The sequence below is a fragment of the Meles meles genome, chromosome 3 (genome assembly GCF_922984935.1).
Source record: "Meles meles chromosome 3, mMelMel3.1 paternal haplotype, whole genome shotgun sequence".
In the NCBI taxonomy this organism is placed as follows: Eukaryota; Metazoa; Chordata; class Mammalia; order Carnivora; family Mustelidae; genus Meles; species Meles meles.
In genome coordinates, this window is record NC_060068.1 from 33,661,462 (window position 1) to 33,805,640 (window position 144,179).

Here is a 144,179-nt window from a genome sequence, read left to right on the forward strand (position 1 = left end):
GAGTCAAGCACAAGAGGCCGGACCCCCTCCTCAGGAGGGAAGCGCCCAGACTGGCCTCGGGCAAACCCGCTCTCTTGCTGCTTGATGGGGAAAGTGACACAGCTCTGTCCCCGCCTCCTAGATCCAAATGCTGCCTCCAGCCCTGAGTATAGGAACCCAGGGGCCTGTCTCACTGGGCCCAGCAGGTGCCCTCGACCAACCACCCCCATCCACGCCCCAGGGGAGGGGGGGGAACGGACCCAGAGAGGTGCAGGGAGCACCCGGGTCACCTCACTGGTTAAGTGTATGTCTAGACTCGGAGATCAGGGAGGTCTGAGCTGGGACCCCAGCCTCAATCACAGCCCCCTCCCCCCGGGGAGACCAGCCAGGCAAGGGCAGCAGGGCCTCCCCACAAAGTCTGCCATGTTCATGTGATTTCCCTGCACACGGGAGTGCCTGACATAGAGGCAGCTGAAGATGGGGACAGGACACTGGCCCTGTGGATGTGACCTGGCCACAGCGCAGGGAGAGCAAAGGAGACCACTAGACCTGCATTTGGTCTGCACCCAGGGGACACCGCACCCAGGGGAGCAGATAGGATGGTGCCTAGCAAGGGTCAGGAGCCAGAGGCCATCCTTGTCCAGGTCTTTCCCAGGCTGGGGACCTTCTGGGTGCCCAACCCCTCCTTGGGCTGTGAGGCCCACTGTCCTGGCCTCCTTTTCAACTCCAGTGGGAAGAGCCCCTCCCCACAAAAGCAGCTGGTAATGATGGGTTTGTTGTTGCTTTTATTTCTATAATAAATCTGTGAACACAGAAAAGACACATACCGCCTCTAGGTTTGGACATTTTAACACGACAATCTCTTTGGTTGGAGGTAGCCTCTCTCCCTGGATACCTCGAGCCTGGGGTCAGCCATCGGCCGGCCGCTGGCACAATGCACGGCCATACATCGGTCCGGGTAAGGCGGCGCTCACGCGGCGGGCTCCTTGGGTCCTACCTAGGCTGGACACCCAGGGCCACACTCATTGTCCTAAGGTCTCAGGACCTAGTCCTCAGAGCACCAAGGTCTCCAGGTATGAATGGGAACTCAGCCGGCAAGGGGGCCATTGGGGGCTCCCAGCAATGCTTTCCCACCGTGGGGTCCCTCGCCCCATCTCCCGCTCTGCCCCAGGCCCACACTCCTATCAGCCGTGACTCGCCTTCTCTAGGGGGCATCAGGCCGAGGGCACGCTGGAGTGTCTCTTGGTGCCCCAGATTCCACCCTGACGTCACCCCTGCAGGCTGAGGGGCCCACACCAGGGAACCACCCATTATCCGAGGCCATGGGACAGGGCAGAGCCCCAATCCCCACAGAATTCACAGCCCAGAGTCCCTGCCATGAGGAGTGACATGTAGGCGGGAGGAAGATTTGTAGCCAAGGATCGGTTCAAAAGGAAGCAGGGCCCAAGGGGGTCGGGGGAGGTGAGGAGGAAAGGCCAGCATGCCCTCACCCCACACCATTCCATTTAGGGAACTAGGGCAGGCAGCACCTTGGGTCCCAGGAGGCTAGGGCCCCACTCGAGCCCAGGCTGAAATAGGAAAACGAGACCTACGTGTATACAGGACATGGCTCAGCCCAGCTGCGGGGTCAGCACAGCGCTCAGAGCGGAGGGACCCAGGGAACCTCGTGGAACAGGCCCCCGGCAAACCTGGGTCACGGTGGGCAGCTTGGTGCTGCGGCCACAGGCTTGGGGTGGACAGCCGTCCGGGGACCCGGAACTTCCGTGCAGGCCAGATTTTCCTCCACTTTCACTAAAGCCTCCAACCCACACAACCAAAGCCATATGGCCGGTGGCTGACCCTGCCCAGCCTCCCCTGCAGCAGGGCTCTGCAGGGACGGGGCCTTGGTCAGGGAAGAGGCAGAAAGAAGGAAGTACTCAAAGAAGCCAGATCAATATTGACCCAAGCAAAGTCCCCACAGAGACAGAGACAATTCCCAGAGCCACAGGACCCCAGGACCAAGTTATGAGGAAGAGGAAGAAACCTCGGGATGAGGCGGGGTTCCTGCTGCTGCCCCTGGGCACGACACCCCAGCTCTGGTCCTGGCAGCTGAGGCCAGCAGCCCGCTCCCAGCCGACTTGCCTTCAAGCCACTCCAAGGCCCCACTGGGATGGTTGCATCTCAGCTCCCAGAGGAGCCCCGGCCAGGCCCACCTGCTCTCATGGTGACGACGCAGGACAGGAGAGTGGGGGATCTTCTACCGCTGGCGTGGCTGTCCTGGCCCAGGAGGACCTCCCTGGGAAGAGACACGGCAGCCATGGCCTCTGGGGGAGTGGGAAGGGCTCCAGACACGCACAGGTGTGGAGGCACGGCTGGGCCCACCTGCCCAGAGTGACCACGCTCTTCCCTGAGAGACAAAAGTGCTGTCATCTGCCACAATCCGCCAGGTCACAGGCCGGGCTCAGAAACAGAGAGGCTGACCCAGCACAAAGGGAGGAAGAGACTAAGGGAGCTCCCGGGACCTCGGGGTTGGAGGGTGCAGTGCGTGCTGGCCCCAAGCGGAGGTGAGGGACTGCTGCCTGGGTCACAGTATGGGGATGGCTGTCGGAAGTCCCCTGTAGGTGTCTGCTAAAGTCACAGTCAGGGTGGGGTCTGGCTCTGGGGTCTGGCGGGCTTCCTGGTCCTTGTGCAGCCTGCAACTGACTCACCCGTCCAGGGCCACCACAGTTCTTGTCCACCTTCAGCACCTCATCCCCAAAGGAGCAAGCCAGTTTGGGCCCACAGGAAGTTCCGCCAACATCGTCCAGGACGGGCTGACCATGTCATCAGCAGGAGGCAGGGCTACGGCAGCCAGCGCCAGGACCTCAGGCTGGTACTGTTGCCCTCCGCCCATCCTGCACCCTGGCCTCATGCCAGCTGTGCCCTGATGTCCCTCCGGATGCTGTCAACTAGCATAACTCGAGGAGGAGGCTACAGAGAGCTCAGAGGCTGTGATGTGTAGAGAAGCACCCAAGACTACCCAGGTCCTAGTTCCTGAGCCTTTGGATGTTATCTCATACGGAAAGAGTGTTGGCAGATGTGACAAAGTTAATCATCTTTTCTTCTTTTTGAAGATTTTATTTATTTATTTGAGATGAAGAGAATTACACACACACACACACACACACACACACACACACACACACACACTGAGCAGGAAGCCCGACATGGGGCTCCATCCCAGGACCCTGGGATCATGACCTGAGCCAAAGGCAGATGCCCAACCGACTGAGCCACCCAGGTGCCCCAAGTTCATTGTCTTGAAAGGAAGATGAAGAGACTGGTGCCCAGAATGCAAGCCGTGGTGTGTAACGTTGAAGAGGGAGGCATAGAGATTTCACACATGTGCACATACGCACTCACGCACACGCACACTGAAGGGGAAGGAATGTGGGCAGCCACCAGAAGCTGGGAGAGGCTCCCCGAGCCTCTGGAAGGAGCTTGGCCCCAACGCACCCTCACACTGGCCCAGAGATACTGGACTCGCAACCTCTAGACTATGAGCAAACAAAAGTGCGCTGTTTTCAGCCAGTTAGTATGTGGTACGTAGTTGCAGGGGCATCAGCATCCCCTGCTCGGCCAGCTTCCCTGGGATTCAGGACCCTCACCACCACCTGCTGCTAAAGGTTCACAGGGAATTGGGTCTGGGGGGGGGCGGTGCAGGAGGGGCTCTGAGAGCTCGCATGAGTTCTGGCCTTGACCATTACGATTTAGGGAACTGAGGCCAGTCCCTCGGCCTCAGTGGTGAAACAGTGATACTGGGACACACACTTTGCTGGGTAGCCATGGGGACACATTTCGGGGTTGGAAATCTTGGGGTGCACTTGAAGCCGGCCTCGCACCACTGTGCGGGCTCATGGGAGGCCAGGAACAGGTTTACTCTGTCCACAAGGGGCCAGAAAGGGGGCACGCAGGAAGGGGTGGGTACTTTAAAGGTAAAGATCTCCAGGAAGAGGGTGCAGGAAGATCCCCCCGGGACGCCGCCTGGAAGCCAGGGCTGCTGGGAACCCACGGGTTGCCTGCCTCCTCCACCTTCTCTGGCCTCACTCTCGTCTCTCCCCGCGGTCAGCTTTCTCTGGTCCCGTCTGCGTGGTGGAAGGTGTTGGCAGGGGCGGGGAAGGGGAACCCCCTGCCGCCCTACACCCCACCCTGGCCGTGAGCATGGGTGGGACTTGATAACACCCCAGAACCTGGAGTGAGTGTCAGCGGCAGAGCCGGGGCCCGGAGCAGGGCCCCTGTGCCTGCCCCCACAGCACAGGGACGGCAGACCAGGCTACATGGGCTCAAGCAATGACGGGGTGCACGGGCAGCCTCACTGATAGGGTTGGGGTGCAGAGCCGCAGGTGATGTCCCACACAGCCCACCCCAGTCCAGATGGGCAACGTTTCCTGCATCATTTGGGGCAGTGACATTACAAAGAGGGCTCACGGTTTCCGTGACACTGCACTATGCTGTCTCCAGTCACTTCCATTAAAGACTGATGGCTTCTGTGCCAGGTGCAGGAGGCCCAGAGTCGAGGGCCCAGGTGGCACTTAAGGTCTCGAAAAGGCTTTCATTTTAGTGTCTTTGCTAATAAAAAAAAAAAAAAAAAGTAATATAATGGTAATGAATAATGATGGATCCAGCCTGGATTCAACAACGTGGCCATGAAATATATATATATATATATATATATATATTAAATTATATTAATTTTTTTAATTTAAATTAAAAATAACTTAATTCAATTAATTAAACTAAATTTTTGAATTAAATTAATTAATTTAATTAAAATTAATTAAATTAAATATATATATTTTTTAATTTATGGAAGAAGACACCCACCCCTTGCTAGAACGGAGCAGGAGGACAGAGGACTTGTCAAGGTGTCTCTGTAAATGTCCACATCCTGTTGAGGACTAGTGAGGACTTCTATTGGAGGATTTGGGAAGAATTAGCAAAAGCAATAGACAAAACTTAGCACATAAAAGTATGAAGCAGTCGTGTTTGACATCAGAAAAAAACATTACTGAAAAAAAATGTTCAGTGTGACCTCATGAATTACTTTTATTGTCCCTCTTATGTCAGATGTAATGAATATCTGTGGGGGCACTTGTCCCGGGCACCAGAAGCAAAGGTGAGAGCCCAGCTGGGGACACAGTGACTGTGGCTTGGCTCTGGCGAGGAAGGTCAAGAAGTTTCAGATCCCATGGACTCTGGCTCGGTGATTCTGGGTCAGCTCTCTCAACCGTCTTCTCTGGCTGGGCCCTGGTCTTCACTGAGTGCATCTGAGAAAGTCAAGCTCGAGGAGAAGCCATCTGTCCCTGTCCCACAGTGTCCCTGTCCCACCGTGCTAGGATTACAGTGCCATTAGATGGGTCTTGGCCAAGAACCCAAGGGAGCAATGGCAGAGAAGAACAAGACAACAGAGGGCTTGAACCACAGAGGCCTGACGCCTGGGCCAGATGCTTCTCTGGCTTGTATCTGTGAGAGAGGAGAACCAAGAGGCAGAGGACCAGCACCGGCCAACCTACGGCCACTCGGACAAAGGAGGAAAATCAATGGGCCCACCAATGAGCGGGACCTCTCAACCATGCACAGCGTGGACCAGATGACAGGAGTCCTGTCGCTGGGTACAGCGGTGGGCTGGGGGCCAGCAGAGGCCTAGAGCTTCCACCCCCACAGGAAATGTGGTCCATCCCTTTCTTTCTTCTGTAAACGCACTGTAACAGCTAAAGGTGTGGGTGACTGGGCGTGGAGGGCGTCCGGACCTCCTCTCAGTGACAGGTGTGTGACTTCCCTGCTTCTGAGGGCTGCTGCCAAGACACAGCCCTGGGAAGGGTGAAATGGGTCTGTCATGAAGTCGGCTCTGAAGACCACTCCCCCAGCATCCTGCCCTGCCCCCATCCTGGTCCAGAACTAGGCTCCGTTGTGTTGTTCAGGCTCTGCGGACAGGGCTGGGCTCCGGCCACCAGCAGCCACGGACAGGGTCTGCGTGAAGTCAATGGTGCCATCACGTGCAGAATTCAGCCAACAAGAGAGCAGTCCCCTCAGCCTTGCCCACAACCCAATGTTACTTGAAAGTCATGACTCGAGTCCCCAGGGAGACCGCCCTCCTCCATCTCTCCTCGTGGCTCTCCCAGTTGTGATTCCCCACAGTCACTCCCGAGGCTCGAGTGTGTCGGGGGTCCTTTGGCTGTGGCTGTACCTGAGCTGTTGGGAGACCCTGGGACCCTGCAAGCTTCCTCCCAACCCCAAGCCGGAAGAAGCCGGGCCTGCTCTTTCGAGATCCACAGTGTCCAGGTCTCAAAGGAGCAAGAGGCCTCTGAGAACATTGCAGCAGCACGGCCCACCCCGCACCCGACACACACACACAAGCGTCAGTGGCCTCAACTTCTCCTCCAAGAATGTGTCCTCACCCAAGTGCAAGACATCAGAGAAACCAACCGTCCCGACCTTCCCCCACCCAGCCCCAGCATCGCCTGTCTGTGGGCGGAGGACGGGTCACCCAGACGTGTCACTCTGGGAGGACCCGGAGAGGACAAGGCTTGGGGCACCATGGGCATGGCCCCAGGGCGAGAGGCCTTTCCCACCCTGCTGTCCCTACAACCTCGCCCAGCGCTCTTGTGAGGTCCCGCCCCAGCATCCTTTCAGAAAGAAATCGCTCAAAGGTAAAAGTTTTACACATTGAAAATGCACTTCCCCGTTGAAATTGTTTCCACAGTCATCAACAAAACATACATTTATAATGCAAAATCCCCCACCCACCCCACCCCCTGTCCCCAAACAGTCAAGGGAGAATTGTGAGAAGGTCACACGAATGTTCACATGCTGAGCATGGCTACCACTGAGCCCCACGCTGTCTGCAGGCAGTGGTGGTGGACAACCCCTGCTGAGGTGAGTCAGGGCCTGGAGGGACGCAGGGGTGGGCTGCCAAGGTCAAGACCCCCGCATAGGGGCGCCTGGGTGGCTCAGTGGGTTAAAGCCTCTGCTTTCAGCTCAGGTCATAATCCCAGGGTCCTGGGATGAGTCCCGCATCAGGCTTTCTGCTCAGCAGGGAGCCTGCTTCCTCCTCTCTCTCTGCCTACTTGTGATCTCTTCCTCTCTGTCAAATAAGTAAATAAAATCTTTAAAAAAAAAAAAAAAGACCCCCGCATAACCAAAGTGGGGGTCTCCCCGCCGATGAGCCCAAATGTTGTAGGACTAAATATGTTTTCTTATCCTCCACTGTTGTATTCTGTAGTGACCAATGTGTGAGGACTTTTATTTTTTTTTAAAGATTTTTTATTTATTTGACAGAGAGGAAGAGATCACAAGTAGGCAGAGAGAGAGGAGGAAGCAGGCTCCCTGCTGAGCAGAAAGCCCGATGCGGGACTCGATCCCAGGACCCTGAGATCATGACTTGAGCCAAAGGCAGCGGCTTAACCACTAAGCCACTCAGGCGCCCCCCCTTTGTGAGGACTTTTAAAGAAATGTTTGGTGTGGAGACTGATTGCAAAGATGGGAACATGTCCCGGGTCCTTGTTCTCACTGGTAGCTAACTGTGGCCCCACCAGGGAGGGGACCAGGAATAAGGCCTAACCTGGGGGCAAGGGGAGTTTCGCTACCTGGAGTTTCTTCTCTGTGTCTCCAGGACCAGGGGAGCCAGGATGGCCCCCACTGCATGACATTTCTGGGGTCTGGCAGTGGGGGGCAGGACTGGGGTCATACATCTGTCCCCCTGCCCCTTCCTCACCGGGGCCCACAGCATGGCTGGAGGGCCAGATGGACTCAGAACAGAAAGCTCTCTGCAAAGGCAGAGGCCTGAATGGGCCTCGTGCCCACAAAGCATAGCCTGCGTTCCTGCTCTGGCTGGGGAGAACAGCCCTCAGCCCAGGGGCCCCTGCCAACAGGAAGTCCCTGAGACCCAGGCAGGGCAGGGGGGCACTGGCTTCCCAGGGCCCACCAGCCTGAGCAGGAAGTTGGCCAGGGCTCTGTTGGCTGAGCAAACAGCACATTTCTCAGGAGCATTGCTGGGGGGGGAGGCCCCAGCCCAGGGGAGGGGAGAGCACGGGGTATATGAGGCCCACAGTGGGGCCCATCTCTGTTCCTGAGAGCAGGTCCACCATGAAGCTCACTGCTGCCTTCCTGGTGCTCTGTGTGGCTCTGCTCAGCCAGCCCGGTGAGTGCTGGCAGGCCTCAGGCCCCAGCTCCTTGCCACAGGGTCCCGGCAGGGTCTCTGCTGGTCCCCTGGTCCTGATGGTAGCTGATCCTGATCCCGTAGCCCTTGCCTTGGGTCTCAGGCCACTCCTCTGCCTCCCAGCACTCCCTGTCCCTCTGGGCACGAAGTCCTGCTCCTTCCTGGGGTCTTCAAGACCCTCTGGGGCCTGCCCTGCCCCAGGGCCCTCAGGCTTCCTCTCGTGTCCCCACTGGCTGGCCCTGGTTTCTCCTTTCCACCCAGCACCAGGGTGAGCTCAGGCCAGCACTGGCCCCGGTCTGGAACTGTCTGCTTCATCCTTCAAAGCCCAGCCCAGGCGTCCTCTCCTTTGAGGGGCCCCCACTCAGAGCTTTCCTCTCCTCCCTCCCCCTGGGGCCACCCTATAGGCACCTCTGTCCAGCCCCCTTCTTGCTGGGCCACGATTCTGTTTACGCGGGTGCCTCTCTCAGCCAGCTGGAACTCCCTGCCTCGGGGGGGAGTGGGGATGAGAGAGGCACCCCAGGGGAGCCAGGCCCTTGGTGGGTCTCCATGGAGCACCAGTCCAGATGGGGCGGGGGGTGCTTCTCTGCTTGTGTTTGCAGCTGCCACTTTCTTCCGGAACTCGATGGCCAAGCCTGTGGCCTCTGCTTTGAGTGCTGCAGAGGCCGGGACAGAGGCTGTGGCTGGGGCAGGAGCCAAGGTCCAACCCTTTCTCGGAAGCTTCAACCCCCTGAAGTTTATGCTGACCATGCTGGGGGTCCCGGTGGAGCATCTTGTGGAGGGTTCCAGGAAATGTGTGGCCGCGCTGGGCCCTGAGGCCGTGGAGGCCATGGGGGCCATGAAGACACTGCTGGTAACGTGGGACACCCTGGGCGCTCCCTGCGAGGCGGCCCTCCCCAGCCTCCCATAGAACGGAAACACCCACTCCCTAAAAGTCTACCAAGGCATCTGGGCCCTGTGTCAGGGGAACCTCATGGCCCACCCTCAGGAAAAGCAGGATGGCCTTGGGTGGGAACCAGGTTGACCCTATGTGAAAGACAGGGGGGCTGCAGAAGGCCCCTGGAGGTAAGGTGCGACCCCTCCAGGAACTCTGCCCTGAGTCCCCTTGGGTGCTCCATGGTGGTGGGTTGGAGGAGGGCAGAAACCTGGCTTCTCTTTGCAGGGGGCCCTGACGTACTTTGGTTGAGCCGAGGCTGGTGTATCCCAGCGTGGGGCTGAGATGCTGCTTCCTTCGACAGGCTGGGGACCTGCTGCCCAGCCCTGACCATCCAAGCCCTTCCCCTACGCTCTCAATAAACACGATAACAGCAGCTTTGGGGCTGATATGTTCTTGCTGTGATACCAATCCCCAATCCCCGTTCCTCGTTCCTCCCCTGCTGGAAGCAATGGTGCTGAAGAAAGAAAGGGCCAGCGGGGGGATGGGTCCCACCCCCAGGAGGAGCACTGTGCCCAGGTTATGTGTGGGTGTGTGCATGTGTGTGAGGGACCCTACTGACATTCAGCAGGTGACCCAGAGCCAGCAATTAAAGCTGTTGGGCATCAGGCAAGCATAAGTTAGTTAAAACTGGGATTTTTTTTTTTTTTTCCACCTGTTAGGCTCTGCCTAACCGTCTCTGTGGCTAAAATTTGGAAGTTTTGTTTTCTTCCCTCTACTTTGATTTCTTCCTTGGAATGAGGCACGACTGAAGGCTGCAGGAAAAGCCTGGCTTGCATCTGGTTTTCCCCGTGATTTCTGGTAGTTTCATTGAAATAATTAGTGACTTCGATTGCTTCTGTTCTACCAGCAGCATTTCTGGACTGATCCTCAGGGTTGATGGGAAGGTGCCCTGAACTGGATACTGATGTCTGTCTCTGGAGAAAATTCCCGGTAGACTCCTTTTTTAGTGATAAATGACAAGTCACGTTTCCTGGGAAGGGTTCTCCCCAGCTTGACTATCAACCAAACCACCACGGACAATCCGACTCCTTTTCTAGCTGTTGCTCTATGAAGACATGGGTCTGTCTCTTTTCTGTTCCTACTTGGACAAGGACATTCCGGGATCTAAATGGGGGAGGGTGCATTTTGACAAGTTCTAACTCAACCTAGAACAGGTGGCTCCCCAGGATGCAGATTAAATCTCTCATCAACACCACTGCCCCCGAGTTCCCAAGAGTTCTGAATCTTTGCATCAGGCTCAGGTCTGGGCAAAAATGAACTCTAACGAGAGAGATCACTCCGCATCTCTAGTGGAGAAGGCAGTGGGGTCATGACGTGACCTGAAACAACCACAGGCTCTTTTCTCCCGACATGACATAGGTTCCTCAGTTAATGCCCTGGACTCGAATGTTCAAGGGGATCTCTGGAAGAATGCCAAGACTACAGGAGCTTGCTCAAACAGACAGTGGGCTTGGGGACTCAGTCAACGGCCCTGTCCTGAGATGACCCTGCAGCCTTCTACCTCTAGAGCCTTCCCAGGCAAACACCGAAGGGGAAATCACAGCACTTAGTAGAAGGAGGAGACTGAGGGTAACATCTGAAGCCCCGAGGCTAACTGCGATGGCTTCCTCCCTCCGGTAGTTTCCTGCAGGAATGGAAGAGACCAACCATAATCCCCAGGAAAGAGGGAATATGGTTTAAAGCTAGATTTCCTTAAATATCTTATTTTGCCCATTTGACTTGATAACTACGTAGATATAACATGATCCCAAAAGACTGAATAGTTAAAAAAAAGTCTAAAAATTGAGTTAATAAAAAGAAAACAGGAGCACCTGGGTGGCTCAGTCGTTAAGTGTCTGCCTTCGGCTCAGGTTACGATCCCAGAGTCCTGGGATCGAGCTCCGCATCGGGCTCCCTGCTCAGCAAGGAGTCTGCTTCCCCCTCGCCCTTGGCTTGTTTTCCTCCTCTTGCTGTCTCTCTCTCTCTCTCTCTCTGCATCAAATAAATAAATAAAATCTTTTAAAAAAATGAGAAACGAACCTGACATTGTTTCCTGTGGTGGTAGAATCCCCAAAGGACTAACTCTTTCAAGGGCACCTGGCTGGCTCCATTGGAAAAGCATACATGTCTTGATCTCAGGGTCATGAGTTCAAATCCCACGGTGTATGTGGAGATTAGTTTAAAAAAAAGGCATTCCAAATAACATGAAAATACAATCATTTACAAAATTCCAACAGAAAGCACAATTATAATCGCCTGGTGTATTTTATCTGCAAGGGGGGGAAAAATCTCTCTTATCTCTGTCCCCTGAAAGTTTCCAGAAACTGATCAATCCCAGAGCGGTGGCCTCCAGATACCATTTCTCACTGAAGGAACCAGGATTCTTTGGAGAAATGGCTGGTTCCGGATATGGAGCAGGAAATATAAAAGATGAACCTAGAACATCTATTTATAACAGAATAGAAGCTTTAGTTCTAAAGACTACCAGGATTGTGCTAAAAAGACACTGGGACCAGCATGAATAAGTCACTGGCCAAGGATGATTTGAACATCAGTAATGGTAGTAAGTGGGATGGACAACAGGCATCAGATATGCTTATATCCATAAGTTTTGATATAGGAGGAAAAAATAGACTGGTAACCTTTGGAGGACACAAGAATGTCAATTCATTATTCTGAAAACTGGGGTGCCTGAGTGGCTCAGATGGATAAGCGTTTGCCTTTGGCTCAGGTCTTGATCTCGGGGTCCTGGGATGAAGTCCTGCATTGGGCTTCTGGCTCAGAGGGGAGCCTGCTTCTCCCTCTCCCTCTGTCTGCCACTCCCCCTGCTTGTGCTCTCTCTTTCTCTGCCAAATAATCTTTAAAAAATTATTTTGAAAACTAAAAACTATTTCGAAGTACAAAGTTTAAAACATGTAAAAATTAAAAGACGACTGAGGAAAGATACAGGTTAAAGGGTTAAGTACCCTGAGTGCATTAAAAATCACAAATTAGCCAGAAAAGGACAAAATCCTCGACAGACATAAAATCGTAAGAGAAACTCCAAATAGCAAAAAAAAAAAAAAAAAAATACGCCTGTTACTAATAAGAGAACTATAAACAGAAATCACAATGGGTTACCATTATACTCATCAGATTGCCAAAAACTAAGTCAGACAAAAACAAGCACTGGCAAAGCTGGGGAAGAATGGCAAAATCTTATCAACTTCTGGTGGGAGAGTAAGCAGAATCCTCCCCTTTTTTAAAAAAGATTTTTATTATTTATTTGACAGAGACAGAGACAGTGAGAGAGCACAACAAGCAGGGGGAGTGGCAGACAGTGGGAGAGGGCGAAGCAGGCGCCCCCCTGAGAGGGGAGCCTGATGTGGGGCTTGACCTGAGCCAAAGGCAGACATTTACAACTGAGCCACCCAGGCACCCCATTGCAGAAACACTTTGGACAGGAGTAAGCGTATGTAGTACAGTCAAACACACGCCTGCCCCAACACCTAGCAATTCCAACCCTTAAGATTATACTCCAGAGAACCTCAGCTTACAGTGGCACCTACCAGAATGTTCAGAGCAGACTGGTTTGTAAGTGTCCGGGTAAAGAGAGAGAAAACTAGAAACAACTCAAAGATACTTGCAGGGAAGGGTAAATTCTGGAATATTCATACAAAATGCAATATTACAATGCAGCTTACAACTACATGCACTAATGTGAGTGAATCTCAAATAATTCAAGTCCCAAAAGAAATCATACAAAATTATTTCATTTGTTTTTTAAGATCATTTATATACTGTAAAATTTACCCTTTTAAAGTACCCTTTTAAATTCATATAATTTGTTTTTTAATAATAGTTTTTTTAAATAGCTTTAAAAAAATATCTACCATAGTGTGCAACCATGACTACTATCCAATTTTATGACATTTTTATCACTCCAAAGAGAAACTCAGGTCTTCTTTGGAGAATGTCTATTCAAATTCTTTACCCATTTTTAAATTGGGCTGCTTTTTCATTATTGAGTTGTAACTGTTCTTTATATATTCTGGAGCTAGACTTAACAGATACATGGTTTTCAAATATTTTCTTCCATTCTGTGGACAGCTGTTCCACTTTCTTTTCCTTTGAAGCATGAAAGTTCTTAATTCTGATGAAAGCTATTTTCCTCCGTTTGGTTGCTTACACTTTAAGACATCTTATCTAAGAAACTATTACTCAACCCAAGGTCATGAAGATTTATACTGATGTTTTTTCCTAAGGGATTTTAGTTTTAGCTCTTACACTTAGATTTTTTTTTTATTCCTTTTACTTATTTTACATGGTGTGAGACTGAAGTCCAGCTTCATTCTTTTGCTCATGGAGAATCAGTTGTCCAGCCCCATTTGTCCAAGACACTATTCCTTCCCCTAATAAGGTGTCTTTGTTACCTTTGTCTCAAATCAATAGACCATAAGTGTAAGGGTTTATTTCTGGTCTTTCAAATTCTATTGATCAATATATGTTATTCTTAGGCCAATACCGCATTTCTTGATTACTGAAGCTTTGTAACACATTTTGAACTCAGGAAATTTGAGTCTTCCAACTCTGTTCTTTTTCAATATTGTTTGGCTCTTTGGAGTTCCTTGGATTTCCATGAATTTTAAGATCATCTTGTCAATTTCTGCAACAAACAAAAAGCCAGCTGGAACATGATAGGACTACAGTTGACTCTATAGATCGGTTTGGGGAGTATCACCATCTTAATGGTAACTAGTTGTTTCAGTCCATGAACATGAAAAGTCTTAAGGCTTATTTAGGTCTTCTTTCAAAGTTTTTTAATTTTGTGTACAAGTCTTCCATTTCTTTCATTAAATTTCTTAAGAATACTCTTTATTATTATAGTAATGCAATTGCTTTGGTGTTTGATTTGTTCTTTGCTAGTGAATAAAAATATGTTTTTGTATGTTGGTCTTGTTCTGATAACCTTACTGAATTCATTTATCAGTTCTAATAGGTTTTTGGTGTGTGGAATACTTGGGGTTTTCTAGGTACAAGATCATGCAATCTGTAAATATATTTTTACGTCTTCCTCTTTGATCATATTATTTTTTTATTTTCAAGCCTTATTTCCCTGGCTAGAACTTCTGGTACAGTGCTGAAGAGAAGTGATGGGTGAACATCTTGTTTTTTTTCTGTTCTTAGAGGCAGAGACTTCACACTCTTTCACCATTAAAAAGGATGTCAGTTGTGGGTTCCTCACCCTTTATCAGGCTGAGGAAGTTCTCTTCCATTCCTTTTTAAATGAGAGGTTATGGAATTTTGTCAATACGTTTTCTGTGCCTAATGATGTGATCCTGTGGTATTGCCCTTCATACTATCGATGGAGTGTATTACGTTAAGTGGGGATATTAAGGAACCTCGTTTTTAGATAAATCCCACTTGGTCATGGTGTATGATTATTTACATGTTGCTGGATTCAGTTTTCTGGTATTTTACTGAAGATTTTCCTAGCTGTATTCATAAGTAGCATTAGTGTGTAGTTTTCTTTCCATGTGACATCTTTGGCTTTGATATGAGAGTAACATTGGCCTCACAGAATAAGCTAAGTGTTCCTTCTAATTTTTGGAAGGGATTGTGAAGAATTATTCTTAAGTACCTAGGGGAAGTCGCCAGTGAAACCATCTGGACCCAGGCTTTTCTTTCTATATAGCTTTTGTTTTTAATTCAATTTCTGGTTATATATTTATTCAGATTTTCTATTTTTTCTTGTCAGTTTTGGTAATTTGTCTGTTTCAGCCACATAATTTCAATGATTAGATAGCAATTGTCCATAGTACTCCATAATAAGCCTTTTTATTCTATAAGGTTAGTAGTAATGTCCTCCCGTTTATTCTTGATTTTATTTTTTTTTCCTGCTCAGTATAAGGCTCATCAATTTTGCTTATCTTTCCAAAGAATCAACTTTTGAATCTGTTGATTTCCCTACTAGTTTCCTATTCTCTATTTCATTATTTTCCGCTCCAGTCCCTTATTATGTCCCTTCTGCTTGCTTTGGGTTTACCTAGCTCTGTTTTCCAGCATTTTGAAGTGGAAGATTAGGTTATTGAGATCTTTTAAAATGTAGGTATTTACAGCTGCAAATTTCCCTTTAAGTACTGCTTTCACTGCATCAAAGAAGTTTTGGTGTGTTATGTCTTTCCATTTATTTCCATGTATTTTCTAATTTCTTTAATTTTTTTTTTTTTTTTTTTGCTTTGGCCCACTGGTATTTATAAGTGTAGTTTAACTACAATATATTTCCAAATTTCCCAACTTTCTTCCTAGCGTCCCTTCATGATGATCAGGGAATATACTTGGTACAATTTCAATTCTTTAAACTTCTTGTTTCATGGCATAGCCTATTATCTACTGGAGAAAGTTCCCTGTGCACTTGAGAATATGTATTCTGGTATGGGTAGGTAGAATGTTCTATACATGTCTGTTTAGTCTACTTGGTTTATAGTGTTTAAGTATTGTATTTCCTTGATCTTCTGCCTAGTTTTTCTATACATTGGGAATATGGTATTGGACAACTATTAATGTTGATCGTCTATCCCTTTCATTCTGTTAGTTTTGCTTCATGTAGACTGTGGTTTATCATTTAGCATTGCTCATGATTACAAAAAGTTTCTCTAACTCTAGTAATTTTGTTTGTTTTCAAGTCTACTTTGTCTTTCTTGGATAGCCACACCAACTTTCTCGTTTGCATACTTTCTTCCATCCTTCTATTTCAACCTGTTTGTGTCTTTGAATCTAAAGTACATCTCCTGCAGTTAGCACATGGTTCCATTATTTTCATCCAGTCTGACCTTGCTTGATCCATTCACATTTAATATTATTGGATCTATGCCTGCCATCTTACTTTTCAGTCTCATGCTTCTGTCTATTCCTCCTTTACTACTTTTTGCATTAATATTTTCTAGTGTAATATTTTAATTATTTTAACAATTACATAAAACTGAGAAAGTAGATTCATATATCCAAATTATCCTAAATAACACTCATTTTCCCACAAGTGATTCATCAAAAGTCATTAAAAACTTTTTTGAAACCACATCAACAAAACCGGTTTATTCTTTTATAATCTATTTAACTTTGTAGCAAAAGATTATCAACTTCTCTCCAAGTTAAGAACATTTTCATTCCAGTTCTCATTAATTCTTATGTCCGCTCTGAGTAACATCAGGTTCAAATTTGCATAATTTGAAAAACAACTCTAAATTTAAACCAAGGTATCAACAAAGTGTTCAAGTTTTTCTTCTGGTTTTAGCAGCCAATTTACAAAATGTGACGACAGTTAAAATTTGTTAGAATATATACAAAAATCGGCATTCTTGGTTTGTATCATGAGGTTCAAGGTAAATTCTTGTACCTGCCTGTGAAAGTCACAAATCGTCTTTCCTCTCCTTGGAGCTTCAATTTTGGTTCACGCATATGCACACTGATACTTGTAAGAAAATGTGTATCATACAGACATGGTTTGCTTTTGATTACTATTTATAGCAAGCATTTCTTTTGTTGTAAGATAATCTTAAACTGGTATTAAGTGAACAGTAAACCATTGTTAAAGTCCCTTTCATAATTCAAACAATGAGCATTAGAAGACAAGATCACTGAATTTTAGCCTTCTATCCCTCTGAATAGTCTTTACAAACTTGATTTGAAATTTTATTTACTTACTTTTAACAACTATGACACTTTTCAGTCTGTTTCAGGAAAGTAAGTGCAACTATCTTCGATAAGCATAAGGTGTAACAAAATAATAAAGGAAAACACTAAAATGCCAACAAATCCAGATTTCTGACCTAACACAGCTACAGCACTATCTGTAACAGAAATCATCTTTCTTCATACCTGGAAGAAATTCTTTGGCGGATGTAAAAGACACAAAAATATCTATGTTGTAAGTCTGAGTTTAGGCCAAGAGTTCACATTTCTTTGTAAATCTGGAAGTCCTTTAAGAAAATGCATACACTAAGTATTTTTTTTTAAAGATTTTATTTATTTATTTGACAGAGAGAGATCACAACTAGATAGAGAGGCAGGCAGAGAGAGAGAGAGAGAGGGAAGCAGGCTCCCTGCTGAGCAGAGAGCCCAATGCGGGACTCGATCCCAGGACCCTGAGATCATGACCTGAGCCGAAGGCAGCGGCCCAACCCACTGAGCCACCCAGGCGCCCCGCATACACTAAGTATTAACTGTTGGTGTCTTTTGTATCACACAACTCATGTAAAGCTAGTAAGTACTTCAATGTTTAAACTTTAAACGATCTTTAAGAGTATTAGGAAGGTCTTATATTCTCTAGATAAACTGAAAATACTTCATTCTTGTAAAATACTTTGTGTCTTCATTTTCTAACAAAATTTCCATAATATATTTTTCATACCATATCACCACTAAAATGTTTTTTTCCTGTGGAAGAATACAAGCCCTTTTTATAGCTGGTCAAATCTACAAGCTCATATCCTGTTATAAAAGTGTTTTTTTAAAAACCTGCTGGACTTCTAATTCGTATTTCAAGTGATTAATTTCATCTATTATTCTTTTTTGGCTGTTAGAAGGAAACATTAAATTCAATTAAGCATTTCAAGAAAATGTACCCTACTGTTGCTCACTTTACTACCTTTAATTTTTTTACACTGGTTTTCCTTTTCCTCTGGTGCAACAAATTGCCATTGTCATTCGCCATGAAATTCATGATATCCCTTCTAATCTTCATTGTTCCAGTTGTGGAACTAGCTCAGTTCTGCATCAGCATTGGTTTTAAGTTTAATAATTTGTCCACACTTATTTTTTAAACCAGAGAAATAATTTATATTAAAACGAAAAAAGGCATCTCAATCACTAGTGATTCCCATAGGCACAGTAACTCATGTTGCTGGCGGGAAGTACTCATATTCTTTTTTTTTTTCTTAAGATTTTATTTATTTATTTGACAGAGAGAGATCACAAGTAGGCAGAGAGGCAGGCAGAGAGAGAGAGAGAGGTAAGCAGGCTCCCCGCTGAGCAGAGAGTCCGATGCGGGACTGGATCCCACGACCCTGAGATCATGACCTGAGCCGAAGGCAGCGGCTTAACCCACTGAGTCACCCAGGTGCCCCTACTCAAACATATTCTAAAGGTACTTCAGTTAGTAAAATATTGTTAGGATGGCATCAGTTCTTTGACATCAACTGGTGATGGGTCTATGTGTAACACAAGCAATACACTAGTTTCACATCCTACACAATGTGTCAGATAAAGGGAAATTTGGTCCTATCACAACAATAAAGTTTCAGCGAGACTGAAAAATATCTTATAGTTCCAGTCCCACTAGCCGTATTTCAAGGGCTCAAAAGGCACACGTGGCAGAGTCTGCCAGACTGAACGCAGGTCTAATCCTCTGCACGACAGGAAAATCAATTTAGAATTCTTGGATTCCTTTCATTTGCTCTACTGAAGTGTCTTCTAATACCCATTAATTACTGAACTCTTCAGTTAGGGGCACACTGGATCTCTCTTGCAGACTAAACTCTGAATGAAAAATAATGCAAAATGAAGTGTAGTTTGAGAAACAAAATTCTTTGCCTAAATGTTTCTGTGAGGTCAGTAAAGGAGAAAGGAGGGTCTGCCAGCAAACACCTGAAGGAGCGGGGAGTCAGGGTTTGCCTAACGAAAAGTAATGAGGGACTGAACAAAACTCACTTACCGGTCTTTTCACCCACAAGTGATGAGGGACAAATTGAGGTTCTTACTGATTCTGTTCCCTAAACATTTCAAGTTCTCCTTCCTTTTTTCACTGATTTCCCTGCAAGCCATCCTCAGCTTATCCTGTCAACTGAACCATGCCAGAAGCCAGTAAACTAGTTTTCCTTTTTTAATCCACTCTTCAGAGCACTGCGATAGCAACCTTTCTAAAACATAAACCTGGTCATACCGCTCCTATTTAAAACTCGTATCTGGGGGCGCCTGAGTGGTTCAGTGGATTAAGGTGCTGCCTTCGGCTCAGGTCATGATCTCAGGGTCCTGGCATGGAGCCCCGCATCGGGCTCTCTGCTCCGCAGGGAGCCTGCTTCCTCCTCTCTCTCTGCCTGCCTCTCTACTTGTGATCTCTCTGTCAAATAAATAAAATCTTAAAAAAATAAAAAAAAATAAAACTCGTATCTGGCTCTTCACCACCACCTGCAGGATTAAGTTCGAACTTCAGCACGTGGCTCAAGGTTCCAAAGGCATCCACTGTGTTCCAGCCACTCATGTGCTTCCCACTGAAAGACCCAACTCGTGCTCAAAATTCAGAACTACGCACGATTTCACAAAGGGTTACTATACTCATCTGGGATGAGTAACTTACTATGATTCATCTGGGAAACAAGTTCTTAGTCCTAAGTTCTAAGGTCACCTCTGGAAAATTTTACAGGCTCATCCAGATTTGCTCCCTTCAGACCTAGAATACCTTTAGCACACGTTACATCAGATTATAATGAGCGAGGAGCAACTTGAAGTCAGAGACCAGAGCTGAGGTCTGAATTTCCAATCTTGGCGCAGTGTCTGACAAGAAGAAATTGCAAATGAGTATGGATCAGTATGGTGACCAAGAAAAGTACACTAAGAACAACTCTGATCAACAAAATGGACCAACTACACAAAACGCCCCCACCATCGTGGCTGTTCAAAATTAACACTAGCAAGCATCGTGCTAAGGACAAGAGGAAAAAGGTTCTGGTAACTCACAAAGCTCCCAGTGTCGAGCACATGCCTCTCACACCTACGTCACTGATGAGAACCAGCCACCTGCCCCAGCGTGACTATTACACGGGAACCAAGCCCTGCACCCTGCAGACGTCTTCCACCCAGCTTTGGTCACACGGTCATTCCTCTTCAGCATCCTTGACAGACGGGGTTTGTAAGAACTACATGAAGTTGGGGAACAGTACGAGTGTGTGTGCCAGGGAGGGGCGATACTCCACTCACCGGGCTGTAGGGCTGGTGGATGCGGTATTAACGAAGACAGCATTGTGCTGTCGGGCTCCTTGGGGCCTGCAGCTTACTCACTGTGCTAGAACGGTGGCGACGCCCGCAGGAAGAACTCCCACGCCCACCGCCTCTGGGCAGGTTGGTGTAGTGAGCAGAATTTCTTATGACAGGGCCAAAATGATTTAACAGCTTTTTAATGCATTGGAGTGATTCAAAGTTTGCCGACTTTAAAAAATGCCATCTCCTTACTTAGCTTAAAAATGTTCATGTAGCTAAAGAAACTACAAGCCACCTTGTTTTCCCAATTCCTATAGACTGGTTGGTTAGAATCACCTCGGGAGCAACCTACTTAGAACATTTTATGTTTCACTATTTGGAGGAAATTAAACTTAGATATTTCTCAAACTCGTAAGATTCTAATAAAAACTATCTTCTTCTGTAAGATTCTTCTAACACATGATCTGTTTATTAAAATTGTCTTCACAGTACTTATGAAATTTAAAATCAATTTAAATTTGAATACCTAAATAATACTCCAAAATGGGAATTCTCAGTATATATAACATTACACAGAACAGGAAAACTTTATTCTAAATATATTTTCCTTTTGTATTCCCTTAGGTACTTGCTTCCTCTCAAGAACATACACTAGAATTTATAAAGTAACATGGACATAATGCTTCATTTACTTTTCATACACCTACTTTTCGACAATTATAAGGAGGAACAAGACTTCTGTTACAGAGGTAAAGTTATATATTAAGCATCAGGTAGAAAATGCCTACTTTAAAAAGTGTATATCTTGGCAAACATTCATTGTCATCTGATTTTAAATGATTTTTTTAAGCATCTACATTAAAAATTCACATTTGTTATAGAAAGTAGTTTCTAAAAAACAAATGGACTTTTTCTGAAGAGTTGGGAAGTCACATTTTTAAAGTTTATATATACAGTAAAATACACAGGTAAAAAGTAAAACATAGAATCGATTAGTATAACCCCACCAACACAATGTTTGTCACCGTATTTAAAAGCATTTATTTAAAATATGTCAAACTCCTTCCAAAAGACGTAAGACACGTGAGCCCATTTCTTATTTTAAATGAGGTATATGGTAACAACGATAAATTCCTAAATGCAAATGGACCATCAGTTGCCTAGATATAAAAATGAACTTTGGCAAAGACGTAAGTGTCATACAGACACAGCCAATGCACCATCTCCCCATATCATGGCCCTTGTTCCCCATTCACCCCTCCCCTTTCCAAAGGGTGAGTTACAACCCTGTCCCAGATGACTCAGAATTTTAACTATATGGTCTGCTAACATTTCTTTTCTCAAACCTCAGTACCACGGCTATACAAATTACACTTTTAAAATATTTGAAACAGATATTGAATTTATTGGTTGGCTATGAGTAGGAAAATACATCAGTAAAGAAAAGAGACCCTGTATATAAATATAATACTAGCTAGTTACAATTTGACCAAGAAGGTTCCACTGAAAAGAACAGTAAAAGCCCTTGTTACCACCAGTCCATAGGTACATATTCGGTTTCCCATCACCCTTATCAAAGAGCTGCCTAGGCAAATGCGACATTCTTTGAGCTTAGTGCAGATAATGTGCTGAGTTTTGTTACATGAATGGTAAACAAAAATTAGTCCAGTGCATTACACAATATAATGTACTGTGAACAAAGACTAGATACTCTATTTTAGACACTACTTCAACATACCGGTTATTAAATCTTATGTAACCAAAAAGAAGAGCAAAGTGAACATCCTAAAATACTGTTTACGAGTAGGGGAGAAACACTTGCTAAAGGTGTTCTTTGAATTATCTGCAGCATTTGTACTGAAAATTCTGATTGGTTCATTAAAAGAACAAACTGCTGTAACTATTTTGCCTAGGTTGGCTTTTGCCTTATATATGGCATGGCATGACCCCAAAACCTTATGTCACTATGGAAACTAATTCCATGAATTTAAATAGTAAGAAAAATGGAATACTATAACTGGAATTTATTACTGAAAACCTGAATCTTAGAAGAGCTTTGAAATGTTAACTTCAACATTTAGAAGTGCATCCCACCCAATTTAATAATGTCCTTAGGTTTCAAAGTGCTAACTCAAAATAAGTTTTCTTGGCCGTCAACAAATCAAGAATAAAACCACATTTCTTGGAGATGTTCCTTGCCTGTCTTCTAGGACTATTAAAGTTGTAATCAACAATTTATTTCTACAACTTAGTTTAAATTATGCCATAAATTAATTTTGATGAACATTATTTAAATTCTCAACGCATAAATAATTACCAATAATACGGTAAAATGTACTTCAAGAGATTTACAACAAGGAATTGTGTGCCTCCAAATTTCTGATCAGTAAAAACAGAAAACACACCCCAGATTTTCTGTAAAACATTAATAAAATGGATTTATCCAGCAAAAACACTGAAATTACATTATGGCAACACCACATTAAATATATCGGTTACAGAATTTTGAAAAAGAAATCTATACTGAGAAAACATACTAGTTTTTATTGCATTTTAAAGAGTACGGATTATGGGAAATTATCCAGGACACAGAAAATATTTAGAACACAAAACCTTGCTTAACAAAAGTATCAGTCTATTTTGGTGTGACTGTTTATTCCCTACAGACCCCAAATATTTCTTCCTCTTTTGAAGGTTACAGTTGTCAGTCTACACTCTTGGTTCAATTTGTCACTATCTAAATAAGATGGAAAAGCTGTTCAAACTGACCCACAGAATGCAGTATGCCCAGAAGAGGCAAGAACAAATAATTTCAAGACATAACAGGCCCTTATATCTTACTATGCTGCCCCCAAATTCAAATATATTGCAGACGATAACAAATACAGATGAAAACATTTTGTGTAAAGCTCAAACCTTTAGCATCTAACAAGTGCACTCTAGTTCCAGCATCTATGAAAAGAATACATCCTCCATTAACAAATACAAACGAGTAAGTGCTTCTCCCCTCCCTCTCCATAAAGCTCTCTGGACCTGTTATCACATAATGCAGATCATAGGAAAAGCGGTCTCCTTTCCTCATCAGTCCAACCAGCTCCAGCTCACCTTCGCTGGAAATTGTCATGATGCACATTACCAACACAGTGTTTAGGAAAAATGAGTAAACACACCTTTTATTCACACTTTACAAAAAAAATAATAATAATAATAATAATAAAATAAAATAAAAACAAAAACCCCATAAAAAGTTATGCATTGGTTCTATGTCAATAATACCAGCTTTCCAATGTACTGATTATAAACTGGACATGTTTGGTGTCAGCACAACTTAAAACAAAAAGCAAAAAATAAAAAGCCATCACAACAAAATCTTTAAAAAACCTCAAAGGAAAAACCAGGTCCCGGACAAAGATTCAAGATCAAAACCTTTGGGAAAATTCTTTAAAAAAGAAAAAAAAAATCATTTATTTAAACAGTATGTAATTTTATTTTCTCTTAAAAACAGAATAAGCACATTTAAGTGCTGAATATTTTTCATAAAATTTTAAGTCATTATTCACAATGACTCATCTTCTGTATAAAAATTGTTAATAACATTTCAACATTTTTTCCTTACTGCTCACATGTTGTCCTTTTGCTCCCCTGCCTGCAGTTGAAACAAAAGCAGTTAGACCAAGTTCCCTCTGAATTCATTTGATTTTTGAGAGAATGAATGAGAACAGAATACACACAAGTTACCTTTGCCTGGCTTTAATCTCTAATCTACTACCGACACTATGGGAAAATACAGGGTACAACAGAACTTTTATCTCGGTTGACCTATTAAAATGACTTAGTGACTCTCTAAATGATCTGAAGAATTGTCTTAGGGACCTGTTTTGAAAATATATCTCATTTACACTGCTTCATAAATGGAAAATTGTTTAAGAAAAAAAAAGGGAATGATTTTTACAAAAACACAGAGAGAAAGGAATACACGGAAACCAGAAAGAATTCACATGATAGTAGTATTCCGGGTGACAGACGGCACTGTGCAATGACACCAAGAAGCAGTGCTTGGGTCTGGTGAGCAAAGACCCCGGGACCCACCCTATGAACATGTTCCAAAATGTGATATTCAATGCTTCACAATGGAAAAAAAAGCCACAGCTTATACAAAAGCGTTTTCATAAAATTCTCACAAATGTTAAACAGTATTTAAAAAATAGAAAAGAGGATGCACAGATTTTCTCTGCATGCACAGGCAGTGCTTGGTGAGAACAAATTTAGGCAGGCACAGTGGAGATAGGACAGGAAGTGTCTCAAAAAGGAGTTAAGAAGCTGCATTCAAGCAGCTGTAAGTTTGTAACTTAAAAAAGTTAAAGATTTAAAAATATCAGAATGTACATATATCAACCATTACATTCAGTCCATAAATGCCTACAGATCATTCACTGCTCAGCTTATCTGTCCTGGAAGATAGCTTTTGTAAAAACCCAGGAATTCATGGATAAGTTGCCTCTGGTCTGAGAAAATGTCCAAAGCTTTAAGCAGATTTAGATTTAAAGAGCAATGTTCTCAGTTTAAAAATAAAGTAGTACAAAAGGGCCAACATAACCCTAACAGTGCAAATCATCAGCAGAGAAAGTCTGTTGCAACTTCTTTAACAAGCTGGCCTTTTATAACACATGAAACAGTAAAAAAACTTAGCCTTAGTTTACAATACAATCATTTCCAAATCTGATTTTTTTTAGTACAAAATTTCATAAATCAGGTCTTCTGTGGATCATATACAATCATAAAGGCTAAATTCAAAGTCTCTATTTTACAAACAAGTCTGAAAAGGGAGGGAGTAAAGGATGGAAGAATGATCTCTGGATGTTATTACTGGCCTCAAAAAAGTAGTGCTACAGATGTCTGTGCAAAGAGAATATGCTGTTCAAACATTTTCCTATTTCAAGGCATGAAAATATCATATCAGACAGAAGAAACAGGAAAATCACTTGTAACAAATTAAAGAGAGGTGTAAACACACCAATCCCTGTCTAACAGTATATAAAGCATATTGGGCTCAGAATTTGTCTGTTGCTAGCACCTGGCTTTCATACTATATCCTTATCAAATAATCAAGATTGAAAAATCAAATCATCAAGGAAAAGGAAAAAAAAAAAAAAAAAAAAAAAACTAAACAAAAACCAAACCCTGGTGGCCATACCTCACTCCCCTATATTCAGATTTTATGAGTTTACAAGTGAAACTGAGGTCGTCCTCTGAAGGTTCTGGACTACCTCCTGCCAGGAAGGTGAATGCCGTTCACTTGGGGCAGGAAAGGCAGTAAGAGCTCCAGTTGTGCAAAAAGTGAGAAGTGGTCAGAGGGGATGAGTGGGTGTGGGCAGCCGCTGATATTATTCTCAACGAGCCAATGGTGGTCCAGAGGTCCCAGGATGCCTAAAGTGTTCAGCTGAGGTTTCGAATAGAAGATGTAGTCAATTATACCCTGAAAAACAGAAGGAAAAAGAGATGAGGCCTCACGGAAGTGGAGAGCCTTTAAGATATACCCTTACCGTTGCGTTTGGTGGACAAAGAAAGGGACAAGCATGGGGGAAGAGACAGTACTACATAAACCAAATGATGCCGGATGTCAAATATAGCAGAATGATGACAGTTTAGGACGATAATCATTCATTCTTCCTCCTTTCTGGACCTTTTCACAATCTTTAATGAGACCTACAAGAACCTTCCTAGTATGGCCTCAGCTTCTCTTTCCTAACTTGATTTGTATTATTTTTCCATGCTGTTACTCTACTACACCATACTAGCCCTTCTTGGTGGTGGTGGTGAGGGGGTGTGTTGGGAGGGGAGAAGGACATTCCTTGTAGGTGTCAAGCTCCTTCCTGACCCAGGGACTCCACACATGCTGTACCCTCCACCTGGAAAGCTTTCTTCTATGTGTCATTTGGCTCATTTCTTCTTAATCTTCACGTTGAGTTCAATCATCTCTGCAAAGATCTTCCCAAATCTTGCCCTCACCCACCTGCTACCTGCTACCACCTCCAAGTCTCTTCTCTTGCTCATGCACACTCCAGGTGTAACTACTACACACTCACTCGGGTGCTGGAGACCGGACTCTCCCACCAGACTGGGAGCTCCACCAGGGCCGGGACACCTCTGCCCTGCACACCCGCAGCAGCACCAGGGCCCAGCACTGGGCACCCAGGTAAGCACTTTGGTTTGCCCCTCTCCTCCCTGTAACTCAGCTTCTCCTCCACATGCTTTCAGCCAAGGATATTTAAACACATTCAAGTGTCTTCCCCTTGTCTCTGTATCAGCAACAGGAACAGAAAGAAAAAAAAAATCCCTAATCTCTCCCACCTTTTTGTTATCACCCTCACCTCCTCTTCAATCAATCTGCTTCAAGTAAGAATCTCAATGTTGCTTTTTACTATCTCCTTGCCTCTCCACATTCTTGTCTCTGTGCCTAGCTCTCCAGTGAAGCATCTCCAGAACCACAGCTTCTGGAAGCTGAAGGCATGCTTCTCTTCCCCAGAAAGGCCTTCCTGCCTTGGCAGTTGGGCTCCTACACTGTCCCGGTTTACCTCCTCTCTCTGGCCCCTCTTCTGTCACTTACATGTTCCTTTTGCCCAGAGTCTGCTCCAGCCTCTCTCCATCTCCACACACTCATCTGTTCCCAGGGTTACATCATTATCTATGGCACTGTGGCTCCTCCCAAGTCGAATTTTAAAAACTTCAATCTTTTCAAGTTTCTCAAAGAAGTCTAACAGCCCTCCCCTCTGAAATTAAGACCCAGTTAGCACTAGTATTTAACATTCTAACATACAACCTAACCTCAATGATTCTTTTTCCAGGAGGTTAGAAACTAAGATTCAAGAGCAGAAATGCAAAAGATGGTTAAAAGAACAGATGAATGCAGTCCAAAACAACCATTGGTATTAAAAATGAGGAGAAGCACTATGGCAAGGCTCCATATTGTAAGCCGTTAACTGTGTCTGAGGGCATATAAATAGAAGATACATTTTTAAATGGCTAATATAAACCACATTTTGGCACTCAAGGAGTACAGTTTCAGTTAAATTAAAATATGAAAGATGAAAAGACGTCACTCCAATGGACACTGAATTAGAGATGATGGTACTTAGGTAGCGATGAGCATATAAGAAACGTTAACTGCCCCAAAACCATGACAGTTAAACTCAGGATTTACATACATTATTTCATCCCATTTCTTACCCTGGAAATGACTCTAAGGGGTAACTATCAAGTAGGAATGGGACACCAATCACAGAAGAGTAATAATACTGCTGCCATCGAATTCAAGATGGCTTACTTTCAGTCTCACCCACACATCCACACTTCAAAGACATAATAAAGTTAAAAGACTCTCCCCAAAAACGGAGGTTTAAAAAGTTTCTCAATCTCAAAAGTCACCTTAAAATCGAACGTGTAATTTGTATAAGGCATCAGGCCACTCTCATAGGCACTCTTCAACTTGAAACCATGCGTGATCCTTCCATTGGTTGTCCCATTTTTCCCATTACAGCTGAAGTTTGTAAGACTTTCATTATATCTCAGTTCCTTAAAGTCTTTATGATTTGTTTCTACTCCACCGGTGCTTAAATATTCTACAACACCTATAACGAAATACAGGTACTTTGTTCATTGTCAAGTACAATATGCAGTGTATAAAACTGAAAATATGTAATAGTAAATACTTTAAACCACACACTGCCTCTTTCTAAAATGTTTGTTATTGTTTTGTTTTAGGTTTTCTTTACATTTCCCAGAACTTATCTTAAGTCCATTTTTACATGGTTTTGATCCTAGTGTACTAAATATTTTTTATCTTGCTGTGCTGGTCTTTCATATTTGTTGAACTAGTTCTTTATTTTCTTTTGAAATTCAGCTTGTTTTTACTTTTTTAAGAGAGTTCATTTTTTAATTTATTAGAGAGAGAGCAAGCAGGGGAGGGAGGAGGGCAGAGAGAGAAGCAGGCTCTCCACTGAGCAGGGAGCCTGACAAGGGGCTCAATCCCAGGACACTGGGATCATGACCTGAGCCCAAGTTAGACGCTTAACCAACTGAGCCACAGCAGGTACCCCTTGTTTTTACTTTTTAAAAAGAATTAATTCCATAATTAACATCTTGGTATCTAGGTTTCTGCCTATGTTGAGTTATTTACTCGGTGTAAAATGCCAAGATTGGATTAAATGTGCCATTATACATACTGCCAACTATGGAAGAGAACGCTACCAGCTAGGTGGGTTCTGCAAATAGTTATTTTACTTTTCATTTAATTAGTTAGCAAAGTCGGACATTTTCCCATGTGTTAAATACTATTTCTTTTTAACAATGAAATGAGGCTTAGTATGTATTACTTGACTAGAGTCTGTCTTTGCCCCTCAGATACTCTGTAGTTAAACAGAAGGCAGAACACATGTAGAGAAACTGCCAGAGAACATCCCCCCTGCTTCAGCAGCAGTGAACCCCAGAGAGCTGGCTGAGATGGCCTTAAGAATGATGGATCTCAGATACCTTTACCTGCTCTGAAAACAAATTTTAACAGTGTTTGCTTCTCCCTGGCTCTCATCCATCATGATGACAATGAACTGCTAGTGAACTGAACCACTCCAAATGTGACTGTACTTCCACGCTCGGGCACATGTGCAAGGGCTTGGAAAAGTACTTTGTGTGAATGACAGAATATAAATGAGTTGAAACACAAAAAGGAATACTTAATCTGATATTACAAGAACTATGGTTTTGTTCACTGTACTATCCAATGGAGAAGTATTCAAGAATAAGCCTTTCTGTATTCTTCTACATTGTAATAAAAATCAAGATCCCAGTTCTTTTTTTGTTCACAGTGCTAGTGTGATCTGTGTAAACAAAGGATCTCAATTACCACCTAAGGTGTAGTGGCATCAGGCCCACCAATATAAAGATCCTGTACAGAGCCATTTGCACGGCATCCTGTTACTACATGCTGGAATCCCAGAGAAGCTATCTTAATAACCTTCTCAGAGTCTGGATTATACGTGACTTGGGGATAATGAAATATAATCATATGTTCTTTAACAAGTTATTTCAAGTTATCAACTACATGTTTATCGAAGATGATTAATTCCCCCCCTTAGGTTTTCATAACATCATCTCGTTTCCAAAATAGTCTCCCTGCTACACACACAAAAAATGTTAAACCTGATTCATAGCTGCTGCTATAAGCGGAATTTTCGTTTTGACTAAATTTGGAATTACCAAAAACAATATATTACAACATTTTAAGTCAAAAAAAAAAAAAAAAAAAAAAAAGCATTCTGTATAAAATATCTTTTCTTACCAGAATCTGGCAAAGAATTAAGATCTGCACATAACACCAGTGGAATAGTTCCAAATTCTCCCAATACACTGGACTGGAGGTTTCGTGAGGCTTTATCAATAATATTCTTCACTTCTGAGAGGAACATCATAGTTTGAACCAACTTCACATCAGAGTATTCAGGGTCCCAATGCATATGAGCATTAGCCACAAGAATAAGTTGTTTTTCTGCTCCAAGATGTGGCTTTCCAGCTATAGTAGGTAAAAAGAAAACAAAGAGACAGACAAAACCCGCCCATCAGCCCACATATTTTCACAGGATCTGAAAGCAAGTAGTGTATCTCAGAGTCTCAGAAACAAAAAAGGACCCTAAACTCTCCCTAACCACCACGCCCTGATGACTAAATCTATCGTACACAAACCTGAGCAACAGTCCTTAGAGCTCTGCTTGAACAGTCTGACGGAGGGCATGCACTACGTGAACACACATGGTCCATTCTATTTGGGACAGATTTACTTTTAAACAGCTGTCTCCCTGAAATTGCTGGCTTCATTGATGTCCTAAACTGAGTCTCATAAAGTTAAATCTACATCCTTTTTCTGACCCTTAATACGGGTGCTAAGTTTCATCTCTATTTTCTCTCCTTCAGGTTAAACATCTCCAGTCCCAACTGTTCCTCGAGTGACACAAGTTTCAGTTCTCAGCATGATGGTCACCCTAAATGTACTTTTAAATTTGAAATAAATGGTCCATTTATGCAAAACGCCAAACATTTAAAATAATGATAACAAGTAGGGCAGGAATACAAGTTAGCTTACAGAGTATCCTTGCTGCCAAGAAATTATAGGAGGGTATGGAGTTCTCTCTGAGCAGTTATTTTAACTAATATTTACTTCAACATTTCTTTTATGTAAAAAATTATTGGGAGGAAAAAAAACGTGTTTTTCTTTTGGCTTTATGCCTTTCAAAGTTTGAAATACTTTTCTGGGCTCTGCTTTCTCATCTTAAGCTTTGTGGTGGAGAAAAAAGGATATGGCATTTTAGAAATGACTTAAATTCTCACTGAGTTTCTTCAGGTGTTAGACAAGACTATTAATACATAACAAATGTTCTGCTTTCTGTTAAATTTTGGAGGTCAATTTTACAGGAAGTGAAAAGGTCACTCACATGACATTTCCATCAATTCCTTTCGAAGTTCTAGCAGTACTGCAACTCCAATGTTATCTTTTGTCATGACTCTGTTCAGCATAGCTTCAGACCCTTCCGAATTTGCCATTGCTAGCTGATTAAATTCAACAGTGTGTTTCTGAACCAAAGTAAATCTAAAACACAAACAAAAACACACACACACACACACACATAGAATTGGGAACACCAAGGTATTAACTTTGTGGGAAATGCAGTTTTCCCAAACTTTCTTAACAAATATGATGGCATGTAAATTACATTATGGAAAATCCTCCACACTTCACACCAAGCTTCCCACATCCGTTTCAAGTTGTTCTCAGTCTGTTACTGATACAGATAACATCCTGAAATACTTTTACAACTTAAGATAATGTAGTCATCTTCTGCTTAAGTTTCATATTGGAATATTCCATCTTGTAATTTTAAAATAATTCTTTTCCAAACTATAAGTTAAGAATCCCTCTACCATCCTAGAGGGAATGTTAATTACGAGGTGTTTCAATTAACAATTGGAGTTAAACCCTAGTGAACACCTGAAGAAACAGCAGCACTTTCAACAAGTCTCCAAAACAAGATCACTTCTGATGCTTCAAAACAAAACCAAACCCTTTAAATCAACAGTGTTGTTTTACTGAGTAATAGAGTGCTTCACTCTCCGATCTGCCAACTAATTTCCACACCCCCGACACACTGCAACTACTGAGAAAAATTTTTTTGAACATAGATGACTTACTTTTCTGTCTTGAAGAATATTGCACAGCCATCGACATGTTTTCTTTCTTGTTCTGACATTGTCCTAGCTCTAGATTTAGGACTAAAGAATCCATTATAGCCACGTTCTTTCAGTTCTACCAGAAAAAAACTGTAATACTGTTCTGTTTCAACCTCCTGAAAAATTGCAAATGGCAAAGTTATTTCATAAGACAAAAATGAGTCCTATGCATTAACTTTACATGTACAGTTTGAGGGCTGAAATAATTTCAAGGGACTAATCTGCAGAATAAGGAATGCAACGTCTCTTCAATATACATACACGTTGGTGTGTGTGTATTTTCTTGTATTTTAGAATTGATGGGGAATAACAGTCAAGAGGAGGAACTTCACAGATTCTAACCGCGGAACAGTGACCTGCCCAAGGTTGTGTAAATTATTATGAGCAGGACTGAGACCTCAAAGTGACTGTGCATCAGGTTCAATGCGCTTGCCACTATCCCCTAAGTATTCTACTACTGCTGACGGCAAAGCAAAACTACCTTGACAATGCCACAATTTCAGTAACTCTGCCACCCAATTAAAAACAGTGTGAGGGCATTTGGGAGGGAAAGATGAAAACCCAAATTAACCCATTTACTTCATTTGGCAGTACAGTGCTGCAAAACAAAGTGGGTAGTGAACACTCCCAGGATTCGCTAAAAACAGAGCCAATTATTTTAAGAATTGCTGAGCCTGAACTTCAAATGTGTCAGGGTAATGTGTTCCCAATTTGTCCCTTGCTTATCAACATTGGGGCATCTGGGCAATTTACACAAATTCTTGTGTAAATGACTTACCTGAAGACTTATGATATCAGCATTGCAGCTCAAAATTTCTTGAATAATGGCCTTTTTCCTGTAGTCCCAATTTAGTGCCCAAGATGGACAGTAGCCGTATAACTGCCGGGTCGCATATTTATCACAAAGAACATTATAGCACATGACAGAAAACAAGGCTGTAGGAAAGATAACTTTACTTATTCACACACATGGCACACATAATTAATTTCAATCGTTTTCACTTAAATACTAAGTTTGACTTTATTCACTCAATATATATTCATTGAAAAGCTACTATATGCCAGACATAACAGATATAAGTAAAGTTGAATAAGGAAGGAGAGATAGCTGAACAAATTATAATACGATGTGTTATCTGCCTTAGAGATACCCACAGAAGGTTTGAGACTAAAAGACTAAGGTCTTGAGCCTCTCTGTCTCTACGATCAGGGTTCATTACATCTGTACTCCCTCCATCACTCTGCTAACTGCTAATGCAGAATGTGGAAAATTGACAGTTTTCCTAACAGGCAGGGGTAAGTTTCTTCTACAGAGCAACAATTAATTCATATGAAAGGAAAGAGGAATCATAGACCAAATCGTGTTATACACATCATGTAATTCTCAAACTATTTTCACACAAGTTAAGTTAAAAGGAAATCGGATGCCATTAATTCAATTTCTCTCTCAAGTAAGTGTTTGGGCTATCTTACAATTCTGTAGTATCGAAGACATTTGGAATATACTAGGGTCTGGAAACTTCCAGTATAAAGATTTTGCTGTATTTATTATAATAAATGAGTTTGCTCAGTACTTCAGAGCGGAGCTTCTCAACACTGGCACCGCTGATGTTACAGGTGGGTAAATTCTTTGCTGTGGGGGGTGGGGGTGGGGCAGTGCTGTGTGAGGTAGCATGCTTAGCAGCATCTCTGATCTCTAACCATGAGATGTCAGTAGCACTTTCCCCAGTTGTGAAAATCAAAAAATGTCTCCAGACATTGCTACGTGTCCCTTGGGGGATGAAAATCCCTGAGAAGCACTGCTCCACAGCATCCCTATGGCATAGGAGGGAGGCCAGCTAAGTAACAATTAAGTCTTTATTATAATCTCTCAAACCAAAACAATCCTAAGCATTCAACTGTAACACGGCCGGTAATCTAACCTATGCCAACAACATTGTTAGATTTATAATACCAAGTAAAAATAAGTTAAAAAAATATAAGGCTACCAACCAGTTGGCCTTGTTCTGTCTGGTTCTTGCAACATAATCCAAGATCTTGGAGGTGGCTGTTCTGTTGAAACTAGTTGAATATAAAACACAAAATTAAGCAATATTCTTACACATCTTCCTAAAAAAATTGTTTGAACAAATGACCACTTACTTCTTTTTGCAGTACCTGCCAAATTATCAAGCAAATAGTTCAGTAGCCTTCTTGTTCCATCTGGTTCCAGATAGAGGTTTAATATATCCTGGGTAAGTGGATTTCCTGGAAGTATTTTTTAAATAGGTAAAATGAAACCAAGAAAGGTAACAAAGTATTTCAAAAGTAAAAAACATACCAAAATTATCAGATCAACCATAACAATGTATATAGTTACTAGTAATATATAAAACCAGAGGAAATATTTTACCAGTTTCTGATGAGAAGAATAAAAATGACTCATATCATGTTGTAAAGAAGTAGCCAGAAAATGATTATTGTGAATTGATGTCAATGTAGAAGAGATCTAACAGTGCTCTGTATCTGGCCCTGCCTCAACAACACTCTTATGACAATCAAACCCCAGTGAAACCAGAAAGGGAAGAGTGGGAAGGAGAGACAGACAAGGGTAAAAAAGAGGAGAGCCACTATAATGAATAAGCGAATCAAAACTTAAGAATGCAACAAAGTTAACAAGGAGATATCCTAATGACAAATGTAGTTGGCACTTAGAGTCTTTAAAAAATTCTACTAAAGAAATAAGATGGGACAGTTCTGGTTTAAGACTAAGTCACTAAGGAAAGGGGAAAACCCCAGGGCTGTGTGCCATCTGTAAATTCAGTAACGGTTTCCTAAGTACCAGAAATGAAAGCAAGAGCAATGATTTACATGAATCTACAAGAGTCTCAAATCCTCTCAGAAGGATTTCTTACCTGCCTTTGAAAATTAACAGTACAATGAAATGCTTTGGACAGTGAAGTTCCTACCCATGCCACACAAGGTGCGGGGGGGGGGGGGGAGGATATATTGTTCTGGATGCCACAGCTCCACTAATAAACTTTACAGACTTAAGAAGACAAATGATTTATAAGTCAATGTAAAGTAATTGTAAGATCCTAACTGTGCCAAACGAAAAAAGATTTTCAAAGATGTTGCCCCCTCACTTTGCCTGCCAGAGCAGTTTTAGAGAAAGCCAGCAAAAAAAGAAGGTTGAGTAAGATCAGGGTTTCATAATGTAATCTGAATATGCCCAGTTTCAAGTAAAAATCACTCATCATACCAAGAACCAAGATTTCAAACTAAAGGAAGAATCCAACACCAAGATGACAAAAACATTAGAATGATCTGATCTAAATACAGCAGTCATCACAAAAAATGCTTAAATGAGAAACAGCAAAAACATATTTGAAATAAATGGAAAAACAGGAAGACTCAGCAAAGAAAAAGAAAGTTTTGGCAAATAAAACATATTTTTGAAAATGAAAATATTAAAACTGCAAAACAGAATAAATGAAATAAAAGTTCAGTGGATGGGTTCAACAGCAAAACAGAGGGTCAGTGGAAAGATCAGCGAAATGAAGACAGAACAGTAAGAATTACCCAATCTGAACAACAGAAAGGAAACTGCAAAAAAAATGAACAGAGCCTCCGGGACCTGTGGGATCACAACAGAATTCTAAGGGTGGAAGCACAGAACAAGAAGCACTGAGCTGAAACAGTACTCAAAGAAATAATGCGTGGAAAATTCCCCAAATTTGGAAAGAAAAATAAACCTGCGGATCCAAGAGTTTGATAAAACCCAAACAGGACAGACACACTTAGAAGAAGGCACAGCAAGCCACACCATAATTAAACTTCTGAAAACTAAAGAAAAAGAAAACCTCTTGAAGGCAGCCAGAGAAAAACACCCTACCTCTAGGGAGAACACACTCTGAATCACAGCAGACTTCGCATCACAAGCCACAATGGTCAAAGGAAGTGGCACAAGATTTTTAAGTGCTGAAAGAACTGGCAACCCAGAACCAATACCCAGTTAAAACAGCCTTTAGGAAGGAAGGAAAAATAAATACATTCTCAGAGCACACAAAACTAAGAGAACCTATCGCCAGCAGATCTATCCTGAAAGAATCAGAAGTTCTCTAAATACAAAGGAAATGATGAAAGAAGGAACCCTGGAACATTAGAAAAGAAAAAAGACTGTGGTCTTCAGAAGGGGGCAAATATAATAGGCTTTCCTTCCCTTAAGCTTTCTAACTTATGTTCAGCCGTTAAAATATTTTTGTTAACAATGGTGTGGTTTTAAATATATGTACAGAAAAATTTCAAGACAATGATACTATAAACAGGGAGTAAATGGGAAGTCTTAAAGAGTTAGGGATTCTGAATAAATAAATAAAATCTTTTTTTTTAAAGGGGGGGGGGTATGCCTGGGTGGCTCAGTTGGTTAAGCCACTGCCTTCCACTCAGGTCATGATCCCAGGGTTCTGGGATCGCGTCCTGCATCGGGCTCCTTACTCAGCAGGGAGCCTGCTTCTCTCTCAGCCTCTGCCTGCCATTCTGCCTGCTTGTGTGCTCTCTCTCTTTCTCTCTCTCTCTGACAAATAAATAAATAAATAAAATCTTTAAAAAAAAAAGAGTTAGGGATTCTGTATTTCACTCAAAATGACAGCACTAATAGATTTGGTAAGTTATGCATGTTTTAAACAAGAAACTCACTTCAAATGTAACACTATAAACAGGTTGAAAGGAAAAGGATGGAAAAAGATGTCATGAAAATCTTAATCAAAGGAAAGCATTAGTGACTAATTAGTATCAGATAAAGTTGATCTCAGAGAAAATAAATTTACTAGAGACAGAGTGGCATCACATATTGTAAAGGAGAACACAAAGCAATTCTAAACATGTGCTCACAAAATGACAGAACTAAAAAATATTTTAAGCAAAAACCGAAAGAACTGAAAGAACAAGAGAGAAAATCTACAATTACGCTGGGAGACTTTAACACCCATCTCTCAATGAGAGAACCAGAGAAAAAAAAACTCCAAACACCATCAATCCAACGGATACTAACTAGGTTAATATATAGGATCCAGTTGAGATTTACAGATCATTCCACCCAATAACAGCACAATACATATTCTTGTGCCTGGCCCCAGGGACATCAACTAGTATAAACCACACCCTGGGCCATAAACCACCAAACTTCAACAAATTTAAAAGAACTCAAATCATACAGAATTCTTCAACCACAAGGGAATCACACAAAAAATCAGTACTGAAAGACAAAAGGGAAATCTGGAAATACTCAGAAAATTCTAAATAATCTATGGATCAAAGAGGAAAATGCACTGAATTAGTGAAAATGAAAACACACCATATCAGTATTTGTGGCTGGACACAGCTAACACAGAGCCAAGAGGGAAATTTATAGCACCCAATGCACACATTAGGAAAGGAAAAAAAATCTCAATTCAATAATCTAAACTCCAATCCTAAGAACCTAGAAAGAATAAAGTAACCGAAAGCAAAAAAGATGAAAAGCACTAAAGAATAGGAATCAAAGAAATTTTTTAAAAAGATCAATAAAATTAGTAAGTCTCTACCAAAACTGACAAAGTAAATGAAGACAGAAATTACCAATATAAAAAGTGAAAGGGGTATCACCACAAACCCTACAGAAATCAAAAGGAGAAGGGAATACTATGAGCAACTCTACACACCTAAATTTAACAACATATAAGAATGGGCTATTTCCCTGAAAAACACAAACTGTCTGAACTCACTTAGTAAGTAATTTAAATAGCCCAAATACCTATTAAAGGAGATGAATTCATGATTTAAAAACTACCATGAAAGAGGGGCACCTGGGTGGCTCAGTGCGCTAAGTAAGAGTCAGACCCTTAGATTTCAGCTCAGGTCCTGATCTCAGGGTTGTGGGATCCAGCCACATGTCAGACTCCGTACTGGGTGTGGAGTCCACTTGAGATTCTCTCTCCCTCTTCCTATGCACCTCCCCCTGCTCCTGCATGCGCTCACTCTATATAAATAAGTAAGTAAATAAAATCTCAAAAACTGTCAGAAAAGAAATCTCTAGACCCATATTATTTTGTTGGGAAATTCTACTAAACAGTTAAAGAATTAACTCTAATTCTATAGACTCTCAGAAAACAGAAGATGAGGGAACACTTTCAAATTCATTTCATAAAGCTGATATTACCTAGATACCAAAACCAGACAGTGAGCATACAAATAAAACTGAAGAGAAATATCCCCTGAATATCGAATCAAGAATCCTTAAGAAAGGAGTATCCCTGGAATCTACTAAATAGTAAAGCATTTGGATAAATTAAGAAAAATCCCAATTAAAAAGCCTGATCATTTTAACCTTCACAAATCCAGAGTTCTGCCATAAAAGAGGGTCAGCTCTTGCTATCTGTAAATCCAAGACCACCACAGGACACCTGCATGATCAGAGGCAGGAAGGCAGAGGTGGCGGAAGCTCAAACATCACACCTTTACCACCCAGCAACAGAACATAAGTGCTTCTTGCCAGGGTTTAAACTTGAACAGTTTCCACCCAGAAGGAAATCAAGATTTGTTTTCTTCTGCCTGTTCCACACCCCACCCATCTGGAGAAAAAAAAATCAGAAAAAAACAAAACACTGGAAAACATTTACCTTTACATAAATAAATTGCCACGTATGTTTTTTCTTGCTAAAATAGATAAATAAATAAAAATCCTTAAGAAAATATTAGCATACAAAAGTGAGCAATAAATAAAAAGAATCAGAACCATGACTAAATGGGATTTATTCTAGGAATACAAGGCTGGTTCAAGATGCAGAAATCAATTATAAGGGTAAAGAAGCAAAATTACATAATCATATCAACTGATGCAAAATAGGCATCTGGAAAAATTAAAAACCCATTCATGATTTAAAACTCCAGAAAAAGAGGAATAGAGGGAAATGTCCTCAAATTGATAAAGATAATCTACAAAATATCTACTGCTAACATTATACTTAACAGTGAAGACAGAATACTTTGAAAGATTAGGAAAAAGAGGGATGACTGTTCTCACAACTCTTATTCAACATAGTGCTGGAAGTTCTAGTCAGTACATTAAGGCAAGAAAAGAGATGCCTGGATGGTTCAGCTGGTTAAGTGTCTGCCTTTGGCTCAGGTCAAGATCCCAGGGTCCTGGGATCAAGTTCCACATCCGGCTCCCTGCTCAGTGGGGAACCTGCTTCTCCCTCTGCCTGCTTGTGCTTTCTTATCTCTCTCTGTGACAGAAATAAAACCATCCCTGTCTGCAGATGACATAATTTTCTACCATATAGAAAATTCCCAAAAATTTTAACAAAAAGTGTAAAAAAAAACACCACACAAAATAAAACAACTCCTAGAACAAGAAATGAATTCAACAGGGTGGAGGATATAAGACAAAAATACAAAACTCCAATTCAAAAAGATACATGCACTTCTATGTCTGCAGTATTACTTACAATAACCAAGAAATGGAAGCAACCCAAGTATCCATCCACAGATGAATGGATAAAAATGTGGTACATACACACAATGGAATATTACTCTGCATTAATAAAAAAAGAAAAGATCTTGCCTTTTGCTACAACATGAATTGACCTGCAGGATATTATACTAAGTGAAATAAGTCATACAGAGAAAGAAATATTACATGATTTCACTTATAAGCAGAATCTAAAAAACAAATAAACAAGCAAACAAAAATCAAACAAACTTTTTTTTTTTTTTTAAAGATATTATTTATTTATTTGACCAAGATTACAAGTGGTCAGAGAGGCAGGGAGAGAGGAGGAAGCAGGTTCACCGTCCAGGACCCTGAGATCATGACCTGAGGTGAAGACAGAGGCCTTCAACCACTGAGCCACCCAGGAGCCCCAAAAACCAAACAAACTCTTAAACACAGATAACAAATGGGTGGTTGCCAAAGGGAATGGAAGGGTAGATCAAAGAGATAAAGAAAAAAAACCATTGTATTTCTATATGCCCAGGAATGTAAAAATGGACAGCAAAATTTAATACATTATCAGTTACAATTGCTCAAAAACAAAACAAAACAAAAACCACCCAGAAATAAATCTAACAAAACATTTACATGACTTATATACCAAAAACTACAAAATACTAATGACAAAAATCAAAGCTCTAAATACAGGGAGAGACATGGCATGTTCATGGGGAAGATTCGTTCTCCCCAATTTGATCCCAGGTTTCACACAATTCCAATCAAAATCTCAGCAATAGTACACAAGATTATTCTAGATGTATATGGAAAAACAAAGACTCTAAAACAGATTAAAACATTTTGAAAAAGACAACTATAATAGAGGAATCTGTCTATTCTATTTCAAGACTGAACTATCCTATTTCAACTTTCAAGTAACTACTGGCAAAGGGACAGACACATACATCAATGGAAAAGAGAAAGTCCGGAAATAGATACACAGATATGTCCAACTAATCTCGGGAAAAGGTGTAAATGCAATTCAACCAAGGATAGACTTATCAACTAATGGTGCTAGACCAACTGGAAGTCATAGACTAAAGCATGAACTTTCAACTAATCCTCATTTCTTTAAGCTCAATTTTAACTCCAAATAGATCACAGATTTAAATGTAAAACATAAAACCATGAAACTTTTTTCTAAAAAGATTTATTTATTTTGGGGGAAGGCAGGCAGAGGGAGAGGTAGAGAGAATCTCAAGCACACTCCCCACTGAGCTGAAATCAAGAGTTGGACGTTCAATCGACTGCACCACCCAGGCATCCCAAACCATGAAACCTTTAGTACAAAACACAGGAGAAAATCTCTTGGCTCTAGGGCTAATCAAAGCATTCTCAGACTTGACACCAAAAAGCAGGATACATAAAAAGAAAAAATGATAAACAACTTCATCAAAACTAAAAACTTCTGCTACATACAAGACTCTGTGTAATATTGTGATTTATAGTAAGAAATACATATCTGGTCTTTATTTCCTAAAGCTCCTAAAACCATTAACATTTCCTAAGAGAAGGAGTCGTACAGTGTCTCTGGTCACGTTAAGAAAGTAACTTTCAGACTTCACCTAAGGGCTGGAGACTGGGTTGACAGAGGAACCAACCATATGACTGAGAGCTGGAACATTCACTCCAGAGGAGAAGGGGGCTGCAAGTTGGCTCAGTCATCAAGGCCAATGATTTAATCATGCCTATGTTATGAAGGATCTGTAAAAACTCGAAAGCTTAGGGTTCAAAGAGGCTCCAGGTTGGTGCACACATGGAGATTCAGGGAAAAAGGCATACCTGGAGAGAACGGAAGCTCTGCGCCCTCTCCCCATACCTTGCCTTATGCATCTCTTCCATCTGGCTGTTCCTGAGTTCTATCCTTTTATAATAAACTGGGAATCCTGTGAGTAAACAGGTTTCCTGATTACTGTGAGCCACTCCAACAAATTAATCGAATGCAGGAGGGGGTTTGTGGGAACCTTGGTCAGACGCACAGGCAAGGAGCCATCATGTAAGACTGAACCCTTCTACCCGTGGAATCTGATGCTATCCTTGGGTAGGTAGTGTCAGAATTTAGCTGAATTATAGGACCTCTAGCTGGTGTCCTAGAATGGCTTGCTGGTGTGGGGGAAAGCCCCCCAGCACTGGAACTGGGTGTATTAAGTGGGTAAGATGACTCCATATTGGGAAAACAACATCTGCAAATCACATATATGACAAAGGCCTAGTATCCAGAATATATTACAGACTCCCAAAACCAACAGTCCAATTGGATAGAACATGACAAAGACAGAACACTATACCACAGATGATGACATACAGATGACCCATAAGCACATGCAAAGATGTGCGATACCTTTTGCTAACAGGGAAATGCAAAAAAACCTGCAATGATATCAATACACATCTATCAGAAAGGCTAAAGAAACAACAGTGACAACACCAAGCTGGTGAGAATTCTGAGTAACTGGATCACTCACTTATCACTGGTGAAAATGTTAAGACAGTACAGCCACCCTGGAAAACAGTTTGGCCAATTCCTAAAAAACTAAACATGATACTAACATATGACTGAGCCAGTTGCATTCCTAGGCACTTCTTCTCAAGAAATGAACACTTATGTTCACATAATAACCTGTACACAGCTCATAGCTGCTTCATCCATAATAGCCAAATACTGGAAACCAGCCAGATGTTCTTCAACAGGTAACCAATTAAACAAACCATGACATGTCCATACCACGGAACACTGCTCATTAATATAAAGGAGCAAACACGCAAAAACCTGTGTGAATCACCAAAGAATTAACCTGAGTGGGAAAAAAAACCAATCTCAGAAGGTTACATATAGCATGATTCTACTTACACAATATTCTTGAAATAACGAAACTACAGAAATGAAAACATATCAGTGGTTGTCTGAAGTTAACAACTGAGCTGAGGCAAGCTCAAAAAAATAGAGGATTTGTCCCAAAAAAGGTACAATCAGTGAAACTATCCTTCTGAGAAAGAAGCATGAAACCTAGATGTCAAACATGAGAGGATTTTTCTGAAATGGAAGATCAAGGGAGCCTCAAAAACTAAGGTGCCTCAAAGACTGTTCTACCCCTCCCCAATACTTCAAAGGCTTTCATACACATCAACTCAATGTGAAAATCTATGACTGATGACCCTCACTTCAAATAAAGTTTGTGAATCCTTAGAGAAATGAAGAGAGTCAAAGGTTTGTAAAATAAATAATGCAAGATTATAAAACCTGAAAGTACTAAAAGGACATAAAAATAGTAGCTGCCTCTGGGATGAGAAAGGGACCTGAAGAAGAGGAGGGTTTTCACACTCTATAACGTCCTGTTTCTTTTGCATTAGAAAACGGACACAAGTGACACACTATTGTTAATTCTTATTGTCAGGATACAGATACACGTTGCTACATTTTACATTTTTGTTTTTCAAAGTTAAAACAAGAAAATGTCAAAAGTACACTCACCACAGGGAGACAGAACAGATCTACAGACGTCTATTTTAAGAAGCCTCAGCCAAGTCCAGCCCACACAGAAAAACACTTTCCAAAGAGCCATTTATAAAGCTGATACTTGTTGAATATGGTTTTATATACATCTGTAAAGGTATTATTTATGTTTTTCCATTTCATTTGTTTTTGTGAAATTACTGTTACCTGGATTTATAGGAATAAAAACCTAATTTTACTACTTACATATTCTTTTTTTTTAAGAGTTTATTTATTTATTTGACAGACAGAGATCACAAGTAGTTAGAATGGCAGGCAGAGAGTGAGAGGGAAGCAGGCTCCCCGATGTGCAGGGAGCCCAATGCAGGGCTCAATCCCAGGACCCTGAGATCATGACCTGAGCCGAAGGCAAAGGCTTAACCCACTGAGCCACCCAGGTGCCCCACTACCTACATATACTTAAGAAATAAAGAGTACAATTCTTGAAGACTTCATTATGTGACTGTTTTTTAGGAACTGATTATAGGGTAAGATAGATACAAGATTGGCAAAGAATCACTTAATGTGATTAAAAAAATAGGTAATGACATTTTATTAAGTGAGACTTTTAATCTTGCTGATTTAAAAAATGTATTTCCCAATAGTTCTCAATGGATCAATTATGCCCTCAAATTCTAATGGAGTAATGAAGTCCTCATAAAACTACAGTCTTACATGAAAAAATGTTCATCATCACTAGCCATCAGGGAGATTCAAATTAAAACCACATTGAGATACCACTTGACACCAGTTAGAATGGCCAAAATTAGCAAGACAGGAAACAACGTGTGTTGGAGAGGATGTGGAGAAAGGGGAACCCTCTTCCACTGTTGGTGGGAATGCAAGTTAGTGCAGCCACTTTGGAGAACAGTGTGGAGATTCCTGAAGAAATTAAGAATAGAGCTTCCCTATGACCCTGCAATTGCACTGCTGGGTATTTACCCCAAAGATACAGATGTAGTGAAAAGAAGGGCCATCTGTACCCCGATGTTTATTGCAGCAATGGCTACGGTCGCCAAACTGTGGAAAGAACCAAGATGCCCTTCAACGGATGAATGGATAAGGAAGATGTGGTCCATATACACAATGGAGTATTATGCCTCCATCAGAAAGGACGAATACCCAACTTTTGTAGCAACATGGACGGGACTGGAAGAAATTATGCTGAGCGAAATAAGTCAAGCAGAGAGAGTCAAGTATCATATGGTCTCACTTATTTGTGGAGCATAACAAATAACATGGAGGACATGGGGAGATGGAGAGGAGAGGGAGTTGAGGGAAACTGGAAGGGGAGATACCATGAGAGACTATGGACTCTGAAAAACAACCAGAGGGTTTTGAAGGGGCGGGGGGGGGGGGGGTGGTGGGAGGTTGAGGAACCAGGTGGTGGGTAATAGGGAGGGCACGTACTGCATGGAGCACTGGGTGTGATGCCAAAACAATGAACACTGTTATGCTGTAAATAAACAAAAAAAAACAAAAAAACTACAATCTTAAAAAAATGATCAAAAACTTGGGGCACCTGGGTGGCTTAGTAGGTTAAGTCTCTGCCTTCAGCTCAGGTCATGATCCCAGGGTCCTGGGCTCGAGCCCCGCATCCGGCTCTCTGCTCAGCGGGGAGCCTGCTTACCCCTCTCTCTCTCTGCCTGCCTCTTTGCCTACTTGTGATCTCTCTCTGCCAAATAAATAAATAAAATCTTAAAAAAAAAAAAAAAAAGATCAAAAACTGATTGTTACTAGCAGGTCCAAATGGCTCAAAAATTTTTACTCATTGATTTCTGCACTTTGTGAGTCTCCATTTTTTGAGGTTTGAATACGACGGGGAAAAAAGCTGTTTATAGTATGATGAAATAAAGTATGACTTCAGGAATGCATCATCAGAACACAAATCTGATCGAAACAAAGGATAGAAAGCAAAGCTGGGCTAGGAGTGAAAAAGAATACAAAGATTAACAGACAGTCTGCAGGTGGACAAGAAAGAAAACAACAGGGATATATCTAAGGAACTGATGAAGTTTGGGTAGGAGTGAACCTGCAAACCCCTGGCAAAAGAATTCCCTATTATGGCTTCTCTAGACTCAAAGCCATATGTACAAACCCCAAGAAACACAAATACAGGAAGTCATACCTTTCAGGCCTAAAGTCTGCAACTGAAACAGTTTTCCCAGCTCAAAAGGTAGAACTCGTAACAGGTTGTTATTTAAATGGAGTTCCCTGTGGACATAAAAATTCCATGTCAGAAGATATATTACCTTTTAACTCATAGCTAAAATCAGCAATACGGTTTCCAAGAATATAATCTTGTAAGAATAAAAAATCTGTATTGCATATTCCAATGTCTAGTACAGTGCTTCACAAACAACAGATGGTAAAAAAAAAAATAATAATAATCCCAAACTGCCACAGACCAATACATTTTTAAAACACAATGAAAAAACAAATTATTAGAAAAATGAGATGAGAAAAAAAATCAGACCAACAAGACACAAGTCCTAATTTTTAAAGAGCATTAAATTCAACAGATATAAAACTATTCTGACATGTTGCTTATGTCACTGTAGGCCAAAAACAGCATCTGCAACTGCACAGTCCACACACCACCCCGGGAGCAGCACTGACCCAGCACACATGGCATCTACCACACAGTTTTAAGAAAGTGGAAATGATAAACAAACTAACACATGAACTGTTAAAGGAGAATTAAAATAATCACGTAGCACCAAATGAAAATAGCTTATGACAGCTACAAAACTAAGTCTATTGTTAATACTTCTCCAAACTAAATAAAATTTCAATTTAGATATAATGGCAGCTATATTAACAGCCAATTATTATTTTAATGACTTTTTTTGGTACAGATAACTATAACTATCAAAGGAATCTTCAGTAGGAAAAAAAAAGACCCAACAGTGAGACACAATTTTCTCCAATAACTTTTATTTGTCAATTTTTAAATGTGAATAAGTACTATTTCTATAACCCCTAGTTCTTGGAATTTAAATGAACCTTGGTTATTACTTAGTCAACCAGAGGTCGATGAATGGTGAGGCCATAAACCAAACCGGAACAACTAGTTCTAAATAATTTGTTCCTATTTATTTCCACATGTATCACATGAGAAAGGAGGTCTTTTAAGGAGATTTTAAATGGTCATAGTATATAGTCAGTAATTAAGCCCAAAACAATGTAAAATGCTGGACTAGGAGCAATAAAGAAACTCGCACAAGGTCTTATTCCTTTTTACTACATAGCAAATGGTAGAAGACACCAAAAAAGCCAGTGGAATCAGAGAAAAGGCAAGTAATATGAAATGGGGCAAGATCTTCCATTAGGATTAACATAATAACTGGAAATTAGCTTTACATTCAATTGGGTAGGTTCCATCTACCCTAGAAAACAGAGATAATAAAATAAATAGCAATTACCATTTATTAAATAAAACATGTGTCAAGCAGGAAGCTAATAGTTTCTTACTCATTATTTCAGATATATCTAATCTCAGCCCTGGCTAGGTAACTATTATACAGCAACTGTATACAGGACAAAACTGCTCAGCAAGGTTAAGGAGCTTGCCCAAAATCACACAACCTGTAAATGGCAAAGTCGGGATTCCAAATTGAACTGTGTGACTCCACAGCCTATCTACCACCTATACTCCACACTATAGTTCCCCAAATCCAATGACTAATTCTAGCTTCTTTCAAGTCCAGGCTTTATTACTATCACACAAACAAGCCCAGGAATGGGCAAAAGGTTTCGCTCATTTGCAGTGGTTTCCAGGACGCCATGTTAGCCATGGTATGATGCTCCAGAATGTTAAGAGGAAAAAGCACCACAACCATCTGTCACAGGTGAGTGCGTATGTGGGATAATATAACTGCCTTCTATTTGCTGACCCCTACTTTGTCCAAATATCTTAAGAATAAAATATATTACACAAAATATAGCACTAAAACAAATTTTAGGCGAGGAATCTACTGGATTTATTTGTTGGCTGACATTCAATTTTCCCAGAAAACTTTACATAGAGGTATAGTTATGTTTGCTTTTTGTTCAAATACCATTTAATTGGTAGTGCTGTTTCCTGGCAAAATAAATGCTCTATTTTGTTCTTAGAGGGTATAAAGTCATATAGCAAGTCGAATCTGCACACCTGAGTGATACCATGTTTCCGAGTTCTGCCGGTAAACTCCGGATTTTATTAGAGGACAGGTCCAGATACACCAGATTGTGAAGCTTGGCAATGTCTGAAGGAATGCGGGACAGAGAATTGTCACTCAGATGCAAAGCTGTCAAGTGAGTTAGTGACCACAACGATGAGCTTAAGCTTCTTACTTTTCCTAGAAGAGAAGAAACAAATAGGAAAGGATTATATAGCATTCTCTGCATCATGGTCCCTGGAGTAAGTAACATTTAATGTTCCAGTGAGTAATAATTTATTATACAAAAAATTGTGAAGAAGAGTTTAACAGGAGAAAGCTTACCTATTCTAGGACAATGCACTACTACGATTAGGTTATAAACTCTCCTTACCGAACTTAAAAAAACCTCAACGTTTAGATTGCATCACCATTTTTAAGAGCACAACAGTTAAGACTTTATCCTTTAAAGCTGCCTTACCTATGACATGAAAGAAACAGTACGAATAATTTATATTGATGATAAATCCATATTTTACCATGATTAATTTAAAATTATGCCAAAAAAAAGTCAAACCCAGTATCTCAGAAGCTGTTCCTATCTATACTCTAGAAAACAAGAATTCTGCCTGAAAACAAAAGGTAAACAATATATTCTCAGCTTAGCAAAGTTCTAAGACCAGTGTACCCAAATGGTAATTGCATCAAGAATCATGTAACTAAAAAAAAAAAACTACTGAAAATTACAAGTAAAAATACTTGCTCAGACACATTACAGATATGAAGTCATATATATCAAACAGTAGCAGACACACGATTCAGTAACTAAGAAAAGAATAATTAATTTCAATGCAACATGAAATTAGTACTTTGGTACATACTGGTAAGATGACAACCATTTCTACAATCCATCTAAGAACTAAGAACTTTCCCCCATCTCTTTAATGCCCAGGACCTAGTCTGAGACAGAAACAGTCATAACGAAAATACATTAGTCTTTACGAACTGATTTTCTATTGGCTGAAAAAGCAATCTTGAGAGTTCTAATCAAGATGGAATAACACAGGAACCAAATTTACTATCCTACCTGGACAACTATCATACCAGACAATATAAGTGAATCAATAAATTTCTGACATCAGACCTCAACCAGTGCAGAAGAGTGACCCCTGAAGGACCACAAAGAAGGCAAGCCGTACAACTGTCTTAGCTTGTGGATAGCAGTACAGGGAGGGAATCCCAGGGGCAGCACAGTGATCTCGCCTAAGTTCTGGAGACAGGGAAGCCAAGATGACTAGAATTTAGAGAGGCGAGAGAGAGAGATGAACAGACAAAGAAGTCTGGAGATGGGAAAAAGGTCCCCCCACAAGTTTTCAGCTGAGTACTGATCAGTATAAAAATGTGAGAAATTGCCTGGGCCAGAGGAACACCCAAAAGGAGCAGAAACAACAATCCCCAGGTATAAAAAGAACTAAGGCTAGCGGTGTTCCCAAATACCAAAGAGAAGATCTCGTAATTCAAAAGGTGCCAGACTTAGAAAATCAGCCCCGGACTAAAGACCATTCTGGTCTCACCTAAGAAAGTTAAAGAGCAAGCCTCAAAAGAATTAAACTGTTTCTAACCATATCCCAAAACAAAGCTCAATACATGTTATAGGAATACAAAAATATGCCATCACCCAACAAGGCAAAATTTACAGTATCTGGCACCCAATAAAAAATTACCAGGCATGCAAAGGAGGAAAATAACAGCCATAATGAAGAAAGGAAAAAAAATTAACCAAAACCAGTCCAGAAGAGATAATGATGATAAAATTAGCAGACATTTATATTAGAAGCTACTGTAACTGTATTCTACATGGTCAGAAACTAGAAGACTAAACTTAAGCAGAGATGTAAGATTGGACAGACACCCAAACTAAACTTCTAAAGTTGAACACCATGCCTAAAATGAAGACATAGTAATAAAATTAACCAAAATGAAACAAAAAAAGAAAAATACTGAGAAAATTCATATCCATGAACTCTTGGACAATAATTTTAAACAGCCTAATATATTTGTAATTGGAGTCCCCAAAAAAGGTATGAGTTGGGGACAGAAAAAAAAAAATCCTTAGAAATAAATCCAAAAGACAACTATATATCCACATGCAAAAGAATGAAATTAAACCCTTACCTCACACCATATACAAAAATTAACTCAAAAACTCCTGGAAGAAAACAGAGCCATTAATTTTCATGACCTGAGATTACACAATGGTTTGTTAGATATGGCAATAAACAGCACAAGCAACAAAAAAATATGTTAAATTGTACTTCACCAAAATTAAAACCTTTTGTGCCTCAAAGAACACCATCAACAAAGTAAAAATACAACCCACAGGAGAAAATATATGAAAATCATAAATTTATTAAGACATTTGTATTCAGGGACACCTGGGTGGCTCAGTGGGTTAAAGCCTCTGCTTTCGGCTCAGATCATGATCCCAGGGTCCTGGGATCGAGCCCCACATCGGGCTCTCTGCTCAGCAGGGAGCCTGCTTCCTCCTCTCTCTATGCCTGCCTCTCTGCCTACTTGTGATTTCTCTCTGTCAAATAAATAAAATATTAAAAAATAAAGTTAAACTTTAACTTCCTTATGATCAGTTCATTCTTCAGTATTTCTCAGAGAAGTAAGAGTTTCACACTCTATAAAGAATTATACATAAATGTAGCTTTATTTGTAATAGATAAATACTAGAAATCATCCAAATATGTTCAACAACAAATAAATGGATAAACAAACGCTGACATATCCAAATAATAGAATAGTAACAAAAAGAATGAACTATTAAAAACCCAACTGCATGAATGAATATCAAAATAAGTAGAGAAGTTAGACCAAAAAGGGGTGGGGGAGACATACTGTATCACTTCCTTTGTATAAAAATTCTACAAAATATAAACCAATCCTATGGTTTAAAAAAGCAGAACAATCCCCAATCCCAGCAGGAAGAGGATGGAGAAATGAAGGAGGTAGGGAAAGGGAATTACAAATCTGGGGAATGATGGGTATGTTCCTTGAATGTTGTGATGGTTTTCAGAGATGTACACACAGATCCAAATATAGCGTCATATCATTCACTTTGCATACATACTAATCACTACCTGTCAACTAACTCAATACAGCTGTGTAATAAAATCTTATCTTGATCTGAGAAGTGTCTTTCCTCACTGTGCAATAATTAGAAAATACAGCACAGCCTATCTGTAAAACAAATTTACTTTTCAGTTCATAAAACTAAAGCACACAGCTAATATTCAGTATAAATACTTAAAACATCACAAACTACTGAGTGTGTGTTTTGCATGTGTTTCATCCTCAAGACACCACTTTGAGAAATTCATTTTTATACGTTTTTATACTTGAACTTAATAGGAAGGATACAAAATTCTCAATCAAGAAGGTAACCAGAAAGGAAACCAAGGAGTCTGTAAAGAAGGAAAGGGGGGGGGGGGGGGGGGGAGGAATCAAGTATAAGAGTCATGTATAAAGACATCAATCACACAGGGCTGAAGGGAGACAGAAGACTTAGATCTCGACCATATACAGAAAAGTAAAACTGAAATAAATTTCTAAATGCCGAAAAAAAAACAGAAAAGTAACGGAAGGCAATATTTCTAAACATAACTCAAACCCTAGAATCCAAAAATGAAAACTGTCAGGTTTGAATTCATTTAAATTCAAAACCTCTACACTGTGGAGATGCCAACATGTATGACAGTCAAAGAGAGAACACTCATTTATTCAGTCAACTTTCAGGGACTGGTGTGGGGACAGAATGGTAAATACAAAGTCCCTATGCTCAGGAATTTTTATGTGAGTTCCACAATGAAAAAATAAAAAGTAAAACAAAAATAGGAAAATGAACAACAGATAAGAACAAGTAAATTATTCAAGAATAAACAAAGGGTCAAAGGGTCAGTTATTTTTTAAAAATGATTTCAATAATAAAACATATGCAAATTTAAATAAAATTTTCATTTCTATTAGGCAAACAATAAAATTAGTATCCAGTATCCATACGGCTAAGAGGGTTAATAGATAAACTCATTCATTATGGGAAAACCTACCACTATATTTTGAAACCAATCCTGTAACAGCTACTAAAAGTTTAAATGTGAATATCCCTTGCCCCATCATAATTCCTCAATTAGACCAATCTCTACTGATGGAACTAGGTAATACAAGAAATTAAGGTCTCTAATTTTTGAGAGAGGTCAATGAACAAAAGACAGACACCTTCTGAAATTCTGAGGTTATCTATTTACTTCTCCAAAGAACTGTACATTTTCATATGCACCCAAAAATTTGTATTCAATTTTAAGCAGCTTTGTGAGTCGAGAAATGCTGGGATTATCCTGACTTTAAATTAAGGTGTGTTTTCAGAAGTAGTTCCATCCTAAAGTATCCAGAATCCTTTACTGTTAAATACCAGGAGATAGGAAGAATCTAAATAAGTGTTCCCTGAAATCAGAAGGGCAGTTAGCAAACACTAAATGGACCAAGTGTAATTAACACACTTATGAAGAAACCAAAATTATTACCTCCACATGTGCAGATTAAGAAAAAAAAACAAGAAAAAAATCTTGAAATTCTAAAACTGACATTTTAGAAGAAACAGCAATTACAGCTGACTTCCATTATTCCCAGACTCTGTATTTGTGAATTCTACTCCCTCCAAGTTTACTTGTAAACCCAAAAGCTCTGTCACTCATTCACAAACATGCAGAGTAGCAAAAACAACAGTCACCCAGAACAGTTCCCAGATGGGGTCCAACAAGGCAACATTCTGGCCTGTCACTCCACCTTTCACGACGTAAACACGTGCCTTTTTTGCTGTCTATTTAGTGCCACAGTTTTTGCATACTTGTGTTTTCTGTGGCTGATTTGGGCGTCTTAAATGGCCCCCAAGCATGATGCTGAAATGTTAAGTGCAAGGCAGTGATGTACCCAGTGTTCTGGGTAAGCTTCATTCAGGCATCAGTCACAGTGTCCACGTGTTCAAGGTTAAGGAGTTGATGGCAGACATTAAATAAGCTATCTTTAAACCTAACACAAGGGACGCCTGGGTGGCTCAGTCAAACGCCTGCCTTTGGCTCAGGTCATGATCCCAGGGTCCTAGGATCGAGTCCTACATGGGGCTCCTTGCTCAGCAGGGAGCCTGCTTCCACCTCCACCTGTTGTTCCCCCTGCTTGTGCTAGCTGTCGTTCTGACAAATAAAATCTTAAAGGAAAAAAAAAAAACCACTTAACACAAGCTTATGTATTAATAAGCTGATGAAAATGTTGTGGCTAGAGGTTCATAGTAATTTAACCATGTATCGGCTCACAACTTCTGATGCAGTTAAAGACCAGGATTTCAGGCTCATTGTAGCTAGGTAAACTGCAACTTCAGAAAAGGAAGAAGACTGTGCTGTGAGAAGGGCAAACTGGATTACAAGGGAGAAAAGGGCCCTGATTAAGTTACATGAATTACAGGAAAGGCACAAAGGAGAACAGTTGGAAGATCCTCAATAATGCTTCATTTAAACTTTAGAGTTGATGGGGAAGGAGATGTAATCACACCAAAGCACGTGAGTTAACAAATGGAAGTTTTGTTGTTGTTGTTTTAAAGATTTTATTTATTTATTTGACAGAAAAATCACAAGTAGGCAGAGGCAGGCAGAGCAAGAGGAAGAAGCAGGCTCCCTGCTGAGCAGAGCGCCTGATGTGAGGCCCAATCCCAGGATCCCGATATCGTGACCCGAGTGGAAGGAAGCAGCTTAACCCATTGAGCCACCCAGGCGCCCCAACAAATGGAAGTTTTGATCCACGAAGGAAAACACAACTGCAAAGGGACACTCATTAAACTTTGGTGGGAATTCCGGTCTTAAATGCAATGAAAGAATGCTTGCTCAAATTAGACAGACCTAGCTTAAGTAAAGTAAGGTTAGCCAGAAGGTGAAAAGCCTTGAACCTGAGAATGGAAAGACTGAGGCATATATTAGGAAACAGAAAGCAAGAGAAAGGTGAGTCTATCATGTTCGATATATAATGACTGTTGCAGTGTGATGCCTATGACCACAGGAATTAACGCTAACTCCTTTCAAGGGATCTCCCTCGGCAGTCTGTGCTCTACTGCCAAGTAGCTCTACCCGTTTAGTAACTGTGTGACATGAGGAAAAGGAAATGTTTGTTGCAAAGCTCAGTGACTAACTAACCAGTTATGCCTCTTACACTTTCCTAAAATACTAGATTTTTGTAAAGATTTTATTTTTAAGTAATCTCCAAACCCAACATGGCGCTTGAACTCATAAACCCAAGATCTACAGTCACGTTTCCACCAACTGAGCCAGCCAGGTGCCCAGTTAATAAAATTATCTTTATTTTTTTTAACTTTTAAAAAAAGAATTTTATTTATTTATTTGACAGAAAGACACAGTGGGAGAGTTCAACTCAAACTATACATGATTCTTTAATGTGATTTTAAAAAGAAAAAAGTGAAAAAATGATGGAACTATAAGACCTTCAAACGTTTTTTGTTTTTTGTTTTTTTTTGCTATAAAAGATTTTCTAATACCGATCTAAGGTTAAGAGAGATTTTAAAAACATTACAGGTTAGAATTCTCACAGTTTTAACTGCATATTTCACTTTTAAACTTGATTCCCTACAATGAAAGGGAAATAGATCATTTTACACTTGCCCCATCCACTCATTACGCACATCTTCATTATCGTAAGTTCGTATCATCTCTAAAAAAGATAAGTAAATGGCCAATAAACACACGCAAGGATGCTCTCATTCATGAAAGCCAAAATGAAATATTTCTTTTACCCCCACTAAGATGGCTAAATCAAAAAGACAGATGTAACAATTGTTGCCAAGGAGTACAGAAATTAGAACCCTCCTACAAGGCTGGTTTAGAATGTAGAATGATGCAGAAACTTTGGAGAACAGTCTGGCAGTTACTCAAAAAGTTAAGCATTGGGGCGCCTGGGTGGCTCAGTGGGTTAAAGACTCTGCCTTCGGCTCAGGTCATGATCTCAGGGTCCTGGGATTGAGCCCCACATCAGGCTCTTTGCTCAGCGGGGGGCCTGCTTCCCCCCCCCCCTCGGCCTGCCTCTCTGCCTACTTGTGATCTCTGTCTGTCAAATAAATAAATATAATCTTTAAAAAAAAAAAGTTAAGCATTTACCATATGATAGAGTCATTCCACTTCTAAGTATCTACCTGAGAGAAATGAAAATGCCCACATAAAAACTTACACACAACTGTTCAGAGTAGCATTATTCTTGAGAGCCTATACGCAGAAACAATCTGTGCTACTTTATAACAAATACGTATTTGGGGGGCACTTTGGTGGCTCAGTCAGTTAAGCATCCGACTCTTTGTTTCAGCTCAGGTCATGATCTCAAGGTCCTCAGACTGAGCTCCATGTTGGGCTCCCTGCTCAACACAGAGTCCTCTTATCCCTCTCCCCGCAACCCCCCTGCTGCCCACCACCACCACCACCACTTTCCTACACACTGTCTCTCCCATAAATAAATAAAACCAAGAAAGAAAAGAAAAGAAGAAAAAAGAAAAGAGAAAGAAAATACACACACACACACACAATTTGGTCTTCACCTCTGTTTCCAGCATGGAGCTCCTGAAACCCTTGGAATTTCCTAAGTGATCAAGCAGTAAAGTGCCTTTTGTTATCATAGGTGCCCTTTCAAGGACACCAGAGTTTAAGGTTAAATGAGATGACTTTTTTAAAGCCCCCTGGAATGCAGGCTGGTTGCCATGGAAGCCAACCAGGATAAGAAGATTGAAAGTTTCAGTACCCACCAAGCTCCTTCTCCCCCTCCCCCACCAAGGTAGGAGATTAGATCAATCACCAGATTTAATCAACCATGCCTAGGGAAGCCTCTGAAGAAATCCCTCAACTATGGAGTTCTGCACTTCCAAGATGAAGAATACAGGGGAAGTATAGGGAAGGATGAGGGGTCTAGAAAGATCATGAAAGTTTCTTGTCTGTTCCCTAAAGCCCACCCTATGCATCTCTTCCATTTGGCTGTTCCTATGTTTTTATAATAAACCAGCAATCTAGTAAGCAAACTCTTTTCCTTGTTCTGTGAACTGATACAGCCAATGAAACCCAAGGAGAGGGTCCTGAGAACCTCTGGGTTTAAAGTTCCTCAGTCAGAAGCACAAGGTAACAACATGGACTTGTGACTACTGTCTAAAATCGATGGAACAGGGGCGCCTGGGTGGCTCAGTGGATTAAGCCGCTGCCTTCGGCTCAGGTCATGATCTCAGGGTCCTGGGATCGAGCCCCGCATCAGGCTCTCTGCTCTGCAGGGAGCCTGCTTCCTCCTCTCTCTCTGCCTACCTCTCTGCCTACTTGTGATCTCTCTCTGTCAAATAAATAAATAAAATCTTTAAAAAAATAAAAAAAATAAAATAAAATCGATGGAACAGTCCCCGGGGACTGAACCTGTAACCTGTAACTTGTGGTACCTGACACTAACTGTAAGAATTGAGACGGTATCAGAGAATTGCTTGATGTATGGAAAACCCACTCATCTTGGGTCAAAGTGGAGTAGAATTGTAACAGAGTACTGAAAGTAGAGGAGACACACAGGAGTGTGTCTTTCCACAGATAAAGAAATGGGATGATATCCGTACATGGAATATTATTCAGTCACTAAAAGGAATGGGGTACTGACACGTGCTACAACATGGATGAGTCTTGAGAACATTATGCTAATGAAAGAAGGCAGGCACAAAGACCACATGTTGTATGATTCCATGTACATAAAATCTTCAGAAGAGCCAAATTTATAAATGTAGAAAATAAATTACTCGTTACCTAGGGCCAGGGGATTGGAGGGAAATGGGAAGTGACTGCTAATGAGTAAGTACAGGGTTCCTTCTAGGGCGCTAAAAATGTTGCAAAGTGACTGTGGTAACGGTGGCACAACTCTGTGAGAACACTAAAACCCTGTGAACCATACACTTGGAGAGAACTGTAGGATACGTGCATTATATCTCAGTAAAACTGTTACATAAAAAAATTTATAGCATAACAAAGAACAAAATTACATGCAGACAATAATTTGTGTATATATAATAGTCAGATTAAAAAATAAGGAAGACCTATTTACAATAAGAACCAGAAGGTAAAATACCTAGGAATAAATCTAGTAAGTGTATTAGGCTTAAGGATACAAAAAGGAACAAAGAGAAAGACTCCTACAATTCACCCTAATTTATAAAATAACAGGATCATGATAAAAATGCCAGAACTAGGGGCGCCTGGGTGGCTCAGTGGGTTAAGCCGCTGCCTTCGGCTCAGGTCATGATCTCAGGGTCCTGGGATCGAGTCCCGCATCGGGCTCTCTGCTCGGCAGGGAGCCTGCTTCCTCCTCTCTCTCTGCCTGCCTCTCTGCCTGCTTGTGATCTTTCTCTGTCAAATAAATAAATAAAATCTTAAAAAAAAAAAAATGCCAGAACTAGATAAGGTGATTCTGATTTTCATTATTAAAAAAAAAAAGCCAAGTGTCACATGTCAAAATTAAAGGCAATACCCTTCTGACCTACAGATGTATTAGGAGAGATGCAAAGCCATCTGTAGCACTGTTTGTCACAGACCGACCATCACTATTGTACTACTTAAACTACAGTGAAAGAAATAGTATGGTTACAGGAGAACTGTCTCTATCCTTATTTAGAAATCTCTCCACAATACAATATCACATGAGAAAAAAAACACAGTACAGAAATCTATATTCTCTTTTAAATTAAAAATTAGGTATGGAATAAGAATCTGTATTTGTATATGAACAAAAGGACTCCAGAGGAATGCATAAGAAACTCCTGACCCTGGGTGTGAATGCATATGTGTGTGCATGCTGGGAGGTATAATGGGGGGGGGGGGGGGTTATGTGAAAGGGAGACCTCCACTGTATGCATTTTTAAGTTCTCCATGTCCCCTCTTCCTGAGATGTCCTTAACTCCACTTTCCCCTGGCTAATATCATTAACTCCATAGTCAGCTATTCTAGGATGCTTTCCCTGATCCTTAGCCAGGCTGGCTAAGACCGTCTTAAAGAAAAGACTAGTAGTAGGTCAGGCTTTTTGTCCTATATTTATTATGGTTTTACAATTATCCTCTCATGGGAGTCTTCTCCTACAGCCTGCAAGACTCCTAAAATCTTATTTCCCATCACCCACCATATCAGAAGTTTCAGATTAAATGAGTGGGTAACATGTAAGTGATTTCTAGTAAGTTAGTGATGGCCTCAGAATTCCTATTCCAGACGTACTCCCGCCTCTTCAGTTTCCTTCCTCTCCTGTTTACCTGTTCCCACTCTAAACTTCCACAAAGCAGATACCAGGGTCACCCAAACAGCAGACAGCTGTACAAGCTGATAACATATTTAAAGTTGCTTGACTCTGGAGTGATGCTTACCAAAAGTAATACTTACAAAAAGAGCTAAATGTAATACTCTCTTAAAAAAATAAAAATAAAAATCAGAAGAACGGGATCCAGAATTTGAGAGACATGGTCTACCACTCTTCCATGGAAAAACATGAATAAAGTTTACTCAAACTAAACTCAAAATCAACTAAAGCCTTCAGAAGGTCAGAAAATGTCACAAAGTAGAAAAGGTGAATGTGTGGCCCTATAGCTAAGGCACCTGATTCCATTATCACTTAAAGACTACCGAGGAGATCAGTCACCCTCTGCCAGGGACACAGCACCTGTGCCTGCTCTTCTGGGCACCCCGCAGGCCAAGGTGCTGGAGGACAGGCTGCTCCAGCTGGTCACCATCTGCCAGCTCCAGAAAGAAGCACCCTCGGGTGGCTACTCTTCTACGGAGAATGGACCTCCAATTGGTGCTGGAACAGTGGTACATGCGTGAGCAGACAAAAAAATCTCAACCCTGGTTTTGAGAAATTGAGACAGTTGTGCCATTTCTTCCCTATAGCGGAAACCCAGCAAAGTTGATATCCTTCAATGTGCAAGTGAATACACACAAGTTCTCAGGGATGTTTTCAGGGATGTTTTCAGAGGAGCCAAAGACTCAGAGACACAAAATCCACATCACCACAACTATACAGCAACAAGCCTGCTGAACTACATATATCCTTGGCTAGAAATCTATCCAGAAACGTCACCCAGCAAGCCAGCTGTACTGTAGGCTCAAGAGTGAGGAGAAAAGGCCCAGGGCAGATGGTGGCAGTGGTGAATCAGCATACACTTGTCACCAGAGCATGATGTCTACGACTGGTTTATCTCCCCAACTGGGAGTCTGGATAGATTCCTAAAAGTAGAAGTCCTAAGTCACAGGCTCCCCGAATTATGAAAAGTGAAAAGGCCAGCCCAGGGCTACCTTCTAGAGACAAATATATGCAGTCTCGAAAATTGAAAAAGAGGGGCGCCTGGGTGGCTCAGTGGGTTAAAGCCTCTGCCTTCGGCTCAAGTCATGATCCCAGGTCCTGGGATCGAGCCCCACATCGGGCTCTCTGCTCTGCAGGGAGCCTGCTTCCTCCTCTCTCTCTGCCTGCCTCTCTGCCTAGTTGTGATTTCTCTCTGTCAAATAAATAAAATACTTTAAAAAAAGAAAAGAAAATTTAAAAAAAAAAAAAAAAAAAAAGACTACCAAGGAGTCCAGACCCAGTCCCCTTTTCTCTGGAAGGCTTCTGAGCATGAGGGCCTGGAACGAGTAGCTGTTGTGGACTTCAGATGTACCTCAAAAGCAGGCAATTACAATGCTGCCACCACACAATGGAATAAGAGAAACGTTGACAATTGTTTGCAGATTCTTTAGGCAGAATTTAAAAATTTGTACACATCTGAATTTCAGCTTCCTGTAATAATAATTTGTTGTTGATCAATCATTCTCCTCAGAGAAAGAGAACTTAGATGAAAATACGGTACAAAACACAAAAATGAATTTGAAAGCACTGGAGAACTACAAAGGCAGTCAAGAAATGAGAGACAACTTAGAAGAGAACCAAAGAGAAGTAGTAGGCAGGACAGATCCCACGTTACCTGTGGCAAAATATGAAGCAAAAGCATGCAGCAAAGGCAAGCAGATGAGGTCAAAGTAGAGAAGCTGAGGAGCTAAGCAAAGCTTTAATCCCTCTTCCACTACTGGGGAAACAACTCAGGAACTCAGGAAACACCAAGGAGAAAGACCCTGCTAAACCACCAAGATTCCAGTTGGACCTAGTAACAGAGCAAGTGTGACCTGCAGTAAGCCAGCCCACCGAACACCAACAACACTCAAATGAGATGAATTCCTGAGATTATGGGGAGCCGATCCTTACCGTGACTGTCTGCCAAGGACAAAAGCAAATCCACCATAAGAAGAAAAAATACCATCCAGACAGACCATCAAATTATTCATCCACTTCCTATAATTTCCAGCATTCAAGGAAACTTTCCAAAGGATTGAAAACCAAAACAAAAAGAGAAATAACAAAACAGAACTCCCAGGAGATTCAGATTTTGGAGTTATCAAGCACAATCTTTAAAAAGCTGTGATGGACTTACACTTCAAACAAAGAGTGACACAGACTGGATTTACCCTCCCACATAAAACAACTAAAAAACAAACAAATATATGAAAAACAGAGTTTCAGACATTACACACCAGGCAGCATGGGACAATAATCACTGACAGATGGGAAACAAACAATGTGAGCCTTTGAGCCTGTTCTGCCTGGACACTTTCCTTAGAGTAGTGCAGGGGGATGGAACCAGGTGGAGTCTGGCAGTCTTTGCGAACTGAGATGAAGCTGGCAGTCCAGAGACGCCGCCAAGGTGGCTAGGGTTCACAGGGCTTAGTGTCAAAGAGGAGAGGGACACACATAAAACGCCCTAAAGATCTAAGGACCCTCCTGAGTCTTCAGCTGAGTAGTGATATGCAAATGCATGTGAAGAAAACCCAAGGCCAGAGACCGGGGAGTGAGGACAAACTTGAAAAGGCCAAAGGGAACAATCCTTAGGATCATACATTCCACCAGATGGAAAATTTCGTAACTCGGAAAATTTAGAGAGGTGTTACTTAAAAGCAAACCTTGAGAGCATCTAACTTAACTGCACCCCAGAACAAAGCTCAGGAGTATTTACAGGAGTATAAAAACATCCAGCACCCCAAAAGGTAAAATTCACAATGCAATGTGTCTAATAAAAAATTACCGGGACGCCTGGGTGGCTCAGTTGGTTAAGCGGCTGCCTTCGGCTCAGGTCATGATCCCAGCGTCCTGGGATCGAGTCCCACATCGGGCTCCTTGCTTGGCAAGGGAGCCTGCTTCGACCTCTGCCTCTGCCTGCAAATCTGTGTGCCTGTGCTCGCTCTCTCTCCCTCTTCCTCTCTCTAATAAATAAATAAATAAATCTTTAAAAAAAAAAAAAAAATTACCGGGCGCCTGGGTGGCTCAGTGGGTTAAGCCGCTGCCTTCGGCTCAGGTCATGATCTCGGGGTCCTGGGATCAAGTCCCGCATCAGGCTCCCTGCTTCCCTCTCTCTCTCTCTGCCTGCCTCTCTATCTACTTGTGATCTCTCTCTCTGTCAAATAAATAAATAAATAAAAACCTTTAAAAAAAAAAAAATTACCAGGCACGCAAAAAGAGAGAAAAAGAAAAATGGGAAGGGGGAAAGAATCAAAGCAACCCAGAAATGAAAAAGATAAGCAAGGGGTGCCTGGGTGGCTCAGTGGGTTAAAGCCTCTGCCTTCAGCTCAGGTCATGACCCTAGAGTCCTGGGATCGAGCCCCACATCCGGCTCTCTGCTCTGCGGGGAGCCTGCTTTCTCCTCTCTCCTCTCTTTCTGCCTGATTGTGATCTCTGTCAAATAAATAAATAAAATCTTTAAAAAAAAAAAAGATAAAGCAATTAAAAGTTATTGTAACTGTATTACATACCCTCTAGAAGGTAGAGGCAAAATGTTAAGTAAATGTATGGAAGATTAAAAAAAAAACAAACACTTTTAAATTCCAGTTATGAAAAATGCACTATTACTGGATGAAATTAACAGCAAAGAAGATACTATAAAGAAAAGATGAAACTGAAGATACAATAAAAACTGTCCAAAAGGAGCGGGCCGGGAAACAGAACAAATTAAACAGAGGATTAGTGTGCTGTAGGACAACTTCAAGATACAAGTTAACCCCATTCCAAAAAAGGTTAAGTACAGGATGGGAGAACATAAAAAATTATTTGAAGAGTGACCTAAACTTTTGCAAGTTTCATGAAAACTATAAACCTACAGATTCAAGAGTTTCAATAAAACATAAGCACAAGAAGGAAAAAAAAAAAAAGACACCGAGGTACATCATAATCACATTGCTTAAAACTAGTAATAAAGAGAAAGTCTTTTTTTTTCCACAAAGCTTTTATTTTTTTTTAAAGATTATTTATTTATTTATTTGACAGACAGAGATCACAAGTAGGCAGAGAGGCAGGCAGAGAGAGAGAGAGAGAGAGAGAGGAGGAAGCAGGCCTCCTGCCAAGCAGAGAGCCCGATGCGGGGCTCGATCCCAGAACCCTGGGATCATGACCTGAGCTGAAGGCAGAGGCTTTAGCCCACTGAGCCACCCAGGCACCCCTAAAGAGAAAGTCTTAAAGCAGCTACAGAAAAAGGACATACATAAAAGAATCTACGATAAGAACACCAGCAAACGTCTCATCAAAAACAATGCAAGCAACAAGATGGCAGAACAGGATCTTTTAAAGTACTGAAAGATGAAAACTGTCAACCTAGAACTCTAAACCCAGAAAAAATATCTTGCAAAAAAATAAGGCAAAGTAAAAGACTTTCAAACACGAAACCTGAATTTAACAAATCACCAACAGACCTCCATTACAGGAAATAGTAAGGAAAAGTCCTTCAATTGGAAGGAAAAGGATAACAGAAACTTGTCTATAGATAAAGGAAGGAAGAACACTAAAAACAGTGAGTACGTGGGTAAATAAAAACAACTTTTCCTAATACTTCACCCTTTAAAGGAGACATAGTAATACAGTGTGAGATTTATAACATGTATAAGGAAACTATATGACAGAAATGGCACAAAGAGAAGAAAAAAAAAAAAAGAGTTAAATTGTTGTTAAGACTCTTACACCAAATACGAACTAATATAATAGTCTTGATACCGTTTACTTTATAAACCTTAAAGGAATAATTATTAAACAAAGAATTATAGTTTATTAGTCAACAAAGGAGATAAAATCCAATTTTACCAAAAATACCTAGTCAATCCAAAAGGGGAAAAAAGGAGAGAAAGGCAACAAAAAACAGATAGGAAAAGAGAAAATAAATCACATGACAACATATTTAAACCCAACTACCAGAACTAAAAAGACAAAAACCAACTAGTATCCACTGGAAGCACCCACCTGAGAACCTCATTGCAACCAGGAGGAGTTTAGTGCAACTCAATTATGAGTGCAGTGTCCACAGTAAGTCTGAATGTAGTCTGGACCCCAGGAACTCCACAGACTAACCAGCCAAAGCCCCTGAGATAGAAAATCTCCAAAAACAGAATTAAAATTTAGTGAGAAAGGCATACAAGAGATGAAGGGGAAAAAAGGCCCGGATAAAAACGAGAGAAGGGAACAGAATCAGAAAGTTTCACTTCAAAAACCAGAAGACAGAAGCTCTGAAGTTAGAAAAACAATCCTGAATCACACCTTCAGGAACTTCAGATAAACAAAGTTTAAATAAAAATGAACATGAAAAGTTGTATGCTCAAATCCCTTAACTTATTAAGTATTTTTAAAGATTACCAAAATAGGAGCACCTGGGTGACTCAGTTAAGTGTCTGACTCTTGGTTTCGGCTCAGGGTCATGAGATCCATCCCCATGGTCAGTGGGGAGTCTGCTTAAGATTCTCTCTCTGCCCCTACCCTCCATTGGTGTGCTCTCTCTTTCTTTCTTTCTTTCTAAAAAATAGATAAATCTTAAAAAAAAAAAAGAAAAGAAAAGAAAAGTCACCTTAATAACCCCCTAATAACTTGTCCCTACGGACAAGGAGAATATACCACAAACATACTCCCAAAACTATTACTTACCATTTCAAACTGAGCTAAAAGTTTAGCATTAAGAACATGATAAAAGGAAAACTAAACTACCAAGAACTTAATAATGAGTAAGTACAAAAAGAAAATGCTTTTAGAAAAGACATTTTTAAAAACCACAAATACATGAAGAACTATAGATTCAAAATCAATTCTTTTCTTATATACCAGCAATGAATAATTGGAATTTGACATTAAAAACAATACCACCAGCATCCCCAAAATGAAATATTTAGTATAACTCTAACAAACTATGTACATGATCTATATGAGAAAAACTAAAACTCTGATGAAAGAAATCAAAGAATTAAATAAATGGACAGATATTCCATGTTCATGGACAGGAAGACTCAATATTATTAAGATGTCAGCTCTTCCTAAATTGATCTATAGATTCAATGCAATCTCAACCAAATGTCCAGCAAGTTATTTTATGGATATTGACATGCAGAGGCAAAAGACCACAGAACAGCCAACACAAAACTGAAGAAGAAGAAAGCTAGAGAACTGGTATTAGCTGCCTTCAAGACTTACTATAAAGCTACAATAAACAAGACACTGTAATATTGGCGAAAGAATAGACAAACAGATCAATAGAACAGAACAGAGAGCCCAGATCTTTAGGCAGTCAAATGATCAAAGGCAATACAACAGAGAAATTCTTTTCCAACAGATGGTGCTGGAAGAACTGGACATCCAAAAGGAAAAAAATATATAGATAGATAGATAGATAGATAGATAGATAGATAGATACCTTACACTCTTCATAAAAATTAACTCAAAATGGATCACAGACCTAAATGTAAAACACAAAACCATAAAAATCCTAAAAGATGCCACAGAAGGCAATCTATGATTTAGGTTTGCAATGACTTCTTAGATAGATATAACAACAAAAGCACAACCCATGAAGAAAGAATAAATTGGACTTCATTAGAATTAACTTCTGCTCTGTGAAAGACACTGTCAAGAGAATGAGAAGACAGGGGTGCCTAGTTGGCTTAGTCAGTTAAACGACTGCCTTCTGCCCAGGTCATGATACCAGGGTTCTGGGATCGAGCCCCACAGAGGGCTCCTTGCTCAGCAGGAGCCTGCTCCCTCTCCCTCTGCCTGCTCTTCCCCTGCTTGTACTCTCTCTCTCTCTGTCAAATAAATAAATAAAAATCTTAAAAAGAGAGAGAGAATGAAAATGAGAAGCCAGGCCACTGGGAGAAAACACTTGCAAAGACCTATCTGGTGAAGGACTGTCATCCAAAATATACAAAGAACTCCTAAAACTCAATAATAAGAAAACCATCCAAATTAAAAATGGCCAAAAGACGTGGAAATCTCACCAAAGTAAATATGCACATAATACATAAGCATATGAAAAGATGCTCTTAATCATATGAATCAGGGAAATGAAAATTAAAACAACAATGAGATTCTACTACATGTACCATTTAGAATGGTCAAAATCCCGAACACTGACAACATCAAATGCTGGAAAGGATGTGGAGCAACACGAAGTCTCATGCACTGCTAGTGGAAATGCAAAATGAGGGGCGCCTGGGCGGCTCAGGTCATGATCTCAGGGTCCTGGGATCAAGCCCCGCATCGGGCTCCCTGCGGAGCTTCCTCCTCTCTGTCTGCCTCTCTGCCTACTTGTGATCTCTCTCTCTGTCAAATAAATAAAATAAAATCATAAAAAAAAAAAGAAATGCAAAATGATACAGACATTTTGGAAGAGTTTAGCAGTTTCTTACAAAACTAAACATATTCTTACCATATGATCCAGCAATCGCACTCCCAAGCATTTACCCAAAGGAACTAAAAACTTACATCCACAAAAAAACCTGCACATGGATGTTTATAGCAGTTTTATTCATAACTGCCAAAACTTGGAAGCAACAAAGATGTCCTTCGGTAGATGTGATGAATGGATAAATAAACTGCAGTACATCCTGACAATGGAATATTATTTAGCGCTAAAAAGAAATGAACTATCAAGCCATGAAAAGACATGGAGGAACTTAAATGCACATTACCAAGGGAAAGAAGTCAAAGTTTAAGGCTACATACTATATGATTCCAACCATGTGACATTCTGGAAAAGGCAACTATGGAGCCTGTAAAAAAGATCACTGGTTGCCAGGGGTTCAGGGAGAGAAAAGGAGGATGGAATGGCAGAGCACAGAGGACTTTTACGGCAGTGAAAATATTATGATTTATAATGGGTGGATACATGTCATTATGTATTTATCTAGACCCATAAAATGTACAACATTTATAGAGTGAACCAAGAGTGACAGTGTCAGTCAATGCAGGTTCATCGATCGTAACAAATGCACTAGTCTGGTAGAGGATGTTAATAGCAGGTGAGTCATGCACAATATTGTGTCACATTTGCTGTGAAGCTAAAACAGCTCTAAAAAATAAAGTTTCTTTTAGAGGTGCCTGGCTGCCTCAGTCAGTTAAGCATCTGACTCTAGACCTTGGCTCAGGTCATAATGCCAGAGTCCTGGGACAGAGCCCCATGTCGGGCTCCATGCTTAGCAGGGAATTTGCTTTTCCTTATCCCTCTCCCTCTGCCTCTCCCCCCAACTTGTGCTCTCTCTCTAATAAGCAGTATCTTAAAAAAGGAAGAAGGTGCATGGGGAAGTTTTTTGGGAGTGATGAAACTCATAACTGTGGTGGGGATTACACAACTGTGTGTATTTATAAAAGAACTGTAGAGCTAATAAAGTGTGAGTTCTACTACATTTTATTTTTATTTTCCTGTAAATTATACCTTAATTTTTTTAAGTTTTAAAATGATTCAAGAGACAAATATGCAAATTCAGAAAATAAATCTCTGAAAAAACACGAAGGAATCAGAATACTAAAAGTTATTAATCAAACTGTCCTAAAATTAAAAGAAAAAAATTTCAAACTACACATGTACACGTTTTTCTTATCATACTGTACCTGAGAATATCAAGGTAGAACAAAACCAACACCAAGATATAGTCCACTAAAATTACTGATTTTAAAAAAATCCTTTGGGCATCTAGGCAAAAAGTGCAACTAACTAATAGGCGAAAGACAATCAGACTGTCATCAAAGCCTATCGCAAAACTGAAGCAACATATTCAAGATATTTCAGGAAAAAATGTGAGCCACCAATTTTACTTACAGCCAAAGTGACATTCAAATATAAAGGACATAAACTGTTATCAACATGCAAGAAACTCAGAGAATATGCTCCTAGGAGCCCTTCCTAAGAAACACCTAGAGAATAAGATTCCAGAAAACTAAAATGATTAGCGATAAATAAACTAGTGGGAGGCACTGAATATATACTTACTTAGAAAACAAAGTCCAAATAGGATTATATGCAGGTTAAATGAGAAGGCTAATAGTAAATAATGGGTGGCTCAGTCAGTTAAGCGTCTGACTCTCTTTTTTTTTTTTTTTTTTAAATATTTTATTTATTTGACAGAGAGAAATCACAACAAGGCAGAGAGGCAGGCAGAGAGAGAGGAGGAAGCAGGCTCTCTGCAGAGAGCCTGATGCGGGGCTCGATCCCAGGACCCTGAGATCATGACCTGAGCCGAAGGCAGAGGCTTTAACCCACTGAGCCACCCAGGCGCCCCTAATAGTAAATAATGACTACATACTCTCACAATACGGAGTACAACTATTTAATGGGAGTGGGATGGGAATGGAAATAATATTCCAAGCAGTTCTACCTGCTTTCAGTACTCATATTAGTGGTATTAATTTTAGTACTGTTATTCTGAAAGTGCAATGTAATATGGGATAAACCAAATAAGTACTTACAGGATATTCAAATTCCATCATCCCATGTCCCTGAGAACTAGGACACTCAGTATTAAAGGAAACACACATGTAATTATAGAAAAGGTCAACTAAAAATCCCTGTTCTTCTAAATCTGAATTAAAAGTATCAGTATATTTTTATAAGATTTTTAATTATAAATATACAAATGTGTTTTATATATTTAAAAATATTTTATATTAAGCATGTATATATTATCACATAAATATATATCCTTCCATCATAAATATGTATGACTCCCCCCATATATATATGATGAAAAGATACAGTATGTATAGTCCTATTTCCTAGCTCTGTCCCATGGAAAGACCTAGAAACAATGACCAACCCAATAGCAACAAGCATCCCTAGCAACAGATATTCTGGTCTTGAAATATCATTTCCAAATTAAAAAAAATTTTTTTTCTGGAAAAAATTATATATTCCAGGTTTGAGGCAGGAAATACACAGATGAGTCAAGAAAATCTTGCTGGGGCACCTGGGTGGCTCATTGGGTTAAGCCTCTGCCTTTGGCTCAGGTCATGATCCCAGTGTCCTGGAATCGAGCCCTGCATCAGGCTCTCTGAGCCTGCTTCCTCCTCTCTCTGCCTGCCTCTCTGCCTACTTGTGATCTCTATCTGATAAATAAATAAATAAAATCTTTAAAAAAAAAAAAAAAATCTTGCTATATCACACAGCGAGGAAACTACCAAAGACAAATTAGGGTTGTATCAAAAACCGAGAAATCATTTAAGAAGCTCTCCCATTAATCAACAACAGGAAAATGTAAGCATCACAGTAATTACAATTCATGACGTACACCTGAAATCCAAATACTTAGATACAGCAGTTAATAATGACACTTTAAAAAACCTAGTCACCCTCAAAGGGTGATAGATTATATTGAAAACTAGTAAATAAAATGAAAGAAATGAACTTTCTTTTCTGCCTTTCCTACATAAACTATACGCTGGAAAATCAATCAGTAAGGAAAACATCTCTTTATAGATGTACCTCACTTAATGAAGAAAAAAAAAAAAGAATTAGAGTATCACTATTTTGCAACCCTGAAGGAACTAATGGCTCTAGCACTGAAACATCCCTGGAAAAGAAGACCTTCAGACTTGATGTACTGTCTTAAGAAAAAGCACAGCACCACCCCGAGTCCTGCACAGGGGTTACATATGAGCCTGATCAAGCCTCTGCATCCATCTGTAGGGGATGAAAAACGTGCTGAACTGCACGAGTCTCAGTAAGCAAAACAGAGACTGTGGGGAAACAAGTCAAACCACACCAGTTCAACAGAGAAGGGGAAGCTGTGAATTAAGACAGACTAAATAAAAACAGGGGGTAGGGGACTAAGCTATAATCCTTAGATATACATAATTTGGTATTAAAGCTCACTGGAAAGGGCTCTGGGTGGGTGAAAAAGTTCTAATTCTTTACCTGGACAGTGGTTTTACAAGGCCTTTGGCCTTATACTCATTCATTAATAGATTTGTCTCTGCAGTTTTATGTGTTTCATGTTACAATTTTTAAAAAAAACCTTTCTTTAAAAAGTAAATGATCAGGGGCGCCTGGGTGGCTCAGTGGGTTAAAGCCTCTGCCTTCAGCTCAGGTCATGATCCCAGGGTCCTGGGATCGAGCCCCGCATCGGGCTCTCTGCTTGGCAGGGAGCCTGCTTCCTCCTCTCTCTCTCTCTAAAAAAAAAAAAAAAAAAAAAAGTAAATGATCAGTAGTCATTTGACTTATCTGGTTACCTCTAAAGGGCAAAAGGAACTCACCACCCATTCTCCCTGGAACCAGAGCAGTGCGTGAGCTATGGGTCTAAGACTCAATTAGAACTCTGCATCATGGAAATCTTAAGAAACTGGTGCTAAAGCATTTACATGAACGTCTTTGCATGAAGTGAAGTCAGTCACAATTTCTACACATAGGAGCTTCTGTATTAAAGACTGGCTAAGACAGTAAAGTCATCTCCCTGATAGTGGCTTTATTACAAGGCCGTGTTCCACAGACCTATTTCAACCAACAGTTTATCCTCCAGGATACTAACACGATCTTTCCTATCTTGTACACAGATTTCTTCCCAAAGCTCAGAGTAAGCAGAAAACAGTGATTCAAATTTGCCAAGGGGTTCCCAATATGAGGGAGAGGGAGGAAAGAGTAGAGGAGAATCCCCTTAACCTCAGAGATATAATCTCACTGAGTACTTTCTAAACTTATCCTGACATTGTAAGAAAAAGGAAACTTCCCTACAAGCAAAGAATGTATAATTTAAAAACCTCTAATACAGGCTAAAAAAAAGAGAAAAATACAATTAAACACCAATCCTTAAGAAATTAAAAGGGAAAAGCAGGAATCGGTGACTGCCTAAAGCTTTAAAGGAAACTGGTAAAACAGAGAGTGTTATTTCCTTTTGGGCTACCCTGACCCAGAAAGTCAAATCTGACAAGAGGAGAAAAAAGAAAATTTTCACTCTACCACAGCTACTCTATGAAACTGAAGTCAAATTAATTACCACCAGCACTCTAAAAGCCTCAGGAGAGGGAACCAAGAGAGACTAATGTGGGTACCCAGGAGAGTGTTTAGGTTTACCAGAGAGTTGGGGCACCTGGGTGGCTCAGTGGGTTAAAGCCTCTGCCTTTCGCTCAGGTCATGATCCCAGGGTCCTGGGATCGAGCCCCGCATCGGGCTCTCTGCTTGGCAGGGAGCCTGCTTCCTCCTCCTCTCTTTCTCTGCCTGCCTCTCTCCCTACTTGTGATCTCTGTCTGTCAAATAAATAAATAAAATCTTTAAAAAAAAAAAAAAAAAAAAAAGGTTTACCAGAGAGTGAAGAGATTTGGAGCTGACAAGGGAAGAATATTACTATTATTACTTCCTTTGGTGCTTCCTGTAAATACTTTCCTAACGAGACTGGCAGTTATTTTTATTTTTTTCCTATTAGTGATTCATACTGGTATACTCTGTTCTCACTCCCTGATATTCATAAGCTCCAGACTTTTTTTTCCCATCTATTGATCTTCCATACACCAAGTACAGCACCTTGCAAATGTTTTGCACATAGCATATGCTCAGTATATTTGCTGCATTAAATAAAAAAAAAAAAAAAAATCCAGGGCAGTCAGGAAAAAGAAGAGAAAACTTGTTCTTCATTATTTCAGAAGGCTAAAATCAAGACAGACTGGAAGGAAAGTATGGAGAGGCCTATCAGGCCAACATTCACACAAAACTTCTTTAGCACTGGTTGCCTGGAGAGGTAACAATTCTCCTCACCATCTCTGAAGTATTAAAAAAGAGCCTGCATGCCCACTGGTAGGGACTATGGGGATATCTCTGGAGGTTCATCTATTTCTCTATGTCTAGACTGCATTGAGGTAGAAGGGAACTTTGAGATTTGCTTTAAATTCTTTAAGATTCTGTGTTTCTGAATAAGGTCATTCTTGTAGACTCAGACTGAAAAACAAATGAAGAAAATAAGGAGAAACAAATCTATCACAGAACCTATACTAGGACAGGCATTTCCCACCCCACTGGAAATTTGTTGGTAATACAAAAGCTCCACCCTACCTGACCAGAGAAGTATGTATCAGAACAAACCTCTGCGCACTAGGTATTTCATATATGTTATTCTCATCTCATCCTTGTTATTACTCCCATTTTATAAAAGGACACAGATACTTAAAGAACAAGCAATGAATGGGTTTCGAACTTGACTGAAACTATGCTCCTGCCACTGAACCGTCCCACCTCTGAGATAAATTAGCACTGGCAAAATACAGCATTGCCTCTTTTGTGTATTGGCATTAGAGAACTTAATTTTTCTACTGTATCTTGATTTCCATACCATAAATTTATGCATGCAGGTCTTACCACTTATTTCAAGCTCTGCCCAATGTGATTTCTTTCCATTTGCTGCTTCCTCAGAGGACATAATTGTGTACATCCTCCTAGGGTCAGGGGGCTCGTATTTTTCTTTGGGCATGCCTGTTGAATTAAAAAAATCCAATCAGTATTCTGAAGAACCAAATAACTGAAAACAATGACATCTTTTTAAAAGTAAACACACCCATATTATGATCTCTAAATACCACTTCCCAACAAGAAGAACTAGGGACTTTTTGGAGAAATGGAAGATTTCAGGTCCAGGATCAGAAAAATACAAAACAGGGCTGGATGCTAACAAAGATGCTGTTGGCCATAAAGCAGCAGAAAGTCTGAAGAAGCAACCAGTAGCCAAAGGTCAGACAACATGAACATAAAAGAATGACTCTGATTCATTATAAACTTCATCAATGCAAAACTTTAATAAAAATAAATAAATAAATAAATAAACCTCAGTCACCTAAAGAAGTGGGAGAAGGGAAAGAAATAAGCATTTATCCTACACTTCTGGCCAAAACTAGGTAAGGGAATGTTCTTAACAGAATTCCAGCTAATAAACACGGAAAGAGTCACATAATTAGAAAATCACTATTTCACAGCCCCTAGTAGAAAAAAAATGGATCTAGGCAACAATCACCAATGATTAATAAAAGCATTAGGTGAAAAAAAATCCAATGGATAAATTATTAAATGGATATCTAGGTTATGAGACATGAACCTAATGGCCAATTTCATCATTACGACAACTAGATCTACATGCCAATATTACCATGCCCTGGTCCCCTCATCAAAACATATTAAAAATAAGAAATTGAATGTGAATCATATCAAGCCCTTCTACTTCTGGTACCAGCTGAACAAAATAAAGGAGACAGAGGACTATGTTAAAAATAACACAAGAGGGGCGCCTGGGTGGCTCAGTGGGTTGGGCCTCTGCCTTCGGTCCTGGGATCAAGCCTCGCATGGAGCTCTCTGCTCAGCAGGGAGCCTGCTTCCCTCTCTTTCTGACTGCCTCTCTGCCTACTTGTGATCTGTCAAATAAATAAATAGAAATCTTTAAAAAAAATTAAAAATAAAAAAAATAAGTAAAAATAACACAAGACGTAACAATGTGAACACACTGAACACTACTGAACTGTATACTTAAAAATGGTTAAGACATAAATTTTGTTATATTTTAACCACAATTAAAAATGTTTTTAGGGGCGCCTGGGTGGCTCAAAGGGTTAAAGCCTCTGCCTTCAGTTCAGGTCATGATCTCAGGGTCCTAGGATCTAGCCCTCCATCGGTTCTCTGCTCAGCGGGGAGCCTGCTTCCCCTCTTCTCTCTGCCTGCCTCTCTACCTACTTGTGTTCTCTTTCTGTCAAATAAATAAACAAAATCTTAAAAAAAACAATTTTTTTAAACTTAACTCTACAGAAATACAGCTGGCCAGAGGCAGAATATGGAAAGTTACAGATAAGAAAGACCCAATGTCTTCAACAAATACATGACATGAAAGTAAGACAGAAGGAAATTGACATGGATCACACAACTTACAAGGCACAGCAATCAAATGCGCTACATACATCTGTTTGGGTATATTTGGAAAAACCAAGTGTAAAAACCATTTCTGAGAATCAGACAATTTGAAGTACTAAACATTAAGTTGATACTGAAGGACTATCGTTCATTTCACTTGCAGTTACTTCCTTAATCCTTATGTTATCAATACCTTCCAAAATATATAGGTGAAATGAAATCTCACACCCTTTGCATATTACCCCGAACTCCTTGACTGAGTCTCACTTCACCTTATTCACGTGGATGAGCCAAAACCCACTTTAGCCAACTCTCCACCTTTTCTGGATACTACTCAGCCAAATATAGCTGAAGAAAAACTTAACCACCATGTGAACCTAAAGTGAGCCAGTCAGCAATCATTTACCTCAAATGGATTACTTACACTGCCAGGAAATTACACTTGAATTCTCCTAGTCCCTGCTACATGACTTCTCTCTTCAAACCTCTAACACTTACTCCTCCATTGTCTCTTTCTTACTTCTATTTTCTCACTGAAACAGAAAACACAAGGGCCCTTTCTATGATCTCCCACCTCCACCCATCTACACTCTCTTTTAGTAGGACAAAGTGCCTGCCCTCTGAACACTCAATCCCACCCTATCGTCTTGCCTATTCAAGGACATTACTTGGACATTCTCTCCTACATCACTTTTTCCCTCTACACTAGATCTTTACCTTCAGTATACAAATACATGGTTTTATTTCCTCTACTTAAAAGTCCTGACCCCGGCGCCTGGGTGGCTCAGTGGATTATGCCGCTGCTTTCGCTCAGGTCATGATCTCAGGGTCCTGGGATCGAGTCCCACATCGGGCTCTCTGCTCAGCAGGGAGCCTGCTTCCCTCTCTCTCTCTCTGCCTGCCTCTCTGCCTACTTGTGATCTCTCTCTCTGTCAAATAAATAAATAAATAATAAAATCTTAAAAAAAAAAAAAAAAGTCCTGACCCTATTTCGCCCTCCAGCCTTTTTTCTCATTCTCTTCACCAAAAAAATTATCCCCAGGAGTTGTATATGCACTCTCTCTTCTAGTCCTCTTTTCCCAGTTAGAGTCATTCAAATCAGTATGAACTTTTAATGTTCTACCAAAAACTACCAAGAAAAAAACCAGTGACCTCACACTGTTATATCCAACACTCGTTTCTCAGACCTCTGTTTACTTGCCCTATGATCAGTGTTTGATGTAAACGATCACTCCGTGTAGACACACTTATTCATTTGGCTTCCAGTGTACCTTTTATCTTGGTTTTCTTCTCATCTTACTAGATTTTGTCTTTTGCTAGCTCTTCCTGCAGAATCAGAATTAATTCCATTCTAACAATAGAAACCTGAAGCCCAAAAAGGTTTAAGCAATTTAACCATCATCTTAAGGCTGAGAAGTAACAGAGTCTGGCTTTGTGTCCGATTAAAAGTTAAAGCTACTTTTTTTTTTAAAGATTTTATTTATTTATCTGACAGAGAGAAGCAAGAAAGGGAACACAAGAAGGGGAGCAGCAGAGGGAGAGGGAGAAGCAGGTTTCTGCCAAGCAGGGAGCCCAATCTGGGGCTCTATCCCAGGACACTAGGATTATGACCTGAGCCAAAGGCAGACACTTAACAACTGAGCCACCCAGGCACCACTAAAGCTCCTTTCTAAGTGAAATAGGCCAATCACAGGAAGACAATTATTATATGATTTCACTTACATGAGGTACTAAAGTAGTCAAACTCAGAGAGACAGAAAGTAGAATGGTAGTTGCCAAGGGCTGGGGAAGGAAGTTACTGAACGTGTGCAGAGTTTAAGTTTACAAAAGAAGAATTATGAAGATGGATGATGGTTAATGGTTACCCAACATTATGAATGTATATAATACTACTGAATGCTAAACTTAAAAATGGATAAAACAGTAAATTTTACATGTATTTGCCACAATAAAAAAAGACTGGAAAAAAGTCAAAGCAACTTTCACTATGTTATGCTGCCTCCCTAACGAAGAGAAATCGAGCTATTTTTGAAACAGAAATGGGCTCTGGGTAGTCAAAATACAGAAGGAGGTAAATAATCCTTTAAAAGCTCCTTTAAGGGGCGCCTGGGTGGCTCAGTGGTTTAAGCCGCTGCCTTCGGCTCAGGTCATGATCTCAGGGTCCTGGGATCGAGTCCCGCATCGGGCTCTCTGCTCGGCAGGGAGCCTGCTTCCCTCTCACTCTCTCTGCCTGCCTCTCTGCCTACTTGTATCTCTCTCTGCCAAATAAATAAATAAAATCTTTAAAAAAAAAAAAAGCTGCTTTAAAAAAATATAAATGGTGAGACTAATAATCTGCACAAGAAATAGCACATCTATTTTTTTGTTTTGTTAAGTGCTATTGATAAAACGAACTATTCTCTTACATGTTAACTTCTTGAGAAAAGAACACAATGACTAAAGTTTTTAGACTGATGATACAAAATACCTAACACAGAGAGCTACAGAGTCAGAAACTGTTCCTATCCTAGAGGACTATCTGGCAAAGCAAGTGCCCTTTTTGAATGAAATGAATATTCCAAGAACAACCTAGAAAATATAAAATGTCATTTCAGACTACCAGAGCTCGATGACAACAGCCCATCATCCCAATGCCATTATTCAAACCGGATTCTACCTAAAAAAGCAAAACAAAACCAAAAAAACCATCTGATCTTCGCTGACTTTCCCAGTAAAATTTAACAATGGTAAGAAACTGGCTCTGTCCAGCTGCGGTTAGTATTTTGGTCCTATTATTATTAATCATTTGACTTCTTTGTGGAAATTGAGAAGTCTGATTTATCAACCTCATATGAGCTTAGTTAGTTTGAATCAAGGTCCAGAGATGGATCACACTTCAGAGAATGGATAAAAGTGTTACTGAGCTAAGAAATCTGAAAACCAGAGGCGCCTGGGTGGCTCAGTTTAGGTTAAGCATCTGCCTTCAGATCAGGTCAAGATCCTAGGGTCCTGGGATTGAGCCCCATGTTGGGCTCCTCTGCAGGGAGTCTTCTCACCTCTTATCTCTCTCAAATAAATTTTTTTAAAAAATAAAATAAAACAAAAAGAAAGAAGAAGAAATCTGAAAACCAGGCTCTGGACCTGGGGTCATTTGCCTAGGTAGCCAACCACTCCACTTCTTGGTTTTTGTAATGTGAGACAGGTAATCTTAAAATTTAAGAGAGAGCTCATTAAACTGGAAAGCAGCAAGGAGATCATCTTTATTTCCAAATCCCTGAGAGTGAGGATTTGAAGTGGGGGGAAAGGGGAGTATGACAGAATGAAAGAAATGGTAGCACATAAACTGTCCAACACTATAGTGTACACCTGAAATTAATGTAACACTATGTATCAACTATAGTCAAATTTTTAAAAAGGTAGCAAACTGGGCAAACTGTTTTCAGGAGCAGCAAGAGGAGCACATCTGCCCACTGAGCAACACCCTTCCCCTATTTTGGGGGGAGTCTGGCAAAACACAGTGCTGGTAGAGAAAAGGGTGTAAGAATGCATACAATTTAGGATGTTTCCCAAGACTTTGAAATCAACAGGCAGATCTCTCCTCTAAATAATCTGCAGTGACATACCGTGTTTTTATCTTAGACTAAAAGGTTTCCAAAACAGACTTGAAAACTGCCAAGGATTACAACAGACTTTCTAAACAGCTATGCCAGAGTCAGCAGGTATGTAGTGCCTGACTAGCCAATTCCCTTTTCCTCCAATCCAGGCCCAGGTGTCACTACTGATCCTGGCAGCATAAAGTCCATCCCCACTCCAGATCTCAGAGAAACAGTTTTTCATTATCTAGGACAATTATTTACCTTAAAGAAACACAGGACACTATTTCCCAGCACAGAAAGATATGCTTTCATAATTAAATATTTTAAGAAATGGCTTAAAAAAACAACTATAGGGGCGCCTGGATGGCTCAGTGGATTAAGCCGCTGCCTTCGGCTCAGGTCATGATCTCGGGGTCCTGGGATCGAGTCCCGCATCGGGCTCTCTGCTCCGCAGGGTGCCTGCTTCCTCCTCTCTCTCTGCCTGCCTCTCTGCCTACTTGTGATCTCTCTGTCAGATAAATAAATAAAATCTTTAAAAAAAAAAACAAAAAACTATAACCATCGTGGGAAAGCTAGTGTTGCACAGCAGAGTTACAAACCATAACACAACGAGTGAGACTATTCTGGAGCATCTAAACTAAGAGTATCCTAACTGCATACCATAAACTTAGAAAAATTGCCATCTAGATAGGGAAAAAAAAATTTAGGAGTCCAAATATTCTCTACCCTACAATTCCAGAAATGCCGTGCGCATGAGTGTGCAAGTGTGTGAGTATGTGTGAGTATATTTTTGTGTGTATGTGCAGTGAGGGGCTGGGACAAGAATCACAGGGAAGGTTTTTATAAAAACCCACAGGGAGGGATTTATCAGAATCTAAAGAGAAAAAAGAAGACAAGAACAACTACAGAAGCAGACTAGAATGAATATATTCACAAAGGTCCTTGCAAAAAGTTACACTCCATCCCATACCCCCAAATAGAATCATAGTTCCCTAATTACACCTCTGGCTAAGAATGAAAAGAAAATAGCCTATAGAGACAGAGACATAAGGAAAGGGATAGGAGCCTCTGGGCTATTTTTCTGCCAGGAATCAAATTTACACTCAATCAAAATCAGAGACAATCAAATAGCTGAATGCTCCCCATGGGAAAAAAAATACGTAATTACAAAAACAACCACTAACCGGGGGCTGAAACCCACTAATCATAACAACCCATAGACAAAAGGTGTGCCAACAGCCTGCCTCTCCCCCATCTAATCTTCAAAATCAATCTAATGGGAAACCAACAGAAGTGCCAAAGAACCCACCCATGCCCTACCTAAAATAAAAAGCAAGTCAACAAAGAGTGGTCAAACACAAGTATAACACACACAACACAATGATTCTACAAAATCACTACAAAAGAAAGAAAAAGAAAGACTACAGAAACAGAAAAATATTCCACAGGGGCACCTGGTTGGTTCAGTGGGTTAAGCCTCTGCCTTCGGCTCAGGTCATGATTCCAGAATCCTGGGATTGAGCCCCACATAGGGCTCTCTGCTCAGCGGGGAGCCTGCTTCCCCCTCTCTACCTGCCTCTCTGCCTACTTGTGATCTGTCAAATAAATAAATAAAATCTTTTAAAAAAAATATTCCACAAAAAATTATTTCTTGTGCTTAAAGAAGTTAAAGAGAACATAACACTGATAAACAAAAACTATAAATAAAGAAGTCAACTGTGGGACAACACGAAGTGAGATAAAAAGGTAGGAGTGTAGATCTAGCAGGGGAAGAAGTATTTGAATACTAGACTCTCTAAAACAAGACTGGACCAAAAAAGGAAAGTCACAGAATGCATAAACACAATTCCTACTAAAACAAAAGGCAAACATTGGCAAAAATTAAACAGACTTTTTTATGGAAAAACAAAAGAGATGATAACGTAATATCTAAGAGAGTAATTACCTATGCTGTAACTCAGTAAACATACCCTTTGGTATTACCAAAGAAAAAGAAAAATGTACTTCCAAAAAATACATTTATATAATGTGCATAATAGTTTTATTCATAGTTGCCCAAAACTGAAAACAACCGAAACGTCCATCAACAATGAAAAGATAAACTGTGATACAGCCATACAAATACTACTCAACAATAAAAAAATAAAATGAACTACAGACACATACACATATATATATGACTCTCAAACATTACACTGAATGAAAAAGACCCAAAAGATTCCGTTAACATGAATTTGCAGTGATAACAGTGGCTACCCTTCTGCTCACTGACGAAAGTATTCAGTATCTTAAATGAGGGTGATTTATATTGGTGTGTGTGTGTGTATATATATATATAGATATATATATATATGTATTTATTTATTTATCAAAACCCAAAATGTACATTTAAGGTCTATACATTTCACTTTATATGAATTTTACCTTAACTAAAAAACATTCTGTACTCAAATACCTGGTCAAGTATGAAAACAAAAAGGACATTTTCAGACAAGCAATTACTAACAAAGCATACAACCATGTACCTTTCTGAATTACTCATTACAGCATTGTTTATGACAAAAAGTACAAACAACTTAAGTGAGCATTAATAAGAATGTATGGTTAAATGAGTTACTGTGCAGCTGTGAAAAGAATAATGTTAACTATTGGTATTATACTGGATTATTCACTTCATAGTTTAGGAGTAAGCAAATAAGTACTTAGGTTAAAGATGTTAGGAGCCAAGATTTTCAGGGTAAGAAAACATTTATAAATCAAAGAAATTAAGTGAAAACAACATCATAGTTGACTTGAGAATATCAATATAAACTCATGATTTTATTTTTTAAGATTTTATCTCTCTATCTATCTGAGAGACAGTCCACACAAGTGGGGGAGGGGGAAGGGAGAGGGATAAGTACACTCGGAGCTCAGAGCAGGGCTTGATCTCGGGACCAAGATCATGACCGAGCTGAAATCAAGAGCCAGACGTTTAACCAACGGTGCTACCCAGGCACCCCTAAACTCATGATTTTAAATTTGTTTTTAACTACATAGTGAGGTGCTCTAGAAGTAATGTTATCTCTGGAATAACAGCACCCCTAATCCTCAGTTTTGAGAAAGCAAAGATCTTTGTAAAATGGCCAACCAAAAGTTTGGGGCAAGAAAGGTATAAAATGTGTAAAGCCGAGACATCCTTGAGTGCCAAAAACCTAAGCCAACATGACACAAGAGCCAGCTAAAGGGGTACTCCACTGGCCAAAGCTGTGACAACTGGAGCAAAAAGAATAGTAACAGAATGAAATGGAATAAAAAATCTATGGATAAATGATCATTATCAGTGCTGCAGAAAACAGAGCTGGCAGTGCTATAAAGGGGGGATCGGTAGCAGGAAGAAATTACTGCAGTAACCAAGGCATGAAGAAAGCAAGAGGGGAGAAGTGAGGAAAGGGAAGGCCATGGGTGCACATTAGCCACCATCTGGGGGAGCTTTTAAACTAAGAAAACTGGTAACTAAAGAGAAAGATTTAAGTGTTTACCTTTTCACCAGGTACCACATTTCAGAACTGACCAAAGAGCCCCAGTTGAATAGTCTTACTTTATAAGAATGACAGCTAATAAATGAAGAATGAAACAAATAAAAAAAGGTAACTTCATTTTGTAATTCCTTCTTTAGGCAAGGATTATAAACTGTGTTTAAACCATTAGATGAATTATTGGTAGTGGTGTAATGCTAAGGTAACACCATCACCCAAGTTGTTTTCTGATCATAAGGCAGAAAACGTTCAACTGAGAAATAAAAGGTTACCTTCTTCATCAATCTTCGCAACACTAATGGGGGGAGAACCAGATACTGACTTTGTCTCTCAATATGACAATATGACAGAACATGAAGTACACATCAATGTTTACCTTGATTAAGAAATAGAGGAAATGACCAGATGACGCCAAAGAAGCAATCAGACCAAATGAGAACACAGGACTTTCCTGCAGGGTAACTGGTCTGCTGCCTTCAACAACCTGGTGTCAAGACTATTTTATTTTAGATTTAAGAAGAATTAAGGGATATAACCAGATGCAATCAATGGTACCTACAGAGGATCCACAAATCAACCATAAAAGACATTTTGTGGACAGTGGAGAAACATTTAATACCTACTTCATATTTAAAATATTAGTGAATAAATATGAGATCATGTTATTTTGGCATATACAAAAATGTTCGTTAAAAGGCATCTGGAGTTAAATATTTTATTTTAATTATATTGGCAAGATTTTCTTCAAGGAAATGGAAGTTACAACCATTCTCAACTGACAAAATGTTAAATTTAACATCTCTCTTTTCTTTTCTACATTTCCTCTTCCATTCTTTGTGTTTTGCTTCTTTCTCAAACATGGAGGAGAAAAAAAGGAGAGGGACAGAGGAAAGGAAAGGGGAAAACCAGGGAGAAATAAACTCATGTGCAAAAAGACCCTTTGACGTGAGTGATCAGGCTCCAATTAGGACTACAAGTTAAAGCATACAGCTGACCTCCGAACAACACAGTTGCAAATCCACATGTAACTTCTGACTCCCCAAACGACTGTAGCCTACTGTCAACCTCAAGTCTTACCAATAACATACACTTTTGATTTAACACATATTCTGTATGTTGTATGTAGTATATGCTGCATTCTTACAATAAAGTAAGCTAGACAAAAGAAAATGTTAAGAATATCATTAGGAAGAGAAAATACAGTACAGAAGTGTACTGTAAAAAGTCCACACAAATGGACCCATGCAGTTCAAAAACCCATATTGCTCAAGAGTCCATTACATTTGAAAAGGTAGTGACACTAACCTCGGTGCCAATTTCTTCCAGTCTAATTTTTCACTAAATTTAATTGATTTTCACCTCTTCAGGATTAAATGTTTTCTCCATTTTCACTGCTACTGAGTTCATTTAGACCCTCCTCATTTCTCAGCTTCAAGGATTAAACAATCTCCTCTACATCCACCTTTCAGATAGATGCCCTGCTCCTATCACTGTCTTGCTTAAAACTCAAGATGGTCCATCTGCCTATCTGCCTAAAGTCCAAACCTCAAAGTCCCTACAATCACCTCACACAGTCTGCACCTTGCAGTATCTCATGTAAGCTTTACCACATTACACTAATGAACTGAACTAAACATTCTTTCTTTCATGACCCAGAATCAGGTTTTCTTAAAAGAGAAATCTAAAAGCAGCTCAGTACATCTGAACCATGCTTCCTTAGGGAGCTCTCTTTACGGAATCATTCATTCAACAAATACTTACTCATCACCTTCTATGTGCCAAGTACTCTGCCAGGTGCTAGGAATAAAAATAAGAAATACATGATCATGGAGCTTAATCTACTGGGGGAGCAAAAAAAGTTTCACAACCATGTAATCACATTACAACCCTTTCTTATTTCTACAGACATCACTCTAAGTTAGGACTTTACCTTTCCTCAACTAATATAATGGACTCTTATAACTGGTATTTATGCTTTAAGATTACAACTAACCTACGTATCACTCTCAAATTATTCTTCCTAAAGTTGAGTTCTCATTACACTGGAAAATCCAGGAAAAAGAACTACTCTTTGTAAAGACCTGGAAGATCATCTAGAATGATTTCTGGTCCTATACCATCTTTAAAACGATGATTCTGTGTCATCCCCTATCCCAGCACTGCCTCAACTCTGCTGCTTAGACAAGATTCAAACGTCTCGATTTAGAATTCAAAATATTCTACCTTTCCAGACTTTATTTCAATACTTTTGTTTCTTTTGATACAACTAGCAGACAACTGCCATCCTTCAAATATGCTCCACTATCTTCTTTCCATTCCCCCATTATTACAAAAACACCACACCACTACATGAATGCCACTTAAAAAACAAAATAAAACAACAACAAAAAAGCCTGCCTCTTTGAACACAATCCAAACAATAATTTATTCACAGGTACATTAAAAAATTGTGCATAACAATAAATACTAATTTAACCTGGATTTTGTTCCTACCAAGACATGTAAGACATTTAAAATGTAAATGTCATATAAACATAATAATTTGATACTTTAAAAAATGAAAACACTCTTTAATTTTAAGTTGATGGTAATTATGGCTGAGATGGCAGGCCTAAATTACTGTAAATTACTTACTTACCTTCTGTTTTTTCCAGGTGTATTAGTTGAATTCTACATATGAAAAACACGTGACTGTAAATAAAACCAGCTAGCCCCCTTGGACTACATTCTTAAGTCTTCTTTAGAGTCTCAAGTCAGTTAAGGCACTGCTACATCGCATTTTAAACCCCAACCATCCTCTCAATGTGATCACAATTTGTTTTCTTTTTCTCTCCAGGCTTCCTCCATGACTGATGGGCCAATTAAAAGTTTACACAAACGATAAACCTCATTCAGAAACTATCCTTAGTGGTAAAACTATCACCAGGTCTGTCACCAGTTCCCTGTGACAGACAAACCAAACATAAAAAAACAACGTAAAAGCAATGTAAATCCCAACTGTGGATCTGTAGAGTCAACGACTAACCTTATATATAGCCAACGATACTACGCAGGTATCTTACAACTCATGATAATCTCTCAAAAAAGTTATATGAATTGCACAAGAAAGACAGAATAAAAAGCTAGTAAAAAACAAAAACCAAACACAAAACCCAAGGTACCAAAAAGACCCTACTAAAAAGTGAAACTGTCATCTTGGTTTTCTAACCTTCCTTCCGCTATGATCCCCACCCATTTTCCAAGCCAGAAATCGGGGGTACTATCCTTAACTGCTTCCCATGCAACCCCAGCCTTCACATCCCATCCGCAGTTCCACCCTGTTTTAACTTCCCAAGTCTTCCTCTCGCCCACTGTGCCTCCATTCCTGGGCTCTTCCCCAGATATGAGCTAATCCTACAGCCTCAGATCCACATTCTTCTGCTGCCCCCTAACTCAAATGCAGCCTAGGCACTATCCAGAATGACCTCCTAAAAATATAAATACTTACCTCAAGGTCCTAAAACCACATCTCCTTCATCTTTGTACCCGTGGACTAACACTGCACCTGACATAAAGGAGGCTCAAAAATGAGCTGAGCTAAACAGAGGAGACCCAGGCTCATTTACAAAACAAAGTTTTTTGACCTGACTCCTGTGTACCTCTCCAGTCTTAGCCAATCAATTCCCACTTACTTCTCACAACACTCCACACCTTAGCATATGCTATGGCTCCTGACTGAAACGCCATTCTCCCTCCCCTCCAGATACCTCAGGGACTTCAGTCATCTTCAAATGCCAAATCAGATATCCAACTTCAAAAAGGTCCTTCTTCCCTATCCCTCCCAAACACAGGAGCTTATCATGCCCTGCTTTGAGCTCTTCCGACCCTTGAAGATATTTCTGTAATAGTATCTTTAACTCCACCTTTTTTTTTTAACGTCTCACTCACCTACTCTAATATAGCTCCTTGGCTTTATATTTTAAATATTTTTTAATCTCTTCAGAGCCTGAAAAAGTTAGTTAAGTAATTGGTGAGTAATTGTAAAAATTCAAGGAGAGAAGCTGTGATAGTTTAAAAAAAAAAAAAAAAGGAAACATTTTGTAAAAGACAAGTGTACTAACAGAAGCAGTGCCCATTTTACCACCACTAAGAAAAACTAGTATCTAGGCTTCTACTCTTGAAGGCAAAATCTAGAAAAACCAGACAGAAAGGACCAAAAACTGAGAATACTGGTTCTAGGACAGCCTGAGCTAAGACTCAAGGGGACAGCCTTAAAGACTTAAATTGTATAAACATAACCTCAGTGACACACTCTAGCAAAATAAGGGCAAACCCTGAACGGATAGGGGTAATGGCAAAACTGCCACGTGCCTATCTGCCACAAGACACTAGGCAGAAACAACCAACAGTATTTGCACACCCACCACGTGACAGGCCTATCTGGCCCTTTCATGTACATTATCTCATATAACCCTCAGGACTCCTGTAAGTAAACACTATTATTCTCCTTACAAACACAGGGAATGTCCAGAGAATGAGTAACTTGCCTGAGGTCACAGAGATACTAGTGGCACAACTATGATTTTAACCCAAGTTTGATCCACAGATCTGTGTTCTCAACCACTATGCAGTCATTTACCTGTATCCTCCTCAATTTAATTCTCAAAGCAACCCATGAGGTAGATGCTATCCTCGTTTTATTTTAGGTGAAGACACAGGGTTTAAATAATCTGCCCAAGGTCACACACATCTTGTAAGTCGTAGCACTGAGGTTTGAATCTCAGACAATCCAGCCACAAAGCTCCTTACACAAGCCTAGAATTATGTCACTGACAAAGCCAAGATCTCATGCTCCTTCTCAAATATTGTATTGCTGAGACCATGAGCCCTCCAGTTTCCTTCTCAGATGTCTCATCTTCCTGGGCTACTCCACACCTGCCTTCCCTACTCCCAAACTCTGCCTAATACTCTAAGAGAGCAGAGCTCAAACACTATCACCTCAGAACGCTTACACACTCTTAAAAATTCACAAGTACCTCAAAGAGCTTTTATTTATGTGGATTATACCTGTCAACATTTGCCATTCTAGAAATTAGAAGAAAATTTAAAGTATGTATTAACTCATTAAATATAAAACCTACCAGCTTTTTAAAAGATTTTATTTATTGGGGCACCTGGGTGGCTCAGTCGTTAAACGTCTGCCTTCAGCTCAGCTCATGATCCCGGGGTCCTAGGATCAAGCCCCGCCTGCATTAGGCTCCCAGCTCAGCGGGAAGCCTGCTTCTCCCTCTCCAACTCCCCCTGCTTGTGTTCCCTCTCTCAATGTCTGTCAAAAAATAAATAAAATCTTAAAAAAAAAAAAAAGATTTTGTTTATTTACTTGTCAGGAAGAGAGAGGGAGGGGCGCCTGGGTGGCTCAGTGGGTTAAAAGCCTCTGCCTTCAGCTCAGGTCATGATCCCAGGGTCCTGGGATTGAGCCCCACACTGGGCTCTCTGCTCAGCAGGGAGCCTGTTTCCTCCTCTCTCTCTCTCTCTCTGCCTGCCTCTCTGCCTACTTGTGATCTCCACCCGTCAAATAAATAAATAAAATTTAAAAAAAAAGAAAACAGGGATCTGGAAATTATGGTAGAATATTCCTCCAAAACACAGAGCTGAACAGTAGGACAGATTAGTCAAGATCAAGCTCTAAAAGGAAAAGACTGGCATACCCATCTGCATGCACAGTGCCCAGCCTGTGACAGACAGCCTGTAACAGCCCAGGACCACACTGCTGTTAAAATGCAATTCTAATCATGTGCACATGCCCAGTATCACAAGTGAATACAAAATACAGTCAGAGATGCATGGAGAGAAGCTTCCTATGCAATGACCATAGGAAACTACTAATTTTAAAGGCCAAAAATGGTTCAAATACTAGCAATTTCATTCAACCCAATACATTAACTCAAAATACAACTATAAAGATATCCCAAGTACGGGCGCCTGGGTGGCTCAGTGGGTTAAGCCGCTGCCTTCGGCTCAGGTCATGATCTCAGGGTCCTGGGATCGAGTCCCACATCGGGCTCTCTGCTCAGCGGGGAGCCTGCTTCCCTCTCTCTCTCTCTGCCTGCCTCTCTGTCTACTTGTGATCTCTCTCTGTCAAATAAATAAATAAAATCTTTAAAAAAAAAAAAAAGATATCCCAAGTATATGTCATCCACAAATTTCAACTCAAAATAAATACAAGTATTTGTCAGATTAGGGTTTTATTCTCTATATTTGAAATTAAACATACAGAATGAACATTCTTAGACAAATACAACCTGCCATCTAATCAGCAAAAGCTGAGTGCCCACCAATAAGCAGGGTGGTAAGTCAAAATCATGACTTGTGGGTAAAACCTCACCAAGATCAAAAAGGTAAGGGGAGCAAAACCATCAATCCTAAATGTGCTCCTTAACATGAGATAAGCAACAACCATCTGGTTTATAGCTTCAGCACCAAATGATGGATACCAGCAGAAGTCTTTTCATTTCTTCCTATCTTTTGTCAATTTTCCATAATCTATTAGCTTCTCCCTCTCTTACAACTCATAATAGTCTGAGGACCACTATTTAGTGAGGATTTTGGTCTCTTGAGGCACACAACATTTATTCCAGCTGCTCATTCATATCTACAATCACTTGGGAGGTTTTAATGTACTGGCAATCAGTTTAACACACTAGTCCTTTTTCCCCTAAAAGAAATTATTCATGAAACGCTGACCTTACAATCATCAAGAAGCCTATAATAACACTAGAAATTGCTCTAAAGCTACTAAGTGATGTTTCAGGAGATTTGCAAAGAAATCTAAAGCAACTCTGTTCATATGGGAGTTTTGCTATACATGGCTTTTTGACTACATATGTGACTGCCTTTTCCTACAATAGTGAAATGCTTTAAAACTGGATTTTTGGCCAGTATGAAAGTCTTATGTGGACTTTCATGAGGTTTTTGATCCACAATCTAAAAAAAAGAATCACAAATATTAAGAATCTGCCAAGTAGCTCTATTCCATCAACATGATTAGCTACCAATGTAAACGGTTGTAAGTTTGGGGCAGCAACTGGGTTCCTCCGTATTATCAAATCTGTATCAAAGGTCCATTCTAAGCCACATCATCATGAGTGTGTGTTACAATGGAAGTGGGGGAGTACAGTGAAATTAAGAAGACAAACCAGAGTCAAACAGACCTATATCAAGAAAGATGTGTTTACATTCATCTTTAAGGCTAAAGCTTCCTCATTTGTAAAATGTTATCTAACTCACAATTTTGATAAAAGGATTAACACATGTAAAGCACAATGCCTATCACATCATTAGCATTCAAAAAAGCTAATTTTTTTCTGTGACTACATATCCCTAAGTCTGAGTTTCTCTAGTTTCCCTAAAATTAGAAACAAAGAAGCGCTAATTCTTTAGATGTCCCAAATACAGTTTTCCCGTTCAACAATTTTAGATGAAAACATATGAAGAGCTATTGTTCCACAAAACATGGCAGTTAGCTTCACCAGATCCTGCTTTATGATGCTGTGGTGTTTGCACACAACTATATACAATCTTATGAAAGAAAAAATTGCCCCCCAAAAAGCTGAGTGCTAGTAGTATTTTTTACTTAATGTGAATAAATCTTCATTTCTGTTTGGTCTTCAATTAGCAGGGACTCCTCTAGTATCTTTTTTCGTCTATCCTACCACACCTCCCCCACTCAAAATCTGCCTTGGTAAAAAAATCCATATACAACAGCTAGATGTATCCAAAGAAAAACCTCTAATACTCTTTTTGGATACAAAGATAACCTGCCTACTTTCTGTTTTGTTAGATCACCAGGTGCTTGCTTTGTAAGGCATGTATTTGTAGCAACTAACTTTGAAAGAAAATTACTATGCCTGATGATTCCTTCTTTGCTACTATTCTATACTTATGGGTACCTGGGTGGCTCAGTTGGTTAAGGGACCAACTCTTGATTTCAGCTCAGGTCATGATCTGGGGATTGTGGGATTGGGCCACAGGACTCCTTGCTCATCGGGGAGTCTGCTTGGGATTCTCTCATCCTCTTCCTCTGCCCCTCCCCTGCTCTCTCAATTGCACTCTCTCTCTCTAAAAAAATAATAATAATAAAATAAAAGTGCATCAAACATTTAACTCAACTTTGGACTGTTGAGCACAGGACAAGTACAAACTTAGCAAGGTGTATGAAAAGTAAATTTTTAGTCTTCCACTAACTTTTAAGACTGAAAGTTCTAACATTATGATTTTACATCAGATCCACCTCCAATAAGGAAATGTTCCTGTTTCTGAACTCCCATAAAATTCAAAAAAGAACATAACTTTATGTGACCAAATAAAAAGGCAGTCATTTAAGCCAATACATCAGGGGAAACTCAGAAATGTAAATATATATATTAGAAATTTATTTCCTGTTTTGGACTTAAAGAAAATATAAGACTGGCAACCAATATAGGTGTCTACCTTCTCTCGACCCTGTCTCTTCTTTAAACTATTACTTTCTTTTCCATTTTAAACTTTTCAAACAGCAGTCTGTAACCTTTTTCTTAACCTCCCATTTGCTTAAAACCTAAACTACAGTCTGACTTCTACCTCCCTGGTCCCAGAAATATTTGGTCTACTTATATTCACGTAACTGCCAAATTCTACTAAACCATTCTCAGAACTCATCCTACCCTAAACCTGGCCATCATTTGTCACCACTGAAAACTCCCTCTTGTTCAGCTCTCCTACCTCTCTTGGCATCTGTAATTTTGCTCTCTCCTATTCTCCTACCTCATTAACCATTTTATTGCAGTCCTGTCCAAAATGTAATGTTGGCTGCTCCTAAGGATTCCCTTGGTCCTTTTCTCTTCCTGTCATATAAAAAGCTGAGCTCCATGAGTGTGTTTCAGACTTAAGGGTATGTATACTTTCATTCTCCTCAACAGGGGCCATAATTCTCAACTGATTCTCAAATGGGGACCCTACCTCCCCCAAAAAGATGAGAAGCATTTGTTCATACACTCTTCCCAAGTGACCTTCTAACTTCCAAAACTAACTATATACTGACCAAATCTATAAAATCCCCAACCACTCTCTGGTCCAGAAACCTATTAGACATATCCACCTAAATATCCCACAGGCTATGTGAAACTTAGAATCAAAAGCAAGCTCTTCCACTTTTCTTGCCCAAATCTGCTCTTTTTCCTCTACTTTCCAAGTTAAATCATACCAAGTTACCCAAGATAAAAAACTTCTGAATGGTACACTATTTTTATAAGTCATTGCTTATCTGTCCCTAATTCTAACTGATATCTTTCAAAATTTATCCTATTCTTTTCCAGCTCCTATTATGTCCTTGACCTCTCCCAAGGACTTAAACGAACTCTCTGGCCCCAGTTTCTTGACACTTTCATCCAATCTCCATATTTTTACTATGCGTCTCCTGAAAAAGTGTGTCACAATTTCCACACCCTTATCCACTTAACCTCTCAATGGCTCTCCATTAAAGTCCCCACACTTCAAGAAAAAGCCCAAAACTATTCACCAACTGTTTCTGACCACTCTTTCTGTCCCTTGCATCCTGGCATCCTATGTTTCACAGCCCAAGTTGTATGTATCCTGACTTTGCACATGCCTCCCCTCCATGAAAAGTCCTACCTGGCCTGACAAGTGCCTATCTGCCCCTCAAAATTCAGCTCGAAGACCTCTGAGATGACTCCATCAAGTTTCCCAAGCAGAATTAGCTATTCCTTCCTTAGCGTGCCCCAAATGCTTTGTATATATTCCTTTTTACTCTATAACCTGATGAGTGCTTTATTGGTTCATTCGTCTTTATAACCCACTATAAATCCACTTGGGACAAAAGACCATAAGCCCCACAAGGATAGCAAGTCTATACATGGTGCCTGACATATGGGTGTCTGTGTATTTTTGGAACCGAGTTTTAGCACTATTTTAAAATGCTGTATTCAAGTATAATTAGTTCTGCTATATTGCTTGTTCTGAAATGTGAATTTGTTCCAATGTGATTGATACATCAGGGAATGTGAGCACAATGCAAAATTCTCATTTGCATACCATTTCCCATTTGCATCTACCACATTACAGGAAGGTAGAAAACTGCACTCAGCTGAACTGAGCTGTGCAGAAATACACAAAACACACACACCTCAAACACTACCCGCCCCCTCAATTCTCCCTGTGTGATATGAGCCACACCCATCCACCCACCCACATCTGGTGTTACTATAACATTCCCTTTGATTTCAGGTAACCTGCCTTCTACCATTTCATAGGAACTCAAAAACGGCAAACCTTTCCATGCCAATTTCCACAAGCAAAACAAGTCTTTCTCAATGTAAAGTGCCACATTTATTATAGTATTTATATATTCCTTAGCCATTTCATATGTGTAAAAACCGTGTTACCATTTTCATCAAGTTTGTTTTTAACAATGAGCCACTAAGTTTTTGAGCATTGTGTTTTGATATCATTTTCCCTGCAAGCCTGTAGTTTCCACTGTACAATTATGCATACCATGATAACTTTCAGAACCTATATGCTGCTTCACGAAGAATGGACTACATAAACTATCAGCTGTATGATGAGCTCTTAGACTTTAGGAAAATCTCAATATTCCAACGGCAGTAAATTACTGGAGAGAAAACTCTGCCCAGGTTTCACATACATACAGCTCATGTTCCAAGAGACTATTAGAACAGTCACAACCTTTAAACTTGGTGCCTCTCACTTCTGGTAAACACTTTTCTCTGCCTAAGCCTAACTAACTCAAAAAACAAGTTCTCCCTGCCTGAATTTTCAAGTATACCATGTTATGGGCTTCATTGTTTTGACTGCTTTTAACTTCTTCTAAAACATCCTGACAGTTTGATTTTAAATTACCTTGTACCATAGAGCAATCAGCCAAACCTTCAAGTCCATTATAAAAGGAACTACAGAACACAACAAACACTATACCCAAGTTAAAAAGACTCAGAGTCACTAACCCCATACTATTTTCCTATGTAGGGCGTCCATTCAATCCCCCACACTGATCCCAAAGTAGCATATAAATCACCTTGCACCCCTAATAAAAATATTTTGGCTCCCTTCTTTTGGGATAAAGATATGAACTTCAGTTTTAGATGAGCAAGTGTGGTCCTTCAAAACCTAGGACACGGCTTTGCAGGCTCATCTCCAGTCCCTCTCCCTGTCGCAGTATCACCTCACGACGGGCCATAACCTAACTTCTGGTACCTCATGCACCCACCATTCCCTTGTTTGAAATGACCCCCTCACCCCAGTTTGACAAACACCTATTCTGTGTTATTTTCTGTAAACTGGTCCCACACCTTCCACAAATTCATTCATCCTTTCTTCCATTCTCTCATAGCATTTTTAACGCCTACAACACCTAAAGGCTACACAGTAAAAATGAAAAATTCATTTCTGAATTTTCAGAGTCCAACGCTGTGTACAGCATATATATTCCTTGATACATAAATGAAGTTATCAAGAAAATATAAATGGATGAGGGAGAGGTAAAGACCCCACAAGGGTAAGGTTAAGGCAATGTATATATGAGTCCCCATTTTGGACCCAAATAACTTTCTCCTCTTTGATTATTCAGATACAAATATATAGTGAATTCCAACTCTAATGCACCAGGCTCCGTGTACAGTAGGTCTACAGTTTAATTCATTTGGTATTTGATTTCGCAGTGTTTTCTTAACCACGCTTTGTTATAAAATGGCTACCTTCATAAAGTGAGAAGCAGGCAAGGTTAAAGAAAAAAGTATGTCAAAAGGGGAAGCTAAGGATTTGAAAACTGAAATTGAAACTTTTTTCTAGACAAATAACATAAAGTTCCATTCACAACAAAAAGTGTACATACCTACAAATCCAAGTCTTTTCTGCATTAAAATACATATCCTTAGCCAAACCTATCTGGATTTTTCCAAAGTGATAAACACTTCAAAAGCAGAGTTTCCCAAGCAGTGTACCCTGCACCTGGGAAAGTTACAAGTGTGAGGATACTGGTCACTCACCCCTCATGGCCCAAGGGCTACAGCTGTGAGTGCAGTGACCATCTATTCCAGTATGCCTTACATACATGATCCCTTTCTACTGCACTACAATAAGAAAAAACCTTGTGCTTCACAGAATATATGAAGGTTAACGTCCGTATTGTGGGATGCCGCAGCACTGACCAAAAGGCATATTTATGCCTTTTTTTTTTTTTTTTTTTTTTTGCAGTCAGGACCACATTGTATAACCAACTTCATCTCTAGTCAAGAGAAAATAGTCTGAAATTTCCCAATAATTGTAGTTTTAATGTGCCACCAAGATTTAAGAAATCTGAAAACACCTACAAACCAAACAGGCATTCAAAAGGGCTTCTTCATCTACATTAGCACAGATCAAGACATTTCTGAAACTCTGCAACCATCAACTTCCAGAACGAATCTTCTCAGTCTCTCCAGAAAATGTCTTCTACCGCACACTTATTTCAGACTACTTCATTTACTTCATCACCTGCGAACTGAAGAGACACAACGACCACAAGTAACTTCTACCCATTGAAACACCTCGGCCCTCCCCAAAGAACTGATCTCCAGCAAAGACCTCACACTCCCATATACTTTCCCTTCTAACTGCAAGCGCCTTGGGCGAGTCACGTAAACCTTTCTGGGTCTCAGTTTCCACTCCGGTAGCTTTTCAAAGATTTTGTTTAGAGCAGGTTGACTGGACTAGATCACTGGTCTAAAAAGACTGAGCAATTGTCATTCTAAAGTCATCGCACTCTGAAGATGGTGGTAACTGCTCTGACAACTACAAAGAAAGTCTTCAGAACCTTTTGATGCATGACCACACCAGCCCTGAGAGCCTACAAAACTGTTGTGAAATGGTAAACTGTAGCGTGCTGTGATAAACACCCCGCGTTACTGCGGCCCCGTTTTAGTTCTCACTTGTTCACATTCCCTTCCTTACTCTGCAAAGTTCGATCTCCAGACAAAAGAATGCAAGAAACTCCACACTAGCACTAGTGAGACAACCCACCCAGAAAACAGGTGAGTATGGGAACTCAAATTCAAGCGGACTGTTAAAACCGGGTCAGCTTCACACCGTAAATCCAAGAAGGTCAAGCAAGAGGACTATTCACAATGTTGACATCTGCTGTAACAGTTAAAGAAAAGGTTACAGGTGTTGGGTAGCAAGCTCCCTGGGGAAGGGGAAGGAGGGAAAGCGTCAAAGGGGGGGGGGTGTCCAGAGAAAAACTGGCGTTTAGAAATAAAAAGGGAGAGGGGCGCCTGTGTGGCTCAGTGGGTTAAGCCTCTGCCCTGGGCTCAGGTCAGGTCCTGGGATAGAGCCTCCCATGGTGGGGGGGGGGGGGGGGTCCTCTGCTCAGCAGGGAGCCTGCGTCCCCCTCTCGCTCTTCCTGCCTCTCTGCCTACTTGTGATCTCTATCCTGTTTGTCAAATAAAATCTTTCAAAAATAAAAAAGAAAGAAAGAAAGAAAGAGGGAGAGACGCGGGTTGAGGTTACGGGAGAAAACTGCTTCAAAGTAATTGGGGCTGCCTCCGAGCTGTGAGCAACACTAGAAATCCCTTCATCTGGCGCTAAGTGCCTCTTCAGCCACGTCCTTGTCACTCCCATCCCCTCCCCGGAAATCTGCGTTAAACTGAATTTTCAGTACTTTTGGGGTGCGAGGGGGTCAACAGTTGGTTTCCCGCGTTGCGGTAACTGCGAAGTTCCACACTCCACGACGCACGATCCCACACGGCCACTCCGCCAAAGTTGCCAACCATCCCGGCGAAGAGTCCCGGACACCCCCTCGCCGCCTCCCGGCGGCTGCAGCCCGGGTCCCTGGGCCAGTGCGCCCCGCCCCCGCCCCCGCCCCCTGTGCGCCCCCGCCCTCGCCGTCAATCAACGCCCCCCGCTCCCAGGCTGGGCGCGGGGGGCGCGGCCTGGGACCCGGCCGATCACCACGGCGGCGCGTCCAGAGGCCCCCAACAGCCGCCAGCTCCGCCGCCCACAGAACTCAAGTGGCTCGCGCCACGGCCCCACGCGCCCCGTCCCGGACGGCGCGACGGAGCGGGGGCCCGTGCGTGGCCAGTGCGGGGAGCAGCGCCCGGCCGGGCCTCGGGCCCCGCTCGCTCACCTCTCGGGGTGCGCCGCCTTCCTCCGCCGCTGCCGCCGCCTCCTCCCTGTGAGTGCAGCGGGGGCTGACCTGTGGAACCACCATACCAGTCCCGCCCGCTGCTGCAGCGCCGCCGCCGCCGCCGCTCCTCCGCCGCCTCAGCCGCCGCTCTTTGTTCCCCCTCCGAGCGCCACCGCGTCAGCCGCCCGCCTCAGCCGCCCCGACGGGCCGCCACTACGCTCTCCCGCCCTGTCGGCCCCCGGCCTCGCCCTCCTCGTTGCGCCCGCTGCCGCCTTCGCCTCCGCGCCGCCGACGCCGCCGCCACCGACGCCGCCGCCTCCTCCTTCGCGCCCCCCTCGTTTTCATTGAAAGCAAACAAGCATCATGGCGGCGGCCGCCGTCCCCCAGCCAGCGAGCTCCCCGACCGCCGCCGCCGCTCCAACATCCCGGCCGCCCATTGGCCGCCGCCTCCGGGCGCGACCATTCAGGGTCCGGAGGGGTGGCTCGCTCCGCACGCCGCTCGCCAAGCCGCGCCCCCCCGCGCTGGGCGAAGGTGGGCCGGCCCGGCGCGCGCCTCCTCGCGCTCCGCTACTCCGCTTCTCTCTGGCTCCGTCCCGGCTCTCTCCTCTTCTCCACCCGCTGCTCTTTTCCGCATCTGTTCCCCCCGCCGCCCTTTTTGGGCTCGGGCTGCTCACCTTTGCCTCCTCTCTCCTCTCCTTGCCCTCGATCGCCTGCGCCTGCGTTCTCCCGGCCTTCGCGTGGAGGTGCGCACCGGCTCTCCGCTGGACTTGAGCCAGCGCCTGTGATGGGCTTGAGAGGAGACACTCGGTCGCACACAGTCAGTCTCGTGGTGCTCCTTCCTGCCTGGAATATGCAGAAGAAAGTTAATTAGCGTCCCCCTTCTGTCCCGTGACTTAAGGGACAGTTCTGGTGGGATCCCAGCCCAAGAAACTGTCCGCGGCTGCCTTCGGGAATCGAGCGGTTCTGTGCAGGTGGTGGTTGGAGGTGAGCAGAGATCGATGGTGATGGTGTGGGCCTTGCTGCACGTTAGCTGGTTAGCTGGTTAACCAGCTGGTTAGCTGGTTGAGGCCCTGCGCTGGAGCCAGAATATCGACATGTATCAGGCTGCTCCCTGCCCTGAGTAAGCTCCCAGTCTAGGAAAGAGAAAGACACCCAACGAACAAATCCTCTATAGAGACCCCAGCCAAGGGGCGTGGTGAGGAGGAAAAGGATCGCCCTCTGCCCACTACAGGGCAAACGAGGATGGGCCACGGTCTCCTTCCTGAAAAATCCACGCTGAAGAAGTGGGTGTGAAATGGGTTCCGGAAGTGAACAACAGCAACAAAGTGAGACGCCCCCTCCCTGAAGGCCAACTTGGGCTACAAGGACGTGGAAATGGGTGGCTGCTTCCTGCTGGGGCAGCAGAAAACTGGAAGAGCAAGGAGGTGATTGGAGGAACAAAGCTGTTGGAGTTCTGTGCTTGCCTCTCTCCAGCATGACCTGTATTCTTCCAAGAAATCAAGTGACAGCCAGTCTTCAAGTGCCAGAGGACAGTGGACAGGGCAGGGCAACACCAAAACCCCAGGGGGTGGGGGTGTGGAGATTGAGAAGACAAGTGCAGACTGACCTCTGGGCATCCCTCCACATCCTTCAACCCCAGACCTCCCAGTACTGGCCCTGTGCAGCCCCTGCTATTCAGTATCACCTGGCTGAGGGGCTGACATCCATCTGGGTCTCTACCCCCATTTGAGTACTGTGCCCCAGCAACCTGTGTTCTAGCCTGGACAGAGGGATGCCTTTTTGTAATTTGTCTGCCCAGAGGAAACTACTTTTTACAGTTGGCACAGTGTGTATGGAGGAGGGGAGTCTGCAACCAAAAACTTGGTGCATAAAACAACTTTTTTTATATCTCATGGTTCTGGTTCCCACCTAGGCAGTTCTGCTGGTCTTACTGGGGGGTCTCATGTCTATTTGTGAGATGGTGGCTAGGGATTGAGTGCCACATCAGGGCTCCCCAAGGAAACCTCTATCTCTGTATAATGTCTCATCCTCCTGCTTTTATGGGGCCTCTCCCCACCACCCCCCCCCCCAGGATGTCCTACCTAGCAACCCAGGATTCCACAAGGGAGGAAGAGGTAGCAGGAGGCCTTCTGAAGAATATCATGTTCTCCATATTCTATCGGTCAAAGCAGTCACAAGCCCAGTCGAGATTCAGGAAGAGAAGACAGAAGCAAGGCAGGAGCTGCACACACATACTGGGAAGATGGACTTATCTAGGGCCATCTCAGTAGGCTAGGTACCAGTGACCCTGTCTGAGCACATCCTGTTTTTTCAGAAGAGAAACCATCAAATGTCTAGCCTTCCCAGATTCACATCAAAGAGCCCCTCGTGTTAGGCAGGACCTCCCAATGCAAGTTATGAAACTCCAACTCAAATGGGCTTTATGCAGAAAGAGATCATTATGCCTTCAGGTGTCCCATAACTGAAAATTTCAGGCATCATGTGATGTCATCAACAATCTCACTCACCACCCCCCCTTCACTGTGCTCCTCCACACAACTGTCTTCACACAGGCTTTGTGAGCAGGCATGGAAGATGGCCAATAGTATCCGCTCTTACCATATTCTACCTGTTTCTCTGCATGGATAGAAAGGGTACCTCTTTCCTCATTGTTCCAGCAAAAAGTCCAGGACAGGCTCTCATGGGCCTGGACTGAGCTCCATCTCTTCCCCATGCAGCAGGGTGTGAGGTCAGCCCCACGTGAACCAGATGTATTGAGAGTGGGAAAGGGGTTCCTCAGGGAGAGCTGAGGACAGGCAGAGAACAGGAGCAGATTTCACCTCACCGCTCTGGGAAGGCTTCTCTAGAAGAGTTGGTCACTGTCTCCTCAGGCACCCCACCATTTTTCCCTCCATGAGGACACTTAGTAGATGATGTTCTCACCTCCCCTGCCAGGCCGTGAGCTATGCGTAAGTCTGGCTCATGTTTTTGCCTCCATATCACCAACTGGGGCTGCTTTTGAGGCTTTCCAACCTGCAGGTCTTCCCAGTTTCTTCCTCTGTTATGAGAACCTTACTGCTCAGGTCCAGGGGTAGGCATGGGACCCAAGCAGGACCCATCTGGGATCGATTAATAACATAGGAAGAGAATCCTGGCTCCACTGGGAGGCTAAGCAAGTCCAGTATGAAATGGTGGAGAGATGACATGATAAAGAGAGAGTGTCTTGATGACACAAAGCCTTGGTACTGAATGCCAAGGTCCCAGTTTCAGTAGTCTTCCTTTTAGCCTGTGACCTTTCCCAAGGACATGTCTGATGAATGCATTTTTTGCCTAAGAGTTGAGCTTCTGCCAGTTGTGATCAAAATACTTCTAATCTGATGCTCAATGTATTGGATAGTGGGTGGGTGGATAAATAGTAGACAGCTGAATGCCGGCCCTGATCACCAATGTTGCTCTGGTGTCTATTTCTCAAGCATGACTGAAGCATTGGAATTCAAACTCAGGATCAAGGTAGGATCTGGAACAGAACTTTATGGGTCCAGCAACTAGAGTCGTCAAGAGATGGGCAGGGTTGGTCAAACTGACTATAGTAACTAAAATTCACAGGAGGCTGTGCAATGAAACAGGTTCCAAGGTTTCTTTGCAAGACAAAGCCAACCACTGTGTAACCAGAATGTTTGCTGTGGGAAATCTGCACATCTTCAGCGCATAAGGAAGTACAAAGTCATACTAGAGTTTGCTTGGTGAGCCCAAAATATGGATCCTGGCCACTCAGCTTTAACAGTCTGATGCCTTCTCTCAGGGTGGAGACTTGCTGGCTAGGGACCAGAACTAATGACCAAAATCCCTCATCCCCACCCAGTGTAGAAGACATGGATCCACCCTGGCCATCTGTCTCTTCTCCAGCCTCAAGGCCTCCAGGCCACAGTTTTCTCCATATAGGTCCTTTGCCTATTGTTTTAAACTGCAGTTGATTGAAAACCCAACTCAAACAGCTTAAGATAAGAAAGTAGTTCCCTGGCCCAAATGGCTTTAAAAGGCCAGGAAATATGCACAAGTTTTAGGTGTGGCTTGACCTGGGGGCTAATGCCTCGCTCAGTTCTGTTCACCTCCATGTTGATTCTATCATCAGGGGCCACCCTGAAGCAGAATGGATCCCAGCTCCTACCAGGTTCAAGCCCAGTGGGAGAGCTTCCCTCCACAGATAAATAGACATCCTAGATCTGACTACCATCTTCATGCCTGAACCAACGTTCAGGTCAATGTCCTACCCTGGCCAGGAAGAAGTCACGCACCCACTCTTGGATCTGGATTGTCTTCAAGCTCACTCAGAGCCCATATGGAAAGAATTGGGGGGTCCCAAAGAAACTGAGGATACTTTTTGAAGAAAGGAATGATGCAGGAAGAAGCAGAGGTCTACCAGCTAGCTGCACCTGCTCAGACCCCCTGCCAGCTGCTTCTCCAAGAACCCATCCAGTCCTGGTCTCTCTCCTAATACAGAGGAGAAGGTGCTTCCATGCCTCAGAACATGGGAGGCAGGGTGGGGCTCTCCTGTTTCAGAGCTTGGATGCACTCCCTGAAGACTCATGTTAAAGTATTAATGGGAGGGGCGCCTGGGTGGCTCAGTGGTTTAAGCCGCTGCCTTCGGCTCAGGTCATGATCTCAGGGTCCTGGGATCGAGTCCCACATCGGGCTCTCTGCTCGGCAGGGAGCCTGCTTCCCTCTCACTCTCTCTGCCTGCCTCTCTGCCTACTTGTGATCTCTCTCTGTCAAATAAATAAATAAAATCTTTAAAAAAAAAAAAAAGTATTAATGGGAACAGGGGAAAGCTGCAAATCCATTTCTGTTTTTAAGTGTATGTTTTTGTTTTTTTCTGAGACCAAAACCCCTTTTTCCCTGTTATAAAACTAATTTGCATTCATGGTTTAAAAAATAGTTAAAACCAAACAGCAGAAAGGCATGAAGAAGAAAGTAGATGTCTCATCTCCGGCTCCACTCCAGCCACACTCCCTAGAGATTTGAATTGATTGCAATTGCTTTGGCCTTAAATAATGAAACAAAACAAATAAACACACCCAAACACCTTCAAGTATGCTTACTGGATGAGGTACTTACTGACTCTGAGACTGAAAGTCCCAATGTAGGGCAGCCATTAGGATTATTTGATTTAAAGCCTATGGGCAGATTAATCACTGGTACTACTCTGGACAAAAAATATTTTGTTCCTTTGCTACTTATTATGGGATATGTGGGGTGTTGGAGTTATGCCAGCAGACTGAATGTGGATCCCTCCAGAGATGGTTGGGGCCATGGGGTTTCTCCCGGGGGGGGGGGGGGGGCGGCTGAGGTGACAAAAGTCTCAAGTTTCTTTATGAACAATTTGATTTGTGGGTCACTTTCTGAATTTATTAGGATTTACAATTGATTCAGTTTCTAGAATAGAAACCTGACTCATAATTCAAGCAGAAATAGGAACTTACTGCCTCGGGGTAATGCTCGCTGCTCCAATAAATAGATACAAAATATCTTGCTTGTGTAACAATCCTTTCAGCAGATGACTCTTCCATGTAGAAAGATTTGGGGACCTGGGTCCCTTCCTCTTGTGGCTTTGTCATCCCCTAGGACAAAAGTTCTTATGGGGGTTGGGGGAGAGGGTCCATATACTCCCAAGGGATCTGTGCACAGACCTCAAGGTGGGAGGCTGTGTACCCATTTGAGAATATTTTCACATTTCCTGCTATTTTGAATCTAGGTAACAATCCCAGGAGAATGAGTAGTACCTGTAACTCTCACCCGTGGAAACCCCAGCCTAACATTTCAATATCCTATCATAATCATTGGTGAGATCTTCCTCCCCACACACACACAATGAAGTTTTTCTTTTTTGATTAGGGTGAAATTCACATAACTTAAAATTAACTATTTGTTTATTTGTTTTTTTAAGATTTTATTTGAGAGAGAGAGAGAGCACAAGCAGGGAAAGTGGAAGGCAGAGGGAAAGAGAGAACCAGACACACCACAGAGCAGGGAGCCTGATGTGGGGCTTGATCCCAGGACCCAGGATCATGACCTGAGCCAGAAGCAGATAGTTAACCCACTGAGCCACCCAGGCACCCCAAATTAACCATTTTAAAATGTACAATTCAGTGGTATTTAGAATACTCACGATGTTGAACAGCCCTCTCTAGCTGGAAAACATTGTCATCATCCTAACCGAAAATGTTGGGGATATCTTTTTTTATTATTATTATTATTTTTTAAAGATTTTATTTATTTATTTGACAGAGATCACAAGTGGGCAGAGAGGCAGGCAGAGAGAGAGAGGAGGAAGCAGGCTCCCCGCCAAGCAGAGAGCCCGATGTGGGGCTTAATCCCAGGACCCTGGCATCATGACCTGAGCCTAAGGCAGAGGCTTAACCCACTGAGCCACGCAGGCGTCCCATTATTATTTTTTTTAATAAACATATAATGTATTTTTATCCCCAGGGGTACAGGTCTGTGAATTGCCAGGTTTACACACTTCACAGCACTGACCATAGCACATACCCTCCCCAATGTCCATAACCCCATACCCCTCTCCCGACCCCCCCAACCCCCAGCAACCCTCAGTTTGTTTTGTGAGATTAAGAGTCACTTATGGTTTGTCTCCCTCCTGATCCCACCTTGTTTCATTTATTCTTTTCCTGCCCCCCAAACCCCCCATGTTGCATCTCCACTTCCTCATATCAGGGAGATCACATGATAGTTGTGTTTCTCTGATTGACTTATTTCGCTAAGCATAATACCCTCTAGTTCCATCCGCATCGTCGCAAATGGCAAGATTTCATTCCTTTTGATGGCTGCATACTGTTCCATTATAGATATATACCACATCTTCTTTATCCATTCATCTGTTGATGGACATCTAGGTTCTTTCCATAGTTTGGCTATTGTGGACATTGCTGATATAAACATTCGGGTGCACATGCCCCTTCGGATCACTATGTATCTTTAGGGTAAATACCCAGTAGTGCAATTGCTGGGTTGTAGGGTAGCTCTATTTTCAACTTTTTGAGGCACCTCCGTGCTGTTTTCCAGAGTGGTTGCACCAGCTTGCATTCCTACCAATAGTGTAGGAGGGTTCCCCTTTCTCCGCATCCTCGCCAGCATCTGTCATTTCCCGACTTGTTAATTTTAGCTATTCTGACTGGTGTGAGGTGATTTCTCATTGTGGTTTTGATTTGTATTTCCCTGATGCCAAGTGATATGGAGCATTTTTTCATGTGTCTGCTGCCCATCTGGATGTCTTCTTTGCAGAATCTCTGTTCATGTCCTCTGCCCATTTCTTGATTGGATTATTTGTTCTTTGGGTGTTGAGTTTGCTAAGCTCTTTATAGATTTTGGACACTAGCCCTTTATCTGATATGTCATTTGCAAATATCTTCTCCCATTCTGTCAGTTGTCTTTTGGTTTTGTTAACTATTTCCTTTGGTGTACAAAAGCTTTTGATCTTCTTTTTTTTTTTTTATGGAAGATTCCCATCTTTTTTTTTTTTAAGATTTTATTTATTTATTTGCGAGAGAGAGAGAGCGCACAGGCAGGCAGAGTGGCAGCAGAGGCAGAAGGAGAAGCAGGCTCCCCGCTGGGCAAGGAGCCCAATGTGGGACTCGATCCCAGGATGCTGGGATCATGACCTGAGCCGAAGGCAGCTGCTTAACCAACTGAGCCACCCAGGCGTCCCCAAAAGCTTTTGATCTTGATGAAGTCCAATAGTTCATTTTTGCCCTTGCTTCCCTTGCCTTTGCCGATGTTCCTAGGAAGAAGTTGCTGCAGTCAAAGAGGTTGCTGTCTGTGTTCTCCTTTCTCACATTGGATTCCTTTCTCACATTGAGGTCCTTCATCCATTTGGAGTCTATTTTCGTGTGTGGTGTAAGGAAATGGTCCGATTTTATTTTTCTGCATGTGGCTGTCCAATTTTCCCAGCACCATTTATTGAAGAGGCTGTCTTTTTTCCATTGGACATTCTTTCCTGCTTTGTCAAAGATTAGTTGACCATAGAGTTGAGGTTCTATTTCTGGGCTCTCTATTCTGTTCCATTGATCTATTTTGTGTCTGTTTTTGTGCCAGTGCCATACTGTCTTGATGATGACAGCTTTGTAGTAGAGCTTGAAGTGTGGAATTGTGATGCCACCAATGTTGGGGATATCTTGAAATATCATTTTCATTCAACTACTACTTTGAAAATGTGGTAGCTATTAGAGCCTCCAGTAGATCTTGTTATTTGATATGCTATTCGAATGCATAAATATTATGTCATAATGCTTAGAGTATTTTGGTAACTATTTTGGAGTAACTGATTTCCTTTGTAATCCTATGTATTTTATTTTATGCTTTTTACTTAAAAAGAAACACTGTTCTGTACAAGGGTCTATAGACTTTACTAGACTACCAAGAAGGTTCTATGTCAAGAATCCCTGATCCAGGCTTTGAAGCCCTCTCTATCTACCTGGTAAACAGGACAGAGAAAGAGCTAGCTCAGCTTGAAGCCACCCGTAGCACTCCTTCCCACACCCTAGTAATGAGAACTAGTCATGTATCCCACCAAATGCAAAAAAAGACTTGGGAAAGATTTCACAAGCTTGGGAAAGAACTTACTTGATTCTGTCTGAGCAGCTGCTGCTCAGCAATGAATCCATACAATGGAAGGAACAGCATGAATTTTGTTGAATGACCATCTCAGCCATGGTCACCCCACTGGGTACCAGATATCCACATGCACACCTTTTCCAACAAAGCATACCTCTTCTTCCTGTCCCCAAGGAAGGCCCCATCTATCGCTGCCTCCTTCCCTTAGCCCTTCTGTTGTCCTACTACCTGGAGCTTGAAGCTGCCATCTTAGACCATGAGAATGAGCCCATGAAGTCAGAATAAAAATGGAAGCTGGAAGAAGCCTAGTTTCTGAGCGTTTCATGGAGGAGAGGCTCCATACCAGCTCTAGGCTGAATTCCTTCAGAATCGAGCTGTGTATTTGGCAAGAGATAAGATTGATGTCCTGTCGTGAAGAAACCAAAAACTTGCTGGCAGAAAAGTAGATGGAGAGTGTTGCCTTCCAAACCAAGTTGATTATTTTAAAAATAGCCTCAATTTCATTAGGTTGTGAAATTTAGTGATGAGCAGACCACAAGAGCAAACAAGGAAATGACTCAAGTCTTAAGATTTTAAAACTGTGTCCAGGCAAGATCTTTGGCTATGAGTACTCTCATATGGAATTAATGAAGCACAAATAGAATGGAAGTCTAGTAGGTTTTGGAGGGAAATATATTGCCAAGGGAACAACCAATATGGCCCACAACTCCATTATTTAACCCTGAAAGCAACACCTAGTTTCTCAAACCTGCACCAGCAGGAAGCAGGCACTCTAATTCCCAAGTCGACTGTGATCACGAAAGAAAATAGACCTTCCAGAAGGTAAGGATAAAGCTGTCGAGGCCAGTGGGCAAAGGACTGCCAGGTGATTGGGCCAATAACTTACTCTACCTCCAGAGAATTTTTCCTAGAAAAGCAGATGGGCAAGAACCAGTGACTGCTGGGTAGCCACCATCCTCTCACTTTCCTCTTTTTGAAGTTTTCCCAGAGGCCAAAAGGGTAAATTGTCCTGGGACCACAGGATAACTCTTCTAAAGGAATAAAGATGAAATTTTCCAACTTCCCTTCACTTGCCAGCATCCTTACAGCAGAGTAGAAATAATCATGGAGACACCCTCTGCTTTACTCTCATCAGAGAAGAAAAACCCCGGAACAGGGGAAGGGCAGACACCTGGCTGAGTGGAGTGGGGGAGGGGACTTGGGGTCTCATATCTTCTGAGTGCTTTCTTCTGTTCTTGGTTTTAGCTTCCCTTACAATTTAAAAAAAAAAAAAAGCACAATTTTTTTTTAATGTAACTGATGCCAATTTCTGAGGATTTTGAAGTTTGGTTTTGCTTATTATCCTTCATAGGAGTTCCATTTCCACTTAAAAAAAAACAAACAAACAAACACTTCTCGGGGTACCTGGGTAGCCTAGTCATTAAGCGTCTGCCTTCGGCTCAGGTTCCTGGGATCAAGACCCGCATCAGGCTCCCTGCTTGGCTTCTCCCTCTCCCACTCCCCCTGCTTGAATTCCCTCTCTCACTGTCTCTCTCTGTCAAATAAGTAAAATCTTAACACACACACACACACACACACACACACACACTTCTCATTTTAAGTTAATTATAGAATCACATGAGATTGCAAGGAAATGTGCCAAGAGGTCCCATGCACCCTTCACCCAACCTCCCACGATGCTCACATCTTGCATAGCTACAGTACAATGTCAAGACCAGAAAGCTAACAGTAGGCACAAACCACTGAATTTGATATTTGGATTTCACCAGTTTATATGCATTTGCTTGTGCAAGCATGTGTGTGTGTGTGTGTGTGCAGCTCTGTGTAATTTTGTCCCATGTATAGCTGTGGCACAATCAAGATACTTCATTGAACCATCACCTCCATACTCCCTTGTGCTGCCCTCTTATAGCCACATCCTTCCCTCCCCCACCGATCCCTAGCTGGGGTCAACCACTAACCTCATCTCTCTAATTCTGTTCTCTCACAAATGTTAATAGATGGAATTATGCTGTATGTATCCTTCGGAGATGGCTTTGCATGACTTCCTCGCCGTTCATTTGTTTTGTCGTTTTTACCACTGAGTCGTATTCTACTGTAGGGACATACCACAGTTTATTTAACCGTTCATCAGTTAAAAGACAGTAAAGTCATTTCTAGTCTGGAGCTATTATGCATGAGGCTACTAAATATTCACGTGCAAGCTTCCATGTGAAAATAAGTTTTCAGTATTCTGTGATAAAGTCTCAAGAGTGGCATTGCTGGTGCATATGATAACTACATTTTTTTAGTTTTAAAAGGAACTATTTTCCAGAGTGGTGAATGTTAATATATTTTATATTTTATATATGTAAATATATATTATATTATATGTTATATATTTTGATATTAAATATTAATGTTAATATATTAAAATTAAAATTTTAATATATTTTATATATATTAAATGGGGGGTAAGGCAGACAGAGGGAGCAGGCTCTCCAGCGAGCAAGGACCCCGATGCAGGACTCGATCCCAGGATCCCGGAATCACCATCTGAGCCAAAGGCAGATGCTTGAATGATTGAGCCACTCAAGCGTTCCTAAGAGTGGCTGTATGTTTTAATTGTATTCCTTTAGAGGAGGCCAGACATAGGTCAAGAGAGGAAAAACAGGGGCACCTGGGTGGCTCAGTGGGTTAAAGCCTCTGCCTTTGGCTCAGGTCATGATCCCAGCGTCCTGGGATCGAGTCCCGCATTGGGCTCTCAGCTCAGTGGAGAGCCTGCTTCCCTTCCTCTATCTCTCTGCCTGCCTCTCTGCCTACTTGTGATCTCTGTCTGTCAAATAAATAAATAAAATCTTTTAAAAAAGAGAGAGAGAAAAAAAAAGAGAGAGAGAGAAAAAAAAAACAAAGAATTTTTATAGTATTATTGCTCAAAGTTCAATGAGGAGAATGTGATACTCCACGTTGGGCCACACAGGGAAACACCAGAATTGGTCAGGAGGCAGCAAGAGGGGACAACTGTGGTCAACACCTTTGTTGTGATTTCCACAGAAAAGAATGGGCAAGGCAGGGTAAACAAGTTTTGGACTGGCTGATTTGAATCATTTAGGTGGGCTCTGGGACATAAGGGCTTCCCCGGGCTGGCCCTGGGGTGACAAGGGCAGGTGTATAGTCGTCAGCCCAATAAGAAGGTGGCTAGGATGTGGGCATAGTTGGGTTCCCGGAGAATGGACTAGCATCCAGCCAGAATTTTTTAGCCAGACAGTGTTTTCTAAAAATTATATGACACTGTATTATGTCACATTTCTCACCAGTGATGATCCAGTGTCTCCCCAACTTTATTAGCATTTCTGTTATTACTAGTTTACAGTTTGATCATTCTGATAAGTATGTCTCCTTGTGGTTTTAATTGGCATTTTTCTACCCGTGAGTGCTGTCGAACAGCTCTCCATCTGCTATCTGCTTCTCTGCCATCTCTATATCTCTTTGATAAAATCCCTCTGTGTGTCTTTTGCCCATTTCCTAATTGGATCGTTTGTCTTTTTAATGTCAGGTTTTTAGAGTTCTTCATATATTCGAGATGCAAGTCCCTTGTCAGGTATGTGACTTGCAAATATTTTCTCCCAGTCTGTAATTTGTGTTTTCATACTCTTAATGGGGTCTGCTGCTGAGCAAAAGTTTTTAAAATTTGATGAGGTCCAATTAATCAATCATTCCTTTGATGGATCATGCTCTTGGTATCAAATGTAAGAAGTCTTTACCAGAATATTTTGCCAGAATACAGAATATTTTCTCTAATTTTTTCTAGAAGTTTACTAGCTTTACATCTTACATTTAAGTCCATGATCCATTTTGAATTAAAATTTATATAAAATGGGAAGCTCGGTTCAAGGGTTTTGTTTGTCTTGGCTATGGATGCCTAATTGTTCCAGTTCTATTTACTGAAGAGCTTGTCCCTCTCTCCTTGAATTGCTTTTGTTCCTGTCTCAAAAATTAATTTGGCGTGTTTATGTGGGTCTTTTTAAAAATTCTCTATCTGTTCCATTGATCTGTGTGACCACCCCTCCGCTGATAACACAGTGTTTTGATTACTGTAACTCATGTTAACATCCAGAAGAATGATTACTCTCACTTTCTGTTTCTTTTAAAAAATAGTTTGGGCCAGGGGTACCCAGGTGGCTCAGTTGGTTAAGCAGCTGCCTCCAGCTCTGGTTATGATCCCAGGGTCCTGGGATCAAGCCCCATGGTTGGCTACCTACTCAGCAGGGACCCTGCTTCTCTCTCTCTCTCTAGCCCTCTGCCCACTTGCAAGCTTTCTCTCTCTCAAATAAATAAATAAAATGGGGGATATATAAATAAAAAGGGGGACACCTGGGTGGCTCAGTGGGTTAAGCCTCTCCCCTCGGCTCAGGTCATGATCTCAGCGTCCTGGGATCGAGCCCCATGTCGGGATCTCTCCTCCCCAGGGAGCCTGCTTTCCCCTCTCTCTCTCTGCCTGCCTCCCTGCCTGCTTGTGATCTCTGTCTGTCAAATAAAGAAATAAAATCCTTAAAAAATAGTTGGGGCCATTGTAGAGCCTTTCCCTTTCCACATAAATAGTAAGCATTTTTATACCTATAAGATTAACCTTGCTGAAATTTTTATAGGAATTGAGGTAAATCCATAGATCAATTTGGAAAAATTGACATCTTTACCATATTGACTCTTTAAAATCTTAAACCTGGTATGTCTCTCTACTCTCTCAATTTCTTTCATCAGCATTTTATATTTTTTTCCTACAGATCTTGTGTATGTTTTACTAGATTTATACCTGAGCATTTCATTGCTTTGAAGCAATTTTAAATAGTATTTTTGATTTTGATTTTTACTTGTTTAGTGTCCATAGATAGACATATAATTGATTTTTGCATGGCAATTTTGGATTCAGCTATCTTACTGAACTCACCTATTAGTTCTTGGTGATTTTTTGCAAATTCTTTGGAATTTTCTGCATAGACAATCATGTTGCTGCAAGTAGAGACATTTTCATTTCCTCCATTCCAATCTGTATGCCTTTTTGGTTTTGTTTCTTTCTTGCCTTGTCATGGTGGATAGAACTTCTAGTTCTCTGCCACTGGGGAGAGCAGATCCTTGCCTTGTTCTCAGTCCTATAGGGAAGAGCATGCAATCCTCGTTTGATATTAGCAACAGGCTTTGTAGATGCTCTTTACAAAGTTAAGGAAATCTTTCTTTATTTGGTGTACTGAGAATTTTTATCAAAATTTGATGGTTGAATTCAAGAAAAAGCGCTTTTCCTGTGTAAATTGATACAATCTTTCATGATTTTCAAATATTGAACCAACCTCACCTGTCTGAAAGAAATCCCACTTGGTCATGGGGTATTAGTCTTTTTATGCATTCTTGGATTTAATTTGCCAAAATTTTCTTGAGGATTTTTGCATCTACGTTCATGTGGGATGTAGGTCTGTAGTTTTCTTGGTGTGTATTTTATTTGTCCGGTTTTTCTATCAGAGTAATACTGGCCCAGAAAATGAGTTCAGAGTGGTCCCTCCTCTCCTGTTTTCTGAAATAGATTGTGTAATATTGATGCTAATTGTTTGAATATTGGTTAAAAAAAAAAACAACAACTCCCATGAAACTATCTTGCTAGAGATACTATTTTGCCCATTCTTTTACTTTGCACCTGCCTTTGTTATTGGTTCTAAGGTGAATTCCTTATACACAGTATATAGGTGGGTTTTTGGTTTGTTTGTTTTTTTTAAGATTTTATTTGTTTGTTTGACAGGGAGAGAGAGGGAGAGAGAGAGTGCGAGTGCACATGAGCAGGGCCAGAGGGAGAGGGAGAAGCAGGCTTCCTGCTGAGCAAGGAGCCGGATGTGGGACTCGATCCCAGAACCCTGGGATCACGACCTGAGCCAAAGGCAGCCACTTAACCGATTGAGCCACCCAGGCGCCCCAGGGTTATTATTTTTAAGCCACTCTCCCAAATGCTTTCACTGGTAGATTTAAACTATTTACATTTGAAACAATTGTTGATACATGAGTGGTTAAGTCTGTCACTTTGTTAATTGTTTCCTGGAGGTTCACCCTCTTTTTCTCAGTCCTCTGTTTCTTTTTTCTTGCCTTCCTATCAGTGCCCTGCGCATTTTTTTTAGAGTTCCGTTTTGATTTCTTGATCAAGTTTTTTGAGCGTATCACTGTATAATTTTCTTAGTCATTTGCTCTAGGGGTTACCATATGTGTTAACACATGTAAGTTAATCATAGCCTGCTGGTGTCAACGTTTTTATCATTTTGAGCAAAGTATAGAAAGCTTACCTCCACTTAAGTTCCTTGATCTTTCCAATTTATAAAATGTAATTTTCTGAAGTACTCCCCCATACCCATTGAGCGCCACATCACATTATGCTGTAACTTTTGATTCAACCATAAATTATGATGAAGAAAACTCATGAGGGTGGCTCAGTGGGTTAAGGCCTCTGCTTTCGGCTCAGGTCATGATCCCAGGGTTCTGGGATCGAGCCCCGCATCGGGCTCTCTGCTCAGCAGGGAGCCTGCTTCCTCCTCTCTCTCTCTGCCTCTCTGCCTACTTGTGATCTCTGTCTGTCAAATAAATAAATAAATAAATCTTTAAAAAAAATTTTAAGTAAAATCTTTTAAAAAAAAAGATTTTTTTCTCCACTTCGGGTTTTCAAAATTTAATTATGGTGTGTCTTGATGTGGAGTTCTTTGGGTTTTCATATTTGGGGTTCTCTTCAGTTCTTGAATCTGTAGGCTTGTATCTTCTCCAAGTTTGGAAAAATCTCAGCCCTTATTTCCATGAACACCTTTTCAGTTGCACACACTTTCTGCCGATCCCCTGGGATGAATCCTTTATTATACCTACAGATCCCTGAGGCTCTGTTCATTATTTTTTCAGTCTATTTTTTTTTCTCTGTTATTCAGACTGAGTAAGCTCTTTCGGTGTTCAAGCTCACTGATTCTATCTGCTTTCACTTCTACTCTTCTACTAAGCATGTCCTGTGAGTTTTTATTTTGGATACTGTATTTTGTAGTTCCATAACTTTCATTCAATTCTCTCTTTTTTACAACTTCTCTTTCTTTGCTGAGACTTTCTATTTTTTCCTTTGTTTCCAGAGAATCTGTAACTGATTGTTGAATCGTGTTTTTTCATGCTGGCTCCTTGCAAATCTCTCTCAGAGACTTCCAACACCTGCTTTATCTCAGTATTGGCCTCCACCAATTGTCTTCTCTCATTTGGGTTGTGGCTGTTCTTGTTCTGGGAATGACAGGTGATTTTCTTTCTTTTTTTTTTTTAATATTTTTATTTATTTGACAGATAGAGATTACAAGTAGGCAGAGAGGCAGGCAGAGAGAGAGAGGAGGAGGAAGCAGGCTCCCAGCCAAGCAGAGAGCCCGATGCGGGGCTCAATCCCAGCACCCTGGGATCATGACCTGAGCCGAAGGCAGAGGCCTTAACCCGCTGAGCCACCCAGGCGCCCCGGCAGGTGATTTTCTATAATACCCTTTATATTTTGTTATTGTGGGAGAGGACTCTTTTTAAATTAAATTTTATTTATTTATTAGAGAGAGAGAGAGATCGTGAAAGAGATAGCGAGAGAAAGCACAGGCAGGGAGGAGAGGGAGAAGCAGACTCCTGGCTGAAGAGGGACCCCAAGGCGGAACTTGATCCCAGGACCCTGGAATCATGACCAAAGCTGAAGACAGACACTTAACCAACGGAGCCACCCAGGCACCCCATATGAGGGGGCTCTTAATGCCACTTAAATCTTCTGTGTCAGCAGGCAGTCACTCAATTTAGTATGCAGGTTGAATCGACTTTCAAAGGCTTAACTCTGACGACAGGACAGGACGGTTTAGTTTTCTGAGCTGTTTCAGTGCCGTTCTGGTTGGCTTTGTTCTTCTGGTGCTCCTGGCCCCCTGCTTGGTGCCAGCTAGCCTTCATAGGTTTGACTGGCATTTCTGGGTGACTTGTTTGCAGGGCATAGGGGTGAACAGAAGCCACTGGTCCTGACTCTCTCCACTGGGCACAGAGCAGGGAGACATAGCTGCTTTCTGTGTCACTGAGGGGGCTGCCCCAGTCCCTGCTTGGGGACTTAATGAAACAAGTGTGGTAACTGTTCCACAAGTATTTGAAGGCAGTGATCATTCTGTGAGAGATTCTTACACTTGTCCATAGAAGATAAGAGAAAGAATTTTCATTGCAACTTTAAAAAAAATAACTAATATTTACTTAGTGCTTGTTTTGTGCCATGCACTATTCCAGGGTTTTTCAGCTTTGGCACAACTGATATTTTGAGCCAGAGTAATTCTTCATGTGGGAGGCTATCCTGCATAGTGTAGGATAAGTTTGGCATCATCTCTGGGCTCCACCCACCAGATGCCAGTAATAGCCGTGGCCTCCTTACCCAAGTTATGATGGCCAAAAATGTCTCCAGACACTGCCAAACGTCCCCAGGTACAAAATTGTCCTTGACTGAGATCCCCTGCTGGTTTGCATTTATAAACACATTGAATCATCATCACAAGTCTATGAGGTAGGTTCTACTGTTCCCCTTTTTACAGGTAAGTATCTGTACACCTAGAAAGTGTCTGTACACTGAGACCCAGAAGTTCAAAGCAACTTTCCAAAGGCACAGGGCAATTAGGCATTATTTGTAATTGAAAAACCAAAACAGAGCAAAAGAGAATCACAGAAGTGTCATTCAATAAATTGGGGGACAGGAATACAAAGGAACTTTGAAAAATTTAACTACTTGATTTATTTACAATGAACGAATCTCAAAAACAATGCTGAGAGGAAAAAGCAGGTTGCAGCCGTCTTTTAGGTGAAAATAGAATATGCATTATTGTCTGTGACAGCTCAGGATTCCTTTCCCGGTCCCTTCCCCATTCCCAGAAATGTCCCTGTCTCTCCCAGAATCCATGCAAGCTTCTGCCTCTCCATCACTGTCTGTCAGGAAATGGGCTTTCCTCAAGTGTCCGTTGGCTCTTTTCTTCTTTTCACATATAGGGGAAGAAATAACCAGGATATTGGGGGGCAGGGCTTGCTGGCTAGCAGCCATCACCAGGGGGTTAGCTTTGTCCCTGGAGACCAGGGTTACAGAAGGCAGTCCCAAACTCCCTCTGGGTTGGGTGGCCTTGGGGACCCCAGAAGATCTGCTGCAGTTCAATTCATCCACTTCTTATTCCTTTGTGAACACCTTTAGCTGTAGACATGCCCCCTTTTCTTTGTATCAGGGGCTCATAGGGCCTTCATTTCTTTATTCTCATGCTAATAGGGTCTTGGGAAAAGAGCAGACACCCAGCCCAGGGGCACTGCTAAGTCACTTGCCGCTCAAGTGTCTGCTTTCCGGCTTCTGAATTGCTATTCTGAAATGCTATTACTATTGTTCTCTCGTCTGTTCTCCCCGTTCATGTAGATTTGTATATATAAATACAGATGCCGGTTGTTAAAATGCTAAAATATGTGCCCCTCCCCCCCTTTGGTAAATGGATGTTGCCCAGAGCCTCCAGGTGTCCCCCACAGACTTGCCCTTTCCCAGAGACCCCCAGGCACCCCTAATTATACAGAAGCTGATGGGCTCTCCAGAGCCCACCTCAGCTCTGTGGCCAGCCTCTGACCCAGGGGGTGAAGGGGGATGGGGATCATGGTCTTCTTGACTTTGACTATTCTGTGCAACAGATTTGCAGGGGAGGGCAAATAGCCACATGCACGTGGTTGATCCCCAAGTCCTCCCCTCTAGTTCCCTGGGTGATTTGGCCTACTAGCCAGATTCACATGCCATTAGCATGCATGACAGGGCTGTGTGTGAGGTTGGAGCCGTCGCCTGCACTCTCTGAGTTTCTGTTTCACCATCAGTGACGTGGGGAGGAGGATCCCTCTTGCAAAGTGTTGTTGGAGAGGTTCTGCCGGCAGCAAGCCCCTCCTGGGGCCCTGGGGCGAAGGGGATGCCCTGGGAACCTTCCTTTAGGAGCGCTGTGTAATTCCCCCGAAGGCCGCCAGGTGGGGCCATTGGCACTAGTGACCCCGAGCGGTGGCGCTTATTTTTTCTTTTAAAATAATGGCTCCCCCAGGGAGACAGAATCTGAATCTCGCGGGCTGAGGCTAGGATTTTAGTCCACACGCTGAAAATTTGCGCCCACTGATTAAGAGCACTAGGAGTCGGGGCCTCCCTCCCTCGCTCTGGAGAAGCCCCTTGAACCCTGCAGCCCGCCTTAGCCACAGGGCGGATGCGTGGACCCACCCTCCCCCTGTCGTCAACTTTGGCCGCGGTGACTGGGTAAGTCCTCCTGATCGCGGAACATTTGATTTCTCCCGGGGACGCCCACCAGCCACAGGAACCAAAAGAATACAGGTTGAAGAGGTTGCTGGAACCATCCAGGTGACAGTGGGACCGGGTAGGAGAGGGACACTGGGGACAGACTCTGGAAGAATGCAGGAGGCTGAGAGGGAGGGGAGGGAGGGGAGAAGGGCCTGGAAAAGCTGCAGGACCTGGGGGGCTTGTCAGAAATGCAGACTCTCCCGCCTCCCGGACCTGCTGAGTCAAACCTGCCTTTAACAAGACCTCCAGGGGATTGATATGTGTACCTTGAAGCCTGGTACAGCCCTGGTCTAGAGCACTGACTGGGTTTCTGGCTGTTAGGCCATTACCCCCAAGAGAGGATGCGGGAGGAACTAGAAGGGGTAAGGGTGGGAGAGACGACATAAGTTTCATCTGGGGCCATGGGATGCGGGGGTGCCTGGAAACACCCTGTCTGCAGGAGCCGGGAAGGTGCCTGAAGCCGGGACCAGGAGGTGCAGGTATGGGGGCTAGGGCCACTCCTGTGATGGCTCAAGTCCCAAGTGCAGATGCAAACGCCTCCGGGAGGGTGTCTAGGTGGCCCAGCCAATTGTGAGATGGAGTAGACTTCAACTGAGCTCTTTGGACTCTGGGACGAGAACCAGGACTTGCCTGTGGTTCAGACAAGTGTCCTTGGTGCCACGAGGACTCTCGGGCTTGTGCCATCTGCCACACCTTGTGACATCTTGCCTACCTGTCTTCTCCACCTTGATTGGCCCCTCACATCTGTTTTGCAATCTCTACCCCACAGAACTCACTTCTTTCTCCCCACTACTCCCCGAGGCCACTGTTGTCTGAGTCCCCCCCTTAGTGGATGGAGGCTGTACCTGGGCATTTCCCCTTCCTCATCCCCAAGTGTACTTGATTCTGCTCCCCAAATCCATCTGCTTCCTGTTCCCACCGTTCTCACTCAAGAACCTCATCTCGAACCAGAGGATGGCCATGACCTCAACAAGTTAGCCTTGAATGCCATGTTGGCCTCTCCAACTCCCTCTGCCCACAGCAGCCAGAGTGAGGTTCCCAAAGGCAAACTGGTTGCCACGCACATCGGCTGGCAGTCTGCTGGTGGTTTCCCGTGGCTCAAAGAACAAAGTCAAACCTGACACCAGGGCCTCAGCATGTGGGATTCTGGGCCCGGCAACCTGTCCCCCTCAGCCGGGGCCACTCCCCGCTGGGTCCTGCGACAGCCACAGACCATCCTTCTACACCCCAGGCCTGCCAGGGGATGCCTGCTGATCACAGCCCGCTCCTTCCCTGCATCCCCAGCTCAGAGACACCTCTGCCTCTTAGCTCTGTGGTGGCCGTTGACCCCCTGAGCCTTTCCTTCTCGCATATCTGAGAGTTACCACCGTGTATCTGTTCCTTTCCCTGGTTGTCACCTGTCCTCCCCCACAACGGTCGGTGAGGGCGGCAGCTGCCCGCCACTTTCTTGTGTCTCTGCTGGTGTCCAGGTGATGAAGTTCTAGAACCTAGGTGAGGTTCAGTGGGCTGAGGTCCGGAGCCGATGACCAAGAAAGAATTCTTGAGACATCTTTGGTGCAAAATGGTGGTTTATTAAAGCACGGGGACAGGACCCGTGGGCAGAAAGAGCTGCTGCCCCGGGTTGTGAGAGATGGCAGGTTATGTACCCCGCGGTTGAGGGAAGGTGAGGGGAAGGTAAGGGGAAGGGAGGTTTCAATGGAGCTTTCATATGCTAAAGAGGGCCTAAGAGGTGCCAGAGTATCCCGGAGGTCTTGGGGATACCAGAGGTCTTCCTGGCTTGATCAGTGTTGTCTTTTGGCAAGCTATTAACATCAAGATAGTTGGGAGATTCCTGGTGGGATGTCACAATCCTGCTATCAAGCATCTTTGTTAGAGAGATTTAGGTTCAGAAGAGATTGAACTATATTTACATTTCCTTCTACCTCAGCCTCCTTCAGTTTTGTGTATGGAGGGGAGGGCTTGAGGAACTGAGTTATTTGCCTCTGGAAATTATCAATAGCACAAGGTAACTTCTTTGTTTGTGGATCTCTAGGACATTTGTAAACCAAGGGGAACTATTTCTCATTTATGGTGGTCAGGGGTGCCTGAGGAATGTTAACACACACTACCAAGGGGAGCGGATGGAGAGGGGGTGCAAGGTGCCAGCTTTTGCTTTGTCCTCAGCCAGCCTCCTGCTCCCTCATCACAGGGACTGGCCGACCTGCTCCAGGATCCTGAGAGATTCAAGACACAATTCCTGGAGGGCCTTCCTGAGACAAAGGGGGAAGAGGGGCAAAGCAAAGCTGTAGTTTGAAAGCAGAGACTTGCTGGCAGGGCCAACCATGAGTTGAGACTAGACTGCGCTTATGGAGACGGGAGAGACTGAGGTGTCCCAAGGTGGGTCATGGAACATGCCTGGAGGAGGTTCTGGGTTGTCAACGCCAAGAGTGATAAGGCCAGGCCCAGAAGGCCCCAGAGGCCTCCGAGCTGGATTTAGGCCATGCTCCTGGGCCATCCGCTCTGGCCCTCCTGCCTAGCCTCCTGACCAATCCTGCCCTCTGGCCCAGTCCACAGCCAGCCTCCCAACGTGCTGCACCCCTGTCTTAGCCCACATGGGCTTCTCCACCCTGACTGCTGTCAGACTTTGAGACCCTCAGATGCCATTTTCCACATCGCGCCTTAAATCACCCTCTCCCCTTAGCAGCCTCCATTCTCGTCCTGAGTGCACACCTCCAGGATACCTCTCGGGCACTCCTTTCAGCCCACCTCTTATATCCAGGAAAGGCAGAATGTGCTGGTTAGCTGTAGGCACCACCCAGGGCTTCCCAGCTGTGGCTGGTGCAGAAGGAGCAAGACAGGAGGGACAGCCCACTCCACCCTCGCACTCTGGCATCTGGAAAGCCCTGGGGAATTCCAAGATCATCGTGGGCTCCAGCCAGAGCCGCCACGCCCTGCCTTCCCAACATCACCCTGGCCTTGCCCGCAGATCACCCGAAGCTGCTCCCTGCTCCCGGTTCTCTCAGGTTCTCTCAGGCCCCGCATCCTCGGGAAAGTCTCCCTGATGACCCCAGCCCCCAGGGCTCTCTCCTCTGTGGATCGTGCTCCCATGATCTGTGCCATTTAAGGTAGACCGCTTGCAATGGGTTACACTGATTATGCAAAACTTACGCAAAGCTCCATTCATTGATTTGGTGCTTTGTAGGGTGTGGGGTTCCCCTTTATGCCCGGACCAGTGCTCAGGGCTAGGTGGCTGCCGTGAGCCCCTTCCCCACCTCCCTACACACAGGCTGGTAGGTCTGAGAACCTCCAGGGTCTCCCACTCTCAGGAACAGATCAGGAACACTCGTGAGCACCCTTGTTGGCCTACACGGGGCTGAGGGAAGCATTTAGGAACTCTCGACCCTCCAGTCTTGGACCTGGGAGTGCATTAGGCCTGAAATAGAGAATTTTTAAGCTTGAGTGGAATGTGGATCAGCCAGGGAAGCCAAGAGGAATGCTGCCTCTCCCAGGGACTGCTGAGGGACAGAGGCAGAGCCAAGAAGGCCCCACAACGCCCTCTGCCAGTGGCCTCTCAGGGACCAGTGCACATCGCACGGAAAATGAACAGGTGGGCAGGCGTTTTGCAGGATCTGGGGACCACACCCTGGCCCCGGGGAATCTCCAAGCTTGGTGTCACTTTAGGGGAGCTGCCCGGGAGGCCCTCCAGCAGGCTCACATTACCACAGGGCACTCAGCCAGCAAAACATCCTTCCAGAACTGTCCTCACCCTGGTGCAGGCAGGTAAGCGGGATTCACGGGGCCTCTCATGTTGAGATCAGCGAGGCTGAAGCTGAATTCTCCAGTCTCATGTGGGAGGCAGATATCTCCCAGTCCTGCTGCCCCCTGGTGCCCCTTTTAGCTGAGGAAGGTGACGACCGGCCTGGGGCAGGACTCCATTGGCTCACTCAGTCTGGTCCTTGCAAAGGAACAAAGCCGGTGGTCTCTGGCTGGTGAGGATCCTCGCCCCAAGGGCGCAGCCGGAGGCCAGGTGCGGTCTTGGTCCCCAGAGCCAGATCTGGGCCGTCTGTTGGCAGTGGAAAGGCTGGGAGTGCCAAAGGGTGTCAGAGATGGTTGTAGCACACACGGGCATCTCTTGGTGAAACATTTGCTCTTTCTACCCACTGAGCATCTGCTCACTTAGGCAGCTCCCTGACACCATTCTACATAGCGGGGGTTCCAGCAAGATCACCTTTCCCAGCACCCATGGGTGTGGGGCCCAGGCCCAGAGGCTGACTCAGAGAATTCTATTCCCTGCCAAAGCTATTGCTTCTGAGGTGGGCAGAGGTCCAGCCCAGGAAGAAAATTCCCACCGTTCTGGGACTTTTGTAGGGACTGTTTCCTGTGGGATTGCTAAGCCCGGCACAGGAAGTCTCAATGCTCGGGCCTGCTCTCAAGCGTGAAGATAGGGCCGCGTCGGGGAGAGGGCAGCACGGCGGGGAGATGCCCAGGACTGGGGATCAGGTATCAGCCACCGACCAGGGAGGCATGTCCTCTATCCACCCGGTTCCAGCTCACCAAGCAACGAAAGCCCTTTGTCTTGGGTCCCATCTGGGCCACTGCACAGAAGAGCCCGGCAAGGCTCAGGGCTCAACAGGCTGAGGCCAGAGCTTGGATGTCTGCAGGAAAGGAGCATGGCAATGCAAATTCACAGGAGAAGTTTCAGGCAGAGGCTGAGTGGACAGAATGGTGGTCTGGGAAGTGTGTGTGCAGCAGGGAGGGGAGCGGAGTGGCATCAGGGTTTGAACCAAGAAATGAAGACATTTCCAGATGGTGCCAGAAGCCCTACACAGGGTCCTGGAGAGGACCAGAGAGGATTCACAGAGTTAGATTCTAGGGTCTCCCTCTCCTGCTGATGCCCAGATCTATCTCTGGTGCTTTCCTTAAGAAATCCGCTTTCTCAGGGTCTAGAGGACTACTCCTTCAACAGAGACACAGGCTCCCCCCATCCCCGGGGAGGCAGGGGGTGCAGACGCCTGAAGAGACCTTCCCCTGCTTTTCAGGCCCAGAATGGGAGGACAAGGCAGGCCGGGTCCTCATGCTGGGTGTCCAGCCCTCCCGTGTCCCCAGGCAGCAAGGCCTGCTTAGCCCAGACACATGTAGGGGCCAAGAATCCGGTGATGAACACGGATTCCTACCCTCCTGCTGCAGAGTGGACAGCCTCTGCCTCAAGGAGGCTCAGTCTAAAGGCAGATGTGGAGGCCCTGAAATGTGAAATGGCTGGATGGACCTGGAGTGGGGGAGCAGCAGAGGAACCCTGGGTTCTAGGGCAGGGGCTCATGGCCCACTCAGGATCCGGGGAGGAGGCTGAGAGCAAGCTGTGACTCCCCACCCCCATCCCTCCAGTTTGCCTGCTCAGGAATCCCCTCAGGCTGGGCTAGGCTTCCCTGGGGTGGGCGTGGGGGTGGGGGGCTCAGCCTCCTGGCCCAGAGGTCTGGAGACCTGGGCTGCAAATGACCTTGACATTCAGCTGTGCCAACAGGCTGACATCTGCTCTGGGGCCAGTCTGGGTGGCCCCCAGCTTGTCCGCTAACTGAAAACAACACCCTGAGGGGGAATGGAGGTCTAAGGGCTGTTGGCTTTGGGTTCAACCCCCAGATGACTCCTCCCTAGGTCCCTGCTGGCCCTCTCCACCAGCCAGCCAGGCACAGGTGCCTGGGAGAGATGCCCTGTGGCCGGTGTAACAAATGATCACAAATTGGAGACTTAAAAAAAACAACACAAAAACCACACATTTATGCTCTTAGGGTTTTGGCGGCCAGAAGCCTGAAATCAGTCTCATTGGCTGAAGTCAAGGCATCGGCAAGGCTGGGTCCCTCTGGGTGCTCCGGGAGAGAGCTTGTTCCTTGCCTCCCCCGGGCTTCTGGTGGCCACAGGCATCGGTCCCCTGGTTGGGACCACGTGGCTGTGATCCCTTCCCCGGTAGTCACATCACCTGTTCCTCCCCTGGGTCTCGTCTCCCTCAGCCCCTCTCTTGTAAGGTCACTTGCAGTTGCAATTAGGGCCGCTCAGATCATCCCAGATAATCTCCCCCGGGTTAAGATCCTTAACTGAATCACATTCATCAAGACTCTTTCCCTATAAGGCAACGTTAATAGGTTCTAGGGATTAGGATCTGGGTATCTTCAGGGGCTATTACTCAGCCCACTACTCTCCCCTCTGTGTGGAGACTGCTGGTCCTGGAGCTGGGGGCGGTGTCCCTCAGCACAGTGAGCATTAAGATTGGGCTCCTAGGAGGAGGCAGCTCCCCGGGACACGCCCACCCTCCAGTTGGGGGTGACCAGGGCTTCCGCCCCACACGCTGCGTGAGAGGGCCCCCCCCATGGCTGCAGCAACTCCAGGCGGAGGAGCTTCCTGGTGAGTGGCCAAGACACACTGGCCCTACCAGAACAGAGCCTCAGAGAGCATGGCCTTCACTCTCCCAGTCCCACTGGGGTGGTCGTTAGGGAAGCAGACTCCCAGGTCCAGGAATCTGGGTCTCTCACAAGCTCTCAGGTGTTTTGTTTTTTAAAGATTTTATTTATTTATTTGACAGACAGAGATCACAAGTAGGCAGAGAGGCAGGCAGAGAAAGAGAGGGGAAGCAGGCTCCCCGCTGAGCAGAGAGCCCGATGTGGGGCTCGATCCCCGGACCCTGAGATCCTGACCTGAGCGGAAGGCAGAGGCCTAACCTATTGAGCCACCCAGGCACCCCAGGGAACTCAGGTGTTAATGAAGTCAGAGGACTATTGGGGTGTGGTTCGCCTCTACTGAGGAGCAAAAGTTCCCCCTGCAGGTCATTGTCCTGGGGGCTGCCTGTGGTTCAGAGAGATTTCTTTCTCGCCTCCCCCGGTCAGGAACTGGGAGTCCTGTGCGTTCAGGCGTGGGGCCAGGAGGGTGAGTCTAGCAGGACCTCCCCAACACCAGGTGAGTCTCAGTGCCGCCCCTTGAGCAGGTAAGCCTGGAAACAGAAGTGTCCCCAAATGCAGAGCTCACCAAAGAGAAGCCCACAGAGATGGAAAAAGACCTCCAGAGCACCCCCAGAGACAGGGTCTGAGCACTCTCAAGGTGGGCTTCTGCCATCCTGGGCAGCCCTATTGCTGGAAAGTGGTCTTCTGAAAAGAAGTTGCTTTGACCATGGTAATGGCCTCAGGACTACCTGCAAAGCAGCCTTTGGCTTGCTTAGTAAACCCAGACACTTCCTGTGGTCCCACAAATAACCGTGAAGGCCCACCCCACACCGCACACACACCTTTGTGAACAAAGGAGACAGCTCTATGGCCCCCTGGAGCTAGTCTTCCTGGGGTGGGTGTTTAGACTGAGCTCCTCTGTGTCCTCATTGGAGCAGCAGGGGCGGAAGTCCACCTCACGAGCAGGACCAAGCAAGGGCAGAGGACCGGGAGGGATGCCACTCATTACCTTTTGTTCCTACCTGCTCTCCCTTCCCCCGGGTGGAGTCTGCTCCTGCGTGCTCAGGGGTCTCTCTGGGGCATTCTGAGTCCTAACATAATCTCATCCTTCCCACCACGACCCCATTCCCAGCTGCTCCCAAGACAGCTTCCTGTCCACGAAAGAGGAATGTCTCAGAGTGATCAGGGGTCCAGAAATCCGCGTGGCTCACCCTGGCTCCTGCAAGGGGCCAGTTAGGTGGCTATCCATATCTTCTATGGGCAAAGCCCCCACCCTTCTCTTACTGCTCGCCTCCGGTCCCCAGGGCCCACACTGGCTTCTGTCCTTGGGACGGGAGGGTAAGTGGAAGGAGTCTTCCCAGTAGGGCAGAAGCCTTGAAGCCCAAGAAGACTCTGCTAGCTCAGGGTGTGGAGTTCCTAGACCCCAGCCCCAGGAGACAGCCGTCAGGGGGTCTCTTTTCTTCCATGACACCCCAGCACCGTGTTTGTGCTATTCCTCTTTCTTCGGAGGACATGGCCCTACACAGACTGCTTCCTTGTGCCACATGATCTGCATGTCTGCTGACCACCTGCCACGCACCAGGCACGGTTCTAGGCACTGTCCACACAACAGTCCACAACCAGAACCAACGCTCTGCCCCCGCGAGCACATGTTCTAGTCCGGGAGGGGCAGACAGGCACACAGGCATGGGAAAGGCCGGGTCAGTGGACCGTGAGCATCAGTTGCAGGACAAGGGGCAGGAAGAGGACCCATTGAGGAGGAAACATTTGAGCAGAGACCTAGGGAGAGCAGGAGAGGGAGCCATTCTACCTGGGAAAGGGCCTTCCAGGCTGAAGCAGGGCCAAAGGCAACACCTCAGGGAGGGTCTGTTCTTAGCTGTGCCCTTGAGTTGCCCCTCACCCCCTATCTATCTCCAACCAGCCACAAATTTAGGCCCTTGACAGCTGCTGGTTCAAACACAGTAGCCAGCCCTGGTCTGAGGGATCCAAAGTGTGTGTGTAGGCGGAGGGGGCAGGGAAGGGGGTGTGGCCGGACGTTGGACCTGATTCTGGTCAAGGGGAGCTCCTTTTACCTGGAGCAGAGAGCCCTTTGGGCCTGGAACGGAGGCTGCCCTGTCCCCCCTCCCACCCCAGGCCAGGGGCCGAGGAAGAAGCTGGTCTGTGTGAATGAAGCCAATGCACACACTCACAAAGCGACAGGGAGGTGGAGAGAGAAGGTGGTTGGCCTTCCTCTTGTTGGTTTCGGTTCTCCTTAAGCCTCCTCCCCTCTTCCCTTCCTAATTCGAGCTGGCTTCTGTACTGTTTATATTTTTCTATTTTCCGTGTATTACGAGGTTTTGGCAAATCATCCTGGCTGGGGAACTGCCCCTCCTGGGGCCGGCCAATTCAAGGAGATGGCAAAGGGCCCACCCCAGAGCATGCCTTTTGTTATGCAAACTGAAAACTAGCTGTTCCAGAGCCCCTAGCTTCTCTACCTGGCCCATGAAGCCCAGGAGACAAGGTTCCTCTGCTTTAATCATCCCAGGCCGGGTGACCCCCAACTAGGGACCACCCTCTAGCTTAGCATCACACCAGCCCATCCTAAACAGTTCACCCTTTCCTGAGGAGACCCCAAGAAAGGCTCTGGCACAGACCTTCCCCTCACTCTTTGTCCTCTGCCTTCTAACCATGCTGGGGTCTTTCCCATGTGGCTCTGCACAGTGTGACCTGCCTCTTGTCCCTAGAACCAGCGAATATAATAAACTGTATTTTCCTGAACCTCTCCCGGGACTCCCCTGTGGCTACCCCTAACTGACCATCATGTTAAAAAAAAAAAAAAAAATCCACGAAACGTCTTTCTCTTACTTCCCTGGGGAAGTCTTTCCCTGACTCCCCCACATGCGAAACCCTTCCTTATTCTTTTAGATCCAGGTTCCATGTCACCTTCTCTAAGAAGCCTCCCTCAAGTAGCCTCTGAGAAGGCTCTCTCTTTCCCCTGGGGCCCTGCGACTCACAGCTCAGTTGTCAAACGTCAGGCTTTGGGGGAGAGATGCTGAACGCTTGGGGTTGCCCAGAACCCAGAGCGACGCGCAGGAGCACAGAGCAAGTCCAAGTCGGAGGAGATGTTCCTGGAACAGAGCTGGTACAGCCTTTTAGAGAAGAGTCTGGCAAAATGTGGCAAGAGCTTCCAAAAGGGTATACCGTTGCCCTAATACTTTCAGTTTTAGGAATCTGCCCTTTGGGAGTGATCTTTAAACATAAAAATAAATTTCTGCCTGGAAGTGCTCATTGCAGTGTTACTTGTTTTAAATTTCTCGTTGGTCATCAAGAGTATGCGTGCATACGAAGTAGAGATGTAAGAAACTGTGTAAGAGGGCGCCTGGGGGGCTCAGTGGGTTAAAGCCTCTGCCTTCAGCTCAGGTCAGGATCCTGGGATCAAGTCCCACATTGGACTTCCTGCTCGGCAGGGAGCCTGCTTCCCCCTCTCTCTGCCTGCCTCTCTGCCTACTTGTGATCTCTGTGTCAAATAAATAAATAAAATCTTAAAAAAAAAAAAAAAAAGAAAGAAACTGTGTAAGAATTATAGCAGGAACAGCAGTCCTGCCACGTCCTGGTCAGGTTTTCTAGTCTGTTCGGCAGGTGTGAACGATCATATCTTTAAGTAGCATATTTATATTGCTGCTTCTGGACCGCTTCATCTTAAGTTCATTTATCGCATTTCCACAGGGCAGGATGAATATTTAGCTCACGTCCCTTCTTTCTCTCTCCCCAGCCTCCACACCCACTTATCATCCCTCATCTTCCCCCCGATGTGGTTTTGTTGTCATTTTGGCTGGATCTCTCTTCAGGAGTTCTCCCATTATGTCTATGTAAATGCTATTCACAGCTGAACATGTGGTGCCATAATTACTTTCCCTTTTCTAGAACAGCCTTTTGTTTGCACTGGAGATAATGACTGCCATCTATTTCTCTGTGGGTTCATCACTCATTTCATCCCTCGACTGTTTCTCCATCTAGGTAAATCTCCTTTTGACTATGTAAAAAATGTATGAAATGTCTTTGCACCTTGAACTTCTTGAGAGCACTCTCTTGGAGACTCCTGGCCCACCCCAGTTTGGACAGTGGCCCTGTGCCTGGCATGTGGCTCTGACCATCATTCTGGGTCCTCCTCTGCTCACTCCTGGGCTAGAGCCTTGTCTTAGATCCTGTGTTGTTCTCTTTCCTAATCTCTTCTCTTGTCCTATCAGCACATTCTAGAACAGCTTCTAGAAAACAGACGCACGGGAGGTAATTCTTTCAAGGACTTGCATGTCTGAAAATATCTTTAGTTTTCTCTTACCCATGATTGATAACTTTGTTGGATATGGATATCTAATTTGGGGATAGATTTTCTCCTATGACTCATCTGATGGTGTCTGTTTCCTTCCCAGAGTCATTATCGAGACATCTGAAGCCATTCTAATTGATCCTCTTTTTTTTTTTAAGATTTTATTTATTTATTTATTTATTTGACATACACAGACAGAGATCACAAGTAGGCAGAGAGGCAGGCAGAGAGAAAGGGGGAAGCAGTCTCCCCGCCAAGCACGGAGCCCAAAGCGGGGCTCGATTCCCGGACCCTGAGATCATGACTTGAGCCGAAGGCAGTGACTTAACTCACTGAACCACCCAGGAGCCCTCCCCCTCCTTTTTTTAAACGGAATTTGTTTGTTTGTTTGTTTGTTTGTTTTATTTCTTGTCTGGGATCTTATAAAATATGTGCTCTTTATTCAGAAAGAGCATTTTATTCAGAAAGAGCATTTATATATGAAATATATTTCATTGAGATATATTTTGGTGTTAGTGTATTTTCATAAATTGTGCAGCGCACCTGTTGAGGGAGGTATGTTATTTTTCTGGAGACTCATGGTTTGCGGAAATTTCTTCAATTCTTTCTTTGGTCTCTCTTTCTCCTTTGTTTTCTCTTTCTGAAATTCCTGTGATTCAAACCTTAGACTTTTTGGGCTGGATTATGTATTTAAAATTTTTTCCTTATATTTCCCATCCCTTTGTTGAACTTCATATTTCTGGGATCAAATTTTTATTTTCTAAAAGCGAGTTTTTTTTTTCTCTCTGAATGGTTTCCCACCTTTTTAAAATATAAAATTCTGTTCTTGGATCATGGATGAGGATATTAATAATAGTTCTTTTTTTAAACTTGTTCTTTCCATGCATGGTTTCTTCAAGTTATTTGTTTATTTGCTTTTTAGTTTTGGTATCCTGACTTGGTATAGGAAAATTTACTCACATGTGTAGTAGTCCCTGAGTTTCCAACCACATTTAACATGGGGAAAAGTCGAATGAAGGGTTTTTAGTTCCAGGCATGACAAAAAACAAGTACTGGATTTCTCTTCCTCCCCTAGACAAGTCTCACACTGTAGAAGAGATATGAAGTGACCTTCGAACAAAGGGAAACAAGGTAAGCTCTATATCCATCCCAGCTTTCTGTCTGGGAGCACCTTCCAAACCACAAACTGTTGCTGAAACAGGGAGCACTGGTTTTATTAGGTGGAAAAATGGGAATTTGGGTTTAGAGCTGCTACAGCAGCTAGGATCTATGGGGACAGAATAACAGAGAGGAGGGCAGAGAAGGATACATAGAAATGTGCATGGTGGTCTCTTTGAGTCTTCAGCCAAAGACTGAGCTGGTGTCTTAAGGGTAAGACTCTGTGAGGCCACTTGGAGACAAATAATTAGGAAACTGAGCCGAATTGACATTCTTGAGGTCATGCCGTATTGGAAGGAATTGCAATTCCGAACAGCCAAAAGAGAAGGAACTGGATGAATGTCAAGCACTCAGATGGGACACCACAAAGATAAACAAAACACAATACTTTGTCAAGGAAAACAATGTAATCTAGTCCCACAATAATGTCGCATAACAATGTCCAGCATACTGTCAAAATTTTACTAAGCATAAGAAGCCCGTAAAAAGAGGGGGGAGTCAAATATGACAAAGACAGAGCCCCTCCTTCCCTAATGCACCACTGTGGCATGTGGATTATTTTGAGTTGAAGGCACTTTAGACCCTGAAAGCTCAGGAGAAAGTTTTATCTTCCTTTAATCACAGAGAAGAATCTAAATTGGGGATCTTCCCCAGAATAAGAGTTATTAACAGAGATAAATTTTACCTGAGTGACCCATCTGTATGATAGGGCAAACATCAAATTACCAAAAATCTCATCTTATCATGCTGTGAAGTACATTCCCTTCTATCTAAGACCCAGATCCCTATGCCCTTCTCCTTAGTTCAGAACAACATATATACCTCATTCTGCCTGCCCATCTTTGGAATTTCTATGTCTACATGGATTTGCTGTACGTATGCCTATTAAATTTGGTTTTCTCCTGTTTAGTCTGACTCATACTAATTTGTTTCTTAGTCCAGCTGGAAGGGCATTTAAGAAGACAGGAATCCTTGCTCCCCAACACTTAAAGTAGGCTACACACATGGAGGCCCGTAGGCTACATGAAGCCCAGTGAAGGGCTTGAACTCATGACCCCGAGATCAAGACCAGAACTGAGATCAAAAGTCAGACACCCGGGGCGCCTGGGTGGCTCAGTGGGTTAAGCCTCTGCCTTCGGCTCAGGTCATGATCTCAGGGTCCTGGGATCGAGTCCCGCATCAGGCTCTCTGCTCAGCAGCGAGCCTGCTTCCCTCTCTCTGCCTGCCTCTCTGTCTACTTGTGATCTCTCTCGTCAAATAAATAAATAAAATCTTTAAAGAAAAAAAAAAAAGCTAGACACCCAACAGACTGAGCTACCCAGATATCCCACTCCCCAATACTTTAATGATTATATTGTACAAGAGTGAAAGTTTAAAATCAATTTAGTAAGTTTCTGCCTGCAGAAGTTAGGGGTGAAAAGAGCAATAAATTAGAAGGAAAAGGAACTCATCACTGGTCCAGAAACCAATAAAACAGCAAATATATAAACAACAGAGGAAATCAACAGATCAGAAGATGGTCCTATGACAGAGGAGTCATCTTGAAGAGGCCACAAAGGCCAAATGTGGGAACATTTGAGAAACAGAATAAACAATGGATTATAACCCACCTGCTCAAATAAGTATCCATGAATTTGATATAAATAAGTATTTAAATATGTAATTAAATGGGGGAAGCTCTTTTTTATAAAAGTGTTCTAATTCATAAATACAGAAGGTAAGATGGAAATAGAAAAACACTACTTGGCAAGCACCACTGTAAACAGTTGTTGCAGGCGAGGAAGCATGAATGGTTGCTAAAAATTAGTAATCTAGAAGTGTCCCCCAGCAGGATGCCCATTAACTACAACGATGAAAATATAGTGGAGAAAACTGGCAGATACCACTGTGACCAAATGACGAAGGCTGACATTAGCCGTGAAGAGACAAGACAACAGCATGTACCTCCTGGTAGGATGCACTGAGAAGGAAATGACAACTGCTTGTGCATGTAGCTTCTTGTCCACCCCACACTTGCACAGAAATATTTTTGCTTGCCAGAGATGACATCCAGGTGACTTTGTGTGTCAGTCAGGATCTGATCAGAGAAGCAGAACCTGCAGGCGAATATAGGGATTTATTGGAGGAATTGGACCTTATGCACTTGCTAGAAGCTCCATAAAAAGAAACTGAAATTTAAAACCTAGTATTTTTAATGGCAACAAAAATATGCAATATGAATAAATAAAACAAAAGATGCACAATACCTGTACAATGAAAAATGGCTGAGAGAAATTTTTGAAGACCTAAAAAATGGGAAGATATACCTTGTTCATGATTTGGAAGACAGTGTTGTTAAGATGTCAATTTTCTCCAAGGTGATCTATTCAATCAGGGCCTCAAAGCCCTAATGGTGATTTCCCGGGTCTTACCAGATATCCCCCCAACTAAAGGGAAAGTCTCCTTACCCAGGAGCTGCCCTCTCAGCTGGACTAGGGACACTCTTATCCAGTCTTCAGTCTAACAGTTCTATCTCCAGTCTAACAGTTCTATCTCCCTGATAGCCCATGAAAATACTCAAAAAAGCCAGTCACATCCTTCCATGGGAACCAAGGGTCACTCCACTCTCTTGTCACTACACAGAATGCCTACCACAGCCACTGCCGGTTCACTCCACGCCTGAGTGCAATCTCCATATGGCCCTGCATGGCATATGGTGTCCTCTTCCCCTGGGCTGTGAGTATACATGACTAATCGTCTGTCCAGTGTCAGGGGTTGTATGTTCAGCCAGCTCATACTATCCCTCCCTCAACAAAGGGTGAGTAAGAGGCGATCAGAAAATTGGCTAAAGTGAGAAAGACCGACCATACCAAGTTGGTAGATATGTGGAGATACTGGCATTCTCAAAGGTATTGGTAGAAACCTAAAATGGGACCATGATTTTGGAAAACAGTTTGGCAGTTTCTTAAGAAGTAGAATATGGATGGTATCACTGAAAATGGTGAAGTGGGGAATTCTAGGGGGCTTATCCCTCTCTAAAAACACTGAAAACCCTTGGTAAAAATTGTCAGAAGCAAGGTTATCAGAACTCTAGAAAACAGTCAAGGATTTATAGGAAGCAAGCAAGAGCTTCACCAAAAGAAAGGCCACTGAAATGGGATAGGAGGGCTCTGTGGCTGCCAACTCAACCCTCTTCCCAGACCACAATCCCAGTGGGGTACCAGGGAGTGGAGTGGACTTTGTTTCCAAGAACTTGTGTTTGTTTTGTCCTGTCTGAGGTTTCCTGGAGGATCTGCAAGGGTCTTGTCTTTGTTTTGCCAACTGGGAACTCTCTCAGGACAGAGAAGTGACTATACAGAGGATATTGCCCAAACTGTGACCAGCTATCACCTGGAGGGGTGTGGGGGATAACTATTGGAGCAAAAAGTAAACAGGACAGAGGCCTGAGAAGAAAAGCTAGGGGTTGAGGTACACCGGGGACTAAACGTTTTGAAAAGCCCCCACGTGTCACGAGGGATCCAGAAAACCTTGTGCATGCTAAGGAAGGACGTGTGCTCAGAAGAGACCTGAGAAGACCCTAAGCTTTTACCACCTGCTGACCTGTAGGCTGCAGAAAAGCAGCAAGTGGGGTCTCAGGCAGAGCTGAAAATAGCCTGGCTGAGCTCAGAAGGTGTGTCTCCACACAGAGACAACGGGCAAAAGACCTGAAGGGTATCTTGTTCTTTTTTTCCTGTTTTTCCTCTATCGGCACATGGTATCTCAAGAAATGCCTTCCAGGCTTTCGCGGTTGACTAAGCTAAAGGAACAGAGACATTGGGGTCACACACCCCAGAGAAGTCTTTATGGAAGTTGTTTTTAAAAGTCACTAAACAAGCAACTGCAGCTCATAGTCAGCAACAACACATCTTTTTTTTTTTTTAAAGATTTTATTTATTTATTTGACAGAGAGAGATCATAAGTAGGCAGAGAGGTAGTCAGAGAGTGAGAGGGAAGCAGGCTCCCCGCTGAGCAGAGAGCCCGATGCGGGACTCGATCCCAGGACCCTGAGATCATGACCTGAGCCGAAGGCAGCGGCTTAAACCACTGAGCCACCCAGCCGCCCAGCAACAACACATCTTGAAGAGATGACAGAATCTGATTTCCAGGTTATAGCAGCATAATATTTAAAATGCCCAGTGTTGGGGCGCCTGGGTGGCTCAGTGGGTTAAAGCCTCTGCCTTCGGCTCAGGTCATGACCTCAGGGTCCTGGGACTGAGCCCTCAATTGGGCTCTCTGCTCGGCAGGGAGCCTGCTTCCCCCTCTCTCTCTGCCTGTCTCTCTGCCTACTTGTGATCTCTCTCTGTCAAATGAATAAATAAAATCTTTAAAAAAATAAAATAAAATGCCCAGTGTTTAACAACGACAACAAAGTATTAGGCATGCAATGAAATGAAAATGTATGGCCTATTCACAGGGGGGAAAAATGAACAGAAAGTGTCCCTAACATTGGAATTACTAGACAAAGACTTAACTGTCTTAACCACACTCAAAGGGAAAAAAGAGAACCAGGGACAGAGGATGAAAGGAAACCAGAAAAACAATATTTCGATAGGTAGAGAACATCAGTTATGAAATAGAAACCATAAAGAGGAGCCAAACAGAAAATCTGAAGGAGGCTATAGGCTTGTGTTTGTGTCCCTTCCCTTCCTCAAATTTGTATGCTTAAATCGAATCCCCAATGTGGTAATATTTGGAGGTGAGCCTTAGAGGAGACTATTTGGAGGTGGAGGGCCAGCATGAATGGGATTAGTGTCCTTATAAAAGAGACCCCAGTGGGTCTGCTTTCCCTTTCCACCATGAGAGGCTGTAGTGAAAAATGGCAGCCTATGAACCAGAAACTGGGCTCTCTCCACACACCAAAGGCTCCAACACCTTGATCTCAGACTTCCAGCCACCGGAACAGTGAGAAATAAATTTCTGTTGTTTATAAGCCTTCTGTGGTATTCTGTTACAGCAGCTTTAACCGACTAAGAAATGAAAAGTCCATTGCCTAAAATGAAAAATTCACTAGCAGGGACCAACACAAATTTGAAATGGCAGAAGATTAATCAGAGAACTTAAAAATAGGTCTAATTAAATTATCTAGTCTCATGGGTAGAGAAAAGAATGAAGAATTAACAGAGCCCAAGAAATCCACGGGACACCACTGAGCATGCCAAACACATGCATCACAGAAATCCCAGAGAGAGAGAGAGAAAGGGGCAGAAAGAATATTTGAAGAAACAATGGTCAAAAACTTGCCAAACCTGATAAAATACATGAACGTACCCATCCAAGAAGCTCAGTAAGTTCCAAGTGGGATAAACTCAGAGACCTACACCGACACACATTATAATTAAACTACTGAAAGATAAAGACAGAATCTTGAAAGCATTGCGACAACCTGGATGAACCTGAAGGACATTAGGCTGTGAACCATCAGACACAGAAAGAGAAATATTGGGGCACCTGCGTGGCTCAGTGGGTTAAAGCCTCTGCCTTCAGCTCAGGTCATGAGCCCGTGGTCCTGGGATTGAGCCACGCAACGTGCATCGGGCTCTCTGCTCAGCGGGGAGCCTGCCTCCCCCTCCCTCTGTGCCTGCCTCTTTGCCTACTTGTGATTTCTGTCTGTCAAGTAAATAAATAAAATCTTAAAAAAAAAAAGAAAAGAAAAGAAAGAGGAATATTGTCCGATCTCACTCACATGTGGAATCTAAAACAGTTGAACTCATAGAAACAGCGAGTAAAATGTTAGTTACCAGAGGCTGGGTGGAGGGGAAAATGGAGAGATGGCAAGTATAAGGTTTTAGTTATGCAAGGTGCGCAAGTATCGGAGATCTAAAGCACAGCCTGTGATCATAGTTAACAACAGTTGATTGAATGCTTGAATTTGCTGAGGGTAAATCTTAAGTATTCTCACCACACACACACACACACCCACACACACACACACACACACACACACACACAGTGATAGCTCTCCGAAGCGGTGGGTGTGTTAATTAACTTGAACATGGTGATTATTTTGCAACCTATATCAGAGAATCAAATTGTACTTAAATGTATTATCTTAAATATAGAAAATTCTTAGTTGTCAGATATACCTCAATTTAAAAATTAACGAAGTTTTTTTTCTTTTCTTTTCTTTTAAATTTATTTCTTTTCAGTGTAACAGAATTCATTGTTTATGCACCACACCCAGTGCTCCATGCAATACGTGCCCTCTCTATTACCCACCACCAGGCTCTCCTAACCTCCCACCCCCCGCCCCTTCAAAGCCCTCAGATTGTTTTTCAGAGTCCATAGTCTCTCTTGGTTCATCTCCCCTTCCAGTTTTCCTCAACTCCCTTCTCCTCTCCATCTCCCCATGTCCTCCATGTTATTTGTTATGCTCCACAAATAAGTGAGACCATATGATACTTGACTCTTCTCTGCTTGACTTATTTCACTCAGCATAATCTCTTCCAGTCCCGTCCATGTTGCTACAAAAGTTGGGTATTCATCCTTCCTGATGGAAGCATAATACTCCATGGTGTATAGTGTATATGGACGACATCTTCCTTATCCATTCATCCGTTGAAGGGCATCTTGGCTCTTTCCACAGTTTGGCAACCGTGGCCATTGCCGCAATAAACATTGGGGTACAGATGGCCCTTCTTTTCACTACATCTGTATCTTTGGGGCAAATACCCAGTAGTGCAATTGCAGGGTCATGGGGAAGCTCTATTTTTAATTTCTTAAGGAATCTCCACACTGTTTTCCAAAGTGGCTGCACCAACTTGCATTCTCACCAACAGTGAAGAGGTTTCCCCTTTCTCCACATCCTCTCCAACACATGTTGTTTCCTGTCTTGCTAAAAATTAACAAAGTTTTTAAGAGAGAGCAAAAAGACACCTGAAGAATGGGAGAATGGCAGAATGAGAGAAAATATTTACAAATCGCATACCTGGCAAGGGTCTACTATCCAGAATATATAAAGAATTCTTGCAACTCACCCGCAGAAAAGACAATGCAGTGACGAAGTGGATGAAGGACTTGGGTAGACATGTCTCCAGAGATGATGCACAGACGGCCAACAAACACGTGAAAATATACCCACCTTCACTCATCTTCAGGGAAATGCAAATCAGAGTCACAGCAAGATACTACGTCACACCCCTCAGAATGGCAATTACAACAACAAGGCTGCCGAGTGGGAACCCTTGTGGATTGCTGATGGGAACGTAAAATAATGCAGTCACTGTGGAAAAGCTTGGGGGTTCCTCGGTAAGTTAAACAGAATTAGGAGATGACTCAGCTATTCCACTCTTAGGTATATACCTAAAAGAATTGAAAACAGGTACTCAGATAAATACTTGTGCATGAATATTTATAGCAGCATTATTCACAATAACCCAAATGCGTTAACAACCCGAATTTCCATCAATGCACGGACAGATAAACAGAAGGTAGGATATGAGTATGGTTGGCCCTTGACCAACACAGATTTCAAATGCATGGGTCCGTTCATACACAGTACAGTTCAATAAATGCATTTTCTCTCTCTCTTTTTTTTAGGATTTTATTTATTTGACAGACAGAGATCACAAGTAGGCAGAGAGGCAGGCAGAGAGAGAGGGGGAAGCAGGCTCCTGGATGAGCAGGAAGCCCGATGCAGGGCTCAATCCCAGGACCCTGAGATCATGACCAGAGCCGAAGGCAGAGGCTTTAACCCACTGAGCCACCCAGGTGCCCCTCTTCCTTATGATTTTCTTAAGAACGTTTTCTTTTCTGTCTTATTTTATTGTAAGAACACAGTATATCGTACATCTAACATACAAAATATGTGTTAATCAACTGTTTATATTACTGACAAGATGCTCGGTCAGCAAGAGGCTATTGGCAGTTAAGTTTTGGGGGAGTCCAAAGTTACACCCGGGTTTTTGACTGCATGGGGAGTTCGGGCCCCTAACCTCTGAGATGTTCAAAGGTCAACCGTACAATGAAATATTATTTGGCTAAAAAAAAAAAAAAAAAGGAATGGCTTGCTGATCCATGCTACAACTTGGGTGACTGGAGAAAACATGTCAGACACAAAGCACACATATCGCAAGGTTCCACTGACATGAAATGTCCAGAATAGGCAGATCTATAGAAACAGATCAGGGATTGCCAGGATTTGGGGGAAGGGAGGAACAGGGAGTGACTATTAATGGGTCTGGGGTTTTCATCTGAGATGAGGACAAGGTTCTGGAACTAGAGAGGGGGGATGGTTGAAGAGCAACATGAATGTACTCACTACATACTGAATTGTATGTATCAAAATGATTTAAATGTCAAATTTCATTATATGAATGCTACCACAATAAGAAAAACGGTAAAATGTGTATCTACCATAAGATGTCACTGTTCCAATGGCCTGGACTCAAGTCGTGGTTGAGGCCTTCAGGCCATACTTAAATGGGACCTAGCACCTGGGCCTAGCACCTGGCAGAGAGCTCACCTGTGTAAGCCTCTAAGCATCAGCCTTGGTTTCCTGAGAAGTCACCTGAGAAGAAGACACCGTAGAGAGAGACAACCACCTTAGCATGAAGTTTGGTATCTCAACTTTATACCTCAAGCCAATAACCTTAGTGAGATTACCAGCCCCTCAGGGCCTGTGTCTTCATCTGTGACATGGGAACGGAATATTTCCAAGGGACCATGGTGAAGAAATGGTGATGAGACATTTTATACGGTGTCTCATTCTAAGAAGGTTTTGAGGCAGCGTGATAAAGGTGTACCAAGAACCTAGCACCAGTCACCTAGTTCCCTCTCTCCTCTGCAGGCCCTCTTTCCATCCCAGATACTCTGCCTTCATGACCTCACCCCTTCTCCACCCGAGATTTCGGGAAAAGCCTTGACAATCCCACCCTAGTGGGAGAAGCCTGTCTGTGTATGAGCATAGAGTCCCAGGACTGGAGAGCAGAGCTCCTGGGAGAAATGGGGTGAGGACAGGGCCTTTCTAGAAGAGTGTCCCTTTGCTTCGTAGAAACCTGCAGTGCTGAGTTCTAACCAGTGAACACAGTCCCAAGGAAGTTGTATCTGTGGCCCAGACAGCGTGGTACCAGCTTGGAAACACCCCTGTCTCCCACTTCCTGGCTCGCGCAGTTGTGCCTTACCCAGGCTGAGCTCCCCTCTCTAAGGCCCTCTTCCAGCCAGGGCCCAGGCACATGTGTCTCCATGTTCCTGTAATCCCAGTGCAGTCCCCAAAGCACGGCTTAGGCCTCTAAGTTGCGACAGCGCTCAGCACTTTGCTTTCCAAATTCTTAAGCCAAAGTGCGTAAGTCAAAGGCCCAGGCCCTTGTGAGAGGCTCCCCTGCCCCTTGCAGATTACTTCATCCAAGTAAATTCCCAGCAGTGAGAGGATTGGGCTAGGGAAGAACAACAAACATTTTTAGGGCTTTTGCTGTTTATTGTCAAACTTTCATCTGGTGCTTGAATGCTCTCGCCCCCAACAAACAGATAGTAGGTTTCACGACAGCATTATTGGCCTTAACTTTCCAAAATTTTTACAAATGGCTTTATTCTTTCATTTTTGGAAATACAGAACGTTTGTCTAGGATTCTTAGGCCATAGACAGAGAGGTCACTGGTAATCAGACATCTTTCATAAAATAACTAAAGTTTTGGTCTGCTGTCATCATAGCTTTACTTAAAAAGCAAATCCTGTTTTGTCCCTGCATACCTCAGAACCACATTTCCCTACATAATCATAATGCCATTGGGACACTCAATGACTGAGAAGTCTTTGGTGTTACCACATGTATCATCCATAGTCCCATTTCCCCATCACCTCAAAAAGAAGGCCTCTTCTCCCTTATCTTGTTCAAATAGAATCCATACAAAGGCCATGGGTGATATGTGGATGTTACGTTTCCTAATTCTCTTTTAAATCTAGAGTGCCCCCCACCTTGCCTTTCTTGAGATCGACATGCTGCATGAGCCAGGACAGTCATCCTGTAGCCTGTCCTTCCTCCCCGGTTTGTCCAGGCTGCCTTGTGGTGCCCTTTAACTGGACCTTCTATCTTCTGTTCCTCCTCTGATCTGGAAGTCAATTCTAAAGGTGTTCCCCAGGGGCACCTGGGTGGCTCAGGCAATTAAGCATCTGCCTGCAGCTGAGGTCAAGATCCCAGGGTCCTGGGATCGAGCCCCGCATCGGGCTCCCTGCTCACTGGGGAGTCTGCCTCTCCCACTCCTCCTGCTTGTGTTCCTTCTCTTGCTGTCTCTCTCTGTCAAATAAATAAATAAAATCTTTAAAATTTTAAAAATAAAGGTGTTCCCTGGATTCCAGCTCAGTTCTTTGGCAGATACCTCAGAGGTGGGGCTGGGGCTTCCAGCACATTCCATTTGGAGCCACAGGACATCTGGATGCTCCTCTCTCAGAGACTCCAACATTGGTGTCTACAAGGTAAACATCCCATCAACATGTTGGGCAATGATTGGTGCCTGTTGATCAGCAGTCAGCAAGGACCGACTCCTCAGCGTGGTGCCAGGGGGGATGGCCATTCGATCACCACCAATTAATTCTTTGCATTTAAAGATACAAGCAGAAAGAAATAAAAGAAGCCAGCATTCAGTGAGTACCTACTCATAGGCTGGCGCGGTGCTCAGTGCCTAGCTGCGCTCTGTTGTATTTGATCTTGGCAACATGGTAGGAAGAAACCTGATAATGGTCATACCAGAAGTAACATTTGGTAGCATTTGGGATGCTTCATTTTATTCAGTCCTACCCCTGAGGTACACTCTGTTACTATCAAAATTACCAATGAGAGAATCGAGGCTCAGATGTGGTCTTCATTGGCCCAAGGGCGCAGCGCCAGTAGGTGGGAGGAGAAGATGTGAGCTCAGGCTTCTTGCCTTTTGTAAGGCTCCTCCTTGCAGTTCATTCTGGGTCATGGATCACAGCTGGCCTTGGCACTGGCTGCCTTCAAATAGTCGTAATCGAGGAAATGGTCAGTGTGTAAGCATGCCCACCTAAGACTTCTAGAATCCTTCTGGACTTCTTCGAGAGGGACTCAAGCATGACCAACACTGTCGGGCTCCACAAATGTTTGTTGGCCACAGTCCTTGTTCTTGTGAAACATAGAGGCCAATCTGTTGGTGGCCATGCCTGTGGGCTGTCCAGTGGAGGCAGCTAGATGAGGTTCACCCTGGAGATGGAGATGTGGGATCATTGGCAAGAGATAAAAGCTAAGGCAAGGTGGTGGAAGAGACAGCGATAGAGCACATGAAGAGGAAGGGGGCAAATGGGCTTGGGGACACTCCATAATTACGGAGGAGAAATCATCTAACCCAAGGAAGAAAATTGCAAAACCTTACCCGGACCCCAAATGTCCATCAGTAGGAATGAGACTACACCAGCCAGTCTAGTCATCCTGGGGAAACACATTAAGAGGATGACAGAGGGCCGTGCACTGACATAGGTTCCACCCAATAAGAGAGAAAATCAAGCTGCAGAACAATATGGATGGATGATGCTATTTATAACACACACATACACACACACACGCACACACACATGCTTTATATACACCACAGGCCAACACGAGTGTTTACAAATGCATAGAAGATGTGCACAAGGAGAGTCAGCAAATCCAATCAATGTTAATCCCAGCCTGGGATTCACCGAGGCCCAAATGGTCAAGGAACCCCCGGTTGTATAGAAAGTATTTCATTTATATAAGAAAAATGTATCCACTAGATACTAGTGTATTTAAATGCTTGAGTATTTAAAATGAATTTAACAGTGTAAGTGAAAAGCTGCTCAGAGGCTTTCTGGTAGTGGCTGCTATCCAGTCTAGAGGCTGCCAAGGCTGGGGATGCTCCAGGGAAAGGCAAAATGGACAGCTCCCTGGGGGCCGGCCCCAGGCTACTACCCCAGGCACTGGGGGATGCAGGAGGAACACATGCCAGGCTTCTGGCATCCAGCCAGGCCTGCAGCTGGCCTTCCTGCCAGGAGGTGGGGACTGCTGTCCTGGGCACTCTCTCCCTGGTTTCGTCAGGATGGAGGAAGGACCAACAGGGAACCTGGAGGTTGGGACGCTGACTGAGCGTATTCACAGAATGGATTCCTGGTCTACCTGTGACGCCAAGAGGTCTGGAGGTGAGACTGACCTTGGGTGGGGCACTTTGGTGCATTGGCCGCCATGGGCAGTCTGTGGTCACCCAGGCCCCTCTGTGGTCACTTCCCCAGGCCTAGAGCCCCTCCAGGTGGCAGACAGGGGGTAAGGAGGTGCTAACTTCCCCATCTCAGCCAGAACAGACCCAGATCTGGCCAAGGGGACATAGAGGCACTCCCCTCCCCCCAAGTCATGCTCCAGACCCTGGGCCTTAGCTTGGAAGGCTGCTCCCAAGCCTCTGGAAGGCTGGGGACCAAAGGGAGCTGCAAAATTAGAGAGAAGAGCGAGCCTGGGCCTTCGGCAGCACCTTGGGGCCTCTGAGTGTGGTTTGAGTCTTGGCTTTGGGGGCGCACCTGTTCCTTACAGTTAAAGCAGCCATTTCCAGACGCCTAGCAGAGAGGGTTGCCAGCCGAACTCCACCAGCAGCCATGTGCTGTAAGATGCTGGACAGCTTTGCCATGAAGAGGGAAGGAGGATGTGGTGTTGGAACAAGACTAATCACCTTACTTGGGTCCCCTGCCCACCACTTTCTGGTTGTGGAATGGTACAGATGTGGCCAGCGGCCGCCCTAACCAGACCTGCGCAAAGTCACTTGGCATTCCCATGTTTTTCTCCCCATGGTCATTCTATTATCCCAGGCAAATCTCTGCCTCTGAGCAGGGCAGGGTCAAGGTGCTGGGGATCGATGACTCCAGAAGGAAGTGGGTGAGGGGGTACATCAGCCCCCATGCCCCTCAGTGGGGTTCTCCAAGGCATATGCTTCTAAATTTATCAGGAGGTCCCATGGGTTATGGAGCCTCGGTGGTAGCCTGCTCACTAACATGGTCCTGATGGGCTTGCCTTCCTTCCCATGTCCCTTCCCTGCTCCCTCACCATGCTTCCCGGAGACTCGCAGCGGCTAACCTACTGCAGCCCTGCTTCACTACTTGCACACAAACCCTTGTCTCAGAATCTGTTTCTGGAGAACCCAAACAAGACAGCAACCCTTGGCAAGTGACTTCCCCACTCAGTGCCTCAGTATCCCCATCTGTAAAGTGGGCACAATCACAAGTGCTGGGTCCCCAGTGTCGATTCATTCTGCTTCAGGTCACAGCACCCCACTTTTCATCTACCCCATGGTCAGTCTTTTTTTTTTTTTCCTGATTTTATTTATTTATTTGAAAGAGAGAGAGAGCATGAGTGGGACGGACAGAGGGGGAGGGAGAGAGAACCTGAGGCAGACTCCACACTGAGCACAGAGGCTGATGCAGGCTCGATCTCACAACCCTCCCCAAGATCATGACCTGAGCCAAAACCAAGTTGGATGCTTAACTGACAGAGCCACCCAGATGCCCCTGCCGCATGGTCAGACTTAGTGGCACCTTCGATTCAGGGACTCAGGACCATCCTGACTGGGAGGAGCAAGACCAGGCAAGGCCAGCCCTTCTGGACTGTGCATCCTGCAGGTATAAAGAGAGGACACATGGCCCAGTGCCCCAACTGAGGCCGCCCATGGTACCTCCTACTTGAGCTGGGCTGGCTCTTGCTCTTGCCTGGCTTTGGTCCCTTCCCATCCTGCTCTCTCTGAGGCTGCCCCTTAGCCTTCCCATCACCTTGTCAAGAAATCCAGGCTCCCATGTAAGGAAATTCTAACCCTTGCCCTCTGCATTTTGGGGAGTTTCCAGGAGCATCTTACATGTTTGGGCTGAAGCCTGTGTCTCTGAGTGACTCTCTCCCCACGGCTAGTGGTCCTCATGGGTATGATGGAAAATGGAGCGTTGGTTTTTGCACATCTCACTTGGGTACTACAGAGTTAATGCTTTCCTACTCCTCATGCTTGCTCATGTCTGGTGTTCCAACAGGTGGCAAGGCATTGAACTCCCTGTGTCCAACCCTGCACATTATAGGAGGCAAATAAGGGCATATTAAATGTCTAGGTAATTGGAGGGAGGACCCCAGCTTCCAGCTCTGGAAAAGTCTGGCTACAATTACAATTAGAATACAGAAGAGTCTCATCATCCCCAAAGAATTCCCTCATGTGACCACTTTGTAGAAACCCAGTCTCTCTACTCAACTCCTGGCCACCACCAATCTATTCTTTCTTCCTATAGTTTTGTTTTTTCTAGAATGTCATGTAAATGAAATCATTAAAGTATGAAACTTCTAGAGTCTGACTTCTTCATTCAGTTTAATGTCTCTGAGATTCATGTCTCAATAAATTTAAAAGGATTTGAGTCATACCAATCATGTTCTGTGACCACAGTGGAATTAAATTAGAAATTAATGGAAGAGAGATATCTGGGAAATATTCAAATATTTGAGCAGTAATGCAATTCTAAATAACCCACAGTTGAAAGAATAAAACCAAAGGAAAAGTAGAAAGTATTTTGAACTGAATGAAAATGACAACATAGCAATAGGAGCTTGTGGGGTGCAGGTAAACTTACACTAAAAGAAAACTTTACACAGGACAGCAAATTAAACCCAAAACAAGCTGAAGAAAGGACATAATAAAGACTAAGAGGAAATCAATAAAGTGGAAAATCAAAACCAGAAAGAACAATAGAGAAGACCAATAAAACTGAAATTCGGGAGAACACAACTTAACAATAGTAGAAATAAGAGCAGTGACATCACTACAGATGTTTGCAGATATTTGAAAAATAATAATATTCTGAAAAACTTTGTTCATAAATTTGAAAACCTTGATGAAATGCACAGATTTCCTTGAAAGCCATGATCTACTGAGGATGACTCAAGAAGAAATAGATAAATACAATTGTACTCATTAAAGAAATTGACTTTGTAGTTACAAACCTTCCCCCAAAGAAAACTCCAGGCCCAGATGGTTTCACCATGGAATTCACCCACCATTTAAGGGAGGGATAGTAACAATCTTACACAATCTCTTCCATAACATGGAAGTGGAGACAGTATTTCCCAATCACTTTCATGAGGCCAGCATTATCCTTGTATGGAAACCAGACAAAGACAAACTATAGACTAAAATTTCTGATAAATACAGATGAAAAATCCATATTTTTGTACATCATTATATAAATAATAATGTATAAAAATTTGTATATTTGTATATTGTTGAACCAAATTCAACAATATACAAAAAGATTAATACATCATGACCAATAGGGGTTTCTCCTGAGAAGGTAGGATTGATTGAACATTCAAAAATCACAGCGGCAGGGATGCCTGGGTGGTTCGGTTGGTTGAGCAATCCACTCCTGATTCAGCTCAGGTCACAACCTCAGGGTTGTGACATGGAGCCCAATATAGGGCTCCACACTAGGGATGGAGCCTGCTTAAGATTCTCTCTCATTCTCTCGCTGTTCTTCCCCCTCACTCTCTAGAAAAAAACATCACAATGGAATCCAGTATAGGCAGTGAGTCAAATAGTGTCTCCCTCCTCCCCAAGATTCAAGTTTACTCAGAACTTCAGGGTATGACCTTATTTGGAAATAGTCTTTGTAGATGTCATTAGCTAAGGATATTGACATAAAATTATTATAGGTTTAGGATGGGTCCTAAATCCAATAACTTGTATCCTTAAGAGGAAAGCAGAGTTACAAAGACAAACATGAAGAAAGCTATGTGAAGGGGCGCCTGGGTGGCTCAGTGGGTTAAAGCCTCTGCCTTCAGCTCGGGTCATGGTCTCAGGGTCCTGGGATCGGGCCCCACATCGGGCTTTCTGCTCGGCGGGGGACCCTGCTTCCCCTTCTCTCTCTGCCTGCCTCCCTGCATACTTGTGATCTCTCTCTGTCAAAATAAATAAATAAAATTTAAAAAAAAAGAAAGCTATGTGAAGATGAAAGTAGGCAGAGACTGGAGTTATCTGGCCATTACCCAAGGACCACAAGAAGCTGGAAGACAGAAGGAAGGATTCTCCCTTACAGCTTTCAAAGGGTGCATGGCCCTGCTGACACTTTATTTTCAGACGTCTAGCTTCTATAACGGTGCAAGAATAAATTTCTGTGTTTCTAACGGGTAATTTGTTACAGAAACCCGAGGAAACTAGTAGACCATACTAAGTAACTCCAAACAAAAAGCCGTGTGATCATCTTAATAAATGAGGAAAAAGCATTTGACAAAATCCAACAACCATTCCTAATAAAAAACCATCTCAGCAAACTAGGAATAGAAGGGGATTTTTCCTCAGTCCGATGAGTGTGGATTAAAAAAACCTCCAGCTAGCACCACAAAGGGTGAAAGACTGAGTGCTTCTTTCCCCTGTGATCAGGAACATAACAAGGACGTTCACTCCCACCATGTTCATTCAGGATTGTACTGGAGTTTCTAGCCAGTGCAATCAGGCATGAAAAAGAAAAAAAAATAGTCATTCAGATTGGTACAGAAGGAGAAAAACTGACTTTATTTGCAGATGACACAATTCTCTATGGAGAAAATCTGATGAAATCTATAAAAACAGCTATTAGAACTCATGAGTTTAGCAAAGTTCTAAATTCGAAATAAATATACAAAAATAAAATCTATTTCTACATGCTAGGACTGAAAAATCAGCTATTGAAATTTAAAAAATATTGACAATATACTCTAAAGATCTGAAAAAAAAGTTGTAAAAAAACCCCATATATTGAAACTATAAAACATTCCTGAGAAATTAAAGAGTATCTAAATAAAATAATGAAGAGATCGACTTTGTTCACCATTTGGAAGGCTTTATATTGTTAAGATGTCAGTTTTCCCGAAGTTGGTCTAGAGAGTCAATGCAATCTCAGTCATATTTCCAGAAGGCTTCTTTATGGAAATTGACAAGATAACTCTAAAATTCACATGGTATTGCAAAGGACGTAGGATAGCCAAAACAACTTCGGAACAAAGAACGAAGCTGATGGTTGTTTTAACCCTACTTGATTTCAATATTTATTCTAAAAACTACAGTAATCAAGACAGTGTGGTATTGGCCTGAAGTTTCCATCTTTTGAATTATTTGAAAAATTTTTAGTATTCCATTTAATTAATTTATATAATTTATGTATGTATGTCTTTGTATAGACTTTTTATGCTCACTCTAGGGATTTTGATAGGAACAATTAATTTTTCAGTCTACTAACACTCAATATTTTAATTTCCAGTAGAATACAGACACCTTCACCATGACTTCTTTCTTTCCACTACAGCTGTTTTATGTATTATATCTATAAATGTTAGAAACCCTATCACACAAACCTATCATTTTTACTTTTAACATAAAACTTGTTTTGAAGAACTTAAGAGGAGAATATCTTATATTTACTAAGATATTTACCATTTCTGTTGTTCTTCCTTTATTCCTAGTTTTCCATGTTTCCTTTCAAAGTTTTCCAAGTTTCCTCTTCCATCTGAAGAAATTTGTTTAGCAATTCCTTCAGTGATGGCAACAAATTATCTCAGTTTTCTTTCCTCTGAGGTGTTTATTTCGAAGGATTTCTGAAGGATATTTTTGCTGGATCTGAAATTCTGTGTTCTTCCAAAGACTTAAAAATATTATTCCATTGCTTTCTGGGTTCTATGGTTTCTGATGTAACATCTGTAGTCATCTGAATTGATATTTCCCTATATATTGTGTGTCATCTTTCTCTGGTTCCTTTTAAGATATACAGATGGTCCCCAACTTATGATTCAGCTTATGATTTTTCAACCTTAGCGTGGTGCAAAAACAATACCTGTTCAATAGAAACCACAATTTGACTTTTTGACCTTTCTCTGGGCTTGTAATGTATAGACTGATACTCTCTCTTGATGCTGGGTGGCAGCGAGCTCCAGGTGCCAGTCATCAGTTTGATCACAAAGGCAAACAATCAAGGTACCTACAACTGCACCCAAACAACCATTCTGTTTTACACTTTCAGCACAGTATTCAATAAATTACACAAGATATTCAACCCTTTATTAATAAAGTAGGTTTTGTGTTGCATGATTTTGCCCAACTGTAGGCTAGTTTAAGTGTTTTGAGCATGTTTACAGTAGGCCAGGTTAAGCTATGCTGTTCAGTAGGTTAGGCATCTTAAAAGCACTGAGATCATGACCCGAGCCGAAGGCAGCAGCTTAACCCACTGAGCCACCCAGGCGCCCCGAGCATCTGACTCTTGATTTTCGCTCAGATCATGGTCTCAGGGTGTTGGGATCAAGCTCCAAGTTAGACTCCATGTATGCTTGACCCTCTTCCTCTGCTCCTCTCCCTCTCTCTCTCTCAGATAAGTAGATGATGATAGATAGATAGAATCTTTAAAAGAAAGCATTTTCAACTTAATGCTATTTTCATCTTACAATGGGTTTATCAGAACACAACCCCATCATAAATTGAGGCAGATCTGTGTTTGTTTATCTTCAGTTTTCATCAGTTTGTTATGATGTATCTAGGCATGGATTTCTTTGAGTTTATCCTGTTGGGGATGTGCACAGCTTCTCAAGTCTGTAAATTTATGTTTTGCTTTGATTTGGTAGGAAGCAAAATTGGGGAATTTTCAGCCATTATTTTTCAATTTTTTTTTTTCTATTTCTCATCTCATTCTTTCCCATTTCAAGACTCTGATGCCTTGATGTTAGACCTTTTTGGTATTACCCCACAAGTTCCCGGGCTCTGTTCATTTTTCAATTTTTTTCTCTCCATTGTTCATTTTGGATAAATTTTATTGAAGTATCATCAGGTTTGGTGACTCCTTTTCTACTCAAGGAATTTCTTTATTTTGTATTTTCCAAATCTAAAATTTCCCCTTAGTTCTATTTAGTATCTGCTATTTGTTTACTGGGACGTTCTATCTTTCTGTCCATTCTAAGAGCTGTTTACCTTTATTTCCTGGAGCATGAATATAACAGTTGCATAAAGTCTTCTCAGAATAGCATCCATCTCTGGGTTGGCGTCTGCTGTCTTTTCCCCTGTGAGGTGATGTCAATGTTTTCCTACTTCTTCGTATGTCAAGCAATTTTTTTTTTCTCTTGGACATCCTGAAGATTACATTTTGGGACTCTAGGTCTTGTTTAAATCCTGTACAGAATGTTCGTTCTTTAAAATTCGTGCGTTTTAGCAGGCAACCTGCTTCCTGGGACTGTGGTTCTAATCTCAGTTCAGTTTTCAAAGCCTTTGCAGAAGTATTTATATCCATCCTGTGTATGCATCACCCAGTGGCTAACTTGGGACCTGAATGGTGGTCCACCCTATAGTTCAGATCTCAGAGGTACTGATTTGCTACTTAGGGTCAGATCCATGCATGCAGATACAACTCAGAGGTGAATCCAGGAGTTTATAACCAATTTTATTTTGAGCTTTTTCTCCTAAGCAATATCCCCAACACTTCTCTGCTTCCACTCCCACCCTGCACACGACATGGATTTCTAACTAGAACACTGGGATTTTAGTTTTTCTGCTCTTTCATGTACTTCCAGCAATGGTGTCTGCCTCTGGGACCAAGCAGTGAGAGCATAAGGGGAAAAAAAGCCATGGGTATTACCCCTATACTCGTGAGCTCACGGTTCCTTTAGTCAGAAAAGGAACTCAGAGTTTTAGGTACCTTCCCAGCAGCCACTGCTGCTCTGCCTCTGCGGGGATTGCCTGGGGTAGGGCTGTGGGCAAAGCAGGAAAAAATAGATTTCCTCTCTTCTCTATTGATGTTAGACCTTTTTGGTATTACCCCACAGGTTCCTGAGGTTCTGTTCATTTTTCCTACATTTTTTTCTCTCTGTTGTTCATTTTGGATAAATTTTATTGAATTATCATCACGTTCAGTGACTCCTTTCCTAGACAGGGAATTTCTTTATTTTGTATTTTCCAAATCTAAAATTTCCACTTAGTTCTACTTAGTACTTGCTATTTGTTTACTGAGACTTCTTTGCCACTCTTTGAATCAACGGTTTCTCTTAGAGCTCTTTTTATTCATATCAGTGCATACATCTGGGTTTCAATTTGACTGAAGGTAACAGCAAAGGAAAAAATGGGAGGCTCATGGTGGTTCAGTTGTATATAGCAGTCCGTTCTCATTCCCAGTTCATCTTCTCTGGTTCTTAAAAAATAGACTTTATGGGGCACCTGGGTGGCTCAGTAGGTTAAGCCTCTGCCTTCGGCTCAGGTCATAGTCTCAGGTTCCTGGGATAGAGCCCCGTGTCAGGCTCTCTGCTCAGCGGGGAGCCTGCATTCCTCTCTCTCTCTGCCTGCCTCTCTGCCTACTTGTGATCTCTCTCTGTCAAATGAATAAACAGAATCTTTAAAAAAAATAGACTTTATTTTTTCTCAGGTTTTAGATTCACAGCAAAACTGAAGGGAAAGTACAGAGAGTT

The 144,179-nt window shown here is 42.7% G+C and overlaps 2 protein-coding genes and 1 pseudogene across 5 annotated transcripts; 2 read left to right on the plus strand and 1 right to left on the minus strand.

Annotated features, from left to right (window-relative positions):
- The first annotated feature begins 8,056 nt into the window (after positions 1–8,056).
- On the plus strand, positions 8,057–9,448 carry SCGB3A1 (secretoglobin family 3A member 1). Its single transcript, XM_046000993.1, has 3 exons — positions 8,057–8,137; positions 8,755–9,005; positions 9,315–9,448. The coding sequence occupies exons 1-3, from the start codon at positions 8,083–8,085 to the stop codon at positions 9,336–9,338; spliced, it is 330 nt and encodes a 109-aa protein (XP_045856949.1). The 5' UTR covers positions 8,057–8,082; the 3' UTR covers positions 9,339–9,448.
- An 11,955-nt stretch (positions 9,449–21,403) lies between these two features.
- On the minus strand, positions 21,404–93,437 carry CNOT6 (CCR4-NOT transcription complex subunit 6). 4 transcript variants are annotated; one of them, XM_046000145.1, is made up of 14 exons: positions 92,980–93,437; positions 81,466–81,497; positions 80,589–80,624; positions 70,202–70,315; positions 46,449–46,635; positions 44,424–44,509; positions 33,438–33,542; positions 33,288–33,356; positions 32,074–32,231; positions 31,257–31,411; positions 30,503–30,657; positions 29,356–29,586; positions 27,447–27,649; positions 21,404–25,497 (listed from the first exon to the last, which is right to left on the minus strand). In XM_046000145.1, the coding sequence occupies exons 3-14, from the start codon at positions 80,590–80,592 to the stop codon at positions 25,285–25,287; spliced, it is 1,680 nt and encodes a 559-aa protein (XP_045856101.1). In that variant the 5' UTR covers positions 80,593–80,624; positions 81,466–81,497; positions 92,980–93,437; the 3' UTR covers positions 21,404–25,284. The 4 variants fall into 4 exon arrangements, with proteins under 4 accessions (XP_045856101.1, XP_045856103.1, XP_045856100.1 ...); XM_046000147.1 differs by lacking the exon at positions 81,466–81,497 and having other exon boundaries at positions 33,453–33,542; XM_046000144.1 differs by lacking the exon at positions 81,466–81,497.
- On the plus strand, positions 54,242–57,809 carry LOC123938066 (annotated as a pseudogene).
- Positions 93,438–144,179: the final 50,742 nt, after the last annotated feature.

Excerpts from the sequence above, each read along its gene's own strand:
- SCGB3A1 (XM_046000993.1), top strand. The coding sequence starts at position 8,083 with ATGAAGCTCACTGCTGCCTTCCTGGTGCTCTGTGTGGCTCTGCTCAGC. Across the intron at positions 8,138-8,754 it reads GGCTCTGCTCAGCCAGCCCG|CTGCCACTTTCTTCCGGAAC; the intron begins GTGAGTGCTGGC and ends TTGTGTTTGCAG. Across the intron at positions 9,006-9,314 it reads GGGCCATGAAGACACTGCTG|GGGGCCCTGACGTACTTTGG; the intron begins GTAACGTGGGAC and ends TTCTCTTTGCAG.
- CNOT6 (XM_046000144.1), bottom strand. Across the intron at positions 29,587-30,502 it reads GGAATTGATGGAAATGTCAT|CTGGAAAGCCACATCTTGGA; the intron begins GTGAGTGACCTT and ends TACCTACTATAG. Across the intron at positions 25,498-27,446 it reads ATTACACGTTCGATTTTAAG|GGTATAATTGACTACATCTT; the intron begins GTGACTTTTGAG and ends TCTGTTTTTCAG.